At 41.7% G+C, this 144179-nt stretch overlaps 2 protein-coding genes, 1 non-coding gene and 1 pseudogene across 3 annotated transcripts; 2 read left to right on the top strand and 2 right to left on the bottom strand.

Annotated features, from left to right (window-relative positions):
• Positions 1-59572: 59572 nt before the first annotated feature.
• Positions 59573-76319, top strand: MRPS22 (mitochondrial ribosomal protein S22). Its single transcript, XM_066350431.1, has 8 exons — positions 59573-59756; positions 65893-66056; positions 67050-67214; positions 68809-68952; positions 69245-69328; positions 70620-70765; positions 74552-74660; positions 75798-76319. The coding sequence occupies exons 1-8, from the start codon at positions 59582-59584 to the stop codon at positions 75891-75893; spliced, it is 1083 nt and encodes a 360-aa protein (XP_066206528.1). The 5' UTR covers positions 59573-59581; the 3' UTR covers positions 75894-76319.
• On the top strand, positions 71070-71145 carry TRNAV-AAC (transfer RNA valine (anticodon AAC)). The gene has a single exon. It is a non-coding gene; the product is annotated as a tRNA-Val (tRNA).
• A 109-nt stretch (positions 76320-76428) lies between the features above and the next one.
• COPB2 (COPI coat complex subunit beta 2) lies at positions 76429-113544 on the bottom strand. Its single transcript, XM_066350430.1, has 22 exons — positions 113434-113544; positions 105133-105270; positions 101491-101577; positions 101168-101294; positions 100146-100294; positions 97781-97927; positions 93824-93923; positions 92519-92661; positions 92088-92287; positions 89962-90072; positions 87740-87828; positions 87551-87657; positions 86059-86202; positions 85256-85386; positions 84806-85013; positions 81192-81302; positions 79695-79909; positions 78047-78139; positions 77777-77957; positions 77525-77593; positions 77316-77384; positions 76429-76786 (listed from the first exon to the last, which is right to left on the bottom strand). Exons 1-22 carry the CDS (start codon positions 113434-113436, stop codon positions 76691-76693), a joined length of 2718 nt encoding a protein of 905 aa, XP_066206527.1. The 5' UTR covers positions 113437-113544; the 3' UTR covers positions 76429-76690.
• Positions 95952-97494, bottom strand: LOC136382397 (vesicle-associated membrane protein-associated protein A-like; annotated as a pseudogene).
• Positions 113545-144179: the final 30635 nt, after the last annotated feature.

The following is a 144179-nucleotide window of genomic DNA, read 5'->3' as shown; positions in this document are numbered from 1 at the left end:
ACAGCAGCATCAGTGAGTTTAGGCAGAGGCTGATTGGCTGAGGCAGTAAAGACCAGACTCTGACTCACGGCAGACACTCTCCTTGAGATCTGGCCACACTGCATGAAATACTCTTTTTGAAACATAACTTCTCCCATGATTCTTTGCTCTTGACTGGGGCTCCTTCTTGTGCCAGGAATACCCTTCCTGTCATTTTCATCTAATCCCTGGCTTTAGAAATCCCTCCTCTGGGAAGACCTGAGGACCCTACAGACCCCTCTGTCTCTGCCCTGAAGTGTGCTAATGCCCTGACCTGTTTACCCATAGGTCTCCCTGACTAGGCTTGTGGTGATGAGATGTTAGGGTTGGTGGGCATGCTGTCTCTGTGCATGTGCATGTCTGTATCTGGTGGTTTGGGCGTGCGTGTTGTACAGGTGTGTATGCTTGTATGTGTCTGTGACTGAGGGTTCCTGTGGGTCTCATCCTGGATGTGTCCAGATGTGTCCTTTCTGACTACATGTGTGCGTGTGTGTTTTATGTCTGTGTGGGGATGCTCCCTCCAGCTGAGAACAGGGGGTACAGCCAGTCACCATCCCATCAGGACATCTTCATGTAGCCTCTTGCCTCCCAGGACAGCCAGCTCAGCCCAGTAAGACCCTCTGTGTTCTCGCCTCTGAGTTCTGACTTGTGGCACTGCCTGCCCTCTGGTTCCCCTGCCGGCGAGGTGTGCTCGTGGATGTGGCCAGCAACCCCTTGCAATCCTAGTGCTCGGTAAGGAATGTATTATAATTCCTGGGCAGGCTGCATCTGCAACCAACTTGAGGGAAATAATTGTTGAGCAAGTTGAAAGACAAAAAATTGGGACTTCAATCCAGCCAGCCATCCATATCATTAAATTAGGCTAATCTGAATCCTCAGAGCCTAACTTAGCAACTTCCAAGGCCAACTGTAAACTTACCCTACACAGGTTTCCAGAGTTCCCATTGCAAATCCCTGGCAGAGGCAAGCCTTGGGAGACATGGTGGGCAATGACCTCATAGCTTAAGGACATGCAGAGCCTGTGATGGACACCAGTCATTCGGACCTGGCCCTGAGCTGAGAGGTAGGCCCGGGTCTTCTGCTGCCCCGGATCCTGTGAAGGTCACCTAGCTGCCCCAGCCTCGTCTGCTCACCTGGCTCCCAGGGCCTGTCAGAGACATGACTGTGGGGCGCTGGCATGGAAATGAGGTCGCAGTTCCTCCAGGGTTGCCTTCAAGTTGCTCCCCTGAGCTCTGTCTTGTTGACACCAACCAATGGGTGACTGGAGAGATAAGAGAGTAATCTGTGTCATACATCCAGCTTTTTAAAGACTGTCATCAATCATCAATTCCTTCGCCCATTCAGACATTTAGTGACTCATTAATTCAACCATTCCTCCCCTTCTTTATTCATCCTTTCCTTAGATCCCTCACTCCCTCATCTTCTGATTTATTCATTCGCTGGCCCCTCCCTCCCTCCCTGCATTTCCATGCTCTGGGGAATTGCCTGGGAGATGCTTGTCCCAGTGGCTGCCCAGAAATGAAAGATGCTTGGAGGCCCGCTGCCCTAAGGATCGTTGTCAAGGCTAGGCTCCCGAACTTGCTCCTCTTCCTCTCTCCTTGCGCCTGGCTCCCCACTGCCCCCTTATTGGGACATGTTTCCTCTCGGCTTCCCTCCCTCGGGGGAGTGGGAGCTGACGGTGGGCTGGTGGGTAGGCCTTTGCCAGGGCACTCAGGAAAAAAGGTGCTGAACTGACCTGATAAATGAACCAAAAGGGATGTGTGGCCCGGCCCCCCTCCCCCTTTGATCAAAAGCCTCTGAACCCCTGATGACATCCCATGGCATATTCCTCTATTAATCAGAAAAGCCTTGACAGATGTAAGCAATTTGTCTTTGGAGAGGACTGGAGGGGGGCAGGGGGAGGGAGCCTGCTCCAGCCCCATCAGTCTGGAGAAGATGCTGAGGGTAAGTCTTGAAATGGGGGATGAATTCATGCATACTAAGAAGGCAGGAGAACCCAGAGCCAGGCAGATCAGAAAGAGAAGTGTTTTCATTTCAAAGCATATTTCTTCCTTGATTGAGTAGGGCCCCCCCCCCCCCACTACCACCACCCAACCAGGGATGCTGGAATGAGGCTGGGATCCTGGGGTTAATCCCACCCAGACCCCTCCGGGGCTCAGATGCTTAAAGCAACAGAAGGTTCATGTATGGATTTTCTGACAAAACAGCGGTCACGGCTGTTCTCGGTGCCGCAGGCTGCTGCAGTTCTCACCTGAGATAAAAGTGAGGCTCACCTCAGAAACCATACCACACCACACACTGAATGAAGCCACCATGCAGCAGGTCCAGCGCCGGCGCCAGAGATACAGAGAAGAAATAATGTCTGCTCTTCAAAACCTCAGCCAAGACCACCAGGCGGATAAATAACCCAGGAAGTGGGTGGGCAAGGGAGAGAGCATAGCAGATACAGTGTGGCCACGGGGAAGGAGTCACCAACTCAACAAGAGGGGATACTTCCCAGAGGAGGCGACAAGTCTGGGTCTTTGGGGATGAGTAGATGTGCTCCCGTGAGAAAGGCCTTCCCATAGTTGTTGGTTTGGAGAACTTCTACTCATCCTCCAACGCCCAGCTTGGGCCTCTTCCACTGTTATACTCTTTTTCTCACTAATTTTTTTCATTGACTTTACTGAGGTGATACTGGTTAACATAATTATACAGATTTTAGGTGCCCACCTCACTAATTCTTGAGGTCAGAAACTGTGTCTGATTCATCTGTGTGTTCCAGTGCCCAGCCCAGGGCCTGGCATAGAGTAACAACCATTCCTCCCCGAAATGAGTGGAAAGGAGTTGCAAACAGTGGGAACAGCACATAGAAAGGTATAGAGGCAGGCATGAGTCAGCATGGGGTATACAGAGAACCACAGCCTGTGCTTGTATCAATGGGGCTGTGTCTAAACAATGTCTGTACCAATAGGGAAACCAAAAACTGAATGGCATTTCTGGGTTTTTACTTTAATATCTGGCACCATACAAAGGCAGGCTAAAGATCTGACTGCATCTGAGGAGTATATACAATCTTATTCTCATTGTGGGTTTTTTTTTTTTTAAGAGTACTCCAGGAATCTATTTAGATGCTTCAAACATAGATTTTAAAACTTGCTCTTGCAAATATTAGAGAGGAGAGCCACAGCCAATGTTTTGATCATTTGCCTCCTTCCCCTTCTAATAAACACCTAGCATACTTTGCCAAGCTTTCTGTGGTCGGGATTTACAGATCTGTGACTCACCCAAGTGAGCCAGGGAACATGAAAAGATGTCGCTGGGGAGAAATATGCAGGGAAGGATGGGAGAGGTCAGAGCCTCCAACAAGCAGGACAGACTCCCACAGCTTTTCCTAATAAACAAGTTTCCAGGCCCTTTGAATTCTTCCGGAGAGGAGAGGAACGTTAGCATTCACATGGAGGGGAGGGACACCACGGACCGAGGGCCTCAGAGAGGGGGTTAACAGCTCGGGGAGGAAACAGAACTGGGAGGCAGGCTGGTACTGTAGTCACCGTCAGGCAGGCTGACAGTCACCACTGAGCACCTGCTGTTTGCCCATTGCCAACAGAGGCCAATTGCCTTCCTTGTCTTGGGTCATGTGGCCAGTAAGTGGGGAACTGGGATCAAAGCTGGGTTTCCAGAGAGGCTCTTGCTCTGGATTCTGCTGTGATTTGGGCAGTAGGCAATGGGCTGGGACCTGGGGCCTGGGCCTGAGCTGCCTCTCAGTGCCAATTGCTGCTCATTGTAACATATCCAGGGATGCTCACTGATTCTGAGACCCCTTAAACTACTTCCACAGGAGTTTAGGATGAGAGGATTTAAAATAGGATTTACTCCAGGCTTAGAGTATCCTTTGTATTCCTCCAACCCATGGGACAGACCTTCTGCCAACCAGCACTGTGCATGTGTCAATTGTTTCCTGTGCCCATATTGTGTTCACCACCTCCCTGAGCTTGCTAAGAGGCCAGCTAGTGGCCACCCCCTCCATAAGGCCCTCGGTTCCTCTGTTCTTCATTTATTTCCTAGTCTCTGAGGGCCCAGTACTAATAAAAAGCTGTTCCACATATTGAGTTCTTGCCATGTGCCTGCTCTGGATTCTGAATTTTATATATATTATCTGGATGAATTCTCCCAACCCTCTCAGAGCTGGGTCCCACTGTCTTCATTTCTCAGATGAGGCAATGAAAACCCAGGGAGGTTAAGTAACTTGTCAGAGGCCACATAACTAGAAAATGACAGAGCAGCGATTTGGACCCTTTCTCCGTATGACTGGGGAGCCAATGTCCCTAATAGCTGTGCTCTCTGCTATAGGCTGCCTCCCCCAGGCCAGCTTTCATCCTCCTGTCTTGCCACTGCCTGATCCACTTGGTTAATCCTGACTTCCCAGGTGAGGGGGGACTGGCCTCTTCATCTCCTAGTGCCACTTAAACTCATTTTTCACTGTGTGTTTACAGCATCTGAGTATCCGGAAATCAGCGTGTGGTTTCTGGAAGGTCACTCCATGCGCAAGTGAGCCGGCGAGTTATGTGCACTCGTGTACATGCATGTGTGACAGTGATTGCATGCATGCGTGTGTGTGCTAGCATGTGTATATGTGTGGGTGGGTTAGAGGGGAGAGATGGGAGGCAAGAACAGGAAGGGGAGTTGGTACGAACTGAGGACAGTGGGCAGAACAGGTCTCCAGGAGGTGAGAGGGGCATGTTGCCGAGGCTCTCTTTCCACCCCTCACGGGACAAAAGCGGAGCACGTGTGGGGAGTCCCAGGGCGGGTGCAGAGAGACGGGAGGCCCTGGGATGGCTGAGGCTCTGCCGGGTAGACGCATTCCTCTGTTTGCGCCTGGACGTGGCTGACAGGCAGTTTGGCACAGACTGTGTGCCCCATGGGAGAAAAAAAAGACAGATTTCTTTCTTACAAAGGCAGGGCCTGCCCTAACTGTGAGGTGTGAGGAAATATAGTAACAACTGCCATTAGCTGAGCACTTACTACATGCTAAGTATGTTACATGTATGAACATATGTAATCCTCAGAGCCCTGCAAGGGATCCATTATGAATGAGGAAGCTGGCCCGAGAGGGCACACAGAAAACTGATGAATACGGAGACATGAATCAGAACAAGGATAGGCCTGCCTTCCAGTGAGCGGAGCTGAGAGCCCTCAGTGGGCCATGCAGGCCAACCAGTCTGAACCAGAGGATGAGTTTTAGAGGGCCATGGCGAGGCCTTCCTTATTCAAGACCAAGGGACCAGGCCCCTACTTGAGGGCATTCGTGTAACTGCAGATGACCTGGGGCCACCAGGTCCAAGCTAGTAGGGGTGCCCAGTACATCTGATCAAGGAGGGCCCATGTTGCCCCCACAGCTGGCACAGAATGCGTGTCAGTGATGTTGGCAGAACTTTGGAGACCTTTGGGTCTGAGTCTTGGAGGTCAAGTTGGGGTTCACCAAGGGGACTTCAGGGCAAGGGCCTGTTCTCACTCAGTCCATCCTGCCTCTGAGTCACTGCGCAAGTGTCCCCAGCCACTTCCCAGTCTGAGTCTTACCCACCCATCAGGGCTGAGTTTCAGGTCCACCTCCTCCAGGAAGCCTGTCTTGTCTAGTCTAGCCATGTGGATCACACCCTCAGGGTGGCCCCACCCCAGCCTGTGTGCAGGAGGACTGTGACCTGGCCTGGGCATTCCACTGGGTGGAGACAGCACAGCCTGGAGGCTCTACAGAAAAGGGCTGGCTGAAATGGAGAGGGGAAGGAGAGAAAGAGCCATTGTCATCTCCTGAGCAAGCCCAGCGGGAAGGGGCTATTGATGGCTTCTCATTTGGAAATAAATTCTAGTTAAAGAGCTGCAACTAGCCCTGGCCGGTTGGCTCAGCGGTAGAGCATCGGCCTGGCGTGCGGGGGACCCAGGTTCGATTCCCGGCCAGGGCACATAGGAGAAGCGCCCATCTGCTTCTCCACCCCCCCCCTCCTTCCTCTTTGTCTCTCTCTTCCCCTCCCGCAGCCAAGGCTCCATTGGAGCAAAGATGGCCCGGGCGCTGGGGATGGCTCCTTGGCCTCTACCCCAGGTGCTAGAGTGGCTCTGGTCACGGCAGAGCGACGCCCCGGAGGGGCAGAGCATCGCCCCCTGGTGGGCAGAGCGTTGCCCCCTGGTGGGGGTGCCGGGTGGATCCCGGTCAGGCGCATGCGGGAGTCTGTCTGACTGTCTCTCCCCGTTTCCAGCTTCAGAAAAATACAAAAAAAAAAAAAAAAAAGAGCTGCAACTAAGCCGTTCCTGGAAGAGTATGCAGATGGTAAATACAACCAAAATACTAGTTAAAAGTTCCTCATAACATATATTCTAAAATTGGTCAGCTGGCTTTTTTCTCTGAAAGCCCACCTGCCCACTGAGACAAAGGTAGGGGTCTGCGCTCCAGGGGAGGAGCAAGTGCAGCCTATCAGGTGGAGATCCCCAGGGCGGGGAGCAGGACAGGCCCCTAGGAATTCATCAGGCTACCGAAGAGAAGTTCTTCCAGCATTCGGAGGGAGGAGACAGGAGGAAGGGGGCAAGTGGTCGAACTGTCATCAGTTTCTCCCATGAGCCTTCCCACCATGAAACCCAAGAGAGAGGTGCTGTGAGAAGACACAAGAGAGGATTTCTGATCTCAGAGTTATTTGTAGTTTCCATGGAGGTAGACTGAGGAAATTTTGATCTCTCTTACAGGAGAAGTATTACATGGCGCCCCTGGTCAGAAGGTAGAGTGAGCATTAACCGGGAAGGTAACTACATAAATCGTGGTCAGTCTGGGTTCCTCTGGTGTCATCCACTAGCTCCCGCTGAGAGATGTGGGAAGTAGGGAGTGGCAGAGCCAGGGGGCTGTCTTAGTAAGGGTCACAGTGACCCCAGAGGTCACCGGGGTAGGGGAGGCTAGCTGGGGCCAGGTGGTGCATCTGGCTGAGACATTGGCAGCATCTCTGAGGATTGGGAGCTGAGGTGGGGTAGCCCAGTGGGCACTGGGCACACTGAGGGAAGACCATGGCTTTCAGCTCTGAGCTCCATTAGAAGAGGTCAGGGCTGAGAGAACAACTCCGTGGCTTATCTCTAACTTTCCTGAGACCCCTTGCTCAGTTACTATGTGCCACTCTACTCTTAGAAGCTGTTTTGGGAAGAAGGAGAAGGAGAAAGAGAAGGAGAAGAAGAAGAAAAAAAGGGAGAAAGACAGAGTGTTTACCTGAAAGGGACTGGGATTCCTTTCATTGTTAAACTCAGGGGCTGCCTGCTTCCCTCCGCTCTCCTGACAGAGCAGATCTGTTAGAGGAAAGAAAAGACAGCCTCACTTTGGGCATAGTCCAGTGTGGACTGGATTCAATTCTTGACCACGAAGCAAGATTAATCTCAGGTTTGGCCATAAATTTATGCTGAGGGCATGGTATTTACCTGTGAAGCTGTTCTTTTCTCTCTCAGAGAATTTATCATTTATTATTTAAAATCACTTTTATCATTTATCCTTTTAAATACCCAGAAACAGAGACCTTTTTAGACAGTTACCTTTTTAGACCCCATTCCTTCCTCTTTTCAGGTGGCAAAGTCCTCACTACATTCTCTAATTCTTCTGTCCCGGTTCCTGTATCCTCTCCAGCGTGCTTCTTTTCTTCTGTGGGAGAGAGAGGCAGAGCCAGGGGTCTGCAGCAGGCCCTGTGGCATTGGTGTCCCACAGGGAGGGTGCATGGCCCCTGGAGTATAGATTGCTACAGGGAGTGCCAGATAGAGTGTTGTAGACAGCCTGCAGTGACATTTGCTGTCATAGCTTTTGGCTGCAAGTAACAACTGAGGGTGACTTGGAAAATATAGATACTTAACAGGAAGACTGAAGAGAGGTGTATCCAAAGTCAGTTCAGTGGCTCTAGCATGTCATCAAGGAGCAAGGCACCTTCTAGCTCTCTATTGCTCTCTCCTCAGCATGTCAGCATCTTTGTCCGCATGCATGTTGCCTCACAGTCACGACATAGCTGCTACAACTCCAGACATCACCTTCTCATACAACTGTATTCAAGCCTGGCTCATATGCTTCTCTTTTCTGGTAGGAAAACTTCTCCCAGAAGCTTGACCAGGGATGGCTCGTGTGTCCACTCTCCAGACCAGGTTCTGCACCCACTTTCCCTAATGTCAAGATATGTATTACCCAGTCCTTGGGGTTCCATGAGCAGGGGGAAAGGTTGGGATGGCTTTGGGCCAGGAAACCAGCAGTGTTTGTCATCGGATCAAATGAGGGAGTAGGAAGTTTCATGTGGCAAAAGCTAAGAGGAAACAGCAAAGTGGGTGGATGCTGAATTTCAGTGTAGATGATGGTGGTGGTGGTGGTGGTGGTGGTGAAGCTACAAGTTATGGAGCACTTACTATGTGCCACACTTGATCTTCACAGTTCTATTATTTTACTTACTTACAAGGGACTTGAGACATATTCCCACATGCTGGTTTTCACCACCCTGGAGACTGGTGTGGGTGGCTGGGAGCATTTCAAAACAACTGCTGTGAGTAGATTCCTTCTTCCCCCTTTCATCACATAGTCAATGTTGAATGAAGCCTCCTCCGTTAGATTCATCAAACATGCTCACATTGTAGAGTGTAGCGGAGGACAAAATAAATGCGGCCTCTGCTCGTGTGGAGCTACTATCCAATGGGAAGTATGGGAGATCATCCAGAAGGCAGTCAGTCAGTAGGGAAGATGTTATGGTAAAGGTTAAACAGGACATTGTGACAAGTTGGTGCCATCACGAGTGCTTGGGGAGAGAGCCTCATTTATATGGCGTGGTCTAGGAAGGGCTCTCAGGAGACGGCACTTGGGCTGAAACTTCAGTGCTGAGATGGCACAGCTGCTTGACCATCTGGTGGAAGAGAATTCCAGGCAAAAGAACAGCAAGGGTGCTGGCTTGGGGATTGTAGGTGGCACTTGAAAAACAAAAAGAAAGTCACCCTGGCTGGAGCCTGGCTGCAGGGCCCAGAGTGTCTTGAGGAGAGTGTGGATTTTTCCCAGGTGATACGAAACGCAGCAGAGCATCTTCAGCACGGGAATGCATAATCTGATGTGTGCTTGTAGATGGGCACCTCTGTGCGCAGAATTCCCCCTTTCCCGTGGTGCACACAGACACTCCCTGTTCTCCGGCATCCGTCCTATCTGCCCAGCGGGGCTGCAAGTTCTCAGAGGTCAGAACTGAACTCACCTCCTCATGCCCCTGCCTGAAGCCATTCAGCAGCACAACAGTGACAGAAATGTCATGCATAAATACTGGAAGTTCCTGTCTTTACCTGAAGGGACCTGAGAAGCAACTGTCCCAGGTGAATGTTGAAGCCTGAAGGCATCTGCTTCGGAAGTTCTGGGCTCCACTGTTTCACAGAGCCGTGCAGAACATCTTTCTTCCCTGGAGATGTTTCTCCAGGTTGGCGGGGGGGCTCCTCTCCATCCAGCCTCCCGCACAAACCTGGGAGCAGTCCTGGGTCTCATTAGGAGGAGGCTGTCAGATGATCTCAGTGTTCGGCAGATCATTTCTCCAATGAGATCTGATAGGTAGCAGACGTGTGTGCTGGGGGTGACCTGGTGAGCAGCTACCCGTCTGCCCCCCCCCCCACCAGCTAGGCCCCCCCCCCCCCGCCTGCTCAAGGTGCTCTAAGAACTTGGCTCTGAATGCACGAAACACGAGGCCATCCCCCTTAATCAGAGCTGACTTATGGGAAAATTAAACACAGAAGGACACACCAGCTCCAGGGATGGTTCCTTCCGTGCCTTCCCGGAGGCCCAGCCTGGCTCTGAGTCCTTGCAGGGAGAAAGACTGGCCCTGCCGTCAGCCACGGGGCTGTGACCCCAAGGTGGCATCCAGACATGTTCATAGAGACGGGAGCAGGGGGAATAATAACAAAAAGAGAATAAAAGGGAGAACCATTTTTTGTTTGGAGTGGTCTGTCTACTCTCTAAGTCCTCGTAGATGGATAGCATTGATTTTTCAGAAGTACTGAGTTAAAATCTCAGTAAGTTTTTCCAGGTGCATCAGTAACAAATGATCTGACTCCTTCTGGAGCCGTTAGAAGGAGTGCAGATTCTGCTTAAGGCGGTTTAGATGGCGAACCAAGGGGGCCAGCTTCGAAGGACCGTTGGGAGGATGGGCACAGGGAAGCTGGGAGTTCAGAGTTCAAGAGGTTGAACCCTGTGGAGAGGAGACTGAGCCAGGCTGTGACTCGACTCCACTGTCACCATTTGGATTGAAGCACAGGCCAGGGGTGTCCTCTCCTGAGCCACACTGCGCTTGCACGCAGGGCAGCAGGGCGATGCAGAGCCGGGCGGCTTCTTCAGCCAGCCGAATCTGTCCGGAGAGCCCTTTGAAGGCGGCCATGGCTCCCTCTCCTCTCCTAAAGGCCCTTTCTCATGAGGATTTGAAGCATATGGTTGGCCAAGGCTGTCAAAATGCATCACATACACAGTCTCAAACCAACTACTGAGCATCGCCCTGTCCTGATCAAAGCAGAGGAGGCAGACACGCCACTCCCTGTGAACGCCAGAGCACAACATGGGAGAGCCAGCTGGGACGACAGGCCAACAGCCCTGCTAGCAATTGTTTGGGGGGTGCTGTCCATGAGCTGCTGACCGGTTAGGCACCTGGACAGCTGTTCCCAAGGTGTCAGAATTGGATCTATGATTCCTCTTGTCCAAAGCCAGGTCGCAGCAGCTTGGGCCAAGTTAGGGAATCAGGGTCTGGTGCCATGACCGACAGAGCTGGGTGAGGTAAGGCCATAGTTGGGATTGGGCAGGCCTGCCAGGCTACATGGGGAATTGGGAAGCGTGGATGGTGCTTCTGCCTGGGAGGTGGGTGGAGGACCAAAGGAGACCCTAGCAGCCTCGCATGTGAAGTAACTCTGATTTCAACAGCTACCTTGCTTGAGCACCAGCCCTGTACCTAGCACCACGCCAGAGCCATCATGGCTGGCCTTGGGAGGTGGCCTCAGGGGTGGTCATCTGAGCATTTTTCTGTTTGACAAATATCACAAGAAAGTGCAGAGAGACTGAGTGCTGTGTGCAGCTTGTGGCACAGCTAAAATTTGAACCCACAGACCCTGGCTGGTTGGCTCAGTGGTAGAGTGTAGGCCTGGAGTGTGGAAGTCCCAGGTTTGATTCCCGGCCAGGGCACACAGGAGAAGCGCCCATCTGCTTCTCCACCCTTCCCCCTCTGCTTTTTCTCTCACTCTCTCTTCCCCTCCCACAGCCAAGGCTCCATTGGAGCAAAGTTGGCCCAGGCACTGAGGATGGCTCCATGGCCTCTGCCTTAGGAGCTAGAATGGCTCCAGTTGCAACAGAGCAACACCCCAGATGGGCAGAGCATCACCCCTAGTGGGCTTGCCGGGTGGATCCCGGGCGAGTGCATACAGGAGTCTGTCTCTCTGCCTCCCCACTTCTCACTTCAGAAAAATACCAAAAAATTAAAATAAAATAAAATAAAATAAAATAAAAGAATTTGAACCCAAGTGATCCCAAAGTCGGGAGCCCTAATTCCTCGGTGTACCACTGCTCAGCGATCAGACTGGATGTGTCCTCACCGAGAAGAGAGTTGGTGATCAGGGCCTGTGAGCCTGGGGCGCAGGACTCCGCTGTGCAGATCTGGCTCAATGGAGTTCCACGTGTGGGATCGCTGGCTCAGCAGCCTCATGTCCAGGGAAAGACTGACAGAGGAGTGGAGGCGGTGGGTGGGGCCTCCTGCTGGTGACTCAGGCTGGACCTGCCTGGGGACAACCTGGAGGTTTGGCAGGGCCGGGGAAGAGCACTCCCCCTCTCATAACTCTTCCTGAGAGCCTTGAATTTGGGTTAGGCCCCATTCTCTAGAAACTTCTGGGGAGAAAAAAAGGACTCAACAGAGATGAAGTGAGTGGTGGCTGGCTCATAGTTCATTACAACAGAGATGCTAGTTGCAGAAGAAAATGACAAATAGTACAGATGTTCCATCTGGGGTCCTAAGGGCCTTGCTTTGGGCAGACTTCAGCTGGAGAAGAGGGCGCTGTGCCTAGGCGAGAGGCACGGCGTCCAGTTCCCTAGATTCTGCTCTGCTGGTTCCCCAGGCGGAGCCCGCGACCCAGGCAGCCAGAGGCTCTGGAGGGGCTGTCGGGACCCACGCCTTGGTGAGCACCCGGAGCCAGGACATCAGTCCCCTCTGGACGCCTTGCTGCCTAATGCAGGCTGGAATAGGGACTTGGCTCAGGAGCACATGCCGTGTCCCCCGTGTACTCCAGCCCCATGACTGAGCTCCAGCTCGGCTTCCCAGCAGCCCTGGCTCTGTGCCTCAGGACCCACGTGGGTCCCTGGGACCCGCCGCCGGGAGCTCCGTGGTGCTGCCTGTCCCCAGGCCTCTGCGCCGGTCCCAGTGCCCAACACAGCAGACTGCTGGGGTTCTGGCCTGGCCTCCGGGGCCGGCACTTGCCGAGTGTTTTTTCTCAACCCCCAGCTGGGCTTTGGCTTCAGAGCCAGGTGCTGCTGGATGAAAACTCCATCACATACCAGCTGCATTACCTGGGCAAATAACTTGATCTGTGGGGCTACTTTTCAAGCTGTCCTCTCTCAGCTCCAAGCCCACCCTTCCATCCTGTCCTGTGGTGCTCTGGACTGGACACATCAGGCATATGCCCTGCCAGTGGCTCCCTATTAGGCTCTGCCAAGAGGGGACCCCAGAGGGAGCCTGCCAGGCTGGGGGAGGGAGAAGCAGTGTGCTCCTTCACGTCTGCTCTGTTCCCATCAACAGGAACCCTGTAGTTAAGCAGCAGCTGCTGGTTCTAGTTGTCCGTTTCCTCCACACCCCCAGAACCAGCCCCATGAGGTCCCCTCAGAGCTCTGGGTTCCAGCCCCACAGGCCCCTCCTCCAAGGGTCTAGGTCTTTATAACACCAAAGTCTCACCTTTGTGCCCCATCACTAGGGGTTAGACTGATGCTGAACATATTTTATGTCCTTATTTGCCATTTCTTTATCTCAGGGTTTCCCAAACTTTTTACACAAGGGGCCAGTTCACTGTCCCTCAGACCGTTGGAGGGCCAGACTATAAAAAGAAACTATGAACAAATCCCTATGCACACTGCACATATCTTATTTTAAAGTAAAAAAACAAAATGGAAGTAGTACTGTACGTGAGCGACACCGTGCTTTGTGGCACCACCACACACAGTACTCCGGAGCACAGAATGCGATGACCACCAATGAAAGAGGTGCCCCTTCCAGAAGTGCAGCAGGGGCCCAATAAATGGCCTCAGGGGGCCATACGCAGCCCGCGGGCCGTAGGTTGGGGACCCCTTCTTTATCTTCTCTGAAGTGTCTGTTGACATCATCTGCCTATTGTTAAACACTGGATTGGTTTCTTGATACTGAGTTGTAATTCTTTACATATTCCTGCTGTTACTACCTCTGTGATACCCAGCATTCCCTTTGGCCTTTTCAGTTCTGCTATCAAAACACGTTTTCCTTCTCCTGGTGTACCTGTTTGTATCTCAGAGTCTTCCTCCATCCAGCGGGGACATTAACTCACACACAGGTGGTCATGAGGACTCGGTGAGGAGATGCCTGGGCCAGGTGAAAGGAAACTGAGGCTCCGACCCTGGCAAGAGAATCCGGGTGCAGGTGGAGGTGGTTGAAGCAAAGCCATGGGGCCCTCCATTTCCCGTTAATGCGGCAGCTCTCTCGCCGTTCCCCCAGGGAGTCCCATTCCTCTAACAAAGCCTTTGCCCAGACCTGGACCCAAATTTCTTCCTTTGGTTCCCTAGAGCCAATAATTGTTTGTTTTTGTTTTAGATTCCACATATAAGTGATGTCATACAGTATTTGTCGTTCTCTGTCTGACTTATTTACTTAGCATAATAATGTTCTCTAGCTCTATCCATGTTGTTGCAAATGGCAATATTTCGTTCTTTTTTATGGCTGAATAATATTCCATTGTATATACGTACCATCTGTTCTTTATTTGTTTATCTATTGATGGACACAGGTTGCTTCTATATCTTGGCTAGTGTAAATAATGCTGCCAACACTTCTGTCTGAGAGAAAACAGTCCCTGCAGTGCTCACTCTGAAGCTAGATAATTCAGTTCCTTTCCATTTGTCCCTGGAGCCTTTTTTTTTTTTAAGAAGATTTTATTTATTCATTTTAGAAGGAAGACAGAGAGAGAGAGAGAAGGCAGGAGGAGCAGGAAGCATCAACTCCTATACGTGCCTTGACAAGGCAAGCCCAGGGTTTTGAACCGGCGACCTCAGCATTCCAGGTCGGTGCTTTATCCACTGCACCACCACAGGTCAGGCCCTGGAGCCTTTTGAGCTGCTTCCTAGCACTGGAGCTCAGATTGAGTCTACCATCAAGGAAGTCCATGTTCAGGCTCTTTAAGAGGAACTTGTGGGACTCCAGAAAGCCCTCTATTTTGCTCAGCCACAATCTCTGCTGGTTTCACAGCCAGAGTTATGGGGACTTCTCTTCCCCGCACTGGAATTCTGGGCTGGAGAGCCTGGTGTGGGGCTGGGACTCCTCACTTCTCAGGGGGAAGCTCTGCAACTGAGATAGTTCTCTCCATTTTCAACCACACGGTGTGGGACCAATGCATTCTTCATCTCTGCCTCTCCTACCAATGATTCTTCTGTATATCCTTAGTTATAAGACTGCTGATCAGCTAGGCTTTAGGAGGTTCTCAATGATCATTGTTCTGTAGTTATTTGTGATGTTGATGTGGTTGTGGGAGGAGGCAAATATAGCATTTACCTACTCTGCCATCTTGACCAGGAGCCTGTAGCACATCTTCTTCATCCGTTCATCTATTCATGGACATTTAGGTTGCTTCCATATCTTGACTATTACTAGTAATGCTACAATGAACATAGGTGTGCATTTATCTTTTTGAGTTAGTGTTTTTGTTCTTTGAGTAAATACCCAGAAGTGGAATTGTTGGATCATATGGCAGGTTCTATTTTTAATTTTTTGAGGAATTTCCATGCTGTTTTCCATAGTGGCTGCACTAATTTACAATTCAACCAACAATGTACAAGGGTTCCCTTTGCTCACCATCCTCATCAGACACTTGTTGTTTGTTGATTTCCTTATTTAGCACAAGGGAGAGAGAGAGATAGACAGGGACAGACAGACAGGAAGGGAGAGAGATGAGAAGCATCAATTCTTCATTGTGGCACCTTAGTAGTTCACTGATTGCTTTCTCATATGTGTCTTGACCAGGGGCTCCAGCTGAGCCAGTGACCCCTTGCTCAAGTCAGTGACTTTAGGCTCCAGCCAGTGACCTCATGCTCAAGCTGGATGAGCCCACGCTTAAGCCGGCAACCTCAGGGTTTTGACCTGGGTCCTTAGCATTCCAGGCCAACGCTCCATCCACTGCATCACCGCCTGATCAGGCGTTTGTTGATTTATTGATAATGGACATTCTGAGAGGTGTGAATTGATATCTTACTGTGGTTTTAATTTGCATTTCTTTGATGATTAGTGATACTGAGTATCTGTAGATCCTCTTTGGAGGAGAGTTTATTCAGGTCCTCTGCCCATTTTTAAATTGGATTGTCTGGGGGTGGGTGGGTGTTAAGTTATATGAGTTCCTTATATTTTTTGGATATTAACTCCTTGTCAGATGTATCATTGCCTAATATCTTCTATTAGGTGGTAAAAATACAACAGTAGGTTGTCTTTTCATTTTGTTGATGGTTTCCTTCACTGTGCAAAACCTTTCCAGTTTGATGTAGTTCCATGTTTACTTTTTTGTTTGTTTCCCTTGCCCAAGGAGACGTATCCAAAGAGATACTTCTAAGAGTGATTTCAAAGAGTTTAGTGCCAATTTTTTAAAGGAATTTTATGGTTTCAGCTCTTTCATTTAAGTCTTTGAGTTTATCTTTGTACATGGTGTAAGAAAGTGATCCAGTTTCATTTATTTGCATGTATCTGTGGTTTCCTCAATTCCACTTATTGAAAAGACTGTCTTAACTCTATTGTATATCTTTTCTTCCTTTGTTGTAGATTAATTGACTGTATAAATGAGGATTTATTTGGGGGCTCTCTGTTTTATTCTATTAATCTATATATCTGTTTTTATGCCAGTATCCAACTGTTTGGATTATTGTAGCTTTATAGTACAGTTTGATATCAGGGAGCGTGATGCTTCCTACTTTGTTCTTTCTCAAAAATTTCTTTGACTATTTAGAGCCTTTTGTGATTCTATGTGATTTTAGGATTATTCTGAGAATTCCACTGATACTTTAATAAGGATTGGATTGAGTCTGTATATTGCTTTAGGTAGTAAGGACCCTTTAACACTATTGACCCTTCCAATCTATGAGCAGGGTATAGCCTTCCTTTTAGTTATATCTTCCTCACTTTTCTTTATTCAATGTCTTACAGTTTTCAGAATACAGGAAGTATTTTATGCTTTTTGATGCAATTGTAAATGGGATATTTTCTATTAATTTGTATTTCTGATCATTCATTATTGGTGTATAGCAATGCAATAGATTTTTGTATATTGATTCTGTGTCTTTCAAGTTTACTAAATTCATTTATTAGTTCTAATAGGTTTGTGTGTGTGTGTGAGCTACACATAGTATCATGCCATCTGAAAATTATGAGAGTTTTACTTCTTCCTTTCTGATTTGGTTGCCTTTTATTTCTTTTTCTTGTCTGGTTGCTCTGGCTAGGATTTCCAATATTTTGTTGATTAGAAATAGTGATACTGACCATCCTTGTCTTGTTCTTGATCTTAGAGGAGAAGATCAGCTTTTTACCATTAAGCATGGTACTAGCTGTGAGTTCATCATATATGTAGCCTTTATTGTGTTGAGATATATTCTATGTACCCACTTTATTGAGGTTTTTAAATAAAAGGATGTTGAATTTTGTCAGATGCTTTTTATTCACCTATTGAGATGATTGTGTGGCTTTTAATCTTTATTTTGTTAATGTGATGTCATGTTGATTGATTTATGGGTGTTGAACTATCCTTGCATGCCTGGGATAAATCCCACTTGATTATGGTGTATAATCATTTTGATGTATTGTTGAACCTAGTTTGCTAATATTTTGTGGAGAATTTTTACATCTATGTTGGAGAAAGTACTATATAGTTCTCTTCCAAACCCTTGGCTTGGGCATGGACCCAAATTCCTTCTCTTGGTTCTGTAAAGGGGCTAAGAGTTTGTTGTTTTGTTTTGTTTTTAATTAGTTAATACCAAGGGACATTATCAGGGAAACAGAGAGGACACAAGAGGCCTGAACCACTGCAGGTGACACAGAGCAGGTTTGAGGATTTATGGTGGCCACTGCCTGCCACACTACTCAATATGGCTGTTGCTGGTGGTTCCTAGTTGCCACAGTCACGGCTACCAGTTAACAGCTGCTACTATGCCATTTTATCTACATTATTTCATCTTTTCTTCATGCCAACACTGTGACTAAGATATCGCTATTTCCATTTTTTATACATGATGAAGCTGAGTTCAACAAAATTAAATAACTTGTCCAAGGTCATTCCACTTAAAATCGGCAAGTCCCAGATTCAGATCTGGCTCGTAGTCTGAATTGCTGCTGCCCTTCCTTACTAGTCTTTGGGTGTAAAAGTCCATAACTTGTTTGGGTGGTGTCCCCACCTATGGAACCCAAGGACCAAAAAGATCTATTTCCCAACACCCCCTAGATGCCTCACATGCCCTCCAGAGCAGAGAGGAGGGGCCGGCAGGCCAGACCATCTCTCTACCTGGTCTCTGACTGTCTGCTACCCCTGCAGTGGAATAGAGCCCAGAGAACTCGCCTCACTGGGCAGGGCACTGGTCCCTGGCATGGGGCACCCCTCCATGTTCCAGTTTCTTAGAGGGGTGTTGAGGGCATGTGCTGGGCTGCTCAGGTCTCTGAAATGCCATCTGGGGGCTTCCCAGCAACTGCACTGGTCCCCGTGCTCCCCCTGCAGCTGGAGCCAAGGCTGCCCTCATATCCTGGGCCTCCCGGATGACCTCCCAAACACCAAATTGCATGCTCTGTAATTATTTTTGGAGTATATAAAATATTATGTAGAGGTTATAATGTCTGTATAAGATTGACCAATCTTGTTTGTTGCCAGAATCTTAGAGTCCCCATGTGAGCAGCCCCCTTGTCTCCTAGATCAGGGTGTGTCAAGAGTGGCCCTATGACATTTGGGCAGGATAATGGAGTGAGGGTGATTGGATGGGGGGGTGGAGTGAGGGTGATTGGATGCTCTGTTCATTGTAGGATGTTTAGCACTGTTCATGGCCAGTAGTACATCCCCCACCCCACCCTGTCATAACAATTGGATACTTCTCCAGGCATTACCAAATAACCCCTGGCGGTGGATGGGTATGTGCGAAATCACCCCAGTGAAAAATCTCTGTCATGGAGGAAACCACCATTCTGACTTAGCGATAGCCAATGTTTTGATTTTTAGCATTGTAACACCTATGCACTTACCCCTAAAGCAACAGCTTTGTTTTGCTTATTCTAAAACTCAGTAAAAATGGAACCGCACATGTACTCCTGTGTCTGTGTTTGTGAGATTTGTCCCTACTACTGCATGTATGACCTCATGTGCATTTCATCGCCACGTAGCGTTCTGTCTGTGAGCGGGCCACATTCCCACACTGCTGGCCTTGGAGCTGTTCCAGTCTGGGGCTGTGGTGAGCAGGGCCGCTCTCCTGGCGCACCCATGTGCATGTTCTCTGGGAGGAGCATTTCTCCCGGGGGTCACAGGGAAGGTACATGTCCAATGTTAGCCTCCCACCAGCAGGGTGTGAACATTCCTGTTGTTCCACATCTTGGCCGGCGTTTTAGATGGCCCGCTTTGAAACTGTTGTCAACCGATGGTTGTGTACATTTCATATCCTCCAGACCCCATTTGTCTGCACACCCCTGGAAGCCTGTCCCCTAGGCTATGCCAAGTGCCCAAAGCCTCCATCCACCCTGGCTGTCCTGACCTACATTATGTCTGCCTAATTTCTGTCCCTCTCTTTCAGGCCTAGGGAGCCCACAAAAGCAGGGGTGTGCCCTTTCCCTGTGTTCCCCTGTCCCACCAGAAGACTGTGTGTTGGATGAATGAGTGAATAATTCATGGTTGTTGGCCTCTCCTCTGACCAGATGTGAAGCTGCAGCCCAGAGGGGGTAAGGGATGGACCTGGGGCTCCTGCCTCTTAACCTTGCCCTTCCCAGAGGGACACTCAGCCTCAACTGCTCCTCAGAGAGTTCTCCTTCTTCCCAGTGTTCTCTGTCCCCCCCCCAAGTATACTCTGTCCCGACAGCCACTTGGCCTCCCAACAAGACGCTGCAGAGAGCTCCACTCAGGTGCCTGCCCTGCTTCCCTGAGGTGGCTGGCTTTCTGGAAGGTCATGTTTAGGGAGGGAAGGGAATGACTACGGCACACCTGCAGTGGAAGCCGAGTTCCTGTGATTGTCTGCTGCACTTGGGGAATAATGACAGTGACCAGAATCCTATCATACTAGAGCATATCCAGTGAGGTCTGGGGAGGGACAGACAGATGGGCATCGGAGACACAGAAACCAGCAAGGTCAGTAGCCTGGAATCCTGAGTGTGGATACATAAGGGCAGGGGAGGCAGTGGTGAGGGAGAGCCTTCCCTCAGAACGCAACGGTGACTGCCATGGGCCAGGCTGGCATGGCGGAGGGTGGTGAATAGGTAGTTAGAGGTAACTAGCAGGTACATATACTCAGTGCTCACTGTGTGCCTGGCACCATGTTTGGTGACTTACTGGCATTATCTCATTTTCCTGTCTTTTTTTTTTTCTTCCTCTTTTTCCAAGTGAGAGGAGGGGAGCTAGAGAGACAGACTCTCACATGTCCCCCAACTGGGATCCACCCAGCAACCCCTGTCTGGGACAGATGCTCTGCCCATTTGGGGTTATGCTTGCAACTGAGCTATTTTTAGCACCTGAGTTAGAGGCTCCATGGAGCCATCCTCAGTGCCTGGGCCGATGCACTGGAACCAACTGAGCCATGGCTGAGGGAGAGAGAAGGGGGAGGGGGAGGGGTTAGAGAAACAGATGGTCCCTTCTGCTGTGTGCCCTGACTGAGAATCCACACCCTAGGTCAACACCCTACTACTGAGCCAACCGGCCAGGGCCTCATTTTCCTGTCTTCAACATGAGCTGGGTTTAGCATCATCCCCACTATACAGATGAGGACTCGGAGGCTCAGAGATGAGAAGCACCCTGCCCTGGGTCTCTGCTTCCACACTGAAGCATACACTCCAGTCAGGGTGGATGGCGCAGGCCAGGCATGAAAGCCCGAAGGGAGCTGGGGCAGGGAGAGCAGCGGGGCCTTTGGAGATAGAGAGCTCACTGGAGTGGGCGCAGAGATGGGAGTGGGTGGGGGACCTTAGGAGGTTCAAAATGAAAGACCACATTGGTTGCTAAAGTTACTGTCCACCATCTTTCCAGAATCCCTCCCACCCTGTTCTTTCAAAGCATTACATACAGTTGACGCTCTTGTAAAGTCTCTTGAGGGAGTAGGGTTGCCAGACATACAGTTAAGGTTGAATTTCAGATAAATATTAAATAATTTTTTTAGTATAAGTATGTCCCAAGTATTGCACTTATCTGAAATTCAAATTGATCTGGGTATCCTATATATTAATTTGCTAAATTTGGCAAGCCCAAGAAGGAGGCCTGATCTGGTATCATCCCCATTCTACCCACGAAGGAGTGGAGGCACAGGTCACTCGTATGGCGCCTAGCTGGCACTGCGTACCTGACCTTAGGCCCAGGTCCTTCCACTCCACACAGCTGCCCCCTTTGAGAGCTGATTGCTGATTGGAGCTGCAATCTGACATCTGGGGCATGTGTCAAACCACAACAGAGCCTGTCTTCCCTTTCATCAAGCGTGGCCACGGCCGAGGGAGCTGCCGGAGCCCTCGGAGGGAGGGAGCGTCCTCACTTCAAAGGCCTTGTCCCCAGAATCCCAGCCTCAGCCTTCCAGGTTTCCTTTTGGCTTCATTTCTTGGGCTTACTTGGCTCTGGGGACTGAGGTTTTATTTGTACGTAGTGAGAAGATATTGCTTCTTTTTTCCACGGCGGGGGGGGGGGGGGAGACCACCTTCACTAAATGGTGCGTGCCCCTGTTCCAGACTCTTTTACACGCATTCATTTGTTCTCTCCTGGCAACCCTGCGACGTGCCCTTGTGTACTGTTGTTCCCATACGACAGATGTAAAAACTGAGCACGGAGCACTTTGGAGGCCAGCCAGGGCGCACAGCAGGGGGCTGGCTGCTCAGCCTCTTTGCTGGTGCAAAGGTCTTGCCATGCTACCATGGGGAGGGGACAATTATGTGACATGCGGAGTTGCTCCTGGACCTAAGAACACAAATCTCACTGAGCCAGAACCCAGCAAACCAAGGCTCTGGGCGTCCCACGTTCTGCTTCCTTCTCTGCCTTCTTCGTGAAGGAGGCCGGCTCAGGCTGTGTGGAAATACACAGATTTGAACCATCCTCCGGAGAGATCGCCCCCACGCCCGTCCTCAGGCCGGCCCAGGCCCTCCCGATGTCTTGCCCCTCCGCTCCTTCTGCTGTAATTCTGCTGCTGAGGTTCCGAGTTAACATTCAAGGGACATTCTGTCCAAAGCCACCGGCAATGGTAAGAGCTGTGGACACTGGTATTTCAGAAAGATTATCAGCCACAGGCAAGGGAAAGAAAGCGATTTCACGTACCTCTTTTTTCCCCAACAGAAGAGCTACTGCACCAAACTGGCCAGCCAAGGTCTCCTGGCCGACAGTCCCACAGCTTGGCAATTAGGCTGCTGTGGAGGGAGACACCGAGGAAGTAGGTCCTCCCACACCGAGAGAGGTGTGTGGCCGAGGAGAAAAAGTGTGGTAGCAATTGGTACACTGCGTGGCCCTGTGGTCCTACAACTTTCCCACAGAGTGGAGATGGCTCTGTCCTCCATATACAGTGTGTCTGTAAAGTCATGGTGCATTTTTGACCAGTCACAGGAAAGCAACAAAAGACGATAGAAATGTGAAATCTGCACCAAATAAAAGGAAAACCCTCCCAGTTTCTGTAGGATGATGTGGCATCATGTGCGCATGCGCAGATGATGACGTAACACCGTGTATACAGCAGAGCAACCCACAGCCAGGCCAGTCGAGATGTGGACGGTACAGAGGAGAGTTCAGTGTGTTCTGTGGCTTGCTAAAGTCAAAGCCGTGACCAAAGTGCAACATGAATATCAGTGCATTTATAACAAAGCGCCACCACATAGGAATAATATTACTCGGTGGGATAAGCAGTTGAAGGAAACTGGCAGTTTGGTGGAGAAACCCCGTTCTGGTAGGCCATCAGTCAGTGATTAGTCTGTAGAGGCTATACGGGATAGCTACCTAAGGAGCCCTAAAAAATCTGTGCGTGAGCCCACATTGAACTGCACTGAATAGGTATGAAACTGGGAGGGTTTTCCTTTTATTTGGTGCAGATTTCACATTTCTATCGTCTTTTGTGGCTTTCCTGTGACCGGTCAAAAGTGCACCATGACTTTACGGACACACTGTATTTCATTTCCCAAGGGCTCGTGCGTGTGTGCGTGTGTGTATGTGTGTGTGAGTGTGTGCGCGTACACGCTGGGGTGGCACTGACATGGGTTCTGTAACCAGCTTCTCTCCTTGAGACAGTTTGGGCCTCAGCTGGACCCCCGGCCTCGCTGGGGAGTGGGAGGTGAGGCCTTACCGACAGGACCCCACGTGTGAACAGCCCAACAGCCCTGGGGCATTGGTCAAGTGCTGCCTGCTGTGGCCTGGCCAGGTCTGTCCTCCAGAGATAAGAAAGATGAGTGAGCCTCAACTTTTAAGCCCACTGAATAATGAGGAAAAGTTAGAGGAGGCCCCGCTGCTTCTAAAAATCACATTAAAAACACAGTGAAATGCACACTGATGACAACAGCCTCCAGGCTGGCTCCCGTCTCTGTCCCTCTCTTCTCAATGCCCTCTGGGGTGAGGCTGGTGGGGGAGCTTTCCCAAGGCTGCCCTTCCTGCAGAGACATCCCCGAGTGGCTGCGATGCCTGTTCAGATGCAGCAGGCAGGCACTCGAGCCCCCAACTTGGCTCTGGCCTTCCAGCCTGTGGACCAGGCCCCACTCATCCTGCACTTTTAATCCCTGTCCTTCTGTGAACCCAGTTCACTTAATCCTAGCTGCCTGGCTCAAGGCCCATTTCTCCATCTACCCTCCTCTGGCCTTTCTGGCCGCTCTGCCCACACCAGCCATTTTGCACATGTCCCAAGGCTGTCCAAGTTTGTTATCGTTTTGTGATAATCACATCTCACAGGTGCTCAGAGCTTTCCAGCAGACAACACGCTTCCATAAGACACGCTCATGTGAGGGGAAAGAGATTAGTGAAATTATATATATATATATATATATATATATATATATATATATATATACACACACACACACACACACACACACACACACACACACACACACATAACACAGCGTTATAGAGAGCAGGACAGCAAATCCTGGAGGGCAGGGAGGGCTTTGGGGGAGGGGACAAAGGGGGTATCAAGGGGAACGCCGGGGGTGGGGGAGGGGGAGTTATATTTGGTGGGACACTTGAATCTATGTAAGCACAATAAATTAAAATCAATAAAATAAAATAAAAAGAATAAGAAAAAAAAAGACACACTCATGTATCCTCCACTGCAATCCTGTAAGCAGGGATTATGCTCCCCACTTTGCAGATGAGCATCAGGGAAGTTACTGCTGACTGATTCTAAATCGCCCTGTTTGTGGAGGCTGAGCCTGCATTCCAGGTCTGATGGTTCCTGACTCACACTCACTCACACCCCAGCCCACACTGAGAGATCCACAGCAAATGCCTCTGGGCACTAGTGGGGTTCCTAAGTACCAGATGGGAGAAGCATTAGCCCTCTGGCTCACTAAACAGACCCTTTGAGAAAAGCAAGTCTTCCCAAAGACAGAGTTGCAGAGATTTATCACTAAGCTTCCAGAATGAGAAGGAGAGGTTTGCATGCTTGGATGTGGGCTCTTGGCATTTAGGAGGTAGACAGGGTCTTTGTAGCGTGGTCACCCTCACTCCCAGGACCATTCTCCTGTCTGCTCCCCACTGCCTCCGCTATCCTGGGAGACACAGCCTCTGGCAGGAAGGAGGGAAGGCAGAGGTTCTCTCTGACTGCAGGGCTGGTGGAAAAGGAACCAAAGGGCTGCATGAAAAGGGAGGGTACACTGCTGCCCAAGCTCCACCAAGGGCCCAGCAGGGAGGGCTCCTTGAGGGCTCAGCTGCCTTAGAGCAGTGGTCCCCAACCCCCGGCCTGCGGACCGGTACTGGTCTGTGGGCCATTTGGTACCGGTCCGCAGAGGAAGAATAAATAACTTACATTATTTCCGTTTTATTTATATTTAAGTCTGAATGATGTTTTATTTTTTTTAAATGACCAGATTCCCTCTGTTACATCCGTCTAAGACTCACTCTTGACGCTTGTCTCAGTCACGTGATACATTTATCCGACCCATCCTAAAGGCCAGTCCGTGAAAATATTTTCTGACATTAAACCGGTCCGTGGCCCAAAAAAGGTTGAGGACCACTGCCTTGAGGACCTAACCTCCAAGGTCTGGGTCCTGCTAGCGGTCCCACAGTGCCACCTAGTGTCATCCAAGGAAAACACACGTCTCCACACCCCACGGAGTTGGGTGCTGGACAGGAACCCAAGGCACTTTCTGAGGACCAGCTGAAAATTTGGATTAAAAAAAAAACATCTGGATCTACACAAATGAACAAAGAGCACTGGAAATGGCATACATTGGAAAATATAAAAATTTTTAAAAATTTTTTTATTATTATTATTCATTTTTTTTTTTTTAGAGAGGAGAGAGAGAGAGAGACAGAGAGGGAGAGAGAGGAGAGAGAGACAGAGAGAGAGAAGGGGGAGGAGCTGGAAGCATCGACTCCCATATGTGCCTTGACCAGGCAAGCCCAGGGTTTCGAACGGGTAACCTCAGCATTTCCAGGTCAACGCTTTATCTACTGCGCCACCACAGGTCAGGCAGAAAATATATACATGCTTACTTATTACTTAAATATCTTCAAACAGTAATTTTTGGAAATGCAAAATGGTACAGCTACTATGGAAGACAGTTCAGCAGTTTCTTACAAAACTAACCATACTCTTGCTATGTGACCCAGCAATTTTGCTTCTAAATATTTACCTAAATCAGTTGAAACTTATGTCTATGCAAAAACCTGGATAGGAATGTTTATAGCAGCTTTATGCATAATCACCAACAGCTGGAAGCAATTAAGAGATCTTTCAATAGCTGAATGGATAAACAAACTGTGGTTCATCCATATGATGGAATATCTTTCAATGATAAAAAGAAATGAGCTATCAAATCACAAAAAGACATAGAGGAGTGTTAAATGAATATTACAAAGTGAAATAAACCAGTTTAAGAAGGCTACATACTTTATGATTCCAACTATATGATGTTCTAGAAAAAGCAGTGGTGGCCAAGGGTTCAAGGGGAGTAGACAGGGGTGAAGAGGAGCACAGGACATTTCCACGGCAGTGACTGACGCTGCAAAGGTGGATGCAGGACGTTATAGATTTGTCAAAACCCACAGAACGTACAACACAAAGATTGAACTGTAGTGTAAACTATGAATGTTTTTTTAAAAATGTATCCAGCTTGGTTCATCAATGGTAACAAATGCAAAATGTTACTAATAGGGGAAACTAGGAGGAGTATATGGAAACTCTCAACTTTCTGCTTAGATTTTCTGTAAATCTAAACTGCTCTAAAAATCTATTAGAATAAAAAAAATAACTTTAAACAAAAACAGTAATTCATTGGGGGTATATAATATATATGCATAAGTAAACTGTATGATAAAATAGCATAAAAACCTGAGGGGGGAAACAGGGGTATACTATTGTATGGTTCTTTTTTTTTTTTTTTTTTTTTTTGCATTTTTCTGAAGCTGGAAACGGGGAGGCAGTCAGACAGACTCCCGCATGCACCTGACCGGGATCCACCCGGCACACACACCAGGGGGCGATGCTCTGCGGCAACCAGAGCCATTCTAGCGCCTGAGGCAGAGGCCATGGAGCCATCCTCAGCGCCCGGGCCAACTTTGCTCCAATGGAGCCTTGGCTGTGGGAGGGGAAGAGAGAGACAGATAGGAAGAAGAGGGGGAGGGGTGGAGAAGCAGATGGGCGCTTCTCCTGTGTGCCCTGGCTGGGAATCGAACCCGGGACTCCTGCACACCAAGCCGACGCTCTACCACTGAGCCAACCAGCCAGGGCCAATTGTATGGTTCTTATATGTGAAATAGCCTAATATCACTTGAAGGTAGCCTGTTATAGATATATACTACCCTAAAATAATCACTAAAATGAAAATATAGAAAGCCAACAAAATATAAAATGGATTGTGAAAAATACTCAACTAATTTGGAAAAAAGCAGAAAAAGAAGGAAAAGAAATCATGAACAGTTTGGACAAATAAAACCCAAAATACGTTTTCAGTTCAGCATGGAAGAAGCTTGGAAGTTATCTCTGTAAGCTAACAAATAAAAAGCTGAACCAATGGAAAATCAACAACTCTTTTCAGATCTGTCAGAGAAGTGAGGTCACAAGGCAAACTGCCACCCACAAAATTGGAAAGCTAGACTCAAAACTTGCAGGACTAGAAACCCAGGGGCAGAAACCTCTGCGGGAACCAGTGCAGAGGTAGGAAAACCTGAACTGTAATTGACAAATTGCTCAAGGTTCAGGGTGGCTAAGTATAAGGGTGAAAATTTCAGGGGGACCCCATCTTAGTAGGATACTCGCAGACTTTTATGAGTTTTCTGGTCCAGAAGCTGGACCAGATCATCACAGTGACTGACGGTCAGAGAAATATCCCTTCATGCTTCCTGCAAGGAAGGGAAAAGGAACCATTTTGAAATAAGTATACCAGAGCTCTCTGTTCTTCTTAACAAAGCACGCATTCAAGAGAAACGGTTTTACCAGAGCCTAACCTGCTGTGGTTTTATTAGAGCCTAAGTGACCTGGGGGAAGGCAAATACCCAACTCTAGTCCCCGCAAGCCATCCTGTCCCTCCTAAGGGGTGGGGGAAAACTGGGAAGCACAAGTGTGGCTCTCAGAGGCAACGGCTCATTAAGAAACTAATACCTAATCCTAGGACCCCAGAAGGCTTCCTTTCCCTCCACACCTCTTCGTCACATTGCTAAACGCCTATTTACAACAATTTCTTTTACTCAGTACATCATGTTAGTCTGTCAAGAAAAAAATTACAAAGCATACTAAAGGGTAAAAACCATAGTTTGAAGAAACAGAGCAAGCATCAGACTCAGATATGGAGGGGATGTTGGAATTTTAAAGGAGGAATTTAAACAACTATGATACTATGCTAAGGGCTCGAATGGATAAATGGACAGCATTAAGAGTGGAAGAGGAATGGGAATTTGAAGAAAAAATAAATATTAGAGATAAAATCTGTAATAGGAATGAAGAATGCCTTTGATGAACTCAGTGGACTGGACACAGCTGAGCAGAGACTCTCTGAGCTTGAGTATAAGTCAGCAGAAACTTCCAAAATGGAAAAACTAAGAAGAAAAAAAGACTAAAAACGACAAAACAGGATATCCAAGGACTTTGGAACAACTACAAAAGGTGTGTAACATATACAGTGTGTCCATAAAGTCATGGTGCACTTTTGACTGGTCACAGGAAAGCAACAAAAGACGATAGAAATGTGAAATCTGCACCAAATAAAAGGAAAACCCTCCCAGTTTTATACCTATTCAGTGAAGTTTACTGTGGGCTCATGCACAGATTCTTTAGGGCTCCTTAGGTAGCTATCCCGTATAGCCTCTACAGACTCATCACTGACTGATGGCCTACCAGAACGGGGTTTCTCCATCAAACTGCCAGTTTCCTTCAACTGCTTATCCCACCGAGTAATGTTATTCCTATGTGGTGGCACTTCATTATAAACACGCCGATATTCACGTTGCACTTTGGTCATGGATTCTAATTTAGCGAGCCACAGAACACACTGAACTTTCCTCTGTACCATCCACATCTCGACTGGTCTGGCCGTGGGCTGCTCTGCTGTATACATGGTGTTACGTCATCATCTGCACATGTGCACATGTTGCCACATCATCCTACAGAAACTGGGAGAGTTTTCCTTTTATTTGGTGCAGATTTTACATTTCTATTATCTTTTGTTGCTTTCCTGTGACCGGTCAAAAGTGCACCATGACTTTACAGACACATTGTATGTAATGGGAATATCAGAAGGAGAAGAAAAAAAGGAACCTAATAAATATTTGAAGCAATAATGACTGAGAATTTCCCCCAAATAAATGTCAGCTGCCAAACCAAAGATCCAGGAAATGCATAAAATACCAAGCAGGATAAATGTCCAGTAATCTACATGTATGCATATATTTTTAAAACTGCAGAAAAGCAAAGATAAAGAAAAATATCTTGGAAGAAGCCACTTTACCAACAGGAAACAAAGAGAAGTATTACATCAGACTTCTCAGAAATGACACAATCAAGAAGATAGTAGAGTGATGTGTTTAAAGTGTTGAGAGTAAAAATCACACCAACTTAGAGTTCTGCACCCTGCAAAAGCATCCTTCAAAAGTGAAAGCAAAATAAAAACTTTTCTCAGAGAAACACAAATTGAGGGAACATTTTGGCAGATCTGCCTTGCAAAAAAATTTTTTTAATTTTTAAATTTTATTTAGAAAATTGACTTTAACAGGGTGACATTGATCAATAAGAGTACATGGGTTTCCAGTAAACATTCTATAGCATTTGAACTGTTGATTATGTTGTATACCCATCACTCAAAGTCAAATCATTTTCTGTCACCTTATATTTGTCCCTCTTTACACCCTCCCTCCACTCTTTCTCTCATTCCCCTCCCCCACAACCCTTTCCCCCTGGTAACCACTTCACTTTAATCTATGTCCATGAGTCTCAGTTTTATATCCCACCTATGTGTGAAATCATACAGTTCTTAGCTTTTTTTTATTTACTTATTTCACTCAGTATAACGTTCTCAAAGTCCATCCATGTTGTAAATGTCACTATGTCATCATTTCTTATGGCTAAGTAGTATTCCATTGTACAGATGTATCACATCTTTTCCAATCCTCTATCGAGGGACACTTTGGTTGTTTCCAAGTCTTGGCCACTGAATAATGCTGCGATGAACATGGGGGTGCATGTGTCCTTATGTACCAATGTTTTCGAGTTTATAGGGTAGATGCCCAGTAGAAGAATTACTGGGTCATATGGTAATTCTATTCTTAATTTTCTGAGGAACCACCATACTTTCTTCCATAATGGTTGTACTAATTTACATTCCCACAAGCAGTGAATGAGGGTTCCTTTTTCTCCAGTCTCTCCAAACTTGTTATTACCTGTCTTGTTGATAATAGCCAATCTAACAGATGTGAGGTGGTATCTCATTGTAGTTTTGATTTGCACTTCTCAAATAGCTAGTGAAGATGAACATCTTTTCACATATCTGTTGGCCATTTGTATGTCCTCTTGGGAGAAATATCTGTTTGGATCCTCTCCCCATTTTTTTTCCAAAGTTAGAAGTGGGGAGGCAGTCAGACAGACTCCCACATGTTCCTGACGGGAATCCACCCAGCATGCCCACCAGGGTGCAATGCTCTGCCCATCTGGGGCGTTGCTCCACTGTGGCCAGAGCCGTTATAATGCCTGAGGTGGAGGCCATGGAGCTGTCCTCAGTGCCCTGGCCAACTTTGCTCCAGTGGAGCCTTGGCTGCAGGCGGGGAAGAAAGAGATAAAGAGGAAGGAGAGGGGGAAGGGTGGAGAAGCAGATGGGCACTTCTCCTGTATGCCCTGACCAGGAATCATACCTGGGACTTCCACACGCCGGGCTGACGCTCTACCGCTGAGCCAACCAGCCAGGGCCTCTTCCCATTTTTTAATTGGATTGTTTCCTTGTTTGTTGCTGAGCTTTGTGAGTTCTTTATATATTTGGGGTATTAAGCCCTTATCGGAGCTGTTGTTTGCAAATATCATCTCTCATTTAGTTGGCTGCCTCTTTGTTTTGTTGTCAGGTTTTTTTTTGCTGTGCAGAGCTTCTTAGTTTGATATAGTCCCATTCGTTTATTTTTGCCTTTACTTCCCTTGCCTTTGGGGTCAAATTCATAAATTGTTCTCGCCGAAAAGGTCCATGAGCTTAGTACCTATGTTTTCTTCTATGTAATTTATCGTTTCAGATCTTCTATTTAGGTTTTTAATCCATTTTGAACTAATTTTTGTGCAGGCAGATAAACTATAGTCAAGTTTTATTCTTTTGCATGTGGTTTTCCAATTTTCCCAGCACCATTTATTGAAGAGGCTTTCTTTTCTCCATTGTGTGTTTTTGGCTCCTTTGTCAAAGATGATTTGTCCATATATATGTGGTTTTATTTCTGGGCTATTGATTCTTTTCCATTGGTATGTATGTCTGTTTTTCTGCCAATACTATGCTGTTTTGATTATCGTGGCTCTATCATATAATTTGAGGTCAGGTAGTGTGATACCTCCGACTTCATTCTTTTTCCTCAGGATTGCTTTGGCTATACGGGGGATTTTATGGTTCCATACAAACCTGATAATTTTTGTTCTATTTTTTTTTAAATGACATTGGGATTTTGATGGGGATTGCATTCAATTTGTATATTGTTTTGGGTAATATGGCCATTTTAACTGTTAATTCTTTCAATCCATGAACATGGAATATTTTTCCATTTCATTGTGTCTCTCTCAATTTCTTTCAATAATGTTTTATAGTTTTCAGTATATAGGTCTTCACATCCTTTGTTAATTTATTTCTAGGTATTTTATTTTTGTTGTAATTGTAAAAGAAAAAATGTTTTTAGTTTATTTTCCTATGTTTTATGGTTGGTGTATAAGAAAGCAGTGGACTTTTGTATATTGATTTTATATCCTTTGACTTTGCTGTATTGTACTAATAATTTTTTGGTGGAGTCTTTGAGGTTTTCTATATACAGGATCATGTCATTTGCAAAAAGTGATACCTTTACTTCTTCTTTCCCAATATGAATGCCTTTTATTTCCTTCTCTTGCCTGATTGCTCAGGCTAAAACTTTCAGAAATATGTTGAATAAGTGGGCAGCCTTGTCTTGTTCCTGATTTTAGAGGAAAAACCTTCATCTTTTCACCATTCAGTATGATATTAGCTGATGGTTTGTTATATATGGCCTTTATTATGTTGAGGTACTTTCCTTCTATTCTGATTTTGAGTGTTTTAAACATAAAGGGATTTTGTACCTTATCGAATGCCTTTTCTGCATCTATTGATAGGATAATATGATTTTTGTTCTTTGTTTTGTTGATGTGGTATATTATGTTGATTGATTCCTAGATGTTGAACCATCCCTGTGCTCCTGCAATGAATCCCACTTGATTGTGATGGATTATTTTTTTTAATATGTTGTTGTGTTCAATTTGCTAGTGTTTTGTTTAGGATTTTTACATCTGTATTCATTAGAGATATTGGTGTGTAGTTTTCTTTTTTTGTGTTGTCTTTCTCAGGTTTTGGTATGAGGGTTATGTTGGCCTCATAAAGATTGTTGGGGAGTATTGCTTCTTCTATTTTGGAAAACTTTGAGGATAGGTACCAAATCTTCTTTGAATGTTTGGTAGAATTCACTAGTGTAGCCACCTGGTCCTAGACTTTTGTTTTGGGGGAGGTTTTTGATAGTTGTTTCTATTTCCTTCCTGCTTATAGGTCTGTTTAGGTTTTCCACTTCTTTATGACTCAGTCTAGGAATATTATATTGTTGAAGGAATTTATCCATTTCTTTTTTTCTTTTTTTTTTGTATTTTTTTGAAGTGAGAAGCTGGAGGGGGCAGACAGATAGACTCCCGCATGCGCCCAACTGGGATCCACCCGGCTTGCCCACTAGGGGGCAGTGCTCAGCCCCTCGGGAGCGTTGCTCTGCTGCAATTGGAGCCATTCTAGCACCTGAGGTGGAGGCCATGGAGCCATCCTCAGCACCCGGGCCAACTTTGCTCCCATGGAGCCTTGTCTGCAGGAGGAGAAGAGAGAGAGAGAAAGGAGAGGGAGAAGGGTGGAGAAACAAGATGGGCGCTTCTCCTGTGTGCCCTGGCTGGGAATCAAACCCAGGACTTCCACATGCCGGGCTAACACTCTATCACTGAGCCAACCAGCCAGGGCCCCATTTCTTTTAGGTTGTTGAATTTGGTGGTGTATAATCTTTCATAAAACTCTACTATGATCCTTTGTATATCTATGATGTCTATGGTCATTTCTCATCTTATTCAGATTTTGTTTAAGTGAGTCCTTTCTCTTTTTTTCTTAGTGAGTCTAGTCAGTGGTTTGTCAATTTTATTGATCTTTTCAAAGAACCAGCTCTATATTGTATTATTTTTTTCTATAGTTCTTTTTGTTCTCTATTTCATTCAGTTCTGCTCTAATTTTTACTACTTCCTTCCTTCTACTGACTTTGTGTTGCCTTTGTTCTTCTTTTTCTAGTTCCTTAAGGTGTGATGTTAGATTGTTTACTTGGGATCTCTCTTGTTTCTTGATTTATATTAGTTATCATTACAAGTCAGTAATGATATAAACATTCCTCTTATAACTGCTTTCTCTGCATCCCAGAAATTTTGATATGTTTTGTTGTCATTTTCATCTGTCTGTATATATCTTTTGATCTCTGCTCTTATTTCTTCTTTGATCCAGTCATTTTTTTTTAAGAATATTGTTTAATTTCCACATTTTTGTGGGGTTCTTTACTTCCTCTTTAAAGTTGAATTCTAATTGCAAAGCCAGAAAATATGCTTGGTAAAATTTAATCTTCCTGAATTTGTTGATATTATTTTTGTGGATCAACATATGGTCTATCCTTGAGAATAGTTCCATAAACCCTGGAGAAGAATGTATAATATGACATTTGGGGACGAAATATCTTGTAAATGTCTCTTATGTCCATTTGGTCCAGAATGTCATTTACAGCTGATATTTCTTTATTGATTTTCTGTTTGGATGATCTATCCAAAGCCATCAATAGTTTATTGAAATCTCCAAGTATGATTGTGGTTTTGTGTGCTTCTATTTTTAGATGTTAGTATTTGTCTTATATATTTTGGTGCTCCCTGGTTCAGTGCATATGTATTAAGAAGTGTTATGTTTTCTTGATACAATGTCCTTTTATCATTATGACATGTCTTCTTTGTCTCTGGTTACCTCTGTTGTCTTGAAGTCAGCATTGTCAGATATGAATATGGCTACACCTGCTTTCCTTTGGGTATTATTTGCTTGGAGAATCATTTTCCAAGCTTTTATTTTGAATCTACTTTTGTCTTTGCAGCTTAGATGCGTCTCTTGAAGGCAGCATATGGTTGGGTCTTGCTTTTTTTATCCCATCTGCTACTCTGTGCTTCTCTATTGGTCAGTTTAGTCCGTTTACATTTAGGGTAATTGTGGACACTTGAGGATTTCCTATAGCCATTTTATGTTTTGTTTTCTGGTAACTCTGTATCTTGTTTGGTTCTTCTCTCTTTTTTTTTTCTGTCAGTTGTTTTTGTTTGGTATTCTGTACTTCCTTCCCCTGCTTCTTCTTTTTTTTAAGCTGTGTGTTTCAGTGGTGGCTTTTTCATGGGTGGTTACCATTAGGTTATAAAGAGAAAAATGTTCATATGTACAAAAGTCCTTTGTCTTATGAGTGCTTCTGCCCTCCATCCTCCTTTGCTACTGCAGACATCTATCCTCTCCCCTTTTATGTTATTGTTGTTGCAGATTATCCTTGCTTCTCTTGTGGCTTTGTTGGAGCTTTTACTTGTAGTTTTGATTTGTTTTGCATTTTATATCTGGTCAACTAAACCCCTTGAGTATTTCCTGAAGTGGGGGTTTTCTTGTGATAAATTCCCTCAGCTTCTGTATGTCTGTAAAAGTTTTTATTTTTCCTTCATATTTGAAAGATAACTTTGATGGATATAGTATTCTTGGCTGGTAATTCTTCTCTTTCAGTACTTTGAATGTTTGGGTCCACTCTCTTCTGGTTTGTAGAGTTTCTGCTGAGAAGTCTGAAGATAACCTAATGGGCTTTCCTTTATATATTATGTTCTTCTTTTCCCTCGCTGCCTTGAGGATTCTTTCTTTTTTTTTTTTAATTTTATTTTTTTAATGGGGCAACATCAATAAATCAGGATACATATATTCAAAGATAACCAGTCCAGGTTATCTTGTCGTTCAATTATGTTGCATACCCATCACCCAGAGTCAGATTGTCCTCTGTCACCTTCTATCTAGTTTTCTTTGTGCCCCTCTCACTCCCCCTTTCCCTCTCCCTTTCCCCCCTCCCCCCGCTCCCCCGGTAACCACCACACTCTTATCAATGTCTCTTAGTTTCACTTTTATGTCCCACCTACGTATGGAATAATGCAGTTCCTGGTTTTTCTGATTTACTTATTTTGCTTCGTATCATGTTATCAAGATCCCACTATTTCGCTATAAATGATCCAATGTCATCATCTCTTATGGCTGAGTAGTATTCCATAGTGTATATGTGCCACATCTTCTTTATCCAGTCATCTATTGATGGGCTTTTTGGTTGTTTCCATGTCCTGGCCACTGTGAACAATGCTGCAATAAACATGGGGCTGCATGTGTCTTTACGTATCAATGTTTCTGAGTTTTTGGGGTATATACCCAGTAGAGGGATTGCTGGGTCATAAGGTAGTTCTATTTTCAGTTTTTTGAGGAACCACCATACTTTCTTCCATAATGGTTGTACTACTTTACATTCCCACCAACAGTGGATGAGGGTTCCTTTTTCTCCACAGCCTCTCCAACATTTGCTATTACCTGTCTTGCTAATAATAGCTAATCGAACAGGTGTGAGGTGGTATCTCATTGCAGTTTTGATTTGCATTTCTCTAATAGCTAAAGAAGATGAGCATCTTTTCATATATCTGTTGGCCATTTGTATTTCTTCCTGGGAGAAGTGTCTGTTCATATCCTCTTCCCATTTTTTTATTGGATTGTTTGTTTGTTTGTTGTTGAGTTTTATGAGTTCTTTGTATATATTGGATATTAGGCCCTTATCTGAGCTGTTGTTTGAAAATATCATTTCCCATTTAGTTGGCTTTCTGTTTATTTTGTTATCAGTTTCTCTTGCTGAGCAAAAACTTCTTAGTCTGATGTAGTCCCATTCATTAATTTTTGCCTTCACTTCTCTTGCCATTGGAGTCAAGTTCATAAAATGCTCTTTAAAACCCAAGTCCATGAGTTGAGTACCTATGTCTTCTTCTATGTACTTAATTGTTTCAGGTCTTATGTTTAGATCTTTGATCCATTTTGAGTTAATTTTAGTACAGGGGGACAAACTGTAGTCCAGTTTCATTCTTTTGCATGTGGCTTTCCAGTTTTCCCAGCACCATTTATTGAAGAGGCTTTCTTTTCCCCATTGTATGTTGTTGGCCCCTTTATCAAAAATTATTTGACTATATATATGTGGTTTTATTTCTGGACTTTCTATTCTGTTCCATTGGTCTGAGTTCTATTTTTCTGCCAATACCATGCTGTTTTGATTGTCGTGGCCCATTAATAGAGTTTGAAGTCAGGTAATGTAATGCCCCCAGCTTCATTCTTTTTCTTTAGGATTGCTTTTGCTATTTGGGGTTTTTTATAGTTCCATATAAATCTGATGACTTTTTGCTCTATTTCTTTAAAAAATGTCATTGGAAGTTTGATGGGAATTGCATTAAATTTGTATATTGCTTTGGGTAATATAGCCATCTTGATTATATTTATTCTTCCTAACCAAGAACAAGGTATATTCTTCCATCTCATTATATCTTTTTTGATTTCCCTTAACAATGGTTTATAGTTTTCATTATATAAGTCCTTTACATTCTTTGTTATGTTTATTCCTAAGTATTTTATTTTATTTTTTGTTGCAATTGTGAAGGGGATTATTCTTTTGAGTTCGTTCTCAATTGTTTCATTGTTGGTATATAGAAAGGCTATTGACTTCTGTATGTTAATTTTGTATCCTGCGACCTTACTGTATTGGCTTATTGTTTCTAGTAGTCTTTTTGTGGATTCTTTGGGGTTTTCGATGTATAGGATTATATCATCTGCAAAAAGTGATACCTTTACTTCTTCTTTTCCGATATGGATGCCTTTTATTTCTTTGTCTTGTCTGATTGCTCTGGCTAGAACCTCTAGTACCACATTAAATAAGAGTGGAGAGAGTGGACAACCCTGTCTTATTCCTGATTTAAGGGGGAAAGCCTTCAGTTTAGTGCCATTTAATATGATGTTAGCTGATGGTTTATTATATATGGCCTTTATCATGTTGAGATATTTTCCTTCTATACCCATTTTGTTGAGAGTCTTAAACATAAAATTGTGTTGTATTTTATCAAAAGCCTTTTCTGCGTCTATTGATAAGATCATGTGGTTTTTGTTCTTTGTTTTGTTGATATGGTGTATTACGTTAACCGTTTTACGTATGTTGAACCATCCTTGAGATTCTGGGATGAATCCCACTTGATCATGATGTATTACTTTTTTAATATGTTGTTGTATTCGATTTGCTAGTATTTTGTTTAGTATTTTAGCATCTGTATTCATTAGAGATATTGGTCTGTAGTTTTCTTTTTTGGTGCTATCCTTGCCTGGTTTTGGTATGAGGGTTATGTTGGCCTCATAAAATGTGTTTGGAAGTATTGCTTCTTCTTCAATTTTTTGGAAGACTTTGAATAGAATAGGAACCAAGTCTTCTTTGAATGTTTGATAAAATTCACTGGTATAGCCGTCAGGGCCTGGACTTTTATTTTTGGGGAGGTTTTTAATGTTTTTTTCTATTTCTTCTCTACTAATAGGTCTGTTTAGGCTTTCTGCTTCTTCTTGACTCAGTCTAGGAAGGTTGTATTGTTCTAGGAATTTATCCATTTCTTCTAGGTTGTTGAATTTAGTGGCATAAAGTTTTTCATAGTATTCTACAATAATTCTTTGTATATCTACGGTGTCCGTGGTGATTTCTCCTCTTTCATTTTGGATTTTGTTTATATGAGTTCTTTCTCTTTTTTCCTTGGTAAGTCTTGCCAAGGGTTTGTCAATTTTGTTGATCTTTTCAAAGAACCAGCTCCTTGTTATATTAATTTTTTCTATAGTTTTTCTGTTCTCTAATTCATTTATTTCTGCTCTGATTTTTATTATCTTCTTTTTTCGGCTGGTTTTGGGTTGTCTTTTTTCTTCTTTTTTCTAGTTCCTTGAGGTGTGAAGTTAAGTGGTTCACTTGGGCTCTCTCTTGTTTGTTCATATATGCCTGAAGTGATATGAACTTCCCTCTTATCACTGCTTTTGCTGCATCCCATAGATTCTGATATGTCGTATTGTCATTTTCATTAGTCTGTATATATCTTTTGATCTCTGCACTTATTTCTTCTTTGACCCATTCATTTTTTAAAAGTATGTTGTTTAGTTTCCACATTTTTGTGGGATTTTTTCCCTCTTTTTTGCAGTTGAATTCTAGTTTCAAGGCTTTATGATCAGAAAATATGCTTGGTACAACTTCGATTTTTCTGAATTTGCTAATGATGTTTTTGTGGCCCAACATATGGTCAATTCTTGAGAATGATCCATGTACACTGGAGAAATATGTATACTCAGTCACTTTGGGATGAAATGTTCTGTAGATGTCTATCATATCCAGGTGCTCTAGTGTTTTGTTTAAGGCCACTATATCTTTGTTGATTCTCTGTTTGGATGACCGATCTAGAGCCGTCAGCAGTGTATTGACGTCTCCAAGTCTGATTGTATTTTTGTCAGTTTTTGTTTTAAGGTCAATAAGTAGCTGTCTTATAAATTTTGGTGCTCCTTGGTTTGGTGCATATATATTAAGAATTGTTATGTCTTCTTGATTCAGTGTCCCCTTAGCCATTATGAAATGGCCATTTTTGTCTCTGAGTACTTTTGCTGTCTTGTAGTCAGCATTATCAGATATGAGTATTGCTACGCCTGCTTTTTTTTGGATGTTATTTGCTTGGAGTATTGTTTTCCAGCCTTTCAAATTCACAAGGAATTTGTTTTTATCCTTGTTACTTAGATGAATTTCCTGTAGGCAGCATACAGTTGGATTTTCTTTTTTAATTCATTCTGCTACTCTGTGCCTTTTTATTGGTGAGTTTAATCCATTTACATTTAGTGTAATTATTGACACTTGTGAGTTCGCCATTGCCATTTTATATCTTGCTTTCTGTTAGTTTTGTGTCTTGTTTGATCCTTCTCTTTCGTTTTTCTATCTTTTGTTTTTATTTGGTTGTATTCCATACATCTTTCCTCTGTTGCTATCTTTTTTATCTCATGTGCTTCTGTGGTGGTTTTTTTAATGGTGGTTATCTTTAAGTAATGAAAAGGGTTCCTACCCTGTTCATTGTAGTGAACTATTTTGTGAGTACTTTTGCACTCCATCATCGTTTGCTACTGTTAATCTCCATATTCTCCCCCCCTTTCTTTTTGTTGTTGTTACAGTTTAAATTTGGTTTTATTGTGTTCTTCTTGGAGCTTTTACTTGTGGCTCTGTTTTTTTTTTGTTCTTTGTATCTGATTGGAGAACCCCGTTTAGTAATTCCTGGAGTGGGGGTTTTCTGCTGATAAATTTCCTCATCTTTTCTGTATCTGTGAATGTTTTTATTTCTCCTTCATATTTGAAGGATAGCTTTGATGGGTATAGTATTCGTGGCTGAAAGTTCCTCTCTTTCAGGACTTTAAATATTGGGGTCCACTCTCTTCTAGCTTGTAGAGTTTCTGCTGAGAAATCTGATGATAATCTATTGGGCCTTCCTTTATATGTTGTATTCTTCTTTTCCCTGGCTGCCTTGAGAATTTTTTCTTTGCTGTTGGTTTGTGCCAATTTCATTATGATATGCCTTGGAGTAGGTTTGTTGGGGTTAAGAAAACTTGGAGTTCTGTTTGCTTCTTGAACTTGAGGCTTTAGTTCTTTCCACAGGCTTGGGAAGTTCTCATCTATTATTTGTTTGAGTATATTCTCCATTCCATTTTCTCTCTCTTCTCCCTCTGATATACCTATTATTCTTATGTTATTCTTTTTGATAGAGTCAGATAATTCTTGTAGGGCTATCTCATTTTTTTTAATTTTTGAGTCTCTTTTTCTTCTCTCTGTTGTGCCTCAAGTTGCTTGTCTTCTATTTCACTAATCCTCTCTTCTATCTGACCTGTTCTATTAGCTAAGCTTGTTACTTCGTTTTTCAGCTCGTGAATTGAGTTTTTCATCTCTTTTTGATTTGTTTTTACAGTTTCAATTTCCTTGGACATATATTCTTTGTGTTCATTGAGTTGTTTTCTGAGCTCCCTAAATTGCCTTTCTGTGTTTTCTTGTATATCTCGGAGGATTTTTAGGATTTCTATCTTGAATTCTCTGTCATTTAGCTCCAAGGTTTCCAATATATTAAATTTTTTCTCCAGAGATTTTTCCTCATCTAGCTGTGTTACCTCTCTTTCTTTTGTATCCATGATATTCGATTTTCTCTTCCTTAATGGCATCTGAGGGTGTTTTTGTTGATAGTATTAATGAGATTTAATAAAGAATAAAAAGTTAAAAAAATAAAAAATAAAAAAGAGTTGGGTTTTTTTTAAAAAAATTAATAATGAAAGAAAGAAAAATAAAATAAAAATTTTAAAAAAAGGAAATTATTCCCCCCCTCCTTTTTTCCTCTCCTCTCCTCTCCCCTCTTTCTTGAGAAAATCTTGTGGTGAACTGTGAATTATAACAAACAATGCCTGTAATGGAGGGCCTGAATTGGGGAAAAGTAATAAAGGGTCAAAAAAAAAAAAGGGGGTGTATGGACCCACAAAAAGCAAATAAGGAAAAAATTTGGGTCAAGAATAAAATGATTTGCTTTTAGGTGTTGGTTGACTAAGAGTTATGATGAGAGGAATAAGAGGGAAACAGAAAAATGGGGGGACAAATTAAAAAATTACTATTGTATTTAGTCGAACAAGAACTAGATAAAATGGAGAGCCAGGGATGGGAGCACTGCTAGTGAGTTAAAAAGGTGAAGTAAAAACCCCCCAAAATGCCACAAACATAAGTTTGAGTCCCAGATAAGATAATTTGTTTGTTATTGAGGTTTGAATGAGAGGAGATGTAAAGGAGAAAGGAAGAAATTAATATAGAGGGAGAAAAGAAAGAGAGAGAGAGAGAAAAAAAGGGAACCACTAAAAGAAGAAAAAAGAAAAAAGAGGAGAGAGAGAGAGAGAGAGAGTTAAGGGTTTTGGAATGCAACCCTCATAGAGAGAAAGGAAGAGGAAAGAAAAGATAATGGGAGATGTAACACTTATGGGTAGTGTAGTTCAAGGAGAGGAGAGAGTAAGACCGGCAGAGAGTTAATCGGCCAAATTGGAGGAGGAAAAAAAATATCAAGAATGAAGATAAGAGAAACAAACGAACAAATATAATAAAATGAGATAGGTTATAAAGTCTGCAGATTATTCTTGATTTTGAGAGGTTATCTTCTTGCTTTTTCTTTTCTCTCCCTCTTCCTGGTCGGTGACTCTGTACCCCGGGTTCTGCCCCTTTGGCACGCTCAGGTAGAGGTTTGCAGTTGATAAGTCTCTATGGTGATGTCATGTATTGTGCTTCAGTCTCGTTGGCAGTTGAGGCTCATTAGCATTTATAGGCTCTGACAGTGAGAGAGTCCGTGTTCCTGGAGCCTTTCTCCTAGCCTTTCCTTCCTCAATTAGTAGCCTGATAATCCAGCTATGGGGTTGCTGCTGCCTCTGCCTGGATAGTAAGAGGCTCAAAGAGCTGGCAACTCCCCACTCTATTTCTACTCAGCACAGGGTTCTGGGTAAGGCTCAGTTAGTCGGAGCTGCTAGCATAATCAGGCGGGGTTTCCGCCCACTCAAAGACCTCTGGCTCTGCCACTCTGTATGGTAACACAGGTGGGTGCCCACTTCCAGGGCGCTTGGAGGAAACTCTCGCTCACTATCTGCACGCGCAGACCAGCATATCCGGCCCGCAGTCTCACGCTCTGAGTGAAACCCCTAACTGCATGGAAAAGTTCCAGCGTTGGAATTGGCTCTCGCTCCGTCCCTGTGCACGGCTTTTGCAAGGCACTGGGGCGGCCCGAGATTCCGCTTTGACCACACAAAGGCCCCTGACTCTGCCCCTCTGTGCAATAACACGGGCGCGCACTGCCAAGGCACTCGGAGGAATCTCTCGCTGTCTGCACGCGCAGACCAGGATATCAGGCTGGCCGCGTTTCCCAGCCGCTGAGTGAAACCCACACCAGCACGGAAAAGTTCCACCGTTGGAATTAGTTCTCGCCCCCTCCTGTGCGCGGCTTTCCCAGGGCGCTGGGGCTGCCCAGAGATTCCGCTTTCGGCCCACACAAAGGCCTCTGACTCTGCCTTTCTGTGGGGTAACACGGGCACCCACTCCCAGGGTTTTGGAAGAAATCTCTCGCCCACTATCTGTGCACACCGACCAGGAGATCGGGTAAAATGGCTGCCTCGCTTGTCTTTCTTTGTCTGGGTTTGGCGCGAGTGTTAGCTTGTATTGCCTGGGTTGCCACAGGAACAGTTTTTCCTCGGCTTGGATCTCCGTGCCACAGCCTGGTTCGGCCGTTTATGCCGCGGCCTGGATCTATTCACCCCCTTTGCCCGCCTCAGTTTCTATATTCACAGTTCCCAGAGAAAACTGCCCTGTTTAGGTTAGTGAGGTAGGTGGAGCATTTCTTACTCCCTATTTCCTTTGGGGTTTGGTTATATATTTAGCCAATTTTTCGCTCGACCATACCTTCGGGTGTATTGCGAAACATCTGGAGGCTCCAAGGATAGGTTTTTCTGTTTCTGGTTGAAGATCTTGTTGAGTTTTGGGGGAGATTTATCGGTATCGCTTCCTACCCCGCCATTACTCTGATGTCATATCCGAGGATTCTTTCTTTGTCATTGATTTTTGACAATTTTATTACAATGTGCCTTGGAGTAGGTCTGTTTGCATTGAGGTAACTCAGCATTCTGTTTGCTTCTTGGATTCGAGGCTCTAACTCTTTCCATAGGCTTGGAAAATTCTCATTGATTGTTTGAATAGGCTCTTCATTCCCTTCTCCCTCTCTTCTTCTGATTTACCCATTATTCTTATATTGCTCTCTCGTGGAGTCAGACATTTCTTGTAGAGCTCAGTTTTTTTAATTCATGAGTCTCTCTCCTCTTCTCTTTGTAGCATTTCTAATTGTCTGTCTTTGATGTCACTGATTCTTTCCTCTATCTGGCTTGTTCTATTAGCTAAACTTGCTACCCCAGATTTCAATTCATGTATTGAGTTCTTCAACTCTGTTTTTATTATTTATTTATTTTTTTATTTTATTTTTTTTAAGATTTTTTTATTTTGTATTTTTCTGAAGCTGAAAACGGGGAGAGACAGTCAGACAGACTCCCGCATGCGCCCGACCAGGATCCACCCGGCACGCCCACCAGGGGCGACGCTCTGCCCACCAGAGGGTGATGCTCTGCCCCTCCGGGGCGTTGCTCTGCCGCAACCAGAGCCACTCTAGCACCTGGGGCAGAGGCCAAGGAGCCATCCCCAGCGCCCGAGACATCTTTGCTCCAATGGAGCCTTGGCTGCGGGAGGGGAAGAGAGAGACAGAGAGGAAGGAGGGGGTGGGGTGGAGAAGCGAATGGGCGCTTCTCCTATGTGCCCTGGCCAGGAATCGAACCTGGGGCCCCCGCACGCCAGGCCGACGCTCTACCGCTGAGCCAACTGGCCAGTGCCTAGATTTATTATTTTTTTTATTTTTTTTATTCATTTTAGAGAGGAGAGAGAAAGGGAGAGAGAGAGACAGAGAGGGAGAGAGAGAGGAGAGAGAGACAGAGAGAGAAAGTGGGGAGGAGCTGGAAGCATCAACTCCCATATGTGCCTTGACCAGGCAAGCCCAGGGTTTCGAACCGGTGACCTCAGCATTTCCAGGTCGACGCTTTATCCACTGCGCCACCACAGGTCAGGCTTCAACTGTGTTTTTAAAGTATCAGTCTCCTTGGTGAGTTGTTCATTTTGTTCATGAACTTGTTTCCTTAGCTCATTTAGTTGCCTATTGGTGTCTTCTCACATCTTGTTGAGTATTTTCAGAACTTCAATTTTGAATTCTCTATTATTTAACCCCAAGATTTCCGTGTGATTGAGATCTCTTTCTGGAAATTTTTCGTTTTCTTTCTAAACTACTATTGTTAAGAACCCTAATAACAAGAACAAAAAAAAAACAAAACACTAAAAAAATAAAATTAGCCCTGGCCGGTTGGCTCAGTGGTAGAGCGTCGGCCTGGCGTGCAGAAGTCCCAGGTTCGATTCTCGGCCAGGGCACACAGGAGAAGCGCCCATCTGCTTCTCCACCCCTCCCCCTCTCCTTCCTCTCTGTCTCTCTCTTCCCCTCCCGCAGCCAGGCTCCATTGGAGTAAAGATGGCCCGGGTGCTGTGGATGGCTCCTTGGCCTCTGCCCCAGGCGCTAGAGTGGCTCTGGTCGCAGTAGAGCGACGCCCCGGAGGGGCAGAGCATCGCCCCCTGGTGGGCGTGCTGGGTGGATCCCGGTCGGGTGCATGCAGGAGTCTGTCTGACTGTCTCTCCCCATTTTCAGCTTCAGAAAAATACAAAAAAAAATAAATAAAAATAAAAATTAAATTAAATTAAAATAAAAAATACAATGAAAAACATAAAAAATTTTCAAAATTATGACAAGAAGAAAAACCACAGAAAAAAAGAGATCATAAGCAAACAAAAAATCAGAAACAAAACATCCAGAAAAAAAATAAGATAAAATATATAAAAATAAAATAAAATTCAAAAGTGAAAAAAAGAATAAGAAGGAATAAAAGGAACAAAGGGGTGATAAAAAGGAAAAATACATTTTGGTTTTGAGAGGTTTATCCAGTAGGTGTCTCTGTATTACAACTTTTAGGTCTGTGAAGTTCCTGGGCTGTCCTCCACTGAGATGTTGCTGTTACAATCATGTAGGGAGGGCCATAGTTGCATTGGTGGGTGGGGCATGTTGTGAAGGCTTTATGGCTTCAGTTTTCTGTCTTTACGGTTCTAGCAATGGCAGTCTCAGGCTTCTAGGTGCTCTCTCTCATGTTTCAACAGACCTGGAGACTGGACATGGAGCACCTCTGTTCTTCAGGGGAGAGAGTGGCTCTGGAGAGCTAGCTGCGAGGTTTGTCTCTGCCACTCTCCATACTGTGAGATGAGGGAGGTGAAATCTGGGAGGCTGGGGGCCACACTTTAACTTTCTCTGTCTCTGCCAAGTGAGGGCCGCAGGTAGACTGTGGAAACACTGGCTGTGACCTCGTGGTCTGGCCGCTTTGGTTTATCCCCTCTCTGCCCCTCTGTTTCACCACTCCTCCTGGCAGAAGGAGACCCAGTCATTCCAAGTGTCCCTCTCTGTACCCCTCAGACAAAATCCAGAGAGCCTGAGCTTCCTCCAACCCATAGTCCAGCAGAGGGAAAAAAACCTCAGTCACTCCAGGTTTGCTCCTGTCCTCTCCAAAAGCCCACAGCGAATATGTTTTATCTTCTACCTCCCTTTACACCTCATCCCATCTTTAGTCCATTTGGTCATGGATCTTTCAGGCACACCTACAAGTCCAGCTTGGGTTCCTTCACTGTGTTATAGTTGTTTAATTTGTTAAAATTTCAAGGGGAGAAATCAGGAGTATCTCTCACGCTGCCATTACTCTGACATCATCCTTCTCACATGCTCTGCAGCATCCAACAGAGTGGCCCTCTGCCTTGCAAAAAATGCTAACAGTTTTTCAGAGTGAAGGAAAAATACACAGATCAGAAACTTGGATCTATAGAAAAAAGAAACAGCATTGGAGAAGGAATAATTGAAGGTAAAATAAAAAGTTATTTTTCTTATTCTTAATAGATCTAACAGATAGAAGTTTGTACAAAAGGATAATGGCAATAATAGATTATGTTAATGTATATATTTAAATATCCTTATGTGCAGTGAATGAATGACAGCAATAATACAAGGGATAGGAAAGAGGAATTAGGAGTATTTTCTTACTATAAGGTACTCACACTACCCATGTAGTGGTGTAATGTTATTTGAAAGTGAATTTAGATGAGAGTAAATGCAAACTGTAAGGCAGATTTTTTAAAAAAAGAAATAGAACTGATAGGCTAAGAAGGAGAGAAAATTAAAACATATAAAATACTCAATTAAAACCACAAAAGGCAGAAAAAGACTAGAAGACAAAAAATAGAAACAAAAAACAAGGGCAACAAATAGAAAACAGAAACAAAAATGGTAGACATTAACCCAACTATGGCAATAATTGCTTTAAATTGCAGTGGTCTAAAATACACCAACAGTCTAAATATGCCAGTTAAATTAGAGATGAATAACAAAAAATATATATGGACAAAAACACCAAATATGGAAAATCTAAGTCACACACATGTAAATAACCCATGGGTTAAAGAAGAAATGAAAAAGAAAATTTTAAGGTATTTTGAATTGAATGAAAATGAAAACAACATATAAAAACTGGTGGGATGCTGCTAAAAGAATTCTAAAGGGAATTTATAGCGTGAAATACCTATGTTGGAGAAAAAGATTTCAAACAATCTCAGCTTCCACTTTAAGAAACTAGAAAAATAAACAGATTTTAGGGAGTAAACAATAAAGATCAAAACAAAAATCAATAGAAAACAGAAAAACAGTAGAGGAAAATATCACACTATAATCTGGTTCTTTGAAAATATCAATAAAATTGATAAACCTGCCCTGGCCAGTTGGCTCAGTGGTAGAGCATTGACCCGGCGTGTGGATGTCCCAGGTTTGATTCCTGGTCAGGGCACACTGCAGAAGTGACTATCTGCTTCTCCTCCCTTCCCCCTCCCTCTTCTCTCTCTCTCTCTCCCCATCCTGCAGCCATGGCTCAATTGGTTTGAGTGCATTGCCCTGGATGCTGAGGATGGCTCTGCAGAGCCTCTGCCTCAGCACTAAAAATAGCTTGGCTGTGAGCATTGGCCTCAGATAGGGTTGCTGAGTGGATCCCAGTTGGGGTACATGCAGGAGTCTGTGTATCTCCTCTCTTCTCACTTAGAAAACAATTGATAAACCTTTAGTTAAACTCACTAGAAGAGAGAGACTATACAAATGATCAATATCAGGAATAAAAAAGTGACATTTTTATAGAATCTACAGATGTTAAAGGATAACTAGTTCTATGGACAATGTTATGCTGATACATTTGACATTGATGAAATGGACAGATTCCTTGAAAGATACAAGCTACCAAAGCTCACTCAAAAAATAAAAGGACAACCCAAATAACTTTATATCTACTAAAGAAATTAAAATTTATTAATAATCTTTCTATAGTGACAATTCCTGGCACAGCTGGCTTTACTGGTGAATTCTACCAAACTTTAAAAAAAGAAACAACACCAATTCTATACAACTCTTCAAGAAAATTGAAGACAATAAAAGACTTAGCAATTTATCCCATGCAGCTAGATACTAAAACCAAAGACTGCAAGAAAAGGTAACTATAGACCAATATTCTTCATGAACCTAAAGTAAAAATTCTAAGCAAAATTTTATCAAATCATCCCAACAATATATAAAAAAGTATGATACATTCTTATCAAGTGAGGTTTATTCTAGGAATGCGAGGTTGATTTAACATACAAAATCAATTAGCATAATTCACCATATTAATAAACTATATAAATAAAACCCTATGATCATCTCAGCAGATTCTAAAAAAGCAGTTGATAAAAACCCAACATTCGTTCCTGAGAGGAATTTTCAGCAAGCTAGAAATAAAAGAGAACTTCTGCAATTTGACAAAGGACATTTATGAGAAACCTGCAGCTAACATCACACTTAATATGAAAAACCAAATGATTTTTCTCTAAGATCAGGAAGGAGACAAGTATGTGTGCTCTCATCATCGCTATCCAATGTTGTACTGGACGTTCTAACAAGTGCATTCAGGAAATAGGGAAAAAAAAAAAAAGGAATACCAAGTCATCCAGACTGAAAAAGAAGAATTAAAGCTATCCCTATTCACAGACAATGTGAATGTTTATGTAAAACATCTGAAAGAATCTACAAACTAGCCCCATGAACTAAAAAGTGAATTTAGCAAGTTTACAGGGTATAGGATTGATATACAAACATCAGTTGTATCTCTACAGGCTAGCAACAACCATAAATCAAAATAAAAAGTAATAATATTTATAATAGCATTAAAAATATGAGATTCTTGGAATAAATCTGATAAAAGATATGTTTGTACATTGAAAGCTACAAAACCTTGCTGAGAGAAAGGTTTAAAGAAGACCTAAAGAGAAAGAAACCTTGCTCTTGGGTCAGAAGACTGAATATTTTTCAGCTATCAATTCTCTCTAAATTGATTTATTTGATCTCAGATATTAGGTTTTATCTGAGGCTTGATCTAATCTCAGTCAAAATTCCAGCAGGAATTTTGTAGAAATGGAAAACCTGCTTGTAAAATTTATATGGAAATGCAAAAGACATAAAATTGTCAAAACAACTTTGAAAAAAAAGATCAAAACTGGAGAACTAACATTACCTGATATCAATATTTATTATAAAGCCTCAATAATAAAAACAGTATGATATTGGCATGAAGATATAAAAATAAATCAACAAAATGGAAGAGGCTCTAGAAATAGACCCAAACACATATGGACAACTGAGTTTTACAAAAGGTGCAAAGACAATTCTTTGCAAAAAGGATAGTCTTTTCAATAAATGATTCTTGTAAATTAGTATCCATATGCAAAAATGTACTTCAATCCATCCCTCGTTATATGAAAAATTAAAGACTATAGACCTAAATGTGAAACTATGAACCTTTTTGAAGAAAACAAGAAAAATCTTTGGGATCTTGGGTTAGGCAAAGAACAACCCATGAAATAATACACTGATAAACAGAACTGCATCAAACTTAAAATGTTCTCTTTAAAAGATATAGTTAAGAGAATATAAAGGCAAGCCACAAACGGAAAAAATATTTAGAAATGTTTTAAATATAGGACTTGTATCCTTAAAATTCAATAATAAGAAAACAAATAACTAAACTTCAAAAACAGGCAAAAGATTTGAATAGACAACTTGCCAAAGAAGATACACGAATTCTAAATAAGCACGTTAAAATGGCTAAAATTAAAAAGACTGGCCATATCAAGTGTTAGTGAGGATGTTGAGGAAATAAAACTTGCATGTCCTGTGGAGATGTAAAATGGTACAATTACTTTAAAAGACAATTTGGAAGCTTCTTTAAAAGCTAAATATACACCTAGCATATGCCTCAACCATCCACGTCTAGATATTTCCCAAGAGAAATGAAAACATATGTCTAAAGATTTGTACACAAATGTTCATCGGAGGTGTTTTTGTAATAGCCAAAGACTGAGAACAACCCAAAACACCTCAATAGATGAATGGATGACAAATCTTTATTATATGCGGCTTAAGTGTCTGTTTGTCGCCGATAGCTTATTGGTTGCTTGCGTAACTGTACTAGCCAATGGGGTGAAGTTGCCACGGCTGAACGCAAATTGAGCGGGTCAAGGGGAAGGTGAACATTTGTTTGCATTGGCAATCATCTGTTTTACATAAAAACTACGTCTTAACGTAATTTCTTTTAAGAATGCCTCCTAGAAAATACAGCACTGAAGAGGAGAGAAAAGGAGCTAAAGCTGCACAAAAATGGCTTTCTCGACAAAAAGAAACCACTGAGCAGAGAAAGACAAGGCTTGCTTCAGTCGCAGAGCAAATGCGTCTTTCTCGGCAAAATGAGACTGATGAGCATAGAGAAACAAGGCTTGCCTCAGATGAAAGACAAAAAAGCCTGTCTTGACAAAATGAGTCCCTTGAACAAAGGCAGGAGAGAAATGCAAAAAAAATGACAGAGTAATGCTGACTGAAACGCAAAAAGGATTAAAACAGTTTCAAACGGAGAAACTTTAGGCTTCAAACCATGCTTTGGATACAACTGACAGGTTGTTAAAAGAAATCATGAAAAATGATTATCCATTTGGAGGAAAAGTTTTACTTCTTGGAGGTGACTTTAGACAATGTCTATCAGTATTGCCTCATGCTCCACAAGCCGCAATAATACAAAATAGCATAAAATTTGCAAAATCATGGGATTTATTTAAGAAACTCCCACTGACAATGAACATGAGGTCAAATGACCCCGAATATAGTGAGTGGCTTTTAAAACTTGGAAATGGAACTCTTTCTGATGATAATGGATTGAGTGAAGACGTTGTCGAGATTCCTTTGTCAATGATATGCAAAGATAGTTTAGTGGATTGGGTTTTTGGTAATAAAATCCAGCCTGGAAACATCAGTGAAATTAGTGAAAGGGCAATATTGTGTCCTAAAAATTCTGATGTAGACAAACTAAATGATGATGTCTTAAATATCATAGAAGGGAACGACACGACATATTTAAGTGTTGATTCTGTTGTAGCTGATAATAAAGCGAGTGCCAACAACTTTCCAACAGAATTTTTAAATAGTCTGTTGCCTTCTGGCATGCCACCTCACAAATTGAGGTTAAAGATTGGAGCAATTATTATGCTGTTAAGAAATCTTAACACCAGAAGGGGTCTTTGCAATGGTACAAGACTAGAGGTTCTCCAATTGAAAAATAATGTCATAATAGCTAAGTCTTTGACTGGCTCCTCTAAAGGTGAAATACATGTCATTCCAAGAATTGATTTGGCTCCATCTCAAACAGGGTTGCCATTTCAATTGAGATGTAGACAATTTCCTGTAAAACTTGCCTTTGCTATGACCATCAATAAGTCTCAGGGCCAAACGCTTAAGCGTGTTGGCATTTTTTTACCTGAGCCTGCATTTGGACACGGTCAACTTTATGTTGCCTGTTCAAGAGTTCGTGAAAGAACGGACGTAAAATTAAAAATAATTGATGGTCCTCTGCAAGGCGAGCTTAAAAATGATGGAAAGATCTACACAAGAAATGTTGTGTACAAAGAGATCTTTGACATGTGAATTAACATTTTATTATTTAAATCACCTTTATTTATTGAGCTAGCGGTGGCTCTTAAGAAATGTACCTCCAGTGGTTTCCTTCATTGCACTCTACTTTAAGCAATTAAGCAAGTAGAAGGGGGAAACCCCATGGGGCACTAAGCAAAGGGGCGTCCTCGCCACCTGCCCTGGGTAATTCAGTTTGAATTAGCAGACACCTTTGCACAAATCATTTTAATTACAATTTATAATATCTAGAACAGCGGTCATTTTGTATGACCGCCAGGCTTTCTAGTTGTGGTATATCCATACAATGGAATATTATTCAGCAATAAGAAGAATTGATACACATGACAATATGGGTGAATCTTAAAATAATTAGGCTAAGTGAAAGGAGCCAGAGCCCCCCTCCCCAAAATTCAGGTTAATGATATCTTTTTAATTAAAACTCTAGAAAAGTCAAACTAATCTGTGGGGAAGGATGGCATTGGTCGGCTGTTGGAGGAAGTTGTGTGGGAAGAATGGGAGTAAAAGGTCACCAGGGGACAAGTAAATGTTTGGGGTGATTGACGTATTCATTATCTTAATTGTAGTGACAGTTATATGGTGTATACATAAGTTAAAACATCAAATTATATGCTTTAAGTATGTGCTGTTTATTATATTCCAGTTATACCTGAATAAGCCTATTTGTTCTCTTGTTTATTTATATACAGTATATAAAAAAGTCAACTTCACTGGGATATCCTTGAGGTCAGGAATATGTGTATTCCTTTCTTGTATTTTCCACTAGCCTAGGCCAAGCCTGGGTGTGCAGAAGGTGGCCCACAACCATTTGGTTACTTTAGTCTCTAGAAGAAATGCCAGTGTAAGAAAACTCATTGAGGAAGGATGTTTATTGTTACCATTTAGCCGATGGGGAAATTGTGATTTACTGATGGAACCAGATTCACAGTGGGTGAGGGGAACCGGTCTGGTCACTCATTTCTCTGGATTGCTAGTTTAAGTCAATTCATTTGCATCTGAAATGTTTGCAGCCCGAGATGGGTTTTACAAGAGAAAGAATGAATGCATGCCACAACTCCAGGGAATAAGATGAGACAAGGATGATAATGATGGTGATGATGATGATAATGACAGTAATATTAACAATCTGTCAACCACTTGATGGGCACTGACTGTGTGCCAGAGTGCTGTCTGCTTCATGTCTGTTAACTCTCAGCCCTGGTCCCTCATGGAAGCTGTTATCATCCCATTTTTAATAAGAGAAAACCAAGGTGGTGAGAAGCAAGGGCTCATATGCTTATAAACTGTGGAGTTAGAGTTTGAACCCATGTCTGTCTGATTCCAAAGCTCTTACTATTAAACTGCCCCATGCTCAGGCCAGTATACATGTGTGAACACATGCATGTCTATCTATACACACACAAAACCACACAAATACACATATACATGCTAACATCCATATACATGTATATATACATATTTGAACACACATGCATATTTATGTGCATACAGAAGATCACCTATACATATACACATACCCCACAAGGCAAACAGAAACATATGCACATACATTTGCATGACGCATACAGCCAAACACACACACATTGCCTGTGCACATACACACAGGAACCCTGAGAACACACATGCTGCCTTTTTTGGTCTGGCTTCATATTAGTAGTGACCAGTGCATTTTGCTGTCAGCCTCCCCCAGCTCAGGACCCAGGAATCCTCAAGACACTGCAGTTCTGAGTCTAAAGTGAAATTTATGCATGGCCCCTGATCTGGGGACTGTCTGCAAGTCAGGGCAATCAGATGCATCATATATTCTCATGAAAGAACTTTCTGACGGGCTTACTAACCTCTGAAAATACCAGCTCTCACTCTGAAAGACTTCCCGAGTCCAGATCAAGCTGAATGAAAAATAACCTGGGACAGACCACCCGGTTCTGAGCTGAAGAGAATTACTTTTAACCCAGGCCAGCATGTCCCTCAGACAAATGTTCCACATACCAACCCTTGACGGCGTCCAGCTCTTGGGAGCAGGGAGCCAAGTGTTGGCTCTGACGGAGCAGAGCCACGATGGCGGTGCCACAGGGTGACTGCTCCGGGCCTCGTCATTGTGGGGGCGTCTGGGCTGACAGGAGCATCTGGAATGAGCCGGCGGAAGTGCCTTTGACGTTCTGTCCCTGTGCTGCAGGACAGAGGGTCTGCCTGTCACCCCTGACAGGTGCAGCCTTGGCCTCGGGGGGTCATTCTCTGTGTCTAGCGGTCAGTTTGGGGTAGAACTGTACTTGAGTAGATGCTGTCAGAAGAGAAGAGAGAGTGCTGTGTGGAAAATTGGAGATACACCGATAACTCCAGCGTGGGGGGAGCCGACTCCCTCACTCCCACTGTCGCATGGTGGGGGACAGTCTCCCTGCCTGCTCTCTTTTGGGCCACATTCTGTATCATTTCTAGAATCTCATTGTTTTCCCTCACCCTGTGAACACATGTGACCAGAGCTTTTCCACCAAAACAGCAGTTTGCCTTGTCTCTGCATTGGCTAAACTGGATGGTTTGGGGCAAGACCCTTAGTTAAGCTGGGAGCCTCACTTTGTGCATCCTGAGATGGGGGTACCCGTGCCCGCCCAGTCCGCCTCGCCAGTGTGCCGTGAAGAGCAGCAGGACCCGGGAGAGAGAAGACAGTGTGCTCTGAGTGAGAAGGAAGGTGACTGTGCTGCCACCTCTGTCAGCCTCCTCACCAGTGCTTCAGCTTATCTGCTCGGACACAGCCTCGCACAGCTTCCGGGCCTGCCTTCCAATGTTTCCACTTAGGTCCAGAACTAGCAGAAAGTTCCCTGGCCTCCAGATCCTGGTTCCTCCCCTGCGCTGCGGCCGACTGGCCCACTGCTCTGCGGGCTGCCCTGTGGGCAGCTGGTGCCTCACGCTTCACAGCCGTGGGGGCTGAGCAGCCACTCAGCTCCCAGCAGCTGCTTCAAACTTCCCGCTTTTGCAGCTTCCAACTCAACCCTACCATTTCTCAGCCAATGACTCCACTTTCGTTGCCCAGAGACAAGAAGACAGTCAATTCCCTTTGCAAATCCTATCCACACTCTACCCATCTTCAACTCCTTCAACCCTGGCACAAAGGCCCCTTCCCATCAGTGACCAGTGTCCCCAACGGGGCTCTCAATCCCTGCCGTTTCCTTAGGAACATGTTGGGCATCTGGACTCTGAACTGGGGCTGGGGGAAACCACTCTGGGTGAGGTGAATGTATAAATGGAGCAGGTGTGGTCCTTGGCGAAGGCTGCAGAGATAGGTTCTTTTTTTTTTTTTTTCTTTTGTATTTTTCTGAAGCTGGAAACGGGGATAGACAGTCAGACAGACTCCCGCATGCGCCCGACTGGGATCCACCCGGCACGCCCACCAGGGGCGACGCTCTGCCCACCAGGGGGCGATGCTCTGACCCTCTGGGGCGTCGCTCTGTTGTGACCAGAGCCACTCTAGCGCCTGGGGCAGAGGCCAAGGAGCCATCCCCAGCGCCCGGGCCATCTTTGCTCCAATGGAGCCTCGCTGCGGGAGGGGAAGAGAGAGACAGAGAGGAAGGAGAGGGGGAGGGGTGGAGAAGCAGATGGGCGCTTCTCCTGTGTGCCCTGGCTGGGAATCGAACCCGGGACTTCTGCATGCCAGGCCGATGCTCTACCACTGAGCCAACCGGCCAGGGCGAGATAGGTTCTTGAAGACTACATAGGAGTTGTAAGGTTGTGCTGAAGACTGCAAGGGTTCCAGGATAGTCCAGACTCTCACCCTTCTCCCTCAGGGCCTGTCCTTTCTCTCTCCAGATGTCTACCCCCACACTGTCCTCTTGAAGGATTCTAAAATCCCAGGGCAAAATCCTACTCTCCTTAAGGAAACAATGAAAAGTTCAGACCCTGTAAAATTACTGACAGTTGGGTAATGGAGGGGTCACTGTGCTTTTGTTTTACAAGTAATAGGACTCATTCTTGCTCCACAGAGTCGGCGGGCCCTCTGCCAGACGTGACCTGATGAGTCCTGGAAGTTGGTGCAGCACGGTGCTTTGGGACTGTCAGAGGGCCAGCTCTCCCCATTCCCCAGGGGCACAGAGAACCCCACCGGGCCCATCAGCTTCTCTCACCAGGAACAGAGAACCCCACCGGGCCCATCAGCTTCTCTCACCAGGAACAGAGAACCCCACCGGGCCCATCAGCTTCTCTCACCAGGAACTTGATTCAATGGAAAGCTTGTAGTTGGAACCAAGTCACTCTGAAAGCAGCCTCTGAGAGATTTCTCTTGAGTTCTCGCCTCTGGGGACCCTGGAGCCTCTAGTCTTCAAGTACTTCCTGAGGCTGGGCTGCTTAGCTTTCCCTTTAGCTCTGTGAGTCAGTCAACATCTTTCCAATAACTTCCATCTCTGTTTTACTCAGGAAGGATTTCTGTTGCTTATAAGAGAATATTAACTGATGAACATATAACTCTAAAGCTCTCTCTCTGCAGCTCTTCAGAAAGCCACCAACTTGCTGCCATATGACCGCCTTGCACCCCCTTCTTGCTCCAGGCCTCAGATCCTGAAGGCACTTTATCTTCAAATTTGTAAGATAAGTACTATCATTATACCCATTTTTCAGGTGAGGGACTGAGGTTTTGAAAGATGTGGGCATCTGCCCAAGGTTATAGCTGGCAAGAGGAATCTTGGTTATTCCCTGTCAGTAAAATTTAGTGTAGCCAAGTGAAGGAGGTTATTGAAAGGAAAGTGAAAGGGACTCTGGCCAAGATAGCACTTTCCTCCACTTTTTCTCAAACCTCTGCTTGTGCTCCATTTTCCTGTCTTCCTGGGCAGATTAACTTTCTCTGCTCATTCATCAGATTGCTGAAATAAGGCTGCTACAAACCTAACTCTAAATACAGTGTGTCCGTAAAGTCGTGGTGCACTTTTGACCGGTCACAGGAAAGCAACAAAAGGCGATAGAAATGTGAAATCTGCACCAAATAAAAGGAAAACTCTCCCAGTTTCATACCTATTCAGTGCAGTTCGATGTGGGCTCACGCACAGATTTTTTAGGGCTCCTTAGGTAGCTATCCCGTATAGCCTCTACAGACTCGTCACTGACTGATGGCCTACCAGAACGGGGTTTCTCCACCAAACTGCCGGTTTCCTTCAACTGCTCATCCCACCGAGTAATGTTATTCCTATGTGGTGGCGCTTCGTTATAAACGCGCCGATATTCACATTGTACTTTGGTCACGGATTCGAATTTAATGAGCCACAGAACACACTGAACTTTCCTCTGTACTGTCCACATCTCGACTGGCATGGCCGTGGGCTGCTCTGCTGTGTACCTGGTGTTATGTCATCATCTGCGTATGCGCACATGCTGCCACATCATCGTACAGAAACTGGGAGGGTTTTCCTTTTATTTGGTGCAGATTTCACATTTCTATCATCTTTTATTGCTTTCCTGTGACCGGTCAAAAGTGCACCATGACTTTACGGACACACTGTAGTTATTCACTTCAAGCTTTTACCATCAGCTATAGTTTCTGTGTTTCTTAGTTTGAAGCATTGAGAGAAAATCTGCTTGGTGCCTGGACAGCTAGGGTAAGTTAAAAAATGTCCTCCCTCCCCAGAAGCTATTTACGCCCTAATTCCTAGAACCTGTGAATGTTACCTGATATGGAAATAGGGTTTTGCAGAAGTGGTTAAGGATTTTAAAATGGGAAGATTATCCTGGATTATCCAAGTGAGCCCTAATAGCCTTCATGTGTATTTGTATGAGAGGGAAGCAATGGGAGATTGGGCACAAACAGAGAGAAGGTGATATGAGGATGGAGGCAGAGATTGGAGTGGTGCAGCCATAAGCCAGGGAGTGCTTGCCGCCACCAGAAGCTGGAGGAGATAAGGGACAGATTCTCCCCTGGAGCCTCTGAATGAAGCACAGCTGTTGATACTTTGGTTTTAGCCCACTGATAATGATTGCAGATCACTGGCATCAAGAACTGTGAGAATAAATTCTTTTTTTTTTTCTTTCTTTCTTTTGAGAGAGGCAGGGAAAGAGAGACAGGAACATGGAGCTGCTCCTGTTTTGTGCCCTGACTGGGGAATCGAACCAGTAACCTCTGTGCTCCTGGACAATGCTCCAACAGACCAAGCTACTTTGCCAGGGCCCGGACTTAATTTCTCTTCTTCTTCCTCCTCCTCCTCCTCCTTTTTCTTATTCCTCTCCTTCGTCTTCTTCTTCTTCTTCTTCTTCTTCTTCTTCTTCTTCTTCTTCTTCTTCTCTTCTTTTTCTTCCTCTTTTTCCTCCTCCTCCTCTTCTTCCTCCTCCTCCTCCTTCACCTCTTCTTCTTCTTCACCTTCTTCTTCTTCTGTTTCTCCTTCTTCTGTTTCTCCTCCTCTTCCTCCTCTTCCTCCTCCTCCTCCTCCTCCTCCTCCTCCTCCTCCTCCTCCTCCTCCTCCTCCTCCTCCTCCTTCTTCTTCTTCTTCTTCTTCTTCTTCTTCTTCTTCTTCTTCTTCTTCTTCCTCTTCTCTCCTTCAAAACAGAGAAAGGAAGGGAGAGAGGGGAGGGGGAAGGGAGAGAGAGGATAGGGAAGAGAGAGAGGGGAGGGGGAAGGGAAGCAGTCATTCGTTGTTCTACTCAGTCATGTACTCACTGGCTGTTTTCCATGTGCGCCCTGACTGGGGATTGAACCCACAATCTTGTTTCCAGATGATGCTCTTAACTGACTGATCTAACCGGCCAAGGCCAATTCCTATTGTTTTAAGCCACCAAATATGTTGTAATTTGTTACAGTGGCTACAGAGAATCCATATAGCAGCAAATATACTGCTCACAAAAATTAGGGGATATTTCAAAAATGAATATGAAGCGATTAAAAAAAGAAGTATTTGATTTTTTTTATTAAACAAGAACATCAGAAAAGCAAACAAGTCAAAGAAAGTTGCTTGATTATGCAAATGAGATGCAAACTAAATTATTGTGATTGAGTAGCAAGTGACATATTGGTGGTGGTGAACAGAAGCATGTCAAACTGGACGACAGGGCCACACATTGACTGTTCAGTAGGGTGTATGGTCACCCAAGACTGCCAAAACACTGACAGTGATGGGGCATGGACAGGATCAGAGTGTCCAGCAGTTCTTGTGGGATCCTCCTCTGCCACTCTTGCTCCAGGGCAACTTCCAGCTCAAGAAGTGTGAGAGGCATTGGGGGCTTTGCCAGATGTCTTCCCAGTGCATTCTAAGCCTGTTCAATGGGATTCAGGTCTGGAGAATGTGAGGGCCAGTCCATGTGTTTGATTCCTGCCTCCTGAAGTATGCCGTTGATGAGATGCACACAGTGGGGCCTTGCATTATTGTCCATGAAAAGAAAGTTGTTTTCAACTGCTCCAGCATAGGATACCACTATAGGGGGCAGGACCTCATCTGACAGCAGTCAGCTATTCATTTCTGATGACATGGCAGTTCACAGGGCCACCAATGCTGATGCCAGCCCACATCATGATTCCACCACCACCAAAGGAGTCCCTTTTTCTCATGAAACATGGATTGTCCTGTGTTCCTTGTTTAAGCCAGATCAGAACACGATGATTGTCAGGCTGCAGACTGAACTATGACTCATCAGAAAAGAGGACAGTTGCCCACTCACCATGGGTCCAATGATGATGCTCATCAGCCCACCTTCTATGGGTTCTATGGTGTTCAGCAGATAACAAATGTATACCATTGGTTTCCAGGAATGCAGTTCAACACAATGGAGCCGATTTCATATGATCTGGGTGCATCTGTCATCTAGTGGCATCAAGAAACTGTCCCCGAAGCTCTGTTGCATTGCTGTGCCTGTTCCTCTTGCCAATAAGGTCAAGTAGCAGTCATCTCTTGCTCTTGTGGCAGATAGACAACTCTGCCCTCGTCTTCTTAGTACTGTGCCAGTCTCTTGAAAGCAATTCCACAGTCTGCTAATCACGCTTTGGGATGTTCCATGTGCTGTTGCCACTGTCGTCTGTGTTTGACCAGCTTCAAGATGTCCTGGGCTCTCCAGGCTTTGCATTCAGGCAAATCGTGTTGCAGGGGCATTGCAAGGGCTGGGGAATTGCAGGATGTGCACTTTCAAGATCAGGGAATGTGCAGATACTCCAGTACTTTCAGCCTTTTCTACAGTGCCTTTTCACCAATGAAATAAAAGTGGGTTTTGCATCTCATTTGCATAATTGAACAACTTTCTTTGACTTGTCGTTTGCTTTTCTGATGTTCTTGTTTACTTTTAAAAAAATCAAATGTTTCTTTTCTTATCGCTTCATATTCATTTTGAAATATCCCCTTATTTCTGTGAGCAGTATAGATTCCTTCCTTCTGCATAAGGTGTCCACTCATTATCCAATCAGTTCTACTCAGGGGATGTTAATAGGAAAACAGCCACTGAAGGCTACCCTCTCATCAGTGGCTTTGAGAAAGTAGGTGATTGATCCTTAGAGAAAGGGAATGGATGGGAGACACCTGGCATGCATTCCACTAGCCTGTTTTCATGGAGATGTGACAGGAAAGCACAGAGGAGCAGCCATGCCTGAATGTGTTGGGAAGCACAGAGCAGCAGCCATGCCTGAATGCGGCCCCAAGCCTAGGGCTCTCTTCTTTCCCACCTACAGGGAATGAATTCATAAACAGAGCTCTAACTGGGTAGTGGGAAAAAGGTAAGATTAGAATGTAAGTCTACCCATCTCACCAATTCCGGTGTCTACTTAACACCCTTCTTTAGCCAAGCCTTAGGATAAGTTCTCAGCTCAGGCACCAACCTACAGTTCAGGGGAGAATAAGACCTGCACATCTTGGATAGCTAGAACGAAAATAACAGTATCCTTTAATCATTCTTCTTGTCATTTACTTGACATGTTTGCTGTGAGCATAAATGTACCAGGCTGGGTGATGTTATAATCAAATGTAGTGAGTCGTTGTCTTCATGGCATGAGAAAAATACAGATAAATGAGCAAAATAATCACAAATTGAGAAAAGGGTTATGAAGGAAAGGAGTAGGGGTCTGAGAGACAGAATAAAGTGTATGAGTTGATGGGAGATGATGGTGCTGGTGGCAATCAGGGCTTGGCCTCAGGAGTTATATTTGGGGGCACGGGGGTCCCTGAGAAGTTTGAATGGAGAAGTTGAATAGGCAGCTGGATATAAACCTGGGGCTGGGAGAAAACTTTTGGGTAGGTAATGAAAATTAGTTATTTACAGCATGGCAACGAAGGGAAGGCCCACAATAAAGGGCACAAAGGGCTCTATGCAACGGACACTTTTACATGTGAACACGCGGTTTACAGAAACAATCTATAAAAGGCCCAGAGCTGCGCGATTCCGTCTCCCTCCTGAAGACTACATTTCCCAGAGTGCCGTGGGAACCGCGCGAGACCGGGAGACGCTCCCAGCAGCCTCGAGCGCAAGCGGCCCCGGGTAATGATGGCAACCCTCAGAACACCTGTGTCGGTGTGGAGCCTCCTTGCAAGTTCTCGAGGCACGGAACGGATCTCTTTCCGGATGAAAGTTCGGCCCCAGCGCGGCGCTCTGCTCCAGCCGCTGCTCCGGCCCTGCAAGGCGGGAATACCATGCCGTCAGCTCGGTTCCGAGGCCGGTAAGTGACCTGCCTGAGGTCCGCTGGGGCATTCTGGGAGACTTAGTTCCCACCTCCATCTCCTGCCTTGCACCGCCCCTCTCCCCGCCACCACCTCCCGCTCCACCGCCTCCCTCTCTTCACCTTCACCTCCCCACCTGCACCACCCACTTCCCACCTCCACCTGCACCTCTCTCTCCCCAACATTCTCCCTCCCCCTCTCCCCCTTCACCTCTTTCTCCCCGTCCCCATCCCCAACCCGGCTTCTCCGTCAGTCCCCTCTCTTCTGTACCTGCAGAGTCTGTCATTCCCGCGTTTGTTAATTTGTATACCAGCTTAACCAACAGTGCCCGAGCTCTGCTCTTTGCAAAGCACCGTGTTAGGTTTAGGGGATGCGGCAAACTAACACTGACACGGGTCCCCCCACTCCCACCCAAGGCGTTCCTGGCTTAGTAGGGAAGTAGCAGTGCATTGTGACCCGGACTAGGATAGGAGAACGCACCTGAGACAGGAATTCAGACTAGGTTGGAAGGGCGAGGAGTGGTTTCTAGAAAAGTTTGGTTCCCAGAATGATTATGACCAAAGCTGAGACTTGGTTAACCATGCTAGGGAGAAAATAAGAAGCATGCCAAATAGAGGGAACAACATAAGCAAAGGTCCAAAAAATGAGACTGAACACAGGTAATTTGGGAACCCATTTTGGAGGTAGGATTAAGAAGGGTTGGGTATGAGTTTGGACTACGTTTAATCGGAGAAATCATTGTTGTCTCTCAAGTGTCTAGCTTGGGCAGTTAAGTGGAGAGTAGTTCTGTTTATACCAAGACAGAAGATTAATTGTAGAAGCAGTTTTTAAGGGGGGAGGCAGAGGAGAGGAGGTGGGGTAGAAAAGGCAGTAGATGAGGTGAAGAGCTGGGAAAAGAGGCAGAATTCAATGATGTTTTGGACACATTAAATTTGAGATTCAAGTGGAGGTGAATCTCAAGTATGCATACCTGGGCACTTAATGGTAACTGAAGCTGGGGGTAAAGGGTCAGATTGAGGAGAGAATAGTGCTGAGCACCAGTTGTGTGCCTGCTACTTTAAGGGAGTCTGGGTGCCAGAGATGAGTACAAGAAAGGGTTCTGGTCTTGTGATCACGTCATGTGTTGACAGACAGTGAGATAAGCAGACCACCTTAACTTTTTTTCTAAATGATGATGAGGGTCATTGGTGAGTTTTAAGCATGGAAATAACCTTTATTATTTTAAAAAATTAAAGTGTTTTCCCTTTTTATTGAGATATAATTGACATACAATAGCATGTAAGTTTAAGTTGTATAGCATAATTATTTGGCTTACTTATATCGTGAAATTGTTACCACAATAAGTTCAGTTAACATTCATCTTCTCATGTAGATAAAAAAAAAACGAAAAAAAAAGAATTTTGAATTTGTTGTCTTTAACAGTTTTAATATATACCACACAGCAATGCTAACAATAGTCATCATGTTGTACATTACATCCCTAGTACTTATAACTGGAAATTTGTACCTTTACCACCTATATCCAGTCCTTCTCCCTGTCCCCCGTTCCCCACCTCTGGTAATCACAGATCTGTTCTCTTTTTTTGAGTTTAGGTTTTTTGTTGTTTTCAGATTACACATATAAATGAGAGCATACAAAATTTGTTTCTCTCTGACTTGTTTCACTTAGCATAGTGCTTTCACTATCCATCCATGTTGTTGCAAATAGCAGGACACCTCCTTTTTTTATGACTGAATATTTCATTGTGCACGTGTGTACACACCACATCTTTATTCATTCATCTGTTGATAGACACTTAGGTTGTTTTCATGTCTGGCTGTTGTAAATAATACTGCTGTGAACATGAGGGTGTAGTTCAACATATATATATATATATATTCCCGGGAGTGGAGTTACTGGATCATATGGTAGTTCTATTTTTGGAAGAACCTCCTTACTGTTTTCCATAGTGGCTGCACCAATTTACAATTCCAGCGACAGTGCGTAAGGGTTCCCTTTTCTCCACATCCTTGCAAGCATTTGTTAATAATAGCTTGTCTTTTTGATGCTAAGCATTATAACAGATGTGAAGTGATATCTCATTGTAGTTTTGCTTTGCATGTCTCTGCTGATTAGTGATGTTGAGCATCTTTTCATGCACCTGTTGGTCATTTATATCTTCTTTGGAAAAATATTCAGGTGTTTGCTAATATTTTTTCTCATTTTGTAGGTTGACTTTTTATCTTTTTGTTTCTTTTGCTCTGCAGAAGCCATTTAGTTTTATTTTATCTCATTTATTTTTCATTTTGTTGCTTGTGCTTTAGGTGTCGTATTAAAAAATCATTGCCAAGACTAATGTCAAGGAGCTTTTCTCCTACATTTTCTTCTAGTTTTATGGTTTCTGATCTTTCATTTAAGTCCTTAATCCATTTTGAATTAATATCTTTGTGTGATGTAAGATGAGGGTCTAGTTTCACTCTTTTACATATAATATCCATTGTTCCCAGCATCAGTTATTGAAGAGACTATATTTCTTCCATTGCATATTCTTAGTTCTCTTGTAAAATATTAGTTGACCATATATGCTTGGATTTATTTCTGGTCTCACAATTGTAGTCCATTGGTTTATGAGTCTGTTTGCTAGTAACATACTGTTTTGATTACATCTTTATATATAGTATTACTTAAAATTAGGAAGTGTGATGCCTCCCACTTTGTTCTTTCTTAATATTGTTTTGGCTATTCAGGGTTTCATATAAATTTTAAGATTGTTTTTTCTATTTCTGTAAAAAAATGCAATTGGAATATTGATAGGGATTGCATTGAAATCTATAAATGGCTTTGGGTAGTTTGAACATTGTAAGATATTAATTCTTCCAATCCATAAACATGAGATACCTTTTCATTTATATGAGTCAGTGTTTTGTAGTTTTTCAGCAGAAATCTTTTACCTCCTTACTATTTTATTGTTTTTGATGTTATAAACAAGATAACTTTTAAATTTCTATTTCAGAAAATTTGTTAGTGTATAGAAATATTACTAATTTTTTAATTTTTTTGTATTCTGCAACCTAACTGAATTTGTTGATTAGATGTAACATTTTTGGTGTATTTTCTATATATGTAGGATTTTTTTTAAATTCATAAAATCATGTCACCTGCAAATAGAGACAATTTTTGCTACTTCCTTTCCAGTTCTAATGCCTTTTCTTCTTTATTCCCCCTTGCCTAATTGCTCTGGCTAGGACTTCTGGTGCTGTCAAGTAGTGATAATAAATCTTGTTCCTGGTCTTAGAGGACAAGGTTTTCAACCACCTGCCATTAAGTATGTCAGCTATGGATTTGTCATATATGGCCTTTAGTATATTGAGATGTGTTCCTTCTCTGCCTAATTTGTTAAAAGAGTTTTTATTATGAATGGATGTTGGAGTTTGTCAAATCCTTTTTTTGCATTTATTGAAGGGATCATGAGATTTTTTTTTCTTTCATTATGTTAATGTAATGCATCACATTGATTATGTTGAACTATCCTTGCATCAAGGATAAATCCCACTTGATCATGGTGAATAATCTTTTTAATGTGCTACTGAATTTGGTTTGCTACTATTTTATAGAGAATTTTTGCCTTTGTATTCATCGGGAATATTGCCCTGTAGTTAGTTTTCTGTTAATGTCCTTTTCTGACTTTGGTATCAGGTTAAAGCTGGCCTCATGAAATAAGTTGGCAAAGGTTCCTTCCTCTCCGATTTTGGGAAGAATTTTGAAAGGATTGACATTACTTCTGTAAATGTTTAGTAAAGTTACCTGTGAAGCAATCTGGTCCTGGACTTTTCTCCGTTGGGAGGTTTTTGTTACTGTTGCAATCTCCTTCCTAGTAATTAGTCTGTTCTGATTTTGTTTCTTCCTGATTTAGTCTTTTTAATTAAAACAGATTATTTTTTCCAGTATAGTTTACATTCAGTATTATTTTGTATTGGTTTCAGGTGTTGTGGTTGTGAAGTACAGGGTAGGAAATAGAGTCAGTGGTATTGTAATAATGATGCATGGTGCTAGGTAGGTACTAGAAATATTGGGAGAACACCTTATAAAGTATCTGATCATCTTCCTGATTTAGTCTTGGTAGGTTGTATGTTTCTAAGAATTTTTCCATTTCTTTTAGGTTGTCCAGTTTATTGGCATATAGTTGTTGATGTGATTCTTTTTATTTCTGTGGTATCAGTTGTAATGTCTCATTTTTTCATTTGTAATTTTGTTGATTTTGGTTCTTTTTTCCTTGCTTAGTATAGCTAAAGATTTGTAAAGTTTTATCTTTCCAAAGACCTCTGTTTTGTTCATCTTTTCTATTGCTTGGATTACATTTTTAAGAGATTCCTCTGGTTCTGTGGAGAATGGCTTAGATTGGAGTCAGAATGGAGGCAGGGAAAACTGGGTGGGAGGCTAAGGCGAGAGATGAGGATGGCTTTGACGAGGGTAGTGGCCGTGGGAAATGGAGGATTAATGAAAGTTCATGAGATGACAGTATGTTCTGTGGCAGTGTCCTTTTTGTAAAATGGGAATAATCAGTATTTACGGGGTTGTTAGGAGGATTAAATGTCCTAAGTGTGTCAAGTACTTAGCTCGGTAAGGCCTGGCCCATAGTAAGTGTCTAACAAATACCAGCTGTTGTTACTGTTACTTCTGCTGTTGGCTGGCATGGGGGATAAAGGTCAGGAATGGCTATACGTACTGTGTCTGGCTCCCAGGACCTATTGTGTGGTGGTAGGTAGGGAATTACGTATAAGGCGCACCCTTTTTTAAAAAATTTGAGGTCTAAAAACTGGGTGCATCTTATACAGTGATTATAGATTTTTTTACTTGCATTTCCCACTTTTTCGCGCTTGTTTTTGCACTCATTGTTGAAGACAGTGATTCGTCATCAGACACAGATGAGGACAAGCTAATGGATGGGAGTTTTGACAGTGATGAGGAGTTGTATGAATGTTATGATGAATAAAACTTGAGTTCAATAACTTTATGTAATACTTTTTTTTTCTTCAAATTTTGGGCCCCAAAATTAAGGTGCATCTTATACATGGGGAAATACAGTAGTAGGAAAAGCACGTTTAAGACAGGAGAAAGTTGATGGGGTCTGCTTTAGTAATATTAAAGTGCATGTGTGATGTCTGTTGGGTATTTGAATGAAAGATGATACTGGCTAGATTCAGATTTAAGAAGTAGCATATAGAAGTAATTTAAGTTATAGGAAGCTAGGAAATCATCCACTGAGAATGTGAGAAGGGAGAAAAGAAGGACGTGGTTCAGGATTCTCAGGGCCACCGTTTACAGGACTAGAAGAGGAAGAGGCGGCTGGGAGGAATGGGTTTTCCCTACTGGAAGTGGAAGTGGAGGCTAGGCAGAGGGGCAGGCAAACTGTGGGGGGCAGAACTGAGAGCCGTCTCCTCTCCTGTCCAAGGCTCATCCGTGCAGTCACATGATCTCTTCAGTATCGTGACCGGTGATTCAGGCCTCTCTTTCCTAGCTGCAACCCTTTAGCTGAAATATTTCTTCCCTTTTTTTCTCTGCCTATTTAGACCCCTGGGAAACCATCTTTGACCGCTCATGCCATGCTCTATCTACGCGCTCCTGGGCTGTGTTTCATTTCTTCCTCGGCAGTCACACAACTCCCTCTGCCTCCCTGGTCTGTAGCGCTGTACTGAGAAGCACCAAGATGATTGGAATCGATCTTGGCTCTAGAATCAGATAAACCTTGGATTAAATCCTGGCTCTGTAACTTAATAAGTAGGTCTTTAGCCAGGCTCCAGTATCCTCATGATAAAATTGCGCTATTAGTGCCATTTAGTGGGTTACTGAAAGCATTCCTGAAAATGTAGGCATTGCCTGGCCCATAGAAGGCAACTCTGTAAATGAAAGCAACTGTTACTATTAACATTACTACCTTCTTCTTGTTGCTTCCTCCACTAGATTGAGTGCCTCTTTGTCAGAAACTGTATCATCATTGTGAATATTCAGTAAATTTTAAAAGAATCAATAAATGAATCTCATAGGTATTAGATTAGCATTGTGTGTATTGAGGTAGACAGTGTGCTAATCATTTTTATTTTTAACTTTTCTATTTGGCTTTTTCCATTTCTTATGTGCTAAAATCATTTTAACAGGATCTGGTAGCTCAGAGATCAAGAAACCTACGTTTATGGATGAAGAAATCCAAAGCATACTCATCAAGATGACAGGCTTGAATCTGGCCAAGATTTTTAAGCCAGCTATACAAGAACTGAAACCACCAACCTATAAGCTGATGACTCAGGCACAGTTGGAAGAGGTATGTGAATGCAGGAATATTGGTAGAATACCTTTCATTAAAGGGTTAAAAAAGATTTCCAGAGGCCCCTCCAGATCTTGCTAGTTGCTGTCCCTCGGGCATTAGTGAGGGAGTTGCAGGCGCAGAGCCGCGAAGGGAATATATGAGCAGGCAGGCAGGCAGGCAGGCAGGCAGGCTGGGGGTCAGGGCGCGCGGCCAAGATTAGGCCGACTGGGCCGAGGGTCAGGGCAGGTCTGGGGTCCAAGCAGAGCCTCCCGCTTCCTTGCTGGAGAAACAATTGTCGTGAGCTGCTTGGAGGCCGGAACTTGGGTGAGATTATGAGAGCCTTCTGAACAGCGTCCTGCTCCAGCACCAGGGTTTTCCTGGAGTCATGGGTATTATTTTGTGGAAAAGGCTTCAAAGCAGGAATTTGTGAAGCATTACTGCTCTTCTTTCTAATCCAAAAGTAATTTATAATCATAGCAGAAATTCAGATATGCAATGTTATATCTCATGAAGAGTAAAAGTCCCCCTTTCACCTCTCAGGTGACCATTGTTACAGTGTGGTATGGAGCAGTGTGGTCAGTGGTTAAGAACATGGACTCCGGAGTTTAGTTGCCTAGGTTCAAATCCCAGTGCTGCAGTTTACTTAACATTTGCATGCCTCTGTTTTCTCGCCCATAGAACGAGGTAACAATAACACCATATGGTACTTGTAGGCCAAATACATTGAGTATTTGAACAGTATCTGGTACAGAGCAAGCGAAATCCTTTCCTCTTCTTCAGGCAGCTGTTGTGGCCCGGCTCTGCCTCGGCATTCCTGTGCCGTGGTGACAGTGGTTGAGCCCGGAGCTGTGCCGTCGGCCACACCAGGGCCCGGGAGCCCACTCACTGGTTCATGGCTATGGCTTTGCTTTGTAGTCCTTCACATTTCTGATTAGTGTCTGCTTTTGTCAGATAATCCTTTGGTCTGTAACCATGTGACTTTCCTTAAGGAGTATTTTATTTCATTAGGCTACAAGACAGGCAATTGAGGCAGCTAAAGTACAATTAAAAATGCCACCAGTTCTGGAAGAACGCACACCAATAAATGATGTGTTAGCTGAAGATAAGATTTTGGAAGGAACAGAAACAGCCAAATATGTGTTTACTGATATATCGTATAGCATACCACACAGGGTGAGTATATGTCTAATCGCGAAATGATCTTTGTTTGAAATGCTACGTGGACATGGGACTGAGGGACTAGGGTCAGTATCTCTCTTTCTGCCCAGGTTAGGCTGCCTGCTTCAACTGAGGCTTTCTGAGGGTAGAGTGTTTCTTTCCTGTGACTACTTGATGGTGCCAGAATCTCAGGCTGCCCACAGGATTTCCGTTTTTCAGAATTTGCAGTAAGACTGGCATATTTCCCCAGATAATGTTCAGCCAGCGCCACTTCTGCTGTAGTCTTTACTCTATCCTCTTCCCTCGATTGCCAGTTCCTGAAGAACTCTGGCACTTAGAAATATGTCTGTGTTTGAGCCTTTTCAAGTACAGAGTACAGAGAGTAATTTACAGTTCAGCCCACAAAATGCAGTAGAATATTACATAATGCTGGGGTTGGGAAAAGGGCCACCACACATTAACTTTTTTTTTTATCATACACAATTATGGTTAGAAAACATGATTTCAGCACTGTTCGTGTCTGTACATGAGCCACCCATATATCTCTGATGTATATACATCAGTTTCATTTTAATTATAATTTTTGCTTTGGGTGCTTTGCAGTGCTGTGAAGGCTGGTTTGTGGGAGCATTCTGTAACTTGAAAGGGAGAAAAAAACTTGGAATTCAAATTACCAAAATAATTTTGAGGAACAGTTGTATTTTGTGACATCTGCTCCCCCCCCCCTTCTTTTCAGTGCAGTTAAATCTTTGATGAAAGTTTTAATTATCCTTAAAACACATTCAGAGACTCTTTACCTCTGAAACGTTGAGTCAGTACCACCTGGTTAACTTAATCATATATGTATCAATTATCTGCTATATGCAAAGCTCTGTGCAAGTCACTCTGGGTGTTGCAAAGAATTATAATCCAGAGTTTCTGCCCTTCTCCAATTCTATAACAATATGAACATATCTAAGAGGTGGTAGGAATCTTGTGCCTGAGAGAGCTGTCAGAGAGAGTGGGTGCCTTTCAGAGAAGGAAGTGATCCCATGGCCTGGGTTTGGGAGTTCGAAGAGTGGGGAGACCAGCGGCAGGTGGACCAGCCAGTTTACCAGTTGGCTCGTGCCAGTGTGAGGATCACAGAGGTGTGGAATTCAGATTCCACGTTCTTTGGTTTGTTCCTTTCATCCCCAGGACTTGAAACATAGATCAAGTAGTAACATCTGTGGAGATGAAACTTTGGTATGGGGAAATGAAACAATTTGAAAAGGTTTTATAGCCCTTCTTTCTTCTGAAATGCATATAGATGAATCTCAGATCAGCTTTTTTCAGTTGCACCATTTTATGTATTGAACCCACTTTAGGACCAGAGTTGGCATTTAGTAAATACTTTCTTTTTAGATTTCTGATTGTCAGAGGCCCAGCAGTGATTAGTGAAGGAAGTATCAGATCTTAGCCAAGTCTTTGAGGTTTAGAATTACCATTGAAATCATGCACAGTTGCATTTGTGCTTCCCACTTGTGCTTTATATTGTTGATTGCAAATTATTCTTACAGTGGTCTTTAGTGGGACTGGAACTAAAAATAAATCCTCATAAACTCATCCTTGATTATATTTTCTATTTCAGGAGCGTTTTATTGTTGTCAGAGAACCAAGTGGCACTTTACGCAAAGCCTCTTGGGAAGAACGGGACCGGATGATACAAGTTTATTTCCCAAAAGAAGGTCGGAGAACTTTAACACCAGTAATTTTCAAGGAAGAAAATCTTAAGGTAAGGTGACTTGGTTTCATAGTCGGTGGTGATGGTTTCTTTGTTGAAACAGTTGGCTCTGGTGCTGCTGGCAGTCTTGCTTTGGTAAACACAGACATTTGTAATAATAACTAGGGTTATTTGTCTTGTAGCTGGGATTTGAATCCAGGTTTAACAAAGCCTGTGTTGTTCCTGCACACCTCTGGATGGGCGCAGATGTGGCCTGTACATGGTGGGCGAGCCTGTCATGCCATCAGGATAGGTGTTGACCTTTCATGTTCTCATCTAACTCAGCTCTGCTGTGTGGTTTTAGACCATGTACAGCCAGGACCGGCATGTTGATGTCCTCAATCTCTGCGTTGCCCAGTTTGAGCCGGATTCTGCCGAATATATCAAAGTGAGTGTATTTTCTAGTTCCTGCAATGTGGTTGTGAGTAAGATTTTTTAACCGAGCATAATGAGCTAAATGATAAGCTTTGATACAGAGGGAAGAGACGGGAAATACCTGAATACCTGTCAAGGACCTGATGTTTACCAGATCGATATTTTATCCTGACAACCACCCTTGAGTTAGGATAAGGGAATTTAATCTTGAAGCATTTAGCTTGCTCAAAGTTGCACAGCTAGGGAGTGGTAAGAGCTAGCACCCAAACTGATGACAAAGCCTGTTCTTCCAGTTTACCGTTCAGGGACAAAGTCACTTACTAAAAATTTACCAAAATATCTTGTGTTTGACTTACATTTCAATTTAATATGTAATCATGAAGTACCTTCTCTGTGTAAGACAGTTCTGTAGAGAGTATAGTAGGATAGGGTGTGCTGTGTCAAAGCTTGTAGTCCAGAAATGATGTGGGGAAGGGTGCTACGAAAGTATACAGATCATTGTCTCCCAAGATCTAAGATGTTCGATGCTCAGAGATTACCAAGTGCTCTCAGAAAAGGCTTTGTAGGGATCTTCAAGAGGGTTCTAAAAGGGCAGGGAACATTGTTGTGGGTGGAGTTGGATGAGGAGAGGTGTTACAGTATGAACAGGCTGGAAACAACAGTATATGCTTGAGAATTGGCCAGTCATCTGTGTGCTCATATATGTAGTGTATGTGTAAGGAGTGCTTCAGGATTTAACTAGAGGTTGGTGCAGCCCTATCACAGGTGTGAGGCTGTGGAATCTGGACTTCAATCAGCAGGGTTTTGAAAGCCTTTGAACACAGGAGTGCCTTCATCATAGTCTTCACTTAGGAAGGTCAATGTGGGAGAACTGAAGGAATGTTAATAAGATGGAAAGGAGTAGTTGATGGGATAAAACATTTGATAAGATGGGGGAAAAGAGGAGGAGTGAACGAATATTCTTGATTTCTTTTTTCCCCTAGTGACCAAGAAGTAGAGATCCATTGTTTCCCTTGGTCTATATATATGTAATAGGCGCATCATAAACAGTGCTGGGCTGCTGAAAAGTAATTGATCTGGCCATAAATGTTCAGCGGACTTGTTCCAGGCTGCCATTCACATCTGCAGTGGAGGGTTGGTCAGGTCAGGCCTACTGGTTAACGCTAGTGGAGGCAGGTGTAAGTAGCCCTGGTTTTACTGATAACTTTCTTAGGCCTTACTCATGCTAGCTAGTAAACGTATAGCCAGTAATGCCCCTCCTTTTTATTTTCGTGTTTCTGAAAAATTGAATCTTATGTGACTAGATTCATCATCAGACCTATGAAGATATAGATAAACATGGAAAGTACGACCTTCTGCGTTCAACAAGACATTTTGGAGGAATGGCTTGGTATTTTGTAAATAAGAAAAACATTGATGGTTTACTAATTGACCAGATTCAGAGAGATTTGTAAGTATCATCTTAATTAGTAAGAAGAATTCTTTTTACAGTAAATCTGTCTTTAAGCTGTTTTCCCAGTGGTGGTGCGCCGTCATCCAGTGCTAGCTTTCATTTACCTCAGTCTGTGGATTTGTTCTTCCAGCATAACCCAGTTTTCGGTGTTGTGTTGTGTAAACAGAGCTAGATTATTTGAAAAAGTAAGTGGCTTTGGAGGTGTTCTGTATACTCTGGGTATTGACTTATCCCTGGTATGGCCAGTGCTCCGGGTGTCAGTGAGCTTTCCTGAGACTCAGGTATTAAGAAACATAAACGTGCCCTGGCTGGTTGGCTCAGCGGTAGAGCGTCGGCCTAACGTGCGGAGGACCCGGGTTCGATTCCCGGCCAGGGCACACAGGAGAAGCGCCCATTTGCTTCTCCATCCCTCCGCCGCGCTTTCCTCTCTGTCTCTCTCATCCCCTCCCGCAGCCAAGGCTCCATTGGAGCAAAAAATGGCCCGGGCGCTGGGGATGGCTCCTTGGCCTCTGCCTCAGGCGCTAGAGTGGCTCTGGTCACAACATGGCGACGCCCAGGATGGGCAGAGCATCGCCCCATGGTGGGCGTGCCGGGTGGATCCCGGTTGGGCGCATGCGGGAGTCTGACTGTCTCTCCCTGTTTCTAGCTTCAGAAAAATGGAAAAAAAAAAAAAGAAACATAAACGTGACATGGGGGGGGGCATGTGTGTGTGCTTGTTTGCTAGCAGGACTACTTCTAGCGCTTCTTGGGAAATGCCGTCATTTAATTTATGAAAATAGTCTTGCTTTGCTATCCCTTGCTTTTGCAAGATTTTTAAGGCATTGAAAAAGTTAACATTTTTCAAAGTTGAATAAAACAAGAGCATCTATTGTATTTTAGTGTGCAAACTGGTGTGCACCCAGCCTTTTAGCTGAACTAATAGTTTCTTTTACAACTTGTGATAAAACTGGAGAAAATTGTTTTTGGGTATCTTTCTATTGATTGGTTAGAAAGACCAGAATGACAAGGAAAAGAAACCAGCATAGCTGTAATAAGAAAGTCAACTCTCCACTAAAAGCTCTTGCTGAACTCAATGGTCTGAACCTGTAGTTCAGTTATTGCTGCCCTCAGACTAAGGTATTCGGACTCAGAGTATCCGCCATGTAATCCGAACCATTCTTACAGAGGTAAGGTAGTTGTGACCTGAAGGTGCCACAGGCACGTCTACGGAATTCAGCCCACGTGTGGAAACAGCATTCCTCGTGGTAGGTGGTTTCCAGCCAGCCGACCTCCGCAGGTGTAGTGCAATCCAGTGCAGGGGACAGGAACACACAGACCTTCATTCGGTGTAGGCAGGGGGCTGGCTGGTGTCATGAGGAAGCTCAAAAGCAATTGTCTTTAGGTGCATTAGCACTGACAGCACCTGTGAATGAAAGTTTTCAAGTTTCTGAAATCATCCTGAAGTCATTTTACTATAAACAATATAACATTTCTTATAAGAAATTAGAGCAACACAGAAATGTATGACTTTGTAATACTCATCATCCCTTTACATCTGAAGCAGTTTATTTGCATAGAAGGAAGGAGTTCTGTGTACTAAGTTGCCTTTCCCAGGGAACTCTGAACTGGACAGTGTGCTGCACATCCCAGGTTAGCCAGTAGAGGGTGCACATCCTCACTGAATGGAGCCCAGGCAAACATTTCAGGCTCAAGTCCCACTGTTGGTTTTGTTTTTATTTTGTTTTGTTGTTTTTGTTTTTTTTTTACAGAAACAAGAGAGAGAGTCAGAGAGAAGGGATAGATAGGGCCAGACAGGAATGGAGATAGATGAGAAGAATCAATCATCAATTTTTTGTTGCTACACCATAGTTGTTCATTGATTGCTTTCTCATATGTGTCTTGACCACGGGCCTTCAGCAGACCGAGTAACTCCTTGCTCGAGCCAGCAACCTTGGGTCCAAGCTGGTGAGCTTTGCTCAAACCAGATGAGCCTGCGCTCAAGCTGGCGACCTCGGGGTCTCGAACCTGGGTCCTCCGCATCCCAGTCCGATGCTCCATCCACTGTACTGCCCCCTGGTCAGGCCCACTCTTGGTTTTGAATTGAGATCTTTTTTTTTTTTTTTTTTCATTTTTCCGAAGCTGGAAACAGGGAGGCAGTCAGACAGACTCCCGCATGCACCCAACCGGGATCCACCCGGCATGCCCACCAGGGGGCGATGCTCTGCCCATCTGGGGCGTTGCTCTGCTGCAACCAGAGCCATTCTAGCACCTGAGGCAGAGGCCACAGAGCCATCCCCAGCGCCCGAGCCATCTTTGCTCCAATGGAGCCTTGGCTGCGGGAGGGGAAGAGAGAGACAGAGAGGAAGGAGAGGGGGAGGGGTGGAGAAGCAAATGGGCACCTCTCCTGTGTGCCCTGGCCGGGAATCGAACCCGGGACTCCTGCATGCCGGGCCGACGCTCTACCGCTGAGCCAACCGGCCAGGGCCGAGATTCTTTTTAAAAATTTTGAACAATTAAATTATTTTTAATTTCAAATATTAATTTGAAATTATAATTAATATTAATTATATTGGGTGTGAGGCTAAACTGTTCTTTGAGGCACAGGCATTAAATTGTAATGAAGCCTTAAATGTGATTTCAATAGAAACCTAGTTAAACTCTTCATGGGGCCACTTGCTGAAGCCTTAAAGGGAATTTTATCTTTTGAGATGTTTCGTTGTCATGTTTTTTGGATTTTGTTAGATTATGACGAGCACAATAGATTTATAATTAACATTTTTTAATTTTTTTCCCCTGGGAAGTTTTACTGAGCATGTCTGGTTTCTCAGTTTCCCCAAGGGATGGCCCTTAGGATAAGCCCAGAGCATTTCTCTTCACCTATGCCAAGTCACCTCCCACTGTCCCCCAGCTCAGGTAACAGGAAAGCAGGGAAGGTCAAAAGTGATAGCTGGGGGAGCACTGAGCTGGGGTGTCCTCACTCCACCCCAGCCAGAAGCCAGCCCGCAGCAGAACCTGAAAAGCACAAGCATATTGAAGAGTTACTTTAAAATGCCCTCAGCCTTGAGGTGGCTAGTAAACAGGGAAATTTTAATGTTGATAAAAATGGTTTATAGCTTTTTTAAAACTTGAATCGTATTCTTGTTCTGGCTTCATCACAAGTCATTGTGTGACTCTGAAGTTAGGCTGCTGAAGTAGAACCTGGCTTTCCTTCATCGGATGTGCGTAATTCCAATTTGCTTCACTAAGATGCTAGTTTTTTAAACCAATGGGTTGAATGCACATGTTCCTGCGAGTCTTTTCCGTGGACTCTGGGCAGGCCTCTCGTAGAGGCATTTATCCACCAGTTCAGAGTTTCAATGAAAATTGTTGGATGTCACCCTCATACTTAAAGGCAGTGGCTTTGAGTATTTCTGACTACCAGCCCCTGGCTTATGTGGGATGAAGGTCTAGTCCTGCCCTCTGAGTTGGATTTCATCATTATCTGCTGGTGAAGTGGGCTGGCCTAGAAGTCATCTGTCTTTAGGAATGCCGTTTATATGAGGAATGATGCAGCTTCCAAAATATAGCCACTCTTAGAATGTATGTATTCACTGTATCAATGAGTGCTGCCTGTAGATGTCTGCCCTACCTCCCACAGAGTTGGCATGAAGCCTAAATCAGCTCATTTCCTGAAAATGCCTGTGAAAATATAAAACTGAGGGAAAGCTTTAAAGGTGCTTTAGCTTTAAGCTGGCATACTTTTCTGTAGGACGGAGCCAGTGGAGAGAACAGTGAGCCCTTTTAACAGGGACCCTTTCCCTCTAGAGTCGATGATGCCACCGGTTTGGTGCAGCTGTATCACATCCTCCATCCAGACGGCCAGTCGGCTCGGGAGGCCAAGGAGCAGGCTGCTGAGGGATTACATTTAATCAAGGTAAAGGGACTTTTTCCACAGTGGCTGTTGTAGGATAATTAAGTTGGAAAGAATTCTGAGGTAGGTAATATTTAATCGTCACCATATTCTTCAGCCTGGACACTAGACACAGACTGGACGGGGGTGAGAGAGGCAGCTGGTGTCCGTGAAGTTCAGATAGCAGGACAGCTGCCCCCTGTTCTTTGGAGTACTGTCCTCTGAGCTGATCAAGGCACCAGCAGGCATGGTAAAAGCTAGGTCCTAGCGCACGTCCCCAGTACAGCTTCTGGTCCTTCAGTGTGGTCACATTCTTGTTCAGGTGCCCAGAGGGGGAGATGGTAGTGCTTGTGGATTACCAGGCCTTAGTGGCAATATTGTTTTGAACTGCAGACCTCTCAAACCATGGGGTTACACATATTACTCTTTGATATGGTTTTTTCAGGAAGGGAAGGGGAGATCATTGTATAATTTTCATCTTTTCTAATGTTCAGAATAGACATGGTTTTGTGGACCTGGCTTCTACCCCAGTATTCACTTATGCTTTCGCAAAGCAGGTATCAAGTTTACTAAGAGTAAAACGACCAGTGATGAACATTCCAGGAGGAGCAGAAACTGTAGGGCTAATAACGGATTTTCTGTGATAAGGCAGATAAAGCAGAATTTGGAGAAAACATTCTTTAAAGTGAAAAGTAGTTTGCTAATGCTATTCCAGATTTCTCTTAAACATAATGGTTTTCATTTTGATCTAGAAGAAGGTGCAAGTCAGGTTTTCTTAATTTTTTTGAAAGATGACAGCCATTCTCGGATACTCCCAGTGTTTAGAATTAGTGTTGTTTGAACTGTGATAGATGCAGACAGTTCCTGGGTTACAAACAAAATAGGTAGAACGGGTACATTTACCTATTAAATGCAACCTGGATGTTTGTCTTAACAGAGTATTTATTTTTACCTTTCTGTGCATATAAGTACTTCTGGTTCATAACCTGGGGACTGCCTGTACTGTTTTTCTGTCCCTGTAGTATGCTTATTGCTTTATGAGCAGAAAAAAAATTACTGTGAAACTTGGGAGGCTTTTTAAACTGGTATGCTGCTACTGCAGAAGCATCAATGATGTCTTAAAACTTCATAAATAGTTTTTGTTCTATTGCTTTTAAACAGGTTTTTGCGAAAACTGAAGCACAGAAGGGAGCATATATAGAATTAACACTGCAAGCTTATCAAGAAACATTCATTACCCATTCTGCAGCTTCCTGAAAATATTTTTCAAATAAATTTTATTTTAATAAATACTAACTAGTTTCTTTTAATATTGATTGAGTTGTTTAAAATTGTCAAAATTAAAAGGTACTGATTTGGAATTCCAAATAGTGCCCCTAATAGCAATACAAAGAAAACTTGCTCCCCACTCACCTTCTTGGACTACAGGGGATAACTGAGAATATCTGAGTGCCTGGAGATTCATTTCTCTAATCAGGTAAGTGCAGTATAAGAAAAAACAGTGCCGTGCCTTTCTCTGTTACAGCTTAAGGTGCTCAGAAGATTCTGGGTTTCAGTGGACAGTCAGGCAGGGAACAGAAAACTAGCCTAACCAAACAAGACTGAGGGGAATAACATTGAGATGAACAAATTAAGGAATTATAGTATGGCAAGAAAAATGCGGCCGACGTGAAAATGACTTAGTGACGCAGAGGAAAAATGTGGGCTGATCTATAGGGTGAAGTGTAGTTTTGGCTCAGCTTTCTGAAACTTCGATGGTCTTCATTATGTAGAAAGCAAACTTTAACGTGTCTTCATTGATTCAAAAATTTTATGAGATGTGGTCTAATGACAGTATGCAAAAAAATCAAAGCCCATGTCCATTTCAGTTACCAGGAAACAATGACTTAGATGGTGCACATAAACTCCTAAGACAAGGAGGGCAGTGTTTACATAGTAAAATGTAAAATATAAGAAGTTTCTTCTCAAGAGTCCAAAGCACTGTGGTCAGGGTGACAATTAATAGCTGTCCATAATAATGATCTGTTTAGTCTGGTAAATGGGAAACATTATATTCAGTCATCCAAAATGTCTTCATCCAGGTTGATATCTGTTGTGTCAATATCTTCTAATTCCAAATTATCCAAATCTACTTCCAGTTCGAGTAAACTCTATAAAGAAGAGGTAGAGGGTGATAATATAGTACCGTGTTAAAGAAAAGTTACCTGATTCATAATCCAAAAAGAACCAAAACAATACAGGCATACCTTGGAGATATTGAGGGTTCAGTTCCAGACCATCACAATAAAGTGACTAGCTCAATCACATCAATTTTGTTTCCCAGTGCATATAAAAGTTATGTTTACACTGTGTAGTCTATTATTGTGTCTTACAATGTACATACCTTAAAGACTGTACTGCTAAAAAGTGCTATCATCATCTGAGCCTTCAGTAGGTTGTAATCTTTGCTGGGGGGTAGAGGGGCTTACATTCAAGTTGTAAAAAAATAAAGTAACTGAAGTGCAATACAATGAGGTGTGCCTGCAGTCTGTCAAAAAGGGCCTTTCTTCCATTTGCAAGCCCCTGCTCTGAAGCTGATTACATCACTTAAATGCAGAGCCCTGTCCACCTTGCAGAAGTTCACGGGGAGGGGGGGTGAGGCTGGAGTGCCAATAGGAAGTTTGGGGATTGAGGCCATACCCTCTCGTCTTTGATGGCTGTGTGGGATGCCACATCTGGAGTAGGAGAAGCAGGTTTTTCATCAAGTTCCTGAAAGCCCAAGTGGAGATAATATAAAGACAAAGGAATCTGTTCAGGAATTTCAATTTTTCCGTCAAAGGAAGGCTGATCAGGACTAGTAAATGGTTAACAAAGCTCAACCAGATTATCTTATGTAGCATATTGCTGACCTGTTGAACTGCAGTTCTTGAGGGCTGAAAGCCTTTTGCCTCTTCCATAATATTTCTTTCTTCATTTGGCTATCAGAGAATAGAGAAATAATGAAATATTTTGAAGTTGTAATTCATCCATGAAGTTGGCTTAAATCCCAGACATTAGCTCTTATTCTAATAATAATATATATAGTACAGTTCACAACCTTGAGTCATCTATGCACTTTCACCCTGTCGCCCCTCATGAGGCCTGGCACCCCAACCACTCACCGTAACAAGCGGGTATTGTTTAGCTGGCCACAGATCGGCATGTGTTTCTTTCACCCATTCTTCTGCGACAAAGGCTTCTTTTAATCCAGGAAAGAGGTTTTCATACTCTGTTGGGTCAGCAAGGGATTCTGCTGCTTTCTGATTGACTTTTGAGAGATTTTCTCTCCAGAGTTTCACCACCCTAATACAGATATCATGGAACCAGAGGGAGACTAAATAAGTGTGCTGTTTGTATTTGAAACATTTCTTCCTAGAATTGGAAGTCTGTACCTTGAAACCTGACTGGGTAAGTAAGTCCGGGCCAGGAAGGCAGCTTCTGGCAGTCGTCCGGTTCTGATCAAGAGCTCCAGGCAAGCATCGAGCCTGAGGATGAAAAAGGAGAGGCACAGTGACAGAATAGATGCTATAGCACTGCCACTCACACAGTAATGAAACGTGGCTTTAGTGTCGCAGAGTCAGCATTCCCTCTCCAACTCATTCTGTCACTGAGCCATTAACTTGTCATCACCGGTGTCTTCCACAATCAGTGGACTCCAGGAGTTGGGAAGGGTGAGAAAACCTTTGACCATTTTCAATCTCCCTAACTTGTTTTAACGACTCCTATGAAGAATCAAAAGGGGCTTTTCAAGACAAATTAAGGCAGCTGAGATGAGCACCTTTGAAAGGCTTCAGGAGAAATGGGAATAAAAACATCCGCTAGGGTGCGGTGGTCGGCAAACTCATTAGTCAACAGAGCCGAATATCAACAGTACAACGATTGAAATTTATTTTGAGAGCCAAATTTTTAAAACAAACTATATAGGTAGGTACATTCCTTATCAAGGTAGTGCCTGCACACGGTATTTTGTGGAAGAGCCACAATCAAGGGGCCAAAGAGCTGCATGTGGCTCACGAGCCGCAGTTTGCCGACCAGGGCACTAGGGAACTATTGAGGGCAGTGTCTCCAACACAGGCTGTGTTGGACAATCCAGTGGAGTCCGGTTGGGAAATACCCAAGTGTCTATTTTTTCTCTCTCTTAAATGTTTTCGAATCCAGAATTCTCTGGATTTTAGAAAGGTAATACAGTATATATACTATACCTAATTATCAGTGTCAAATAAAAATCACAAACATTAATATTCCACAATAACACATAAATACTAAATGGCATGTAACTATTTCAAAGTTCCAGTCCAGTTTTGAAATCAAGTTATTAAAATCTATTCTCAGAATATTTTTGGATTTTTGAATTACGGGTAAGAAAGAGTGGGCCTATTCTTACAGGTATATAAATTCATAAATATATTGTCTATAATTACATATTAAGTACATAAATATTAAAAAATACATGATAACTACATATACTGGGGGGTACACAAAGTTTTTATGATAAAATGGTTTTCGAAAGCATGCAGGGCAAGGTTAATGAATACTTTTGTTATATTTCATAACATCAGTTGAAATGACTTGGTTTTCACTAACTACACACCTAAAAATAGGACATTTTTATACTTTACAGTTGAACTTTAAAAGTAACTGGCATCTTCACCTCCCTTTATTCTTGCCATGAACAGATCAGAATTATACAATTTGGTGAAATCATTTGGCAGCATAAACATCCTCTTGCCATCATAAAATAAAATGCTTCAGCCAGTAAGTGGCACCGCTGTTGAGAGATTTCTCCCAATGGAGCCTCCCTGACTAGCTCATTTCCCTCAAACATTTAGGCCAAATGTACTACTAGCATCCTTTGCTGAAGGTGAGTACCACCAAGGTAGCACTGTGCTGACTGTCCCACTAGCAGCACCACTTGGCCAGGAATCCTTCTCTCTCGGGTTCACTCTTCACAGTCCTCCAGAAACCACCCTCAAAGTCAATGCAAAGGACGGACTTGTAATTACTATGCCCACCTCTTTTAGACCTTGGATTAATACTTACTTTCCCTGCAAGAAGTAGCTCATGAATGCCACATTATTCTTGCCATCTCGCTCTGCACCCTCTGCTAGTTTGTTCACCATATCAGCGTTTCCAGAGGCGGTGGCCAGCAGCAACAGACCCCCATAATCCTGTGCATGGTGCAGGCACTCCTGGGCCAGGCTGAACTGACATTTACTAATGGCAAGCTCAGCAAGTTGTTTCCACTTCTGTTCCGACTGTAAGAAAATTCCCTATTAAAATATCTTTGAAAATAAACATTTAAATTTACAACATCAACATTATTCTATTAATTTGAACATCACTGTGCTGTCTACAGGACACACACGTGTGTGTGTGTGTGTGTGTGTGTATCAAGCTGTGCTTAAGCTGGTTCTATCAAAATGAAATAAAATGTATAATGAGGAAATGGAAATTATTCACATATACAAAATTCTTTTAAATACAAATCAATTTTAATGATTTAGGAATCACCAACCCATTATATTTTTATTTTCTAATTACACAGTGAAAATATATATCTAATAGAAGCTTTAAGGTAATTAGATGGCCATTTTAACAAGTGATTTAATACCTTTTTTGGAAAGATTAGAAAATTGTTTCTTGTACTTAAATAACAAATATTATGTCATCGTAGCTTCTCAGAAATCAAAATGCTGCATATTAGCATGATCTGAACATAGCTAAAGTTTATTTTGCACATATGAAAATGCTAGACCTAAAACAGAACTGGGAGCCCTCAATATACAAAGCCATAAAAATATCACTTATCAAAATGTCAGAGCCCTTCTTTAAAACCAACATCTTCTAGCCTGACCAGGCTGTTCACTGGATCGAGTGTTGGACTGGGTCACAGATGACCCAGGTTCGAGACCCTGAGGTTGCCAGCTTGAGCAGGGGCTCACCAGTTTGAGTGCGGGGTCGCCAGCTTGAGTGTGGGATCACAGACATGACCCCATGGTCACTGGCTAGTGCCCAAAGGTCGCTAGCTTGAGCAAGGGGTCACTTGCTCTGCCATAGCCCCCTGGTCAAGGCACATATGAGAAAGCAAGCAATGAACAACTAAGGAGCCGCAATGAAGAACTGATGTTTCTCATCTCTCTCCCTGTCTGTCCCTCTTTGTCTTTTGCTCTGTAGTTAAAAAAAAAACCCAACATCTTCTCACTAGTTTAGGAGATTGGCAAATTTTTGCCACATCTGTACTCTTTTTAAAGAGTTTCCAGACTAGTGTACTACTATTATTATATCTTTCTTCTCTTCCAAAGTAGATCTCTTGTAAGATATGAAAATACTTAAAACAAATTAGAATGCTAAGAATATCTTCCAATATAATCCATGTAATTTATGCAAAATTAAGAGAATGCATTTTTTTAACAAGCCCAAAGAGGGGCAATAACCTCACTAAAATAAGTAGTTTGCATTTCAGAAAATTTAAATAAAAATTTATACTAAACAAAAAGAAGTACCTACTGGCCTTTCTATCAGTTATTTAGTACATACCTCTGCTTCCACTGCTAACTGGTAGGCAATTTTTAGTTCTCCAAGCTGAAGAGCAAGTTCAAAGCGATGCTCAGGATCTGTGGATACTGTAAGAGCTTGCTGCTTGAAGCCCTAAATGATTAAAAAGTGGCGTATATACAAATCTGTGTTGTAGTCTACAGAAACATACTGCACACACATGCACTCAGAATATCATCCATTTCCCTCTCAAACTAAAATAAATATACCTTGCTGACAAACCCCAATACTTGAATCAAACAAAAATAATAGATAACAAAATACTCTGAGAAGATAGAGAAAAATTAAGGAGCAGTCATTTAAATGATAAGAACCCCCAAAGAGGAAATACAGTCACACAGTACCTACTGTTCTGTAAGCAGTGAAGCTGGACCAGCGCTAGATAAACTCAAGGAAAACAGCTAGTAATATCAGAAATGTAAAAGTAATAAGAATGTCTAAAATAAAAGGATTTTAGAAAGCCAACTGAACAAATCATTTCAGAACAGGCAGACACAGTAGTGTAGACCTAGCTATTCGTAATCTACTCACTAAGCTGGGTCTTCGAGATCATCTAGTCCAGTCCCTCAAAGAAAAGAAAGTCAAATGTAAAACCCTCCAATTTTCTATCATCTGTATGTCATTTAGCAAGCATTTGCTTTCAGGTCCTGACACTGACTGCGTGGCATTACCTATGCCTTTAGTGTTGGTCTCATGTCCAGTTTATTCATCAGCAAGTGTCCCTCCCATGCACCATTCCACAGTCCTCAGAAACAGTTTTCAGAGCTTGGCCTGCCTGATGCTCAGGATGGCTGTACCATCATGTTTAAAACATTTAACTTCCCAGATTACACAAACGGCCCCTCCCGCATGTACAAAGCTCATACCAATCTGTGTTACTCCTTTTCTTCCCTAGCCCTGAAGTAGACAATATAAAATCTAAGAGTGGAGAATGGAAAACCTATGGCACTAGTCAGATACAGGCAAGAACAAAGCAGATGAACCCAGGTAGACTAAGTATACTGTTTTCCTCCAGATTCCCACTGAAGTGACATTAAAGGAACTCTTTTTAACGGCATAAACTCCCAACAACACAAAAAAAGGCAAAGGAGACATCAGAAGCAACATTTGGTAAAACACTAGAGAAAATTAATCCTAGTGAAGACAACATAGAAAACCACCTGATTAACACGTCAGCGTCCCCAAAGGTGTCTCGTGAAGGGCAGTGCTAAACAAAACTGCCTGAAAGTCTTTATAAGAAGCAGTTAGATACCCCAAGTCCCCACTCCTGTCCCTCACACCCCTTGACACATAGGAAACATGAGTTGATGCTTTGGAGAGGATCTCTGGCCTCACAGATACCATGCACACTGGGAGGAAAGAGTCCTGAGTATCAAGAGGAAAACAGGAGATTATGAAAATGGATGTTGGGACAAAATAAAATACTAAATACTGACACACTAAGTTGCTTTCTACTTAGTCCCCAGAATGGTAGTGATTGGGGAGCTTCTCTGTAAATCTAACCAGCCCAAGGGGTATGACAATACTAAAATGTCAGTGAGCCATTAAATTCTTAAATGAAGACACTGACAGTGAGGTTGCCCAAGTGACCCAGCCACATCACATATTGTTAAGTCCACACAAATAACCCCACCCACAAACTCAAACCTTTAGAACTGCTTCTTAGACCTCCAGTCTGAAATGAGTGCCCAAGGATCAGATACCTGAGGAAGATCTCTTAACAGGAAAGAGATCAAAATGGAACAACAGCAGTAACTTGAAGGAAGCCTACCATGTAGGGGAAAAGAAAATTTCAAAACTGCAACAACAAAAAACTATCACTCACAGCCCCAGACAGAGAAGAGAAACTTGACTCATAAACAAGATTTTAAAAGTCTAAGAATAATAAAATGAGAAAACCAGTTAGGAGGTCCAACATTTGAATAACAATTCCACAAAGACTGTATAAAACAAAGAAAGGAAATAATCGGAGAAGTGATTTTTTAAACTCAAAAATAAAGGATATGAATTTCCAGTTAAAAGAGTTCATCTAATACCAAGCAGAATGAATTATAATTGATTCCTTTTTAAGGCCAGCCATCATGATGTCTCAGAACAAAAAAGCTTCTAGAGAGAAAAAACAGCCATCAGGTATCAAGAATCAGGAATTTAAATGGCTTTAGACTTTAATAATAACTAGAAGCCAGTGACAGAACAATGTCTTTAAAATTCTGAGAGAAAATTATCTCCAACCTAGAACTCTATATCCAGTCAAGTGGTAAATTATGTTTTAGGGAAGAACAATGACACTTTCACGCAGTCAAGGTCACAAAAAATTTACTTCCCACTGATAACCCCTTTCTCAGGAAACTACTGAAGGATACGTGCCAGCAAAATTCAGAAGTAAACCAGGTAAGAAGATGGGTGTACAGGATACAAATGATCCGACCCGAGAAAGAGGCAAAGGGGAGCCCCAATAAGATGGTGGCAGGGGGGACATCCATGGAGAGAGCAGAAACACCAGTTCCGACTGAAGCAGACTGGACATACTGACAGGAGGTTTGAAGGCAATCTGGAGACCAGCATAGTAGGGAGAATAACCATAAGTAGACAAAAACAAGCAAAGTTTAAAAGCAGACAATTGCTGACTTTATGGAAAACAAATTGAAGAGAAAGCTACAATACACACATGGCTCAGCTGCAAGTGTTTACACAGCCATAATAATGTAAATATCAAACACTGGTCAAATCATGACATAACTATATTGGAAGAATAAAGAATAGCAAAGTGGCACATAAGTGGTAGAAACAGAAGGAATGAAAGAAAGATAAACCCTCATCGTCTGTAGTGTGGGAAGTCATAGAAATGCCTAAAGCTGAGAAACAGCAATATAAGCATGTTATCTAGAACGTGGAAATAAATACCAACAGAGTCAGCTAAAAGAATCAAAGGTGGCTACCTCTAGAGAATAGAAATGAGAAAGAGAAGGGCTGTTTTTTTCCTTAAGCTTTATAAGACTTTATGCACATATAACTGATTATAAAACACAACATTAAGAAAAAACAAAACAAAACACAACATTAAGAAAAAAAAATATCATTCCTGGTATAAAAAAAATAAAGTCAACTAGGAGAGAAAGATGAGCACAGAAATTAAAATATTTACAAAGGAAAAGAAGTCTACAGAAAGGGAAGACTGATAATCATTTATTTCTCACCCCCAAAATTTAAATGGGGTACCAAGGACATTGAAAAAGGAGAAGAGTATAGCAAGAGACTTAAATTTACAGGAAAAACTCCACTGCCATAAGGGCATCAGTGGCAATTAAGAAAGGTTTTCAAATTCATACTAACATTCTTTTTTGCCTGACCTCTGGTGCAGCAGTGGATAAAGTGTCGACCTGGGAACACTGAGGTTGCCGGTTCAAAACCCTGCACTTGTCTGGTCAAGGCATATATGGGAGTTGATGCTTCCTGCTCCTCCCCCCCCCCCTCTCTCTCTCTCCCTCCCTCCTCTCTAAAATGAATAAATAAAAATTTAAAAAAAACCCACAAACATTCTTTTGAATTTCTGGTTTTAACAAACACACAAAAATAAATTAACAAAATCCTCTTACCTGCTTCTCCAAAAAGTGTGCAACTCTGGTCCTTTGTTCTTTTGGAATGGTAGGAAGGACCTTGTCAGCCATGCTGAAGTCCCTCCGCATGACAGCCGTCTGGTATTCCAGCACTGAAACCAGCAGGGAGTAGCTAACGATGTTCAGTTCCTTATCCCCCAGATAAAGCCGGTTGTCTTTAGGAATATAGCCCAGGAGATACATCGTTCTGTATTAGAAACAGAAACTAATTCAGAAGTCCAGATCAATCAGTACACACTCCCTCTCTCTGCCCCTTGCTCAGAATCTTTCCATTTGATTGATGTAATTTTGGTTAGCAGCTGCCAACCTACTAACTGTAACACTGAAAAACCAGGCCTATCATTCCTATAAGCCAGCAATAGATTTTGTTTAAAAAGAATAGTTTCAAATTACGATGCCTACAACAAAAACAAAATGATACTCGGCTACCTGTCCAAGTGGGCAATGGTGACTATTTCTCCTCCGACATAATAATTTAATCTGTTCACAGAACTCGTGTAAATGAAGCAATCGCCTACCCACAGCCCTGTTTTCACAATTTCCTGAATCTCACCAAGAACCTACAAGAAGAAAAGAAAGTTTATTACCTTATTTAGCAACAGAAATCCTGTCAGTAACAAAAAAGAATATAACTAAGGAATACAAAGCAAAATCCTATCTCAAGAAAGAAAATCAATCCTTGCAATATCTATCTCCTTTCTTCATTTAAGAACAAAATCCGAGATGAGTATTTGTAATGTAAAATCTGTGTCAAAGCTGTGATCTAAAACCGTTGATCTATATGCTATACAGGTGGTGTGTTGTAGAACTGTGCACTCGAAACCTGTGTAATTTTGCTAACCAGTGTCACCCTGTTAAAAAAAACTCCTCACACACATGAAACTGGCATGACACATATTTCATAAATCTTCCAGGACATCTCCACATGGATGATTTATCTTCACCATTTGAGAGCTCATTTAAATCACTGGCCAAACTGTCTTAAGACCAAACACCTTCTAATTTCCTTACTGAAAGATATCAAAGTTAGTCTAGGATTTCCTAAAACCAAAGCACAAATTTGTTTTAAACACTTTTAGACCCTGATCTTAGAGCCAAGACTTTAATTTCCACATTTTCCCTAACTCCTTAAATGCTTAGTTTCCCAAAACTTATTTAAAAATGTTAAAATGAGTGAAGTTCTAAGAATATGTCACTTAAGAACAAAGCTCAAATGGTGCTGATGTGATTACCTCAAAGGCATCTTCAATGCCATCTTCAGTAACTCCCTCATGTGTTTCCTGTGCGGCCAAGACCTTTTCCGACAGATACTTAAGGATAAAAAATGACTCCTCCGTGGCAATACAGACTAGCTCTCCGGAGTCAGACCAGAAAATCTAGTGACAAAAAACAAATGACTTTGAATTTCTAAACGGATATGATAAGCTTATACACTTCATTACAAGAGTAATCTTCCATTAAGGTAAGTATACACTTAATTTATTGTAATGAACATACACATATATTTGGGAAGGTGGACAGGGCAGTGCTGTTGTTCTATTATCGTCTAGAAATGGAAAGACACAAGGGAGACAGGAGCACTGTCATGTTCACGAGGTAGTCGGTAATTTACAGGAGGAGCCACCATTCCCTACTGTTCTAGAATAGCATTTCTCACCCTTTCTCCCCCATACCAATTCCCCCTGAACCTTTTTTAGACATTGTTTCCATAATAACCTTCCCCCATGAAATGTTAATACCATAATACCATAGATACTACTATATGTATGTTTATTCATGTATAACGCATATACATACACATATGGTATACAGGAGGTCCTCAGGTTACAACACAGTTCCGTTCCAACAGCGATGGAACCCGAATTTTGGTATAAGTCGAAACACAGCCTAGCCTAACACAAACGGAACACTTGTGCGTTTAACAGTCCAAAACGGCGTAGGTAAGTGTACTGAGGGCGCCAACTTTCTCACTCATACAGCGTTACTGCCTATTCTTCCGTCACGTGCAACCAAACTAGTTTGCCCATGCAGTCCGTAAGTACGACGCTAACGGCATAAACTCAAACAATCACGTCTCACATTTTTTCAAGTTTTTATGGGAGTAAGAGTAGTAAACTTGAAACATCGTATGTTGAGACTATTGTAACCCAAGGACATATGAATACATACACATTATAGATAAAGTCTTTGGCACCCTACAAGAACCAATTTTTGTCCACTTTGCCCACTAAGAAAGAGTGCATACTCTAGAAAACAGAAACAGGATCCCACGGAGCTGGATTTGTCTCAAAGATACTTTCCTAACAGTGAAAGCTGTCAAAGAAGCAGGTAGTTCTAAAGGTAGAAACTTTTGTTACTGGGAATGGTTATTTAGAGTTTACCCGGCCATTACCAAGTCAAGTATGAAGACTTTCTGAAATGAGTGGGAATGTTTCATGCCTTTCCAAATAAAGACCTCTCTGACTTCTTGTCTTTAAAGTATGCTTTTTTTTTATGACTAGCACTTGGCATATGTATGTATAACTTTTTATATTTTTCAAAACTTCCAACATCTATTGCCTTATTTTAATACCACAATTCTACATTTGTAAGCAATCCTGAGGTAAATGGTGCTATGTCCAATGCAGTAGAACAGGGACAGTAGGGTAGAAGGACATTTCTTGGCCTCGGGGACCCAGGGCTCATCACAAAGATGCACATTCCAAAAACAATGGAGGAACTCACATGTTTGGGCTGAATTTCGATTCTGCGTATGAGTTCTGTATTGTCCCAGTCATAGAAAGCTAAGCCGTTTACAGATCTGACCCCCAATAAGAAGCCTCCGTAGATACCTAAAAAGAACAAAAAGTTTTTGTTTGATTTTTGAATCATTACAAAGCTTCTAAAAATGTATCATATATAAATAACACTCACTTTCAGCTCCAAAATCTGGTTTGAATGATTTTTTTTCCTTAAAGTTCTTAAATATCTTGACAACACTGTTGCTCTCTCTTATTGCATATCTGGGGGGAAAAAAACAGAAGGCAAACACAGCATATTACATACTAAACCATAATTTCACCAAACGTTACAAGTATCTTCAAATACACTTAAGCAGTGAACTATGCAAAAATATAAAACATCTGAACAATCACTAACATAAATTTTCCCTCAGAGTTAACACCTTATAGTTGAACAAATTATGAATGGGTTTCACACTATTACACAAATTACTGGGGCTTCCAGAATATTTTAGAAACTGACAAAAGACCCAAATGTCCATCAATGGGTGAAAGATTAAACCAACTGTGGTATATTTGTACAATGGAATAGTACTCTGCAAAAAAGGACCCAATTACTGATTCATGCAACAATATGGATAATTAATTCTCAAAAACACCGAGCTCAGCAAAGGAAGCCAGACAAAAGAGTGTATACTCCATAACTCCATTTACATAAAACTTTAAAGAAGACCAATCTAATCTACATGGTGACGAAAAGCAGGTCAGTGTCTGCCTGGGGCCCAGCAGAGTACTACCTGTTAAGGGAAACATGGGCTTTTTTTTTTTTTTGAGGTGATAGAAATGTTCTATACTGCTCACAAAAATTAGAGGATATTTTATCACTTCCTATTCATTTTGAAAGATCTAATTTTTGTGAGTAGTACATATCTTGATTGTGCTGGTGGGTTCAAGTTTGTATACATTAGTTTAAATTCACTGAAATGTACACTTAAAAGAAGTATTTTGTATAAATTACACCTCAATAAAAGTGACTTTAAAAAAACGTTTGTAAGTGGCTCACTAGTTAGACATGTTTGGCAAAAACTTAAGAAAACTGCATATATTCAGGCATGTGCCTTGAAAGGGGCCTGTGGCCCCTGCAGGGCAGTCCAGAGTATTCTGACAAGTGCTGTGCTCAGAGAGAAAAGATACTGAAGTGTCCTGGCTGGACAGAGCTGAAAGTGGGAGCACACACCAGAGGCAGCGCTCTGCTGAGAGGGTGAGGCAGTTCACAGAGGTGGATTTAACGGCGGGCGCACCGGGCGCGCACTGTGGGCCCCGACTTCTGAAGGGCCCCACAAACCCCAACTTGACACATTTTCTAATGACTCCAAATTTGGTTTTAATATGTGCAATTTTAACATTAATAGTACATAATATTTTTTATTTAAAAATATGGTTAACATGTATTTTTATTTTCCCTCTCTCTTTTTTTTAAGGGGCCCAATATTTTCTTCTACGCTCGGGGCTTCAACAGACCTTAAACCGCCTCTGGCAATTCATGAGCTATTTTTCTTAAGATGATAACAAAGGACCTTTTAGTACATGGAACTGTGTAGGAATGAGTGAATTTAGGAAATTTATGAAAAGATCAAAACAATTCTTTACCTTTTGGTGAATCTTTTTGTTAAAAAAAGAAATGCATTTTTATAACACCATGCTGAGGGTTAATTATCCACTTAGATCCAGAGGCAACCCAAAATATGGAGAAACAAGACTAAGAAAACCGTGAAGATATAATTCCATATATGGTCTGAAAAATGACCAAAACCTAATGTGTATTTCATGCAACAAAATGGAATCAAAAGGGAAACAGCCAGTGACTTTCTGGTATAATAATTCAAGGTAAATGTTATAACAACATTTTGTGAACATTCTAAAGTCAGACAGAATTTGTTTTATTAAGAACAGGAGGTAAGAATAGGACATGAATTTCTTAAAAGATTCAATGAAGTTCTTGTCAAGATGACATCAGACTATAGCACCTTTCACAAGCAGCTCAGAAAGGGGAAGCAGCACCTCAGCCACCAGGTCACAGGGTCATTGACCAAGGACCTAATGTGAGGACCTACCTTGCCTTTCACCCTTAAGCACCAGGCCCTGCCCTAGACTTCCATCAAGGGAATTGGTGCTAGGTCCCCAGCTCATGGGTTTACTAGGTCAGTTTGAGTGAGCCAGCTCAACAGTGAAAACAGAAAGGACAAAGCAGCTCATGCTGCACAGCTGCCTCTGACTCTCACCTTCCAACAGATAGCTCTGGTGAGAGCTGTTCTTTAACGTGGAGAAGCACAGCATGCACTGGGCCTCAAGAACCTCTTTAACCCAACACCTATTTGCAATCAGGGCAAGCTAGATACCACACAGTCTACTTACTCTGAGGAATCATGTGCCCACGCAAATTCCTGGGCTGACCCAAAGCTCTTGTTTCTCAATGCCATTGCTGTGTAGATGATATACTCACCGTCTCCACAAACCACGACAAACCTAGAAATTACAGAAGCCAGGGAGGGAGTTACAGAGGACCAATGACATGTACAAGAAACAATGATTCATATTTATAGTAAAATATTTCTAGTGACAAATGTTATTTCAGTTGATTGTTACAACTGAACCTAGTATCTTTTAAAGTTATACATTTCTTTGAATACAGAGCTAGATATAAGTATTCTACCCAACAAATCCAAAAGCAAATTATGAAGCTGGGGTTATTGCTGCAGTGGCTTTAATTATTATTTTTTTTATAAATAAAGGAGACTGGGGACAGGAAGATGAGAATAGCTGGAGAAGGCCTGACCAGGCGGTGGCGCAGTGGATCAAGCATTGGACTGGGATGCGGAGGACCCAGGTTTGAGACCCTGAGGTCGCCAGCTTGAGCGCAGGCTCATCTGGTTTGAGCAAAGCTCACCAGCTTGAACCCAAGGTCACTGGCTTGAGCAAGGGGTCACTCAGTCTGCTGTAGCCCCACGGTCAAGGCACATATGAGAAAGCAATCAATGAACAACTAAGGTGTCACAATGAAAAACTGATGATTGATTCTTCTCATCTCTTTTCGTTCCTGTCTGTCTGTCCTTGTCTATCCCTTTCTCTGACTCTGTAAAAAAAATAAATAAATAATAAATAAATAAATAAATAAATAAAAGAATGGCTGGAGATGCATGGGGAGGACTCCAACAGTTCAACCAGGGTTTGTTGAGCACCAAGAGGTCTAGCACTTTGCTCATTACATTTACGCCATAAGAATCTTGTTGCAAGACCTCTCTCATTTTAAAGCTGATCATTCAAACCAGCAGTTCTCAACCTGTGGGTCGCGATCCTGGCGGGGGTCGAACGACCAAAACACAGGGGTCACCTAAAGCCATTGGAAAATATGCGACCCACAGGTTGAGAACCGCTGATTCAAACAAAAATATCTCACTCTAGTTTACAATGACTTTATCAAAATAAACAGAATATTTTAGCATTTAACTTATGGGTATAAGTAGAATGTTGGATAGCCAAAGCTTTTTCAATAGATATAAAGCAACTCTCTTTAAAAAGTTCTAATTTAGAATACTGTATTGACTGCTACTGAATTGCCAAAGGGGAAATGCAAAGTTACAAACAAAAAGTGGTGGTGCAGTGAATAAAGCATCAACCTGGAACGCTGAGGTTGTTGGTTCAAAGGCCTGGGCTTGCCCACTCAAGGCACATATGAGAAGCAACTACTATGAGTTGATACTTCCTGCTCCTTCTACCCTCCTCCCTTCTCTCTAAAAGTCAGTAGTCTTTCAAAAAAAAAGTTTTATATTAAGGGAAAAATATATAATGTGTTATTAATCTTCATAAAAAGAATTTATTACAAATAATCATGAATATCATTTACTGAACTAGGCAGCATACTTAGTTTATATACTTTGTTTTTTTTTAATATTCAGGACACCATTATAAAATGCCCAAATCTACTGTAAAAATAATTTTTAAAGCTCCACAGGCTTAAATTCATTGTTTTAGCAACTCTTCTCTCATAAGATGTTTGGTGATTTATGAATCTTAAAGGAGGAACAGAATTGATGGTTCAAATTCGGGAAAAGAATTATTGCCAATCCCAAACCTTTTCCAAAAGATACATATATATATACCTCAAAGTCAGCTTTTCTTCTTAAGAGCAATGAGTCAGTAAATACTAAGGGCACCTACCGAGTCTCAGGGTAAGACATGATCCTTGCCCTCAAAGGAGCACAAGGCCACAAACCAACATATTTGAAATAAGAGTAAACATAAAACTATGTAACTGTTCTAAACTGTGTGGTGGACCAGACCAGGAAGGCAAATATGCTCCACCTTGCCTGCCAACCTGATCCACAGGTACGGGGCCTGCAGCTGGGCCAAGGATTGTGAGGCCAGGGCAAAAGCTCTGTGAGGAATGTCCACCACAGGGCAGGAGTGGACACTCTGTGGCCATGCAAACCCTGCTCTAACATACATAAGAAGCTCAAAAGGAGATTTGGCCGATGGCTTACCGCCCATTAGGGTTATGCTGAATAGTCTGAGGGTATATTTCACAACTGCCCATATCCTTTACTGCCAGTGGTAATCTTTCTCCATCTTTAATTTCAGCATCTCCCATTGCTTTTAAGTTGGCCTGCTGGACTTCCGAATGCTTGGCCCAAATGATCTTTCCATTGGCATCCATGGACATGGCAGGTTCCTCCCGACCAAGCTGGAAGAACAAGTGACTCTTAGCAACGAAAAGGAAAAGCAAAACCACAGCAAAATATTTCCTACTTTACTTTCTTCTGTTTCAGATCTCCAGTGCTTAATCTCATGTGCTTAATAAAAGCGGTGCCAGTTTAACACTCCTGGTGACTTGAAAAATGACTGCTTGAACACACAACGAAAACTGCTTCCCCTATAATAATCTATTCAGAGAGCTAGTATAATTAGCGATTACCTTAACGATGATACTCCCTTCGTCATAGCCCAAAGCGACATTGTTGGACCCTCTCAGACTGGCCACACACCACACCCTCTCCATTCCATAATTCAACGTGCTCTCAAGGCGATACGTGCTTGAATGCCATATACGCACTGTTCCTAAAGAAAAGAAGGTAAATATTCCCTTTTAACTTCAACAGCCAACAATGAACTGTGTCAGGTGAACCAGACACATGGAAGTCTTTATGTTTAAACAGAAAACACTTCCTGGCAGCTTTTTTTAAAATTAAGCTAGTCTATAAGTGATTTTATAAAGCAACCTAAATAGAAAATTTATTTGATCCCCAGTCAGGGCGCACATGGGAAGCAACCAATGAATGCAAAATTAAGTGGAACAGCAAGTGAATGCTTCCCTTCCTACTCCCTTCTCTCTCTCCAAAAATCAATCAATAAATTTTTTAAAAAAGTATAAGAAACTAAAACTAAGAACTGTAATTCTAATGACAGAATTTCCCGGCAACAGGTGCTTTATACATGAGATCTCTTCTCATCCTTTCACTAGAATCCTGTGAGGTGGGTATGTCTATTCCCATTTCATAATTTTCCCAAAGCACACTTTCATGATGTGACAGAACTTGAATCTGACCCAGGTTTTAGACTTCAAAGCAGAGGCTTTTTCAGTTTTTCTCTATGACTTCTAAATGTCTTCATTTAAAAGTAATAGAGTCAAAACACAGTAGGAGCCCTGGCCGGTTGGCTCAGCGGTAGAGCGTCGGCCTAGCGTGCGGAGGACCCGGGTTCGATTTCCGGCCAGGGCACACAGGAGAAGCGCCCATTTGCTTCTCCACCCCTCCGCCGCGCTTTCCTCTCTGTCTCTCTCTTCCCCTCCCGCAGCCAAGGCTCCATTGGAGCAAAGATGGCCCGGGCGCTGGGGATGGCTATGTGGCCTCTGCCTCAGGCGCTAGAGTGGCTCTGGTCGTAACATGGCGACGCCCAGGATGGGCAGAGCATCGCCCCCTGGTGGGCAGAGCATCGCCCCTGGTGGGCGTGCCGGGTGGATCCCGGTCGGGCGCATGCGGGAGTCTGTCTGACTGTCTCTCCCTGTTTCCAGCTTCAGAAAAATGAAAAAAAAACAAAAAAAAAAAAAACATATTAGGATGCTGATGAATGATATCTCTTTATTCTTTTATAGTTTAAGTACTCTAGTCTAATAAAAATATCAAAAATCTTTGGAAAACACCAATTACAATGCAGACGTACCTGACTTAAATATCCACTTAGTAATTATTAGCACAGGAATAAACATACATTTCCAACTTACCATCTTCTGAACCTGTGATGATGATTGGCAACTCGGGATGAAAACTGGCACAAGACACATTTTGGGCATGGCCCTCCAGTGTCTGCACACATGTTTTATTCTGGAATCCAGACACAGGAAACATTTTTATTAGAGAAAAACAAGTGACTCATCCTTAATTTTCCCAGTGCACAGATCTGAACAGTATTCAGTACATCTTTAAAATAGGATTATCTTGTGTATATATTTCCTCTTATTTCATAGTACAGGCAAATGTAAATATCACATTTAAAGATGAAAACACACACACACACACACACACACACACACACACACACCCTAACTCTTCCTAGGACAATGTTTCTATTAACTGCTTGGGGAAATTTTTATGTGAGAAACAAAAAAATAACATTTAATAAAATCTTGAAGATAAAAACTAGAGTAAAAGCCCTGGCTGGTGGTGCAGTGGATCGAGTGTTGACCTAGTGCACCGAGGGAGCCAGTTCAAGCCTGGGTCACCAGCTTGATCCCGAAGGTGCCAGTCTGAGCCCCAGTCAGGGCACACACAAAAAGCAATCAATGGTACCAGTAAGTGGAATGAGCTGAAGCTTCCTTCTCTCTCCTTCCCTCTTCCTCTCTCACAAAACAAAAAAAAAACAACCAAAAATATTATAGAGTTACAAGAGTTCATATCTACGTTTACAAGAATATATGGCAAAATGGTTGTACCATGGCTAGTTCATGACATTATTCATTGCTCTGCTAGTTTTCAAATATAAACAAGTCTGCCAATGATACTAAAGGATGTAATAATTCACTTTAATTAAAATGTTAAAATTTCTTTGTTTTATTAATCTTTTAAGTTTTATTTATTATTTTTATGTTAAATATCATTGGACAGGACTGTAGGAATGAAAAATTCAGTCAACATCTGCCTTACAGGGGATAAGAAAAATTCTGCCACGATCTTAGCAAAGGTAAAGGAGAAAATTTAGTTTGTAAGAGGCATCATTTCCCCACAGAATACCTCTTGGCATCATGTCTTGAATAAGTGGAATTAGCAATCTAAGAAGTCTTATTTCAAGAGGTAACAGTAACATATAAGCTTTAAAGGGATTCTTAAAATAGTATTAACAAGATTTTAAACAATTCTTTTTTTTTTTAATTTTTTTTTATAATTTTATTTTTTTAATGGGGTGACATCAATAAATCAGGGTACATATATTCAAAGAAAACATGTCCAGGCTATCTTGTCATTCAGTTATGTTGCATACCCATCACCCAAAGTCAGATTGTCCTCTGTCACCTTCTATCTAGTTTTCTTTGTGCCCCTCCCCCTCCCCCTTTCCCTCTCCCTCTCCCCCCAACCCCCGTAACCACCACACTCTTATCAATGTCTCTTAGTCTCACTTTTACATCCCACCTACTTATGGAATAATGCAGTTGAACAATTCTTGAACTCTTAAAACCATAATAGAGGCCCTGGCCAGTTGGCTCAGTGGCAGAACATCGGTCTGGCATATGGATGTCCCAGGTTCAATTCTCAGCACACAGGAGAAGCAGCCATCTGCTTTTCCACCACTCTGCCTCTCCTTCTCTCTCTCTCTTTCCCTCCCACAGCCATGGCTTGATTAGAGCACACTGGCTCCAGGCACTGAGGATGGCTCTGTGGAGCCTCCATGTCAGGTGCTAGAAATAGCTCGGTTGTAAGCATGGCCCCAGATGGCAGAGCATTGGCCCCAGCTGGGGGATGACAGATGGATCCTCATTGGGGCACACACGGGTGTCTGTTTCTTTGTCTCCCCTCCTCTCACTTGCAAAAGAAAAAAGAAAGAAAAAAAGAACACAAAGAAAGAACAATATTTATGAATTTCAAAAAGGACTAAATGTGCCACTCACATCTGCTAGTGATGACCTGGTAATATACAATTTGTCCAGTAGCGGAACAGTTGGTTTTTATTGTTTTCTGACCGTAAGAGATTAAAGGTGAAGACTATGATACTGTGTACACATGTACACACACACACACACACACACACACACACACACACACACACTCTCTGATCACTGGGCCATATAACCAATGAAATGGTAGGTAAACCAATCTTTGTGGTCAAAATAAAATAAAATAAATAGTGCTCTGCATGCTTCACTCTACAAAAAAGAATTCCCCTAGAAAGAATCCATTAAAATCAGCTGCAATTATAAGAAGGAATGGGACTGGTGACATTATCTCTGATAGATGTAGATGAGGCTGATCCAGGTCTAAGTGTGCTATCTTTGTGATAGCACCTGTCAGGTGTCGATTTTCTTCTGAGAGCTTCACTATTTCTGAAGTCTTCTACATACTCTTCCATGAGTTTCAGTACCATTGAGTGAAACACTGGTTTTGGCATGGGTCCATCTTGTGTAGCTGCATTCAGTGGGATAGCTTGGCTAGGTACCAGATCGTTCAATGCATCATTTTCCTTGGGCATTTCAAAAACACACCTCAATTTAGCATCCAATAATTCCTCAGGGTTTTGCCTCTTTCCATATCTGAAATGCTTGGTGGAATGTTGTACTATAAACTTGTGTTTACGCTTTTTATTGTGATCATAGTAAGGCTATAGCATTATGAAACAGTCACAGTCACCCTTGGGTCAATAATTCCACTGTTGGGCCTTACACGGTACTGATGAGGTGCTGTAGTCTTCACTTTGAAATGTTCTTTTCTATCCGATGGATTTCACAATTTAAGATTTGTGGTGACACCTGACCAAGCAGTGGCACAGTGGATAGAGTATCAGACTGGTACACAGAGAACTCAGGTTCAAAACCCCGAGGTCACCAGCTTGAGTGTGGGCTCATCTGGTTTGAGCAAGGCTCACCAGCTTGGACCTAAGGTCGCTAGCTTGAGCAAGGGGTCACTCGGTCTGCTATAGCCCCATGGTCAAGGCACATATGAGAAAGCAATCAGTGAGAACTAAAGTGCCACACAAAGAACTGATGCTTCTCATCTCTCCCTTCTTGTCTGTCTGTCCCTCTCTCTGTCTCGGTCATAAATAAATATTTCTGGTGACTACATCGGTGAAGAGGTCTTTGAATCTGAGGTCTGGTAAAGCAGTGGTCCCCAACCCCCGGGCTGCGGGCTGGTACTGGTCTGTGGGCCATTGGGTACTGGTCCACAGAGAAAGAATAAATAACTTACATTATTTCCGTTTTATTTATATTTAAGTCTGAATGATGTTTTATTTTTAAAAATGACCAGATTCCTTCTGTTACATCCGTCTAAGACTCACTCTTGACACTTGTCTCGGTCATGTGATACCTTTATCCATCCCACCCTAAAGGCCAGTCTGTGAAAATATTTTCTGACATTAAACCGGTCCGTGGCCCAAAAAAGGTTAGGGGACCACTGTGGTAGAGGGTCAAGGACCAGGATTTGCTGGTGCTTTAACCATGGCCCCAGAGGCAGACCATGAGAGGGAGTGCAGTGAGTGTGTGCCTGCAGCAATGGCTGGCTGGCTGGGAATGGGGGACTATGGCAGCAATGGCTCCACGGAGCTCTATGATGTGGCCAGTTCACAGCTCCCGCACCCCAAAGCATGCCACTCGACTGCCAGGTTGGTAGGCCACCCACTGGGTCAGCAGTTCTAGGTCTCACAACTGACTCAACCCACACCAGCCACAGTGGTCAAAAGCACTGCCATCCTCGGCACCCCACGTGATGCCTTCTGTGAGTGGCTAGAACCCTAAAATTTCTAATTTCTACTATTAAATGAAAAATAAACATGACAGCATTTTATTTTTTAAACTGTGACAGGCATTTGTTTTCATATTCACAGAGAATTCTGGGACCACAGTTTAGGTACAAATACTGAGACCTTGAGTTATTATGCTATGAACAGAGTTCAACAATCTAAGTTTTAACTGTCCTGTGAGAAACATAAGAAGCATGTCTAACATATGGAAAGTAGAATTATAAAGGAACTGTACCTGATAGTCCCATATTTTAACCAGACGGTCATCTGCACCTGAAATGAGGTATGGTTTGTCACCGCCACTGTAGTAGTCAATGCAATTCACGCCTTTCTCATGTCCCTCCAAAGTGAAGTTTGGTGAGGAAGAGCCCAGCTGCCACACCTTCAGAGAGCAACAGCATCTGCCAGTCAATACAGGGTCTTGCTTCTCAGAAAACAGCTCTACCACACCTCTGACATAATATATAAAACGCGAAAGCCCAGGAGAGAGAAGCTAAAAATGTTCATGTTTTCTACCCATTTGTTTTTGTTCTGTTTCACTTTACCTGAATTTCCAGGGGGCAGAATCAGTATGATGTAATCTCAAAATGCCAATTTGCAGCTTTCATCCCTAGAGATTATGATTCAGTGACTCTACAACGAGCCTAGGAAACTAGATCTTTAAAAGACACATCAGGTAATCCACAGGCTACACTTTGAGAAACTTTAAGGAAAGGAAGTGATTTTATGAGAGATTTAATATAAAGCTAATGAAAGTGGATTTCATAAGATGTATTAAAAAATTACTGCTTAATTAAAAGTATGGAAAAGTAGTCAAACATTACTAAAGCATTGGTGTTGAACTTTATCTTTACAACTACTTAATGAATGCCTACTATATGGGAGTCCCTGTGGGAAGTATAAAGATGTGCAAACAAATGTATACCACTTACTGTGCACAACAAACTTTACCATAGCCAAAGATAAGACAATTCTTAATCTAAAGATATACCTAATTTAGCTAAAAAAGGTTCCAAACTAATTTCTAAGTTTCCAACCTATGTCAAAAGTAAGGACAATGCAATGAAAGGGAAAAAAAGTAAGGTCAAAACACTAAGATATTCAGACATATAACATTTAATAATAATTAAATTGTCAAACATATAACATTTTATATAAGTTAAAGGAAAAAATGTTAGATAGCTATAATCATAAGCAAAAGTTAAAGCCATATATCGTATTAAATCTATGAATACAGAAATATTTTAAATATTGTAATAAAAAAAGAAATATGACTGCAACACATATTTAGCATCTATCTAGTCCAGACAAGGCACTATGCTGCTTGCTAATGTCTCTTTGGGGGAGGAAGGTGACACACAGTTCCTGCCCCAAACATCAACATTTCAAAGGATAAAAATTCCCGAAGGCACATTATTATTCAATGTGAAGGCCATAACAGAGGCAAACCCAATGGAATGAATGCGATGAGCATGACTGGCTCTGTCTAGAGGTGAAATAGATGTCTGAAGAGAGCGTCTCAGAGTAAATAATTGTGCTAAGCCTTGAAGGATGAGTAATTCACCAGAGAAAAATAAATCAAAATGGGAGAATAGGCCCTGGCGGGTTGGCTCAGAAGTAGAGCGTCAGCCTGGCATGTGGAAGTCCCGGGTTCAATTCCCGGTCATGGCACACAGGAGAAGTGCCCACCCTTCCCTCTCCCCTTTCTCTCTATCTCTTTCTTCCCTTCCTGCAGCCAAGGCTCCAATGGAGCAAAGTTGGCCCGGGCACTGAGGATGGCTCCATGGCCTCCACCTCAGGTGCTAGAATGGCTCTGACTGCAGTGGAGCAACGCCCCAGAGGGGCCGAGCATCACCCCCTGGTGGGCTTGCCGGGTGGATCCCGGTTGGGCACATGCAGGAGTCTGTCTGTCTGCTCCCCTTCTCATTTTGAAAAAATACCAAAAAAATTTTAAAAAGGGAGAATAAAAAGTACTGCAGGCAGAGGGAACAGCTAAATAAGGTAAGGTTCTGTGAACATTCATGGCATCTCTAGAGAATGGTGACTAGACCAGGGTTATAGGAGATATCTCATACTATTAGATGAGGCTAGTCTTGGAAACCCTTGTATTCCACACTAGGTATTTGAATTTTATCCTTAGGTTGGCAGCTGATAAGATAGAATCCATGTTTTAGAAAGATAACTGGCAGCAGTATGAAGAAATGGAATAAGAAAAAGAGGATGGAAGCAGATAAAATTTAAATAAAGAATAGATTTGTAATCAGCAGAGGTCAACAGCAAATACATTAAAAAGACAGAAAATAGTAACCTAGTAAAGATATGGTTTTTTTTTAAATTCTGGGTTTGCAGAGGTTTAAAAGTCTTACAAAATACTGCTTCCACATGGAAACATACTTCTTCATTAAGAACACCAAGTTGCCTCAATAATTTTCTAAACAGAACATGCCTTTCTGGATCAAAATGAGACTCCTATTTTGACTTCAAAATGAGATTTTAAGAGAAACTTCTAAGACAGAAACAAATTTCCGGTCAGTAGTAAAAACCTAAAACAACTATATTTCACCATTATTCATAACTGACACAAATAGTGAACACCCTACCTTGATAGTTCTGTCCAAAGATGCGCTGGCAAACTGATTGTTATCTTTGGGGTTGATCACAATCTGCATAACATAATGGGTGTGGCCTTCAAACACCTGTGAGCAAGACCACTTTTTATCCCAGTCCCAGAGCTTAATAAGCATGTCATCTAGGCCAAAAAAAAAAAGGTCTCAAGTTATCTGCAATTTCTATTTCTTTCATTCAGAAATAAGAAGTCTCTGTGCCTTTTAAGGCACCAGATCTATAACACAAATCATACATTTCATGACCTACTGAAACAGTATCAGAATTATATATATATATATTATTTTTCAAAATCCTTATTTATTCTAAGAATAAACTTAACTTTCTACAGAAAAATGGGGCTAAAATAGAGAAATTACTAATAGCAAATATAAAAACTTCACTGAAAAATTTAAGACAGATTATGGACTTTACAGAATGACAAAAAAACATGCAAATATGATTAGAATGTATATATGACTGCATAATAATGGCAATGACTACTAAGGGAATAAAAAATTATCTTGCAATACAAGATTGGTTTAAAAAGTTTTGAATTACTTCTCAATTTTTAACTTAACATTTCAAAGAGCTATTACCAATTTAATGCAACTTGTTTTAATTGCCCTCCAAAAGGTCCACTGTTTTATACATAACACCAAGGAGCAAACTAGTCTGAATATAAAGGTAAAACCGATGAGGGTACAGGCAATCTGCCAAAAGCTCGCTCATCAGTATGTAAATGAGCTTTCTGTGCAGCAGATGTTTAAGCATCTACACCTTCAGGTCTTCCCTGACAGGAACTGGAGCAATTCTGCTACACAAATCCTAAACAGAGTTGATATCTCATTAAAATAGAAAAGCAAGCAGCTCCGATAGCAAGTTAATGGATTTAAATAGTTTAAAGGCTGCTTGGAATTAGAGCTCTACTTGTAACAGCAGTAAAGAATTGCATGTCTCACTGAATGAAAATAAATTACTCAAAGAGATGCACAGAACCAAGAGGGTCCCCTCTTACCGCTGCTAGTTAGAATGAAAGGCTGGGTTGGATGAACAGCGATACAGCGGATGTAGTCTGAGTGTGCTTCAAACATATGAACTCTCTCCAGAGTATTGTAATTGAATACTCTAATCTGCATGTCATCCTAGAAATGGAAATTTAAAAACTATAATTACTGTTATGAAGTAAACAGCACAAAAAAGTATACTATAGGCTCTAGATATAAAGTCCATGCTTCAAAACACTGCACTAATTTACAAAAAAAATAGACTTCTGCAACTTGTTTACATAATTTTTGACCAATTCAGAAGATGGGATTAGAAATTCATGTAATTACTTACCGCTCCTGTCACAACCCAATTCTTCCTTGCAACAAACTTCGCAGCTCGAACAGGAAGATCACACACTTCAAATGTTTTCACCAGAGTCTTTAAATTTAATAAGAATATATACTTTGAGTAATGGAAAAATAACTGCAAAATCTATTGTTATATTTCAAACATCTAATTATTTGATCACTTCTAATTTATAAATATTCTTAGGCTAAAATATGAAAGCCCAACAGTCAAGTTAGTTGAAAAATAGGTTAATCATTTTTTCTTTAACAGATTCAAAATTAAAATACTTATAAAAGATGAAAGAAAGTGAATGTCCGCAAGAGGAACTCCAGCCTTTCCCTACTTCTCTAGCCTCCCCTTTGGCTACTCCCAAACTCATCTTTGCTCCTGTTCCCTCTGCCTGGAAACCTGCTCACAGAGCCTAGTACTTCCCTTTCAGAACTTAGCACCTTCATAATTATGTGTTCAGTGTCCATCAATCCTGCTAAGCTCCCTGAGGGCAGAAATCTTGTTCACCACTGTATTCTCAGAGCCTAAAACAGTGACTAGAAAACAACCAGTGTGTTGCATTTGCTGAATGAAGTAGCTCTTAGTTTTTCCTTTTTAAAATGAAACCCATAAACTCATAAACAAAATAAAATTCTTTTGTACACTTTATGCTTCGATACAAATACTATTTATTTCTTTTCAGTGAAGTATGAGAATCAGTGATTTAGATATTCCTTCAAGCTACTCCAAGAGTAACATACAGAGTAAAGGTAGAAAACTAGGAGACCCTTCCAGTTAAGAGTAGGGAGAAATGCATTTCTTTGTTCTCCCACTGTTATTCCTTATTCATTAAAATTCTGAAAAATCAAAATCAAACGGGAAGCTAAATACTACTGAATAAATGGGGACATCAGCTCCAACCTGTACAGCTGCTACCAGCTGACTGTGATACAAACACAGCAAATAGACAGAAATGTAAACTACAAGATGACAGACAGATTCACGAAAGCTCAAAAGAAGCCAACAAATCTAAGGATCTGTTGAGCAGTAAAAATAAAGCAGCTGTAGGACAGAAAGTCATGGTTTAGTTCAGTGGTAGTCAACCTGGTCCCTACCGCCCACTAGTGGGCGTTCCAGCTTTCATGGTGGGCAGCAGCGGAGCAACCAAAGTATAAATAAAAAGATAGATTTAACTATAGTAAGTTGTTTTATAAAGATTTATTCTGCCAAACTTAGCAAAAATCCAACATAAAGTACTTGGTAAGTAATTATTATTATATGCTTTAACTTGCTGTAACTCTGCTTTATAAATTTTATAAAGTAAAGTTACTTCCCTACTTTATAAATCACCATTACTGTGGAACCGGTGGGCGGTTAGAAAATTTTACTACTAACAGAGATACAAAAGCGGGCGGTAGGTATAAAAAGGTTGACTACCCCTGGTTTAGATCCACATTAAGTGCTGGGGTGGATATAAATGACGTGAGAGTTGGTCTCCACGCTACAGAAGTTAATCTTAAGAGGGGGAAACATAAACACCCAATGTAAGTTAGGAGACTAACACACAGGTCTCATACACAATTTTACTTAATTTGATTTAATTCTTTTGACAATTTTGTGATGTAGAGAAGAAAACAGTATCATTTTCATTTCGGATAAGCAAACTGAAACTCAACATCACTGTCTTGCCCATATCATTTAATTACCAGGATGGCTTCAAATTTTAACATACTGATTTTTAAACCATTGCAGCCACCACCTTAAGAAATACATACTATTCTCCTTATTTGAAATTCAAGTATATTTGAATTAACTTCCGAAAATCTATTTGCCTTTTTCAAGAATTTTGCTCTTAATATACATGAATAGCAAGTAACTCCAGTTGGTAATAGAGAAAAAGTATCAGGGAGAACCAAAAATAGATCAACTGTTCAACAAAGACTGAGTATGCACTAGGAGGCTGACTGCAAGGTACGCACTTGGAGCAACAGTGGGAACTAAAACTGCCTGTTTTAGAACCTCTATTCTTGAAGAAAATAAGAAAATTAAACAATACCAATAATTACATTGGTAATTAAAGATATTGCCAATGAGATAAGTTATGAAAGTGCAAGCAGATGGCCTTGCAGGAGGGCACAGAAAGGTACAAAAGAGAAAAACAAGGCAAAGTAGACGGACCAGATACTGTTACAGTAAAGCTTAGAGAAAGCTTCAGAATCTACTCCAGTGAAATGGCAGAGCTGAGAGTTGGCTAGACGGAGCTGGCAGAGGGGTTCCCAGAAAGAATTATAGGAAGTGTGGTGGGAAGGGAAGCATCAACCCAGCTGCTAATCATAAAATCAGAAAAGTTTCAAACATCTGGATGAAGCAGACCAAAAAGAAAAAGAAAACATAAAACAATGTACATTATCCGCTTCAAGGCAAAAGGAATCCACAAGTTCAGGATCTGAAATTGCAGAGGACAGAAATCCTGAAATAATATAGTAATAAATGGCATGGTTATTATTCCTTAGTTCAACAAATACTTATTGAGCGCTTACTATGTGTCAGGTGATATTACAGAACACACCAGAGAACAAAGTGTTAATATGTACAAAATGTCACCAATGGGCCTGACTGTGCAGTCATTACTGTTTGATCATGCTGATACAAGGCTGTAACAGAGTTTTTAGGTTTACTCCTGACATTGGTTCCCTTATTTTGCCATCTTAAATTCCTCAAATGTGAATCTGGATTTTAAGAACTTGGACTTAGAGACACATAACTATGGTATAGTGCTCACTGTATGTTCTGTACTTTGAAAGAAAGAGATTTAAAATGGTCAAAAAAGACTGGAAAATTGGAGATAAACAAATTTGAAGGATACATTACCACTGTATGTCCCCATGTATAAGAAGCACCTTAATTTTGGGGCCCGAAATTTGAAAAAAAAAAAAAGTATTACATAAAGTTATTGAACTCAAGATTTATTCATCATAAAATTCATACAATTCTTCATCCACGCAAAAAAGCAGGAAATGTAAGTAAAAAAAATCTACAACCACTGTATAACATGCACTTAGTTTTTGGACCCCAAATTTTATGAAAAAAGGTGCATCTTAAACATGGAGAAATATGGTACTCATATGAAAGAGAACAAAACAAGCATTTAAGGCAAATATTCTGTAAAATGCATATTCTCATATGTGTAGTCAAAAGCTGACTACCAATATTTCTGATATAATTTATAATTTTTATGGCTGATTGAAAGTTATTTACATATTATTAAACACTGGGGGAAAATAAAACTAAAAATCCCATTCTTAAGGTTATTAGAATGTTCACTGAATGGTAAAGTAAGTACAATACTATTAAATACTTTCTCCAGAGAAAAAAATCTTATATTGTGTCAGTTTCCTCAATCTCAAAGAAAAGCTAAAACTACCTACAGTAGAATTTAACATTTAAATACTGTAAATATTTATATTTAAATTTAAATACTATATCATACAAGCCCAGAACAGTCTCCTGCTAGCTATGTTTCTCTTTATTGAAAACATTTTGTACCAATTTGAGAAAGCAGTCTGCATGTAGCTACTGAACTCTGTATATTTCTTCTCTCTCATCATAAACACAGTCTAACACAGTATTAGTAATCAAGTCCTTAAAAATTCCTACCTGTGTTTCATGATTCCAAACGCACACACTGCCATTGTAAAGACTTGCCAACATCCATGGCTCTGTAGGATGCAAATCCACACTCTTAACTCGATCAGATCGAGCAGTTAGTTTTCTCTTAATATCAAGTCGCAGAGGCTAAGGAGAAACAACATTAAAAAAAATTAAATTGCTATGCCACATAAAATATTTGAGATCGTAACTAAAAACAGTGCATTAACAGGCCAACAAAACAATTCAGTTTTTACTTTGCTAAATTGTAAGCAGAATCTCAAGTATAAATGTTTTGATGCAGAATGCATATTATCTGTGTTAAAGGCAAAAGAACTCACAAGGTAATTCTTCTGTTTCTTCAATCATATATAAAAAATATGAATATTTAAACATTTTTAATTTATAGCAGCAGTTGTCAAATGTTTTGCCGTCAGGACCCCTTTACACTTCTAAAAAGTATTAAGGACCCTAAAAAAGCTTTTTATATGGGTTATATCTACTGATATTTGCCATGTTAAAAATTAAAACTGAGACAACTTAAAATATTTATATATTAATTCATTTTGAAATAAAAATAAACTCATTTCATGTTAACATATTTTTATGAAAAATACTATTTTCAAAAGAAATTTAGTGAGCAGTGGCAATGTTTCACATTTTTATAACACTTTAAATTTTGATTTAATAGAGGGCAGCTGGTTTCTCCTATAGACTTCAGTCTTCAATATATTGTGATATGTTGTTTTAGTTGATGTATATGGTAAAAAAAATCCTGGCCTCACAAAGATGTAGTTAGAAGGAAAAAATATTTTAACATTTTTTTTCAAATAATTGTGGACATTCTTCTTTGATAGCACACCAAAACTTAACAAGTGGTAGCTTCTTAAAGGTTAGTTGCAATGTGAAATCTGAAAACACATGAAGGAAATTTTCATACTCTCGTTACTTAAAATCCAATGGCCTATTCTATATTTTGAATTGACCCAAGCATCATTTTGTACCATCACGCACTGGTCATTTAGAAAATGCTGGTTCACTGAATTAAGCAGATCTTCCAAATGCTGACGTATTTCATTATACAGTATAAATATCATTTTCATTAATACCACCATCATCCTCAATTTTAAGTTTTTAAGTATCAGAAATTTGTTAAGGTCAATGACAGAAGTTTTCTAAAATTCTAACTTTCACTGGAAAGCTATAATTTTATTTTCAGCAACAAATACTGTCAGAAACCAAATAACTTCTTTCAGTTTTCAGAAAATGTCTGCCAAATAATCAAGTCTGAACAATCAGTATGTCAGCCATTGTTTCAAGTAAAGCCAGTAACTTAAAAAACAGTGTACAACAGAAGTACTTTATGTATACTTCCCATTTAATCACACAGAATAATTAAAAGATGTATACACAAGTGTTGAGATGTAATATAATCAATAATTTTTACTGCTTCATCAATGACATTCTTAATGAAACTGGCTTTTTTAAAAACAACCTTATGACTGTGAGGAGTACACTGTCAGTACAATTTGGTGACACTGCACTGGCAGTTTTACCTTTCGTTACTTTTATAGCATCAGTACAAATATCAACAGTGGCAAAGGGCCATAGCGTCTTACTATTAGGAAAAGTTATAATTTTTGGCCCTCTTGAAAAAATATGGGGGACCCCTAAGACACTGTGAACCACATTTTGAAAATCCTTGGTTTATAAACTATACAGTAAATAAATATAAAATACCTACTAAATCACAGCTTCTGCCCATGTCATTAGTGTCACATATTCTTAAGTTATTTATGAAGTCTTAGTAAGCCTAAATTATAATATTAATCAAAATAGTATGGTATTGGCATAAAAACAGATTCAGATCAATGGAACAGAATAGAGCCCAGAAATAAACCTACACATACATGTAGTCAAGTAATTTATGACTAAGAAGTCAAGAATATACAATGAGGAAAGGCCAGTCTCGTCAATAAAAAATGTTGGGAATAAGCACAATAAATTAAAATCAATAAAAATTTAAATAAATAACCTAGAGCTAAGACCATAAAAAAAAAGTGTTGGAAAAACTGGACAACCACATGTAAAGCAATGAAACCGGACTCCTATCTTATACCATCCACAAAAATGAACTCAGAATTGATTTATGACCTCAATGTTAGACCAGAAACCATAAAACTCCGAGAATAAAACAGGAAAAATGCTCCTTGACATCCATCTTAGAGATGATTTTTGAATCTGATACCAAAAGCAAAGACAACAAAAGTATAAATAAACCAGTGGGACTACATCAAACTAAAAAGCTTCTTCTCCACAGCACAAGAAACCAACAACAAAATAAAAAGTAACCCACTAAATGGAGAAAATAATTGCAAATAATATGATAAGGGATAATAGCCAAAACATATAGAAAACTTATACTAATCAATAGCAAAGAGCAAAACAAAAAACAATTCATTTAAAAATGGAAAAAAAAAATGGGCAGATGATCTAAATAAAAATATTTCTAAAAAAGACATACAGATGGCCAACAGGTACATGACAAGATGTTCAATATCACTACTTATCAGGTAAATGCAAATCAAAACCACAATAAGATATCACCTCACACCTGTTAGAATGGCTATATCAAAAAGACAAGAAATGGCCCTGGTCGTTTGGCTCAGTGGATAGAGCATCAGCCCAGATTGAGGACATCCAGGTCCAATCCCCAGTCAGAGCACATATGAGAAGCAACCATCTGCTTCTCTTCCCCTCCTTCTCCCTCTTCTCTTTCTTCTCCTCTCTCAGCCAATGGTTCAGTCAGTCCGAGTGTCAGCCTCAAGTGCTGAGAATAGCTCAGGTTGATTCGAGCATCAGCCCCAAAAGGGAGTTGCTGAGTGAATCCTGGTCAAGGCATATGCGGGAGTCTCTCTATCTCCCCTCCTTATGCTTAAAAAAAAAAAAAAAAGACAAGAAATAACAAGTTTGGGTGAGGATATGGAGAAAAGGAAACTCTTGTACACTCTTGGAGGGAACGTAAATTGGTGCAGCCACTATGGAAAATAGTATGAAGTTTCCTAAAAAAAAAAATTAAAAATAGCCCTGGCCGGTTGGCTCAGTGGTAGAGTGTTGGCCTGGCATGCAGGAGTCCAGGGTTTGATTCCCGGCCAGGGCACACAGGAGAAGCGCCCATCTGCTTCTGCACCCCTCCCCCTCTCCTTCCTCTCTGTCTCTCTCTTCCCCTCCCGCAGCCAAGGCTCCACTGGAGCAAGGTTTGCCCGGGGGCTGAGGATGGCTCCATGGCCTCGGCATCAGGCGCTAGAATGGCTCTGGTTGCAACAGAGCAACGCCCCAGATAGGCAGAGCATCGCCCCCTGGTGGGCATGCCAGGTGGATCCAGGTCGGGAGCATGCAGGAGTCTGTTTGACTCCTCCCCGTTTAAAGCTTCAGAAAAATACAAAAAAAAATTTTTTTTTTAAATAAAACTACATAATCCATCAATTCCACTTCTGGGTATTTAGCTGAAGAAAATGAAAACACCAACTCAGAAAGATATCTGCACCCATCAATGGGTGAGTAAATATGACATATGTATATACACACAATGGAATATTATTCAGCCATACACGGAATGAAACCTTGCCACTGTGACAACATGGACGGATCATGAGGGGATTACACTAAGTGGAATAAGTCAGAGAGAAAAAGACAAATACTGTGTGACCTCACACATATTTTGGAATCTTTAAAAAATCCCAAACTCATAGATCTGCTCTTAGAGAACAGATTGGTGGTTGTGAGAGGGAGGACACAGGGAACTGGTGAAATGGGTGAGGGAAGTCAAAGGGTACAGACTTCCAGTTATAAGTCACAGGGATGCAATGTACAGCATGGTGATTATAGTTAGTAATATTGTTTTATATTTAAAAGTTGCTAAGAATAAATCTTAAAAGTTCTTATCACAAGAAAAAACAAAATTTTTAACTATGTATTGTGATGAATATTAACTAGACTTATTGTGGTGAATATATCTTTTTTTTGTGACAGAGACAAGAGAGGGACAGATAGGGACAGACAGGAAGGGAGATGAGAAGCATCAATTCTTTGTTGCGGCTCCTTAGTTATTCATTGATTACTTTCTCATATGTGCCTTGACCAGGGAAGGGGGGGGCTACCGCAGAGTAAGTGACCCCTTGCTCAAGTCAACGACCTTGGACTCAAGCTGGTGAGCCACACTCAAGCCAGTGACCTAGGGGTTTCAAACCTGGGTCCTCTGCATCCTAGTCTGATGCTCTGTCTACTGTGCCGCAGCCTGATCAGGCTACTTCACAATATGTATATACACACAAATATCTATCAAAATATTGTGAATATTTCTATTACATATTGAAACTAATATGTTATATGTCAATTATATCTCAATAAAAATAAATTGAGTTCTTCGGAGAAAAGTAGATTTATTTTGGCAATAATGCTAAGCAATGTAATGTATGATCAATATGGGCTCTATGTCCATGAAGACCTTTGGAATCAAATGGGAGCATTTATAATATTTTAACAGATTTAAGTTAAAGAAACTAATGGAAAGTAGAACAATTTTAAACAACAACTAAAATACTCTCTCAGGCCAAAAAATACTAAGAGTTTAAAATTGCCTTTTTCAACTTGGATTCATCTAAACCACAGTACAGAAAATGATTTAAATAACTATTTTCTTAATTCTCCCAAAGATACCATTCTAGAAGAAAAGTTAGTTCATTATATACATGACGCGTTACGGCAGTAGTTTTAATTCTCTCTTTTAAGCAACTGAGGAGGGCTAGTTTAAAATCTAATTCCCCCTCAACAGGTTGTAAAAACCAACTAAAAGTTTATCTGGCAAGTTGAGTTACCGTCAAATCTTTACTTTTGTGAACTTTCATAATGCTCATGAATGGGATAGAAAATTAAGGATACTTTTCAACACAGAATGAAGTTCACTAGATAATTTCAGCAGCAGAGATAATTTCCTGAGACAAAATAATCACCTCACAAGACTTTTACTCATCTTTTTGCATCTCTACCAAATTTGGGTCAATGATTACTTTGAACCTCCCTCCACTTTTAGCAACATCCTATACTCCTTAATTTACTTTAAAAAAATCAGAGTTCTCTGGCTCTTCTCTATGAGCACCACAAAAATGTTTCCACTGTCAAACCTTTCTCTCCATCTCAAACTTTCTATTTTCAAACCATTCTTTTCACGTGCTTTGCTCAGTCAGAGAAGCAGGGCTTTTTACTTCATCCATTTCTGAATTCTGCCCCATTAATTAACATCACAAATTTTAAGTTAAAAATTTTTTTTAATTTATTGATTGATGTTTATGGGAGGCAGGAGGGGAGAGGACAGAGGAAGAGAAGTGGAAAGGGGAGGCAGGGAAAAGGAGCAGTCTGTTGTTCCACTTATTTACGCATTCATTGGTTGATTCTTGTATATGCCCAGACCAGGGATTGAACCCACCTGGCAAGGGCTAATTTTAACTTTTTCTGGGCTCTTCAGAGGCAACAAACATGAAGTGTCTATTCTGTGTCAGGAAACATGGTGGGGTCTTTCACTAAGCCAGCACATCTCATACTTTTCCTCTAGTTAATGAGGAAACTGTACACTTAGAAACTATTTCGGCCCTGGCCGGTTGGCTCAGCGGTAGAGCGTCGGCCTGGCGTGCGGGGGACCCGGGTTCGATTCCCGGCCAGGGCACACAGGAGAAGCGCCTATTTGCTTCTCCACCCCCATCCCCTCCTTCCTCTCTGTCTCTCTTCCCCTCCCGCAGCCAAGGCTCCATTGGAGCAAAGATGGCCCGGGCGCTGTGGATGGCTCCTTGGCCTCTACCCCAGGCGCTAGAGTGGCTCTGGTCGCGGCAGAGCGACGCCCCGGAGGGGCAGAGCATCACCCCCTGGTGGGCAGAGCTTCGCCCCCTTGCGGGCGTGCCAGGTGGATCCCGGTCCGGCGCATGCGGGAGTCTGTCTGACTGTCTCTCCCCGTTTCCAGCTTCAGAATAATACAAAAAAAAACAACTATTTTTATCATAAAAATGTTTTAAATAATTGATTACTGAGCAAATGCAATGCTCCAGGAAGGGGCCTGAGGACTGAGTAACCTCAGTATACCTTTATGTACCCGAATGCAAAAATTCATTTCAAAAGCACAACCAAGAGCGTTTGCTGTATTTCTCCCAACATTTAAGTGAATACTTTGAGTAAGACATTGTAGTAGGCACTCTGGAATACAAAGATGATTAAGAGCCTGACCAGGTGATGGCGCAATGGATAGAGAGTTGGACTGGGACGCAGAGGACCCAAGGTTCGAAACCCCGAGGTCACTGGCTTGAACGCTGGCTCATCTGGCTTGAGTGGGGGTGCTCACCAGCTTGAGCGTGGGATCAGACATGACCCCATGGTCGCTGGCTTGAGTCCGAGGTCACTCACTCTGCTGTAGTCCCCCGGTCAAAGCACATATGAGAAAGCAATCAATGAAAACTAAGGAGCCACAACAAAGAATTGATGCTTCTCATCTCCTTTCCTGTCTGTCCCTCTCTCTGTCATACACACACACACACAAACACACACAAAGATGATTAAAATATTCATACTGTACTCTCAACTCTTAATGTCTCCCTTCATCTTCCATAAGCTGGATTCATTTAGGAAGCCACTGAAATGTTACTACCACAAATATGATCTTTCTGATTACCCTAACCAGAGTATCCTTTCTTATGGGATCCTGTGAATCCAAGCTTTAAAAAAGTGTATACATCTCTTTTTGATTTTTAGAGTAGATGCTCCTTAAGGGGAGAGTCGTTGCTCAATCATGTCTTTATCTCCACAGCACTGTATAGAAATATACCTCGGAGACATGGCGGTCTGGTTCCAGGCCATTGCAATAAAGCAAGCCACACAGTATTTCTGGTTTCCCGTTATATGTAAAAGTCATGTTTACATTACACTGTAGTCTATGAAGTGTGCAATAGCACTAAAATCAATGTACATACCTTAAAAAAAATGCTAGCCATAATCTGAGCCTTCAGCGAGTTGTAATCTTTTTTGCTGGTGCCTCCTTACTTTCAATTTGTAAAAAAACCCTGTATTTTTGAAGCTCAATAAAGCAAAGCACAATAAAACGACGAATGCCTGTTACTTGAAAGCACAGCAAACCCCAGACCACAGCAGGCCACTGGTACTAGAAGGTGGTGTAATTAAAGAGACTCGAAGTCTTGTTCAGGGGCTCGAAATCTGGGGACTCAAGAAAGTTCACGGATGAGATGAGGAGATGGAGTGTCTGTGAGCGAACCCACTGATATCTTATGCAACCCCGTTTCTCTAGGCATTTTTCCGGGAGTATCCATAACTTCCACTAGGTTGCCCAAAGAATCAATCTCAGTTGCAGTTTTAACTGCTTCACTTAGCCTCGTACATACTTAGTTTTTTTAAGTTTTATATTTTAAGTTCCAGATGAGGAACTTGGACTCACTATTCCTAATGTCTTCAAGCTCCCAAATCTTTGACCCTGTGCTTTGTGCACAACAACAAAAAAGAGGTAAGAAAATGTTTAAATATAAAATATTTTCTTACTCTTCTTTTCAAAAAGGATATTTTTCACACTAATATCTTTTTCCTTATAACACTCCTGTGAAAAAATATTTCGAGGCATTTTTGCGGGTGAGGGTGAGGGTGAGAATGAAAGAAGGGCCGTGCTGACTGCCGTTCTTACCAGCCACCATATTTGCAAATGCAGTAAAGCAGGCCCGTTTTATAAACGACTCTCTCGCCTTCTTTTCCCTTAGAAACCTAAGCCAGACTCAAAGCGTTTGAAGTTCCACTTAAGACTCCATACACACTTTCCTTCTTTTTTTCTTTGCTGCAGTTCTGAGTCTGTGGTCCGCACACACTCTTCCAGGTATAAGTTCGACCCGAGTGCAAGCCCAGCTGTCACCGTTTTAGGGGCGGAACGAGGTCATTTTGCCAACGCCTTCTGTTAAGTCCGTTTTCGGCCTTTTCTATTTCCCGATCCCACAGCCCCCGCTGCAGACTTCAGGAGCTCCGTCAACCGCCCTAAGCACCGGAGTCAGGGGCCCCTCAATTCCAGGTACTGCTTCCCCAAACCACTCCGGACTCCCGGGTCCCTCCGCCTCCTCACGAACGCGTACTGGACCAGGACCCCACAAAGCCTGAGGCTGTGGCCGCAGTGGGGGGCCGAAGCCGGTTCTTACCGCGCCCCCTACTTCAGGAGTCTCATACATTGGCCTCAGCCGAAAGGGTCTCGCTCCCTCCTGCAGGGTCTGTACCTACCATGGCTCCGTCAATCCGAGCACCGATGCCCTCGCTTGTAACCAGCAATGCAGCCCGTGAAGAACCTCCACTGTCCCGCAAACTGACCGACTGACTGACGTGGAACTTCCGGAAAGCGATTCTCGCGATAGTGGAGGCCAGGACGCCAGCGCCTGCGCAAACCCGGCGTAGAGCTGACGTTTTCCAAACCCCTCCCCAGTTTCCTAGGCAACATGGCCTTCCTTACTGCACTGAGCTCTCCCAGTGCAGGGTGAGCTGGAGGGGTGTGGCCTCCGCCACCTTGGGCTGTGGCATGGGTTCCCTAAGCAGGGACAATTTGGAAACCAAGAGATAAAAAAAGATGTGAGAAACAGAACGATTAATTCCCGCTGGACGCTAAGGCACGCATCGCTCCCTGCATGGAAGGTTGTGTCGCTGGGCCTGAGAAGCGCTGTCGGCCTGCTGTGACCGTGGGGAAGGATAGGGGAGGCGGTGGGGTGGGGTGGGGGTGGGGGGGACGGAGAGAAGAAGGCGAAGCAACTGGTACCGATTGAGACTGGGAAGCTCTGGGCCGAACTCTGGGCTTAGCTTCAGGCCTCTGAGACCGGAGCAGGGCGAAGAGCCTTCAATTCTGTAGTTCCCCAGAAGATGAGACTATTCAGCTGTAGTAGTAGCTTTTATTGAGCATTGACTATGTTACTCATGTGCCAGACATTCCGTATTTCCCCATGTATAAGATGCACCTTAACTTGGGGGCCCAAAATTTGGGAGGGGGGAGTATTACATAAAGTTATTGAATTCAAGTTTTATTCATCATCAAGTTCATATAATTCTTCATCACTGTCAAAACTCCCATCCATTAGCTTGTCCTCATCTGTGTCTAATGACGAATCACTGTCTTCATATATTGCCTCATCCTCAGTTTCATCTATGGCATTTGAAATGCCACAACCACTGTATAAGACGTACCCAGTTTTAAGACTCCAAATTTTTGAAAAAAAGTGCATCTTATACATGGGCAAATATGATACTTTCCTTTCATATCCTCACATCAAATATGAATTATCTCCACTTTACTGATGAGAAAACTAAGGCTCAAAGAAGTTAGCAGTCCTGGCCAAGGCTGTATATTAAGTGGTAGTAGTCAGGATTTAATCTCAAACTGGTATGTCCTTAAAGTCCTGTGCTCTTTCTACAACATCAAAGTATTTCTTCATTAAGATAATCGAATTCTAGTTAATGGACCTGTGCCATAAGGGTTACAAAACCAAGTGCGGGAGCATTTGCCTACCACCCTTCACCCTCCCACATTTCTGTTAAAAAAACAAACAAACCCCAAAACAAACAAAAACCTCCATAGGCCAATATAAAACTGCCCTCTGGCTACATATACACAAGTACCTCTGACTTTAGAGAAGCCTTTTAGACCTCGAGAGTTTATTCAAAACTAAAAGTAAGCAAAAAGGATATAACACATAGAGACAGCAGTGTGGTGATAGCCGAGGGAAACAGCAGTGAGGGTTGGGGTAGGTGGAGGGGGATAAGGGAGGGGTAAATGGGGCCTGAGAGAGACTTACTTTGCTTGGGGTGGTGGGCGTACAATACAGTGTGCAGATGATGCTTTATTGAGTTGTACTCTTGAAACCTGTATGGTTTTGCAAACCAATGTCACCCCAATAAATTCAATAAAAAATAAAAGAGGAGTTGAGAGTGATACTCAGGAGAAGACATGGATTCTGCATCAGGTAATGTGGCTGTTCATAGAAGATCTGCTACTGAAGTGACCTCTTTGAGGACCTCAGTATTCATCATTTTAAAACATGATTAGGGCCCTGGCCAGTTGGCTCAGCGGTAGAGTGTTGGCCTGGCGTGCAGGGGACCCGGGTTCGATTCCCGGCCAGGGCACATAGGAGAAGCGCCCATCTGCTTCTCCACCCCCCCCTCCTTCCTCTCTGTCTCTCTCTTCCCCTCCCGCAGCCAAGGCTCCATTGGAGCAAAGTTGGCCCGGGCGCTGGGGATGGCTCCTTGGCCTCTGCCCCAGGTGCTAGAGTGGCTCTGGTCGCGGCAGAGCGATGCCCTGGAGGGGCAGAGCATCGCCCCCTGGTGGGCGTGCTGGGTGGATCCCGGTCGGGCGCATGCGGGAGTCTGTCTGACTGTCTCGCCCCGTTTCCAGCTTCAGAAAAATACAAAAAAAAAAAATAATAATAATAATAATAATAAAACATGATTAGGTTGGATAATTTCCAAAGAGCCTTCCCTTTCTACCAATCTGTGTTTCTGTGTGATATTCAATAGTAGAAAGAAGAGTGGGTCTGGAACTGGATTTTAGTGCCAGCAGTGTGATGTTATGATATGTAAATTGAGACTAATAACTGAACACTTTGCTTATGCTTAGGAGCGACTGAGGAACACAAGAGTTGAAAATTATACAAATATGAACTATACCTAATTTGCTTAAATAGTAAAGCTCCCAGTATTTCTGATTCCTAGATATTCTTGCACTTGAACAAGTATCTTTGGACTTGACAGTACCAAGTAATGCAAAATAAAATGACACGTCATCTCCATTCTCTAGGAACTCGGTTGGGAATAGTTGAATTCTTGGGTGCCTAGCTGCTAGTGATAAGGGGCTAAGCCCCCAAGTGTCACACTCATTTTGACTATATCCTTTTTTTTTCCACTGCAGTTAACCAACATTAAGTTCTACAGCTGTTCACTATAAATTTGTTCTTCTTTCAACCATTACATGCTGAATTTGTACTATATATATCCAGAGCATTACATTAGGTGCTGCTTGAAAATTATACCTATAAAAATCTAGTCTTACATTTTGACTGAAAGAAGTTTTATTTAAAAAAGATTCTCAAATATGAATACACCTGACCAGGCAGTGGCACAGTGGGTAGAGCGTAGGACTGGAACACGGAGGACTCAGGTTCGAAACCCCGAGGTTGCCTGCTTGAGTGCGGGCTCACCAGCTTGAGCATGGGGTCGCTGGCTTGAGCATGGGATGATAGACATGACCCCATGATCACTGGCTTGAGTCCAAGGTCATTGTCATTGGTTTAGCAAGGGGTCACTCACTCTGCTATAGCGCCCTCTCCCCCAGTCAAGGCACAGATGAGAAAGCAATCAATGAACAACTAAGGAGACTAAGGAGCCACAACGAAAAATTGATGCTTCTCATCTCATCTCATCTCCCTTCTTGTCTTATCTCTCCTTATCTTTCCCTCTCTTTGTCTCTCTGTCTCTGTCACACACAAACAAGAATGAATACATAAAATAATATTAAGTACATACATGTGTGTGTATTTCTTTGTGTTTAATTGTGGATTTAAAATAAAATCATTTGATTATGCTTTGGTTTAGAGATTGGAAAGTTAGGAAAATAGCCCTGGGGAAGAAAAGAAATATGGACAAGCTTAGCAAATTGATAAAGGGTTTCCTAAGAGGTTGATTGCAATTGATCAACAGATCTTAGTCTTACCTGATCAATTTCTAGGATGACTGTTTTAATCCTCCCTTTTTGCTGCTCGTGGGAAGAAAATTCCACGTGGAAGTTCATGTAGCAGTGCCTCCATCAGTACCCAATTTACACCTTCCTTCCCCATTCTATTCCCACCCCTCCATAAAAAGTTAAGGAAGTGAAAAGAATGCCTAAGGAAAAGTCTACTTGGTATTTAAAAATACATGTCACATCACTTAACTAAGTGGTAAGAACTTAATAACAACCTAGTTTCTCTTTTCAAAGAAGTTATAGATAAGCAGAAAGGGTCAGTTTTGCACAATAACATTACCAGACAGAATAGTAGTACTCCAAGAGAGAGAAGTACCAATTCAGGATAAAATATCTGGCCGGGGAGGTAGCAAGTTTCATAAAGAAGGAAGAACTTGAGCTGGATCTTGAGGTGAAAAGTGTGGTATGCTTGAGGACCAGAAAAAGTCCTCCAAAATTTTGCTTGGAGAATGGTATTCATTGAGAAGGGCAGTGAGGGAGAACGCTGGAGAGGGAGAATGGGGTTAGACCCCGAAGATTTTTAAACAGGGAGGTACTGGGCTTTGCTTCAGTAGGCATTCGGGAACCATTAGGCCCGAAAAGAAATCTGTTCCTCTCTGCACTCTAAGGTATACCTATTGTTGATGTGTATGAAGACATGGGTGGGGACAGTGAGATACTATACAAGTTTTAGGGAAGTGGGTGTGGAAATAACAGTAATAATGAATAACTTTTATCAAGTGTCCACTATGTACCCAGCATTGGTACCTAGCAGCACTTTGCATGCTGCAGTTCATATAGTAATAGCAAAAAATAGGCATTCTCTCCAATTTACAGATGCAAAACTGAGGCCCAGATGGATTAAGTGATATGCTCCACACCACACTGCTCAAGAATGAGCAACAGACTTGAGATCTGAACCCATCTATCTCCAAAACTCATGCTCCTTTACCAGAATGTGATTTCTTCCTTTTTCACCAAGAAGCTAGAGTCAACAGGATATACAAATATTTGAGTTTGTTGTGAGTTAAGGAATTGGAAGCCATCCTAATGCTAATGTTTTGAATCTAATGAACCCAGAGGAATATCTTTAATTAGAGGAAGAAGTGGAGCCAGTAAATGACACAGAGAAGGAACAATTAGAGTAGGACAGCTAGGAGAACTGTATACCACAGAAGGAAAAAGAAGGGAGGACACTATAGCAGTGGTCCCCAACCCCCGGGCCGCGGACCAGTACCGGTCCGTGGGCCATTTGGTACCGGTCCTCAGAGAAAGAATAAATAACTTACATTATTTCCGTTTTATTTATATTTAAGTCTGAACGATGTTTTATTTTTAAAAAAATGACCAGATTCCCTCTGTTACATCCGTCTAAGACTCACTCTTGACGCTTGTCTCGTAAGTTCGACAATTATATTTTAAAATACCACAGTTTTTACACCGGTCGCATAATTTTATTTTGTGCATTTATCTGTCCCACCCTAAAGGCCGGTCCGTGAAAATATTTTCTGACATTAAACCAGTCCGTGGCCCAAAAAGTTTGGGGACCACTGCACTATAGAGTGACTAGAAGTCTAGATGGCTTTGGAGAAGTTACGGAGGCTTGGTATCTGAAAAAAAAGAAAGCTGTTGAAAATGGATTAAGTGGTTATAAGACACCAGTAGTCTTCAAAACATTTTCAGTTGAGTAATTCTAGGGAAAGCTGGTAAGCAAGGGATTAAGAAATGATTGAAATTATAAAGAAGTGAAGATAATGAGTGTAAACTCTTTTACCAAAAGGTTAGTGATGAAAGGACAAATGTTGATGTGTCACTAAAAGTGGATAGATTGTTCCCATATTTAGGGTGTAGTTGGCATTCACTAGTTTATGGTAACATTCCAAGTGGATGTATGCAACTAAATAGACCTTTACAGTGTGAGTAGGAACTAAGCAGACAAAGTCAAGAGGGTATATGCAAGGCATTCTGAGAAGAGGGAAGAGTGAGACTGATTTTTCCAGAGAACTAGAAGTATTTTAGTGTGCTAGGCCAGAGAGTAGGAGGGGGAGGGCTGAGAAATGAAATTAGGAAGATAGGTGAAGCTCAGATCCTGGAGGTCCAAGATTGCCAGTTTAAGGAGTCTGGACTTTATCCTTGAGGCTCTAGGGAGCCATTGAAGAATGGGAAGTAGGGTAATCTTTATTCTCCATTACTGATTCATCATGGCATGTCAGTTACTTTCCCCATTAAAGGAAAAGTAAGATTACCAGCGCAGATTTCTGCATGCAGTGAACGAAAGTGAAAATTTTGACCACATAATGACATACCAACCGTCAGCAAACTAAATTGAGTTGGAGAACTACTGAGCTATCTTCCAAGAAGAATGAGGCTTGTGGTTGCCTGACATATAGAGGCAAAAGCTTTGATTTATCACAAAAGCATTGATCAATTATAATGTGCCATGCACTTCATATGATTACCTTCTAAGGATTTAAAATTTGTTAACACAAATTTACTCCACGTGAGTTTGTGGGATTCGAGATAGAGGGAATGTTCACTTTTAAAAGTGTTTACCTGAAAGCATAAAAATCCAGATTTTTAGTCATATTTTTTTTGTGTGGGTATAAGTTTACCTTTTAGAAAATTGCATTAGCTTCATGTTGCTTTAATAAACCTTTTTTAGAGGAGGCATCAAGTGACCTTTGAATGAAATGAAGGTGATTTCACAGGTGGGAATTACGAGACATGTAAATATGGCAGTACAGTTTTGGGAGTTTGTCATTTAGTGACCTTCACAGTGTTCCACACACCCAGACATTCTATACCGGGCTCTTCACACATGGGATGCTAAGACCACCCATGGTAAGTCATGACCAGAGACTTCTCTGTCCCAGAATTGTCTTGTGGAATGACCTCCCTGGGTCTGTCTCATTACCTACAAAATAAAATAAACTGTAAAGTCCTTTCCTCCTCCAAACTTCTTTAGACTTTTGAGCCTGAGATTCTATGTTCTCATTAAAGTGTTAAGCAAGGGAAATGGCTGTAGGATATATTAACAGACATTTGTCTTTACTTCATTCATGTGCTGAAACCGTAGTTCTTCCCACATATTCCACAGCATACATTCATTGCTTTTGGTTTCTGGAATCCACCTTAAATTGGCAAGATTTTGCTGAGGCCTCACTCTGCTTGGAACAGTGCTATACAAACCTCATCATCCCGGGCCTCAGGGTGAGAAGCCCGGAGTGTGAGGAGACCAGGAGCAGAGGCCCAGGTGTGCAGGGTATGCGGAGGACCCTGGTGAACATTCTCCCACAACCAATGCTTAACTTTCTTCCCAGAGTAAAGGTTTTACAAAGTTTTATGTACACAAGTTGATAGGTTTAGAGAAATTATGTTTCCTCAAGAATTATGTCCTTGCAAATGACAGTGCTGCGTATAAATAAATGAATAATAATGACAAATAGCCTTTTTCTGGCATATAGCAGTTACCTTTAAATTAATTGAAAAATTTGATGTAAAAGTGAAATATCTGGAGTGACAAGGCACTGCACAGTATAATTTTCATCAAATTGCCTATTTCACTTTCTTCTAAAGAATTTGTCAGCTCAAGTTGATCTAAGGACATTACTGAATTTGAATTCAAATGTAGCTCAAGCCTCAAGGTTTAAAAATAAAGTCCTTGGGCTCTGAACTTCGGATATGTTTTTATAACTGAAGATGATAATCCAAATCATATTGAGTGGCACTACTATAGGATTTTTGTTTGATGTCAAAGCAATTGCACATTGGTAGTGCTTGACCCATCACTAGAATCCAATGAAAGTATTGTCTAAGGAAGAATAAATTGTTTCATTTGCTAAATATGGCCATACCTTGGCCCATATGATGTTGACACTGAATACAGATTTAACTTCATCCTGAAAAGGTTTCTGAAGTGAATGTTAGTTAATTGGATCAGATACACACACACACACACACACACACACACACACACACACACACACACAGAAAGTCAATATCTGAGGGAAGTGGAAGGAGATTACAGGTGCTTTTGTTTATTTGTATTTTCTAGCTTTTTATTATAAACTTATACTGTGTAATAAAGAAAATAAATTATTTTATAACTTTAAAATGTAGCAAAGCAAAGGAGCTTGTCATTTGAAGGAACCATATTTTGAATCTGACTATATAGCAAAGAAATACCTCCTGTCTTCTGCATAAATCTGGATTTTCATTTTATAAAGCCCATTTAAAGTGCAACAAAATGATATAGTCATACCCAGGAAGGAATATGCAAAAGAGAATTTGCAATCTCTGTCTGAGTGTTCCAAGGGCACTAACAGCCAGGTTTTGAAATAGGAAGTTGTCCTATGGCTTTTTGTTATGGTATATTCCTGGTAGACCTATATAAGGAAATAGCTGTGTTGGAAGACTTGAGTTTGTAAGGGTTCCAGAAAGTTGACCAGTGACCAGGTATCAGAAAAAGAATGAAAACTGCTAAGAAGCCTGCTGAAAGGGCTGTAAGCAGGGCTCACCTTCAGCTGGTATGTATTGGTACTGCAAACACTTGTATTAAAATACCAATTGTTAGGTAGCTACTGCCTTGAATGTATCCTACCTGATGAGGTCCTTTCTCTGGGCTTCTCCATGTTCTAGCCACTAAAGGGGTAACAACTTACACCACAGGGCAGGGGGCTCCAGGACCCTGATCTTGTGCAGCAGCCAACAGCTGGTCTGATAGTGGGAATATTTTTTTGATTGATGAGTGCAGGTGTCTTATCATTATTAAATATAGCATCAACCCTGCCTGTAAGGTAAGGATACAGAACTGGTTCTTGATGTGTCATCAATAGATGAGGAACCAATGGAAGGAGAAAGCAGGTGTTTTCCACAAACAAGTTATATTCACAGTAGGGAAAATTATAAGGTTGGCCTGGTTGGTCTTTGGCAGCCAATTCCAACCTCTCAGGTATTCCCTCCCCCTTTCCCACCCACTCTGTGTGCCTTCGTAGAGCCTTGCTCTATACCTTTCTCAGACATCAGTCCGATGAACTCATTACATAGCCCATCACTTTATTTATTTATATATTTTTTGAAAGAGCAAAATAAATTTTATTTTAGTTATTGAAAAAAATGCCAAGTACATGATTAACTTTTTGTTGATCAGGAAAAGAACTTTGGGAGTAAATAATGATATAGCCAATCCATTCACAACATTAGGTCTTCATCTTCTGTTTCTTATACCACTCAGGTGCTTCTTTTTTGGTAAAGAGTATTGGCTTGGGTATACATATATTGTCTTCATGTTCTCTAGGCACATTCAAAGTCTTTGATTTTTGATCTTCTGTCATATTTTTTTATTCTGTTTTAGTAAAAAGTAACCTGTCCTCAGAACGCTTGCTGCACATATTAGTGAGTAGCCCATCACTTTAAAGTGCAATCAATCAACATGGGTTTTTCAAGCCTCTCCCAGAGTGCCTAGAATTTGGGGGGGGGGAAGGAAGGGTGTTGGGGAAAGGGAGAAAGAAAGAGAGAGAGAGAGAAGCATCAAGTCATTGTTCCATTTAGTTGTGCATCCATTGATTGCTTCTCATATGTGCCTTGATCAAGACTTAAACCAGTGAACTTGAGGTGGAGCCTGTGCCCTTGAGTTCAAGCTAGTGACCCTGGGATTGAGCCGGTGATGTAGGCACTTTGGGATGACACTCTATCCACTTTGCCACTGGTCAGGGTCAAAGTGCCTAAAATTTTATAGGGGACGATAGACAGAAAAGGGACCAAATTCATTTTTGAATTTTTTATTTTTTGGTGTGTGTGTAATTTTGTATCTAATTCTAGATCATCACTAATTTTATTTGAGAACATTAAAGATGTATCAGTCTACCCTTTCCTGATTTGCTGTTAAAAATCCATTGTCAGTTGCTCCATTGAAGATAATCTTTCTTCTTGGGCTGCTTTAAGATTTTCTACTGTTTCATTATGAGTTATCTACACATGGGTTTCATTCTATTCTACTTGGAATCCACTGAGTCTCTTAAATCTGTGACTAGGTGTTCAGTTCTGAAAAGTTCTCAATCTATCTTATTCTCTCTTTCATCTTTTCCTGGAATGCCAATGTTAGAACTTCATACCATATTCTTCACTTCTCCTGCATGCTTTTGTGTATTTTTTCCATTGTCTTCTCTTAGTTCTGCCTTCTATATAAGGTCTTTCGCCCTACCTTCCAGTTCATTATTTCTTCCTTGTAGAGTCAATGTCATAAATATGATCATTGAGATTTTAATTCCAGAACATCTTTTATTTTTATTTTAATTCTTTTTTAGATATGGTGTGTAACTTTATAGTCTCCTTACAGTTATTTTCAAGGTTGTCATTTATTTCCATAGACATGTAAGCATAATTATTTTTAAACTCGGGTCTAATAGCTGAAGTCTGTATGAGTCTATTTCTGCTGTTTTGCTAGTTCTTGTTTCCTCAATACTTGGTTATCTTTGGGGAATTAGTCACTGTTCTTAAATTATTTATGGAGGTACTCCTAAGCCGAGTTTGAATGTGCCCCCATCCAGAGAGGTTTTATTTTGGTATTGCCAGCAACCTAGGAGCAATAACAATTGAGGCTTATAACAATTGAGCAATAACCAAATTCAAGGCTTAAAGTCTCTGGCCCATCCAGGCTCAGCATCCCCACGGTACAAACTCACAAGAGCATGGTCTATGGCCACAACTTCCCAAAGTTCCTTTTGTTCCTTTTCTTTTTAATTCTCCTGCCTTGCTTATTGCCAAGGCAGGCCTTCTTGCCTTCTTGCAGTCCCCTAAGGTTGAGGGGTAAGGGAGGCAGATTTATATAGATCTGGTTTATTCTTAACCTACATGTGTATTAATTCGGGAAAGATGTCCTATAAGACTTTGCTTTAAGTAGCCCCTTGACTGGTACCCATCTAGCCCCAAGTGGCCACGCAGTGTTGACAGATGCCTTCCTTTTGAGGTTTAGATCATCCAGTAGTCTTCTTACCATTTTGGTAGCAGGCTTTCGCATCCAGATATTGACCAGGAAGTTCTTTACTGTGCTTTCAAATCTTTAAGATAGTGATGGTTTTAAAAATCTATTTTAGCATAATTTTTTGTTGTTTTTAGAAAGTGTGTTGATCTAAATAATCTAGCCTGCCATTACCAGAAAGCAGAAGCCTATAGAGAGTTTATAACAGGGTCTTAATAAAGGCATTCTGACGATGAAAGACAATCTTGCTGATGAGTTATCCTGACTTAGAATGGAAGAAATGGCTGAACTGGCAAGGGGCTGCACAACAGAATAGCAGCACACACCAAGGCTACCTTTTTAAGGGAGGTGAGACAGACTTCTTAGTGCCCCTGAAAATTGAACCAATCCATGGGTGATGTGGTAGGATAGCATTTTGACATATTTGGTGTGGGGAAAACAGCTGTGTTAGGCTTGCTCTCTGGTTTCCTGGCTTCAAGCATTTTGCACAATTAGTGCTTGAGCATGTAGCAGATAGCCACGTGTGAATCTCTATGAAAAGCTATGGTGCTTTCCCTCGGGGGAGATTCTCCCAGATCGCTCTCCTGCCACTGCAAGGTGCAGTTCCCTGATTCCCTCAGCCGCCGCCATGAGGGGCGGTTTTCCTGGTCTCTTGACCTCCCCTGCGAAAAGCTGATTTTCCTTTGTTTAGTCACTCACCTGTTTCTGCAAGCCTCCAATAAACAGGTAATGGCCCGATGCTTTCCGGCTCCACAGGTCCTCTACCGTCTGCCCAAATTCAATGTGAACCTGCCTGGCCTCAACCACCAGCAATATATTTGGCAAAAATTTTTCCCATTGCTTTTTCATATGCCTGCTTTCTCCTAGCATCTCTCAGCCTGGACTCTCCAGTAGCCGCTGCTCGATCATCTGTCTGAAGCTCCCCCTCCATTCTCTCCACCACTGCTGCCTCCCTCACCTGGGTCAAAACAGGAAGGAAAGGTTCACAGTAGCCACCAGCATTCCCAGATCAGAAGAGGATCTTTTTTGTAAGGGATAAAAAGGTATATAAGCATATACTTTTTTAATACAATTTTAAGACTTCATGGAACCCATTTAAAAAACCCAAGCAACGCTATGACCACCACCAATAAAAAACAAAACAAAACAAAACATAAAACAAACAAAATGAAACAAAACCCAAGCACCAAGCCTATGGTGCAGACATGTAATTAAGTTCAAAAATATTTCCTAACGTGAATCCATGTTAATACAATAAATTAAAATTAATAAAAAATTTTAAAAAATTCTTAGAGAAAAATATAAAATGAAAAAAAAATTAATTTATTTGAAAAAACAAAAGATAAAAACTGGGGGAAAATATTTCCTAATCACTTATTATATGCTATGAACCACATAGAGTGCCAGCGCTGCATAAGGACACTTTCTATCTCAAAGGTGTTGAGTTTATTATGATAATATAATGAAGAAAACACTGTTCTCACAAATACATCCATAGTGATTACTCTTTGAAGAGGCTTTCTTTGCCACGCTTAAAAGTCAAAAGAAACAACATCAACAACCAAAAAAACCCCAGGAAGTTTGGGTGAATTGTAAATTTCAATTGCAGCAAAAAGAGCAGGGGGCTAGCTACAGATTTTAGTGGCTTTTAGCCACATAGCCAAACAAGTAACGATTGAATGATACAGTGCAGCGGTCACCCTACAGGTGTCAGCAGTGCTTATGTTATGTAAGAGGCACTTCCCCCTGTGCCCTGGGCATGGAAGCCCGGGGCCAATGGCAGTAAGAGAGCAGCGCGGGATACTACAGAGACATGAGAGAAGCACACTGCCGCTTGAGAGCCCTGGATAAGGAGAGCCATCAATCTTGCACTCGGCATTAGGGGAGAATGCAGAAAGACCAGCAATTTAGCCACATCTTCCAACAGTCAAGATTGCCGGGAAGAGGATTCTTAATGCCACTTTAGAACATTTTCCACAGATCAGATGTGTTCCCCTTGTCTCATACCCTACTGTTTGCATTTGCAGTTCACCAAAAAGCTAGAGCGTACAACACAACTCTGAGTAGGATTGGCCAGTGAGCTAAGATGGGATGAGCTCCTTTGCCTGTGATTACGTAGTAGAATCGTGTCATATATTCCAATTTACACAGAAGCAGCTATTTGAGCTCAGAAATAAAGATATAGTTTAAATAATGTTAAAAATACCTTTTTCCTTCTCCTGGAATGAACACATACTAGAAGAAGTGAGTCTGCCGTTTCTTCAAAACCTCTCATTTCCTTTGTGCCATCAATAATGAGAACCTGCTTCCTCACTGAATGAGATTCCAGGGTTTAAAAACAGGTGATTTTCCTATCACATGCCTCTAAATGTAATCCATCAGTGTCATCTAGCATGAACCCAGAAATAAATAACTAACGGGGGAAAGTCTGTGCTTGATTTTACTGAAAGGCAGTACGACAGTCTCCAGCATGGCTCCTCCCTTAAGTACATGTTAAGGATTATTTTCTTATGATTTTGAATAATACACAAAATGTAGAACCCCAACCTTGCTTGTGTGACTCTATCATAAATGTAAAATGTATAAAAAAATGTAAATGTATTTCTTTATTGAGGAAAGGCAATTTAGACAACTAACTAGCAAACTTAACATGCTAAGTGGGTAGTTTGCCATGAAGAATTCAGTTTGGCTAATTCAATGCAATGACTTTTTATAGGAGACCTACTGTGTGCAAGGAATTGTTAGATGCTGCTGGGGATACAATGAAGATTCCTGCTTTCCAATAGCCTCCACTGCCAGTTTTGAGCTCTGGGAAGAAGGGGAAAACCAAGACAAAAGGAGGATGGTGGGACACCATTTGCTTTGGAAGGTTGAGGAATGCTTCTTGGAGGAGGAGGCACTTAAGAGCAGGCCAGGCCCTGGCCGGTTGGCTCAGCGGTAGAGCGTCGGCCTGGCGTGAAGAAGTCCCGGATTCGATTCCCGGTCAGGGCACATAGGAGAGGCGCCCATTTGCTTCTTCACCCCCACCCCTCCTTCCTCTCTGTCTCTCTCTTCCCCTCCCGCAGCCAAGGCTCCATTGGAGCAAAGATGGCCCGGACGCTGGGGATGGCTTCTTGGCCTCTGCCCCAGGCGCTGGAGGGGCTCTGGTCGCAGCAGAGCGACGCCCCGGGGGGGCAGAGCATCGCCCCCTGGTGGGCAGAGCGTAGCCCCTGGTGGGCGTGCGGGGTGGATCCTGGTCGGGGGCATGCGGGAGTCTGTCTGACTGTCTCTCCCCGTTTCCAGCTTCAAAAAAGAAAAAAAAAAAAAAAAAAAGAGCAGGCCAGAGTTCAGCTGACGCTGAGAGTAACAACAGCTGGCCACGTGTCACAGAGTTTGGTGCTTCATCCAACAACCCTGAAGTATCTCCATTTTATAGATGAGAAACCTGGTGGTCACGAAGGTTAAATAACTTGGTCAAGGTCACAATAGGTGGTAGAACTGGGCCTCAAGCCTAGATGGGTGTTGTCAGGTACCAGCCCTGCCTGTTACTAGAATGATGTTAACTAGGCTTCCAGAACACTCAATGTGCTCTCAGTAAATGTTAGTTCCCTTCTCTTCTTTCTAGTCTTATTTTTTTTTAATTTATTTATTGATTTTAGAGAGAGAGGAAGGGAGAGAGAGACAGAAACATCAATCTACTCTTATATGTTCCCTGACCAAGGACTGAACCCACAACCTTTGCATTTTGGGACGCTGCTCTAACCATCTGAGCTATTCGGCTAGGGTTCCTTCCCTTCTTTCTATGTTGTATCCCATTATCACACCTAGATCAGCAGTCATGTTTACTAAAAGGGCCAGGAAGATGTGGGCTAGAGGATGGACTTGAGATTATGCGGCCTGTTCATCTGGAAGAGGAGCCAGTCAGTGCAAATCCCATGTAAAGATTTGTAGTTGGTCTTCTGTTACTGAGGAGTTGAGAATAAGATCTTCGCCAGGACACCCAAACCTGTCTATATATATTTGTTAATTGATTTCTTGAAAATATTTATACACATACACTCTCTCTCATAAAGTATGTATATATACTGCTCACAAAAATTAGGGGATATTTCAAAATAAATATGAAGCAATAGAATATCCCCTAATTTTTTTGAGCAGTGTATATAATATAGCATGTGTAAATATGCATATATACAAATACATGTATATACAAACACATATATAAATTTGGATATCATTACCATGTGAAAGTAGCTATTTTTATTTATTTTTCTAACTCATCCACAGTGGGTGTTGTTTCGGCTGCCCAGGATTTGAATATACATCCCATGTGGGGAAACTCCCTATCTTCTGGCAGCTTGCATGTAAGCATGGCTATATGGCCTCAATACAACCTGTAAGGTGCTCCTGTTTGAACGGAACTTGAGAGGTGGATCAGCTAGTGGTAACTTGCAGTCAAGTCCAGGAGCACAGAGGGCACGTCCAGGCATGAAGTGCAGTAAGCAGTGCCAATGGAGGGGGATCCAGGGCCGTCAATGGCCCTGGTGTCTGCAGTGCCCGTGGCGCTGTGTGAGATCACAGCTAGGCTTGTTCCCCAGCCAATATGCTCTGTTCATACCTAGAGGTGCTGTCTGCTGTTTTCAATCAAGAGCCCTGCCTAGCATAGTATCCAGTAACCTGTGCACAAACAAAAGATAGTGTGGTGCTCATAAACTATAGTTTTGAAAGCTGAAGGAAAGCCACAAATGTTACATTAATTTTAACAATAGCCAAAGCAAGTTTGGGGTTGCAAATAATAACCATTCCAAATTGGCCTGAGGTTTAGTTATTCTTTATGGAAATAATGCTATTCTCTGCCTAGGTATATAGGTGTGAAGAAAACAGTCAAAATCAATAATCAAACAAGCCCTGACCCTTGGCTCTATGTGGCTCAGCTGGTTCTTGGCTCATTTCTTATTTTATCTAAAGCCACGTCAGCCTGTCCAAGTGCAATGTTCATAAAAACCCAAACCTTAGCGTGAACATTTTCTTTAAGGTCAGTGTAATATACACTCTGTCCAGAAAAGCCTTTAGAGATGCAGAATGTGATGTAGACTGGGAGGTGGAATGTGACCGTAATCCACGATGCACTCTCATTACCCTTTCCTCCTGTTAGAAATTGATTCTGGCAAGGCTCCTTCAGCAGAAAGTGACTCTCTCAGCAATTGCTGTTTCTTTTTCTAACACATCAGGGTTCCCCTAACCAAAGTGTTAAAAGCATCTTTAATGTTCCTTTAGAAAAGGTTAAATACAGTTTTCACCAACATTTGGAATTTTGTATCTGCCTGTTATTTTCTACTGTGCTTTGCTCCCTGAGCAATTAATAATCATGTGGAGTGAAAGATCTTTTTCTCAAATTACCTGAGCTTGACACCTCTGGATGCCAAGTGCCACTGAAGGAAAACATAGCCAAACAAGGCACGTAGCCCTGGCCATGGCTGGCAGCACGTGTCTCCCCTTCTCCCTACCAGCAACTTGACTCTAGACAGTGTGTTCCAAACAACACACTGGCCCATGGCAATAGATTAGTTGAAGGTGACAAAGAGTGCAGCCTGTTCATCTTTGCATATGGCTGTTAGAGTTCCTGTAATTTTCAGGGAAGTGGATAGCATGATGGTTAATTTTATGTGTCAACTTGATGGGATCGGAGGGTGCCCCCAGCTTTTTGTCTAAACATTTTTTGGGGTGTCTGTGGTGGTGTTTCCCGAGCGGGTTAGTATTTGAATTGAACTGAGTAAAGCAAATTGCCCTCCCCAATGTGGGGTGGCTTCATCCAATCTACTGAGGGCCAGAAAAATAAAAAAGGTGAAAGGACAGAGAATTTGCTCTCTGCCTGACTGTTTGAGTTGGGACGTCAATCTTTTGCCTTCATAGAGAGACTTAAGACCATCGGCTCCCCTGGTTCTCAGGCCTTTGAACTCAGATAGAATTATAGCACTGGCTTTCCTGGGCCTCCAGCTTGCAGATCATGAGACTTCTCAGCCCCCGTTAATTCATGAGCCAATGCCTAATAATAAATCTATTTATATTGGTTTTGTTTCATAAAGAACCCTGACTAATATAGGTAGTGTCTCTTAATAGTGTCCATGGTGCTTACTTCTTGATATCATGCTTTTTTATTTACCTATTTAAATTCATGCCCCCTTGATTAAATATAAAAATTCTCTCATCACATTTATTGAACATTACATCTTTCACAGATTCCCAGTTGTCAAGTAGATGTTTTCATTTTCTTTAAACTTATTCATTTTTAAAGATTCCAAAATGGAAGCATATTGAATATGTCTTTTAATTTTTATTTATTAATTTTAGAGAAAGAGAAACAGAGTAAAGAGAGAGAGAGAGAGAGAGAGACATTGATTTGTTATTCTACGTATTTATGCATTCATTGGTTGATTTTTATATGTGCCCTGACTAAGAATCAAACCCACAACATTGGTGTATGTGGATTATGCTCTAACCAACTGAGCTACCCAGCCAGGACTTGAATATACCTTTTAAAAATTAGGTAGATTCCTGGAGGCTTGAGTCAGCCTGTATAGGGAGGAGGACCCTGGTTAACAGTCATGGGTTATGGCAAAACTGCAGGGCAGTAGACCCGACAGCCCTTTTCAGCCTTCTCCTTATCGCCATCTATTTAAAACACCGAGGAGCTGTTCCATATTCCTAAACAGAAAGGAAATGATAAGAGCAGGAAACTTGAGACAGAAAGAAAGAAGAAAAAAAAGAATGTGGTAAGCAAAATTACGGGTAAATACAATAGACTTTCCTTTTCCTCTAAAGTTTTCTATTTTATGTTATTGGCAGAAAAACAGACATACAGACAAATGGAACAGAATCAAGAGCCCAGAAATAAGACCACATATATAGAGACAAATTATCTTCGACAAAGGAGTCAAAAACACACCATGGAGAAAAGAAAGCTTCTTCAATAAATGGTGCTGGGCAAATTGTAAAGCCACATGCAAAACAACAAAATTTGACTACAGTTTGCCCCCCTGCACAAAAATTAATTCAAAAATGGATCAAATACCTAAATAGAAGATCTGAAACAATAAATTACATAGAAGAAAACATAGGAACTAAGCTCAAGGACCTTGGCCATAGAGAACAATTTATGAATCTGACCCAAAGGCAAGGGAAGTAAAGGCAAAAATAAATGAATGGGACTATATCAAACTAAAAAGCTTCTTAACAGCAAAAGAAACTGACAACAAAACAAATAGGCAGCCAACTAAATGGGAGATGATATTTGCAAACAACAGCTTCGATAAGGGGTTAATATCCAAAATGTATAAAGAAATGACAAAGTGTCAGCAACAAACAAGCAAACAATCCAATTAAAAAATGAGAAGAGAACCTGAATAGACACTTTTCCCAAGAGGACATACAAATGGCCAATAGATATATGAAAAGATGCTCATCTTCACAAACTGTTCAAGAAATGCAAATCAAAACTACAATGAGATACTACCTCACACCTGTTAGATTGGCTATTGAGATGGGCACGGGAAAAAAACCTTATTCCCTTCTGGTGGGAATGCAAATTAGTACAACCATTATGGAAGAAAGTATGGTGGTTCTTCAAAAAATTAAGAATAGAACTATCATATGACCCAGCAATCCCTCTACTGGGTATCTACCCCAACAAATAAAAAACATTGGTACATAAAGATACATGCACCCCCATGTTCATTGCAGCATTATTCACAGTGGCCAAGACATGGAAAAAAACAATATGTCACTCGATAGAGGATTGGATAAAGATGTGGTACATATATACAATAGAATACTACTCAGCCATAAGAAATGATGACATAGTGACATTTATGACAACATGGATGGACCTTGAGAATGTTATACTGAGTGGAATAAGTAAATCAGAAAAAGGCAAGAACTGTATTATTTCACACGTAGGTGGGATATAAAACTGAGACTATGGACATAGATAAAAGTGAAGTGGTTACCAGGGGAAAGGGGTGTGAGGGAGGAGAAGGGAGTTGGGGGAAGGGTATAAAGAGGGACAAATGTAAGGTGACAGAAAATGATTTGACTTTGGGTGATGGGTGTACAACATAATCAACAGTTCAAATTCTATAAAAATGTTTACCTGAAACCTAAGTACTCTTATTGATCAATGACACTCTGTTAAATTAAATTAAATAAAAAAAATACTTATGGAGAAAACAAAACAAAACCAAAAGAAAAAAAACCACAACAAAAGAACACTATATATAAACCATAATAAAATTCTTTAAAAAATTCAGTTAACTCACAAGAAGGCAGGAAAAAGAAGATAAAGAAGTAAAAACAGAACAAATAGAAAACAAAAAATAAAACGAGAAGTTTTTATAGCTCAGTAATTATATTAAATGTAAACAGTCTAAATATACTAATTAAAAGACAAGGATTGGCAGAGTGGATTAAAAACTGACTCAATTATATGTAAAATATAATGATATAGGCAGATTAAAAGTAAAAGGATGAAATAAGATGTCATAAAAACAATTAGTAGTCAAAAAAAAGCAGAAGTGGCTATATTATATCAGATAAAATAGACTTCAGAGCAAAGAAAATTTCCAGTGACAGAGAGGAACATTTTATAATAATAATAGCATCAATCCATCAATAAGACACAGCAATCCTAAATGTGTATACACCAAACAATAAACTATGTAAAGCAAAACTGATAGAACTGATAGAATTAGACAAGTCCATAATTGTATTTGAAGATTTCGTTACCCCTTTCTTTGATAAAACAATAGTACAAAGTCAACAAGGACAACAAACAGGATCTAATCAATATATTCCACCAAATAATACCAGAATACCCATTATTACCAAATGGCCACTGAATATATACCCATACCCATGTATCTTTGGCCATAAAACAAAAATTTAAAAGAAACATTTTTAATCATTTGAAATAATAGTGAATGTATTCTCTGAAAAAACTGAATCAAACTGTAGATCAATAACTGAAAGATAAGAGGAAAATCTCCAAACACTTGAAAACTAAATAATATACATCTAAATAATCAATGAATCACAAAGGAAGTCTTAAGGGAAATAAAAAAAAAATACATTGAATGGAATAAAAATGAAAAGGAGGCCCTGGCCAGTTGGCTCAGTGGTAGAGCGTCGGCCTGGCATGCGGAAGTCCCAGGTTCGATTCCCGGCCAGGGCACACAGGAGAAGCACCCATCTGCTTCTTCATTCCTCCCCCTCTCCTTCCTCTCTGTCTCTCTCTTCCCCTCCCTCAGCCAAGGCTCCATTGGAGCAAAGATGGCCTGGGCGCTGGGGATGGCTCCATGCCTCTGCCTCAGGCGCTAGAGTGGCTCTGGTCGCAACAGAGCGACGCCCCGGATGGGCAGAGCATCGCCCCCTGGTGGGCGTGCCAGGTGGATCCGGGTCGGGCGCATGCAGGAGTCTGTCTGACTGCCTCCCTGTTTCCAGCTTCAGAAAAATACAAAAAAAAAAAAAAAAATTAAAAGGAAACATCAAAATTTGTGGGTCACAGCTAAAGCAGTGCTGACAGGAAATTTATAGCACTAAATGCTTACATTAGTGAAGAGAAAGTCTCAAGTCAATAATCTAAGCTTTTACCTCAAGAACCCAGAATAAGAAGAGCAAAATAAACACAAAATAAGCAAATGGAAAGAAATAATGAAGATAAGAGCTGAAATCAATGAAATTGAAAACAGAAAATAATAGAGAAAATCAATAAAGCAAGCTGCTGGTTCTTTGAAAAGATCAATAAAATAGACAAACCTCTAGCAAGAGTGACAAGGAAAGAAGAGAGAGGAGACACAAATTAGCAGTATCAGAAATGAATCAGGGCTATCACTACAGACTCGCAAACATCAAAAGGATAACAAAGGAACACTATGACCACTTAGATGAAATGGAACAATTTTGAACAAGCACAACTTATCACAACTCACCTAACATGAAGTAGAAAATATGAATAGATTTATGACTATGAAAGAAATTGAGCTTGTCACTTTAAAATTTGTAAAGAAGAAATCTCCAGGCCCAGATGGTTTCACTGGAGAATCCCACCAAATGTTTAAAGAAGAATTAACATTAATTCTACACAATCTCTTCTACAAATAAGAAAATAGAGAACTTTCCACTTTATTTCATAAAGTTAGTATTACCATAACATCAAAACTAAACAAACTCAAGACAAAAAAGAACCCTACTCACCAATATTCCTCATGAACATAGACACAAAAATCCTCAACAAAATATTAGCATGTATAATTCAGAAATTTATAAAAATAATTAAACACCAAGATTAAATGGGGTTTATTCCAAGGATGCAAGGTGGGTTCAATATATGAAAATTAGTGTAATTCAATCATATCAATGGACCAAAAATTTCATATGATCATATTAATTGCTGCAGAAAAGGCATTTGACAAATTTCAAAACATATTCAGGATTAAATCTCTCAGAAAATTAGAAATAGAGGAAAATTTCCTCAACTCAATAAAAAGCATCTACAAAAACAGTATACTCAATGCCAAAAGATTGAATGCTCTTCTTATACAGTATTGGGAAAAAAGGCAAAGATATCCATTCTCATCACACTTATTCAACATAGTGATAGAAGGTCTAACTCATGCAGTAAGGTAAAAAGGAAACGAAAGTTTAGAGATTAGAAAAGAAGAAATAAAATTGTCCCTAGCCTGACCAGGCAGTGGCACAGTGGATAAAGTGTCAGACTGGGACCCAGAGGACCCAGGTTCGAAATCCCAAGGTCGCCGGCTTAGTGCGGGCTCACCAGCATAAGCGCGGGGTCACTGGCTTGAACATGGGATTATAGACATGACCCCATGGTCGATGGCTTGAGCCCAAAGGTTGCTGGCTTGAAGCCCAAGGTTGCTGGCTTGAGCAAGGGGTCACTTACTCCACTGTAGTCCCCCCACTCCGTCAAGGTACATATGAAAAATTCATCAATGAACAATGAAGGTGCCACAATGAAGAATTGATGCTTCTCATCTCTCTCCCTTCCTGTCTGTCTGTCCCTGTCTATTCCTCTCTGTCTTTCTGTCACAAAACAAAACAAACAAACAAAAAGTGTCCCTATTTGCAGACATGGTTATATGTGTTGGAAAATCTCAAGGAATCTATATAAAAACTATAAACAATAAATGAATTTTGCAAAGTTACAGCATACAAGAAAAACATACAAAAATAACATATTTTTATTTACTAGTATTGAATGCATGGACTTTGAAATAAAAAATATGATAACCATTTACAATTACTGAAAAACTACATAGATGTAAATATAGCAAAACATGTGTAGGACTTATATGCGGAAAGCTACACAACATTGATAAAATAAGTTTAAAAAGACCTAAAATACATGAAGAGACATCCCATTCATGGATAGAAGACTCAAGAAAGTAAAGATGACAAGTTTGCCCAAACTGAAATACAGATGAGTATATATTTGCAATTCCTATCAAAGTCCCAGCAAAGTATTTTGTAGATATAGACAAGATTATTTTTAAGTTTATATGAAAAGGCAAAGAAAATAGAATTGTTAAAAACAAGTTTTAAAAAATAATAAAGTGAGAGGAATAAGCTACTTGATTTTAAAGCTATTTTTAGCAACAGTAATCAGATTATGTGGTATTGGAGGAAGGATAGCCACATAGTTCAATGGAACAGAATTGAGAACCCAGAAATAGATGTACACAAATATGTCAAACTGATTTTTAATAAAATTGCAAAAACCATTCAATGGAAGATATGCAGCCTTTCCAACAAATGATGCTGGAGAAGTTGGATATTCATCGAGGCGGAGGGAGAGAAATTTACTTCACATCTCATATTTTGTATAAAAAATAAACTCAAAATGGATCATGGATTTAAACTGAAAGCACAAAATTATATAGCTTTTAAAGAAAAAATAGGAGAAAGTCTTCAACTCTAGAGCTAGGCAAAGATACTTAGACTTGACACTAAAACATAATCCACAAAAGGAAAAATTGATAAATTGGACTCCATTAAACTGAAAATGTTTGCTCTGCAAAGAACAATAAGAGGATAAAAAAAAGATAAGCTACAGACTCGGAGAATTATTTGTATACCACATATCTGACAAAGGACTAGTATCTAAAATATATGGAGAACGCTCAAAACTCAAAGGTAAAACAAATGAATAATTCAGTTTTAAAATGGTCATAATATGATGAGATATTTCACTAAAAAGAATATACAGCAGGCAAATAAACACATAAAAAGACAGTCATCATTAGCCATTAGGTAAAGGCAAATTAAAACCACAATGAGACATTACTACACACTGATCAGAATGATTAAAATGCTGACAAGGATGTGGAGCAAACAGACAACTCATACGTTGCTGGTGAGAATTCAAAATAGTAAGGTTATTTGGGAAATAGTTTGGTAGTTTCTCAAAAAACTAAACATGCATCTACCATACAACTTAGCCTTTGTACTTCCAGGCTCTATCCCAGAGAAATCAAGCTACGTTCACATGAAAACCTGTCCACAAATGTTTATAGCAGATTTAGTTGTAATAATCAAAACTGAAAACAACCCAGATGTCCTTCAACAGGTGAGTGGTTAAACAATTTGTGGCACATCCTATCATGAAATGCTAGTCAGCAACAAAAAAGGATGAACTATTGATACAGATGACAACCCGGATGAATCTCCAGAGAAAGAAGCTGAGTGGAAAAAGCCAGTTTCTAAAGGTTGCATATGTATGGATGAAATGACAAGATTATAAAAGGCAGAATAAATTAGCAGTTGCCAGGGATTAAGGCAGTGGTTCTCAAACTTTTTGAAGTCGGGACACATTTAAAATCCTACAAATAATTGTAGGCACACTATATACAAATTTCTGAGAAATATGTTATAATAATTAAGTCAAATATTAAAGAAAAAATATAAGGTCCAAGCATGCTTTTATGGTAATTAAAGAAAATAAATATGACAAAATTAAATTTATTCTGACATTAAAAAACATTTTTATGTTACATCTTTTGTTATGCTTTTTAGAATTCATAAAAAAGAGGGGTTAAAAATTAAAAAGTGACAAAAAGTTATCTTTTTATATATATAGATACATTCTTAGTAAGATTTAGTAAATTCGGCAGGTCTTGGTGCGAATGTGTTAAGTTTTTTTTGTTGTTGTTTTGGGGGTTTTTTGTGTGTGTGTTAAGTTTTTTCATTCTTGTGTTTATGAGAAACATGAACCTGATGTGTCTTAGCAATTTCTTCAATGTTTGGGCATATATTTGAAAGGCAAACTCTCATTTCCTCATCAATACATTGAAGAATTCCTCTCTTTTTACTCTTAATTGTGTTGAGGGTAGAAAATCCTAATTCACATAAATAGGATGTTGAAAATTGTAGTAAAATGTTCAAAGCTTTTTTAGATATTTCCACATATTCTTCTTTTATAGAAATCCAAAAGTCTTCAGGAGACAATTCCTTATGTTTAATCATCAATCCACGATCAGTGGATATAGCTGCCAGTTCTTCTTCTGTTAATGTTAAACCAAAATCACTTGAAGCTTCCTTGAATGGGTTTCTAATCCAATCGTATTGTTCAGTGTTAAGTGATGGAAAATGCTATAAATTAAATTCTGCCCGTCAGCCTTCAAGTCCTATTTTATTTACACTTAACTTTTGCTCACTTCCAGAATCGAATTCTTCAATATCACACTTCTTTTTGAGAAATCTATCCATTTTATTTGGGTGTATTTATCTAAAAATAATATAATGATGTGTTAATAATAAATATAATAATGATGTAAGAGCGGTATTCCCATAATGAAATGGTATAATAGAGCAACTATATTTATTTTTATATCTGGGTACATGCCACGAACCAGCGCAGCTAGTAATTCCAGGTCCCGAGTGGAAATGGTGTGGAATTAAGAAAATAGGAGGTTGGGAGGGCCCTGTAATTGCTGCTGACAAAAATAAAACGTGCCCAAAAACCGCATCTTGCTTTATTTATAGGGCAAAATGGGCCATTAGCAAATCAATGAGATAGATCTTTAATCATGTTTCCAAGGCAACTCAAGAATTTTACCAAGTGTAGAAACCCCACCATACATATCATCTTAACTTTATACCAAACAAAGGATAGAAGATAGAAGAAACTAGCCTCCAGTCTTTCCAGGGAACATGGGAGGTAGTGTAAACAATCCAGCACCACAGTTTAACCAGCCTTTTCAACCTAATCAGGCAAGTGAGGTGAGGGGTTGGGCAGACTGTCAGCTTACAGCCAATTTCCCACACCTCTGTCCCCCCAAAATCTAAACTCCAAAAACCCTGTAGGTTTTTTGGTCCCCAACAGGCATATATTTCTCTGGAATACCATAGGGCGCACCTGGAAATCTTCTAGGGCACACCAGTGCGCCCTGACTCACACTTTGAGAACCACTGGTTAATGAAATCATGGCTGAGAGGAGAATGGGTGTGGCTAAAAGGGGCACCATGAGGAATCATACAGGTAGTGGTTAAGTTCCATATGTTGACTGTATCAATGCTAATATCCTAGTTATAATATTGTATTATATAATAGTTTTACAAGATGTTACCATTGAGGAAAACTGACAAAGCATTCATGAGATGACTATTCTTTCTTACAAATGTATGTGAACTTACAATTACCTTAAAAGAAAAGGTTTAATTTAAAAATATCAGTACTTTTTTTTCAAATAATGTATTTTATTATTTATAAAACAACTTGCATTAATTGTGAACTACTGCCCTAGAAGTACACTGCTCACAAAAATTAGGGGATCAGGGAACGTGCAGATACTCCAGTACTTTCAGCCTTTGGTATAGTGCATTTTCACCAATGAAATAAAAGTTGGTTTTGCATCTCATTTGCATAATCAAACAACTTTCTTTGACTTGTTTGCTATTCTGATGTTCTTGTTTAATAAAAAAAATCAAATGCTTCTTTTTTTTAATCACTTCATATTCATTTTGAAATATCGCCTAATTTTTGTGAGCACTATAGTTATTTACTTAACTTTTTATTTTGAGCTATGTAGATCTATAGAATAATTGCAAAATACTTAGTAGAGTTTTTATGTATCATTTACCTATATGCCCCCAATTATTAACATCTTGTATAAACATAGTGTAATGACCAGAACCAGGAAATTAACATCAGTACAATATCATTAACAAATTCAAGATACCATTCAAACTTCATCAGCTTTTCTATTAATGTTCTGTTTTTGTTCCAGGATCCCAATTCAGGAACCACACTGTATTTAGTTGTCATTTATTCCTGTTCTCTGACTGGCTCCAATTGTTTCTTAGTCTTTTCTTATCTTTTCATGACTCTGACATTGCCAGAGATCAGTTGTTTTAGTGAATGTTTCTCATTATAGTCCTGTCTGGTGTTTTCATGTAATTGCACTGAGCTCTTGCTCTATGAAGCCATCTGAAAGCTTCTAGCTTCTGAAATTAGAAAAGAATTTCTAGGAAAACGGAGAACTGAAGGAGAAAATTCACTGGGTCCTACAGAAATATATTTATGTACACACAACACATACTTACAGGGCAGTCCCTCCAAAAGCCCCAAACAACCAGATATGCCAGCTGTCCAGGGTTGTGAGCCATACTCTGTTCTTGCATAAATACTTTCAACCGCTAGGCGGTGCCTTAATTCTTCTCAGTTGCAGCAATTTCGCTAGGTTAGCTCCAGGAGTCTGCTCTAAAAGTCTTTTAAGTTCTTTGTCAGCCAACCGCAGAGTATGCAAATCATTTCTGCAGCTGATTCAGATGTATTATGATGTGCTGGGAAACCTGAGCATTCTCTCACCCTGTGGAGATTAATTTCCTTGAAATATTCATTGGATTAAATGTATTTAAACATGCACTGTTTAAAGCTCAGTGCTGCAAAATGCCATACTTCAGATATATATTACATGTTAAATAATTAACTTCAGTGTGGGAGAAGAAGGGAGGGAGGGAGAGAGGGAGGGAGGGAGAGAAAGACCGTGTTTAGTGCTAGGCCAAGGGTGAGGCTGATGGTTGCCAAGTCTAAAGCTTTCCACATCAGCTAAAGTGGGGGAAACAGTACCTTGGAAGTATGAATTTTACGTGTCTAACACATGAAAACCGTGGGGTGCTGTGCCTAACACAGAGTAGGCACTCGTACAAAACAAGATTCAGGAAGTTTTCTGCTTCTTTAGACCAAGGGATAGCATTGGTCCTGGCTCTGTGGCACTCTCTTCTTCCCTGTGCTGACGAGCTCTCCCTTAGTTCTGGGACGTGTTAGATAGAGCACAGGTACTACGGGCCAGCTCCACCGCACACCCGCTGTGAGACCCTGGGCAAGTTTCATAAACTCTCAGTGCCTCAGTCTCTTCATCTGAGGATATTAATTGTACCTTACCTACAGGGTTGCTGTGAGGGTCGACTGAGCCATCCATATAAATTCACGAGAACAGTACTGGCATCCTTGGAGATATTGCAGGTTTAGCTCCAGACCACTGTAATGAAGCCAGCATCAAGTCCTAATCATTTTACCGGTGGAGAGCCTTACCTTCAATTTGTAAAAAGAAATACACACTACCTGTGAAAACTAATAAAGAGAAGCACAATAAAATGCCTGTACCTGTCAATATAGTTTATACAGGTGTTGGCTATTATTGTTATTTCAGGTTAATTCAGACCTCATGAGCCTTCAACTCTTAGCTGGCCCTCACACATGAGTGGGGTCTGTCCTGCCTCCCAGGGTTCAATTCTTTGTCTTCGGGCCATGATCCGATTTTCAAACTTCTGGAAGCCCGTATGCAGGCCTCTCTTCCCCAAATGGCACCTACTCCCTGCTGGAAGCCTCTCCTCTCCTCTTGTATTCAAATTCACCTTCCTCATACCCTGATTTGTGGCTACAGTAGAAAATAGAGCAAACCAACAAATTCATACGAAGATGCTAATGGCTGAATATAAGCTCCAGGGGGGCAGAAGTCTTGCTGGCCTTCCTTACTACTATCCCTAAGACCTAGCAGGTGCCTGAACATAAAAGGGGCTCATTAAATATCTGTCACGTGACATTTGGAACTGTAGGAACACAAAACCTTATTGAAAGTAATGCTTCTTGCCCGGCCGGTGGCGGCCCAGTGGATAGAGCAGCAATCCAGAGCGCGGAGGTCGCCAGCCGCTGGCTAGTTAGTGCCTGAGGTTACCGGTTCGATTTCCGCTTAAGGCACACAGGAGAACCAATCAATGGATGTACAATTAAAAGTAGAGCAACGAGTTGATACTTCTCACCGTCAAGTAATGCTTCTTGAATGGTGGGATTTCAGGCTGAAGAGGGAAATGTTGAAGGCGAGGTACTCCTACCTGCATCCCTCAGACCACAATGACTAGGGAAAGCTTTACTTCACTTACATATACAACTGTATTTTAAAATAGCGTTTTCTTTGGAAATAAATTTTGAACTATAGAAAAGTTACAGGGAAGGTGCCCATTTTTCAGCTTCCCTGGATGTTAATGTTAACATCTTACATAGCCATAGTGCTCGAAACCATGAAATTAACATCGAGACTATGAATGTAACTATTAATGCTATTAATTATTATTAATTAAACTACAAGCCTAATTGGAATTTTACTAGTTGCCCCACTAACGTGGAACTAACATTGCATTTAATTGCTTTAGTCTTCTCCAATCTGTGACACTTCCTCAGTCTTTCTTCATTTTTGGTGACCTTGCTACTCTTAAAGAATACCAGTCAGTTATATTGTAGAATATCTGTCATCTGGGTTTTGTTGGATGTTTCTCATTATTGGGTTGAATTATGGATTTTTGGAAGAAATAACCGCAGAGCGATGTGACTTTCTCAGCATAATATATCGGGGATACATGGTGTCAATGTCTTATTATAGGTGATGATTAACCTTGATCACTTGTTTAAGGTGGTGTCGATGGGTTTCTCCACTGTAAAAGTGCTATTTTCCCTTTATAATTAATAAATATCTTGAAGGAGATACTTTGAGATAATGCAAATATTCTGTTTCTCCTCAAATGTTCTCACACTGATTTGATCATCCATTAGTAGATTTTGTCTGTAATAGTTATTACTGTGGTATTTGATACTTCTCATTTCTTCTACATTTATTTACTGGAATTATTCTGTAAAGAAGAGCTGTTCTTTCTTCTCTATTTAGAAATAAGATTAAAAATTTATTATTAGTATGAAACCATAGGTATTTATATTATTTTATGGATTATTATCCAATATTTACTTTATTTCTTAATTTGTTCCAGTTTTGGCCAATGAAATTGGCTTCAAGTTGGCTGTGTGTTTTGTCATGTGCCCTATCCTTTCTTGAGCCTTTTTATAAGGTCATATTTGGTAACCATAGAGATCACCCGGGCATATGCCCCATTATACACTGGGGAGAAAGGTCCAGGTGGTCCAGTGCTGTTAGGAGAGGTTGTGCTTAGAATATCTGTTCTGCTCTCTGCACACATTTTTTTTTTTTTTTTTTTTTTTTTTTTTTTTTGTATTTTTCTGAAGCTGGAAACGGGGAGAGACAGTCAGACAGACTCCCGCAGGCGCCCTACCGGGATCCACCCGGCACGCCCACCAGGGGCGACGCTCTGCCCACCAGGGGGTGGGCGATGCTCTACCCCTCCGGGGCGTCGTTCTGCCGCGACCAGAGCCACTCTAGCACTGGGCAGAGGCCAAGGCGCCATTCCCAGCGCCCGGGCTTTGCTCCAATGGAGCCTTGCTGCGGGAGGGGAAGAGAGAGACAGAGAGGAAGGAGGGGGGCGGGTGGAGAAGCAAATGGGCACCTCCCCCATGTGCTCCGGCCGGGAATCGAACCCGGGTCCCTCGCACGCCAGGCTGACGCTCTACTCGCACGCCAGGCCGACGCTCTACCGCTGAGCCAACCAGCCAGGGCCGCTCTCTGCACACTTTAAAGTCCTTGTTTACCAAGAAATTCACATAAACCCACACATCCCTCTGATTGCCAGGGCTCAGCCAGCCCCTGGTTGGCCAGGAGGCTAGAAGGCAGGATTCTCTCCCTACTTCTGCCTAATAACTCCTGCAGCCAAGTGTCAGGGATGACTGGCCTTCCCTGGTGGCTCTTTGCATCTTCCCCTAACCCCTGACAGTCAGGAAAGGTAAATTTTTAGGTTATTGTTATTAATGTTATTATGCTAGTATAAAAGTAAGCATCTCACTTTTCAGCGAGTGTGGCCAGCTAGAGCTTTTTTAAAAGTGGAGGTGAAAGGGATATAGAAGTATAAATTGTCAGTTATGAAAATAGGCTTGAGGCTATAAAGTACAGTGTAGGGAATATAGTTGATAATATTATAATAACTACACATGGTGAAAGGTGGGTATAGAGTAGACTTACTGGGGAGATCCCTTTGTGAGGTATATAAATGCCTAATCACTGTGTTGTACACCTGAAACCAATATACTATTGCATGTCAACTGTAATTGAAAAATAAATTAAGATAAATAAAGAAATACATTTTTTAAAGTGTAGGTTCAATTTATTTCTTATTCATGCAGTAATGGTTTGAAAGCAAATGAGTCTTGTTAAAGGAGCCAGAACATTTAAGTCGAAAATGGTTTTCTTTGCAGAGAGGAGTAAGTGAAGGCTATCACTCAGAAACATCAAGACATATCCACAACGTGGGATCTTTTACAAGAAAATTGGCCTGGACTCATAACAAAGTCAGTGTCATAAAAACATAAAGAAAAGTGATGAGGCTTTTGTAGATTAAAAGAGGCCAAGGAGACATAACAACCAAATACAACGTGTTGATCCTTGATGGGATCCTGATTTTTAAAAAGTTATAAAAGTCAGTTTGGAGACAGTTGAGGAGATATGAATTTGGACTGGATATCAGACACTGGGGAATTATTAATCTTCTTAGATGTGATTGTGGCATTATCATTCTATAGGAGAGCATTCTTGTTCTTAGAACGTAACACGCTCAAGTATTTAGCAGTGAAGTGTTTTGATGTCTGCAACTTTCAAAAGTTCTGAAAAGAAGTTAATAGAGTAAGTCAAATGTGGCAAAATGTTAACAGTTATTAATTCTAGGTATATTAATATAACACTCTTCCTCTTTTAGTATTCTCTACGTTTAAAATTCTTCAAAATAAAAACTCTGAGGAAAAATTACCCCCTCCCCAGTCTTGTTTTATATCCTCCACTTATCAAGGAAAAACACACTCCATTTCATTCACATAAAAATAACAAAAGTCAGTTCCATTCAACTGCAATG

Source organism: Saccopteryx leptura, chromosome 10 (genome assembly GCF_036850995.1).
Source record: "Saccopteryx leptura isolate mSacLep1 chromosome 10, mSacLep1_pri_phased_curated, whole genome shotgun sequence".
Taxonomy (NCBI): domain Eukaryota; kingdom Metazoa; phylum Chordata; class Mammalia; order Chiroptera; family Emballonuridae; genus Saccopteryx; species Saccopteryx leptura.
Note: the sequence above shows the minus strand (reverse complement) of the source record. Positions and strands in the feature narration are given on the sequence as shown.

Excerpts from the sequence above, each read along its gene's own strand:
- MRPS22 (XM_066350431.1), top strand. The coding sequence starts at position 59,582 with ATGATGGCAACCCTCAGAACACCTGTGTCGGTGTGGAGCCTCCTTGCA. Across the intron at positions 68,953-69,244 it reads TCAAGGAAGAAAATCTTAAG|ACCATGTACAGCCAGGACCG; the intron begins GTAAGGTGACTT and ends GTGTGGTTTTAG. Across the intron at positions 74,661-75,797 it reads AGGGATTACATTTAATCAAG|GTTTTTGCGAAAACTGAAGC; the intron begins GTAAAGGGACTT and ends GCTTTTAAACAG.
- COPB2 (XM_066350430.1), bottom strand. Across the intron at positions 87,658-87,739 it reads ACCAGATTTTGGAGCTGAAA|GTATCTACGGAGGCTTCTTA; the intron begins GTGAGTGTTATT and ends TGTTCTTTTTAG. Across the intron at positions 86,203-87,550 it reads TCGAAATTCAGCCCAAACAT|ATTTTCTGGTCTGACTCCGG; the intron begins GTGAGTTCCTCC and ends TTTTGTCACTAG.